At 36.8% G+C, this 123751-nt stretch overlaps 7 protein-coding genes across 7 annotated transcripts; 3 read left to right on the top strand and 4 right to left on the bottom strand.

Moving 5' to 3' along the window:
* Positions 1 to 35914: 35914 nt before the first annotated feature.
* On the bottom strand, positions 35915 to 36541 carry LOC142634501 (uncharacterized). Its single transcript, XM_075808811.1, has one exon. The coding sequence runs from the start codon at positions 36539 to 36541 to the stop codon at positions 35915 to 35917; it is 627 nt and encodes a 208-aa protein (XP_075664926.1).
* A 60-nt stretch (positions 36542 to 36601) lies between these two features.
* Positions 36602 to 38278, bottom strand: LOC142634498 (uncharacterized). The gene is made up of 2 exons (XM_075808796.1): positions 37204 to 38278; positions 36602 to 36981 (listed from the first exon to the last, which is right to left on the bottom strand). The coding sequence occupies exons 1-2, from the start codon at positions 38276 to 38278 to the stop codon at positions 36602 to 36604; spliced, it is 1455 nt and encodes a 484-aa protein (XP_075664911.1).
* Positions 38279 to 43359: 5081 nt separating this feature from the next.
* On the top strand, positions 43360 to 44412 carry LOC142634489 (uncharacterized). Its single transcript, XM_075808786.1, has one exon. The coding sequence runs from the start codon at positions 43360 to 43362 to the stop codon at positions 44410 to 44412; it is 1053 nt and encodes a 350-aa protein (XP_075664901.1).
* Positions 44413 to 66810: 22398 nt separating this feature from the next.
* Positions 66811 to 67212, top strand: LOC142634482 (uncharacterized). Its single transcript, XM_075808779.1, has one exon. It carries the CDS (start codon positions 66811 to 66813, stop codon positions 67210 to 67212), a length of 402 nt encoding a protein of 133 aa, XP_075664894.1.
* A 22090-nt stretch (positions 67213 to 89302) lies between these two features.
* On the top strand, positions 89303 to 96828 carry LOC142639100 (potassium channel AKT1-like). The gene is made up of 11 exons (XM_075813204.1): positions 89303 to 89757; positions 91310 to 91672; positions 91833 to 91890; positions 91977 to 92294; positions 92420 to 92665; positions 92762 to 92860; positions 93006 to 93038; positions 93166 to 93351; positions 93543 to 93737; positions 93841 to 93916; positions 95630 to 96828. Exons 1-11 carry the CDS (start codon positions 89570 to 89572, stop codon positions 96526 to 96528), a joined length of 2661 nt encoding a protein of 886 aa, XP_075669319.1. The 5' UTR covers positions 89303 to 89569; the 3' UTR covers positions 96529 to 96828.
* Positions 96829 to 97630: 802 nt separating this feature from the next.
* Positions 97631 to 104976, bottom strand: LOC142622329 (boron transporter 4-like). Its single transcript, XM_075795777.1, has 13 exons — positions 104867 to 104976; positions 104669 to 104751; positions 104373 to 104565; positions 104149 to 104287; positions 103877 to 104042; positions 103633 to 103799; positions 103249 to 103422; positions 103039 to 103134; positions 102842 to 102958; positions 102185 to 102501; positions 101792 to 102071; positions 100929 to 101066; positions 97631 to 97997 (listed from the first exon to the last, which is right to left on the bottom strand). The coding sequence occupies exons 1-13, from the start codon at positions 104968 to 104970 to the stop codon at positions 97947 to 97949; spliced, it is 2025 nt and encodes a 674-aa protein (XP_075651892.1). The 5' UTR covers positions 104971 to 104976; the 3' UTR covers positions 97631 to 97946.
* A 4563-nt stretch (positions 104977 to 109539) lies between these two features.
* Positions 109540 to 113955, bottom strand: LOC142622386 (uncharacterized). Its single transcript, XM_075795842.1, has 6 exons — positions 113547 to 113955; positions 113003 to 113088; positions 112773 to 112919; positions 111168 to 111291; positions 110064 to 110350; positions 109540 to 109821 (listed from the first exon to the last, which is right to left on the bottom strand). Exons 1-6 carry the CDS (start codon positions 113749 to 113751, stop codon positions 109729 to 109731), a joined length of 942 nt encoding a protein of 313 aa, XP_075651957.1. The 5' UTR covers positions 113752 to 113955; the 3' UTR covers positions 109540 to 109728.
* Between the last annotated feature and the right edge of the window lie 9796 nt (positions 113956 to 123751).

Genomic DNA, 123751 nt, shown 5'->3' with positions numbered 1-123751 from the left:
GCAAGCCATGGATGGTCCTGACCTGTGCTAGATTTACCTCTATTCCTCTATGAGTTACCATGTAGCCTAGGAACTTACCAGAGCCCACCCCAAAAGAGCACTTGGAGACATTAAGGAGCAACTTGTACTTCCTAAGCGTTTAAAAGGTGTCATCCAAATCTTTCACATGCATAGGCACCGTCTTGCTCTTCACCACCATATCATCCATATATACCTCAATAGTCTTTCCAAGTTGCGACTCGAACATCCTGGTCATCATCCTTTGGTAAGTAGCCCCTGCATTTTTCAAACCGAATGGCATCACTTTATAGTGATAATTTCCCGTAGGAGTAATGAAGGTGGTTTTCTCCTGGTCATCCAATGCCAAAGGTATTTGGTGATAGCCTCGGAAGGCATCCAAAAAACTCATCCGAGGATGCCTAACCGTGGCGTCCACCAGCTGATCGATGCGAGGCATTGGAAATGAGTTTTTGGGACAGGCTTTGTTCAGGTCTGTGAAGTCCACACATACTCTCCACTTCCCGCTCTTCTTTTTTACCACAACAGTATACGCCAACCATTTTGGATAGAAAACTTCTTTAATAGCCCCAGCCCTTTTGAGCTTGAGCACCTCCTCCTTGACGACCTCGACATGTTCTTTGGAAGAACGCCGAGGTGGTTGCCTCCTGGGAACAATGGCAAGATTGACATTCAAATGATGGCAAATGAATCTTGGGTCAACCCCCGGAGCCTCGTAGAGATCCCATGCAAATACATCAATATTGCTTATCAAAAACATCACCAATTCCATCTTCTTTTGATGTGGTAGTCATACCCCAACCTGAAAAAACCTTTCAGGGTCATCATTAATAAGAAAATTTTCCAACTCTTCACACGTTGCCTCCTCTGCTGTCACCGCACCGAACGCATCCAGAGTCGTTAATTGCTATAAGTCTTTCGCAGCCGAGGCTGAGGATTTTGGTTTGGCCTGACGCAGTATTGCAGCCGATATGCATTGCCTTGCTATCGGTTGACTCCCAAGAATCTCCTCAATTTTTCCTCCCGACGGGAACTTTACTTTGACATGTAAAGTTGAGGAAACAACACCTAGAGCATGTAGCCAAGGTCTTGCAATGATGGCCGTATATGGGGAATAAGCGTCAACTACAATGAAATCCACATCAACTATTTCCAGACCCGACTGTACCAGCAAACGAATTTGTCCCTTTGCTATGACGGCCTTCCCTTCGAAACTTATCAGTGGTGAATTGTAAGACGTAAGATCCTCGAGCTTCAAATTGAGCCCCCTAAACAAATCAGGGTACATAATATCCACACCATTACCTTGATCGACCATCACGCTCTTTACATCGTAGTTCCCTATCCTTAGAGTAACCACCAGGGCGTCATCATGCGGTTGGATGGTCCCAACTTTATCTTTGTCCGAGAAGCCCAAGATAGGTGGAGAAGCACCTTTAATTCTTGTCGGCCTGGAGCCAGACTCCTTGGTGAGAATATGTGATACAGATATCACCTTAGTAGGATAGGAACCGGTCCTGCCTAGGGCTGTAAGGATGACATTAATCGTTCCCAAGGGGGGCCGAGATGAATTATTCCTCTGGTTAATCGAACCCGAATTGCTTCCTTGCCCATTGGGCTGATATAAATGTTGCTTCAACTTTCCTTCACTAACCAGTTGTTCCAAATGATTCCAAAGTTTCCGGCAGTTCTCGGTAGTATGGCCTACATCCTGATTGTATTGGCAAACAAGGTTCTGATTTCACTTCACAGGGTCCCCTACCATCTTACTAGGCCACTTGAAATAGGGCTCCTTGTGGACTTTCTCTAACAATTGGTGCACTGGTTCTCGAAATACGGTGTTAACTACTTGAGGAGTGGCTGAACCAGATTGCCCAGAGAAATCTCTCCTCAGCCTGTTGTTACTGTACCTATCCGACCTAAAATCCCTCATCTCTTAAGGGATAGCCTTCGCCTGACCCTTACCTTGTTGTTGGTCTTCCTCAACCCTTTTATACTCGTTAATGCGATCCATGAGCCGACGTACACTCCGCATGGGCTTCTTGGTTAGAGATTTCCTTAAATCGTGATCAGTAGGAAGGCCCACCTTGAAAGTGTTAATCGCCACTTCGTCAAAATCGCCGTTGATTTCATTAAACATTTCCCAGTATCTGTCAGAATACGTTTTCAAGGTCTCACCCTCCCTCATGGCCATAGATAACAATGAGTCCAAAGGCCGAGGAACTCTGCTGTATGTAATGAATCGAGACGCGAATGCCCTAGTGAGTTCCATGAAAGAATCAACAGAACCCGCCTTCAGTCCGTTAAACCATCTCATAGCAGCAGGTCCTAGGCTAGAGGGAAAAACTTGCACATCAAGGTCTCGTTCTGAGAGTGTACCGTCATCCTTTGATTAAAATGACTCACATGCTCAATTGGGTCCGTCCTGCCATTATAGATGGTGAAGATGGGCTGGGTGAACCGTCGTGGAAGTTTTCCCTTCTCGATCCTACGTGAGAAAGGGGACTTGGAGATCTGATGCAACGCCCTGCTTATAGCATCATTCCCTAAGCCCCTAGAGGGAAACTTTTTATGCCTACAACCTGGAAGCTCATCCTTCTCGTAAAAGAAGGTTTTGCTAGGAGGAGTCTTAGACCTTGGACTGTAACTGCTTCCCTGGGAGCCCCCAGAGGAAGGATCGGAAAAAGGTGAGGCTTGCCTTCGTCTGACACGACGTAATTTTTTCTTAAGGTGGTCAATCTCATTCTGCATGGCCTTGGCATCATCCTCATGGGTGGCTCTGCTTCCACCACGCGAATGGCTTGCACCGGGGTGTACCGTATGCACACTTCCCTCTTGATCCCTCTGATGCTCAAAGTGATCTTCACGCTGGGACCCCTGAGATTCTGCACGATTTGAATCTAAGCCTGCCATAACGTTCCAATTCCTTCAGCACTAGGTTTCCCACAGACGGCGTCAATTGTAAGTGCACAATTTGTACCCGGTCCAATCACTAGACGGACTCAGGCCCAAAGAGCCTTATACAATAAAATTTGTAGAGTGTGGGCTTAAAACCTAGACTATGGATGTTGGATAAAGAGAAGAATCAGGCTAGATTGTCGTTATCCGCGTGTTCAATAGATAGGAATAGCAAAGAAACTCTCCTCGGACGTAATCCGAGGACCAATTGTACCGCCTTTCTCTCCTTAAGAACAATATTACAACTACCGTTTTTCTCCTTTTTTCCCTCTCATACCTCTCTTGTTCTTTTATATCCATCTTCTTCTTCCTTTTTTCTTCCATGTGTAACACAGATCTTCCCCTCAGATACTTGTCCCATCTTGCACCTTCTTGAAGTCTTCAAACACCAGCTGGAAGGCTGAACATTACTGTTCAGAGGTCATTTCTCCATTAATGCAGTCAGGGAAGTAGGTGCAGGGTCTTTAATGTGGTGGTAGCAGCCTTTTCCCCTTTGATATTTATCAAACGCTCTTACTTCCAACAACCGCGTGGATCATGCCTTTACCCAACGGATCTTCCGGAGTTCTCCCTCCAAACCCCTTGACATGTCCTATGACCTTTACTTGACCCATCCGATGAGATACTCCTCCTTGGACAGCTCCTCCAACCCTTATAGCACGAACTGGTTTACGGACCTCAAAGGCTATGCTCGAACAGGCTTTCTCCACCAAATCAGGCCCAAGGCCCAAATACATATTTTAATCATTTTACCCCCCACAAATACTATATAATAAAAAACACTATGATTGTATCTAATGATTACATTAACTTAATTGTTGTTATCAATTTTTACTATATTGCTTTTTCAATTTTTTAGATAGACACAAAAGCTTAATAGTTGATATCATTTTTTTTTCTCTTTTGATTTGTACGTTTTTGTAATTTTCTTTTTCTTGATATATGATATATTGCAATGGCACGTTAGTTATTAATTCTAAATAGACAAGTCCCATCTAATAGAATTCTATGTCAACAATAGTAGTATAGAACCATAAGTAAGTCTCATTTTTTTTTTTTGAAGAATAAAGTCTTATGACTCTCATCTAATAGCCATATACTGAATAAATAAAATTAAAAAACCGTTGACAATTGACAAATGCAAGATAAAAAAAAAAAGAGGATATAAGAATTAAAAAGCGTCAGTAATTCATCCCCAAAAAAATATGATCATAGATAAGAACAGATAAAATGTAATGGCTGTGGTATTTGTCCCTTTTTGAGATAAAATTGATAATTCACCACAAAAAAACGCGGGCTTTAGCCGCGTTTGCAAAAACACGGCTATAGAGTGGCTATAGACTCGCAGGAGCTATTGTTGTGCAATATAGGCCGCTTTTGTAAATGCAACTATAGGAAACACGGCTATAGCCTATAGCTGTGTTTTTGAGGTCTATAGCCGCGTTTTTTAAATGTGGATATAGCCCTCATTTCTTGTAATGATTATATTGACATGCAAATTGATCCCACTAAAGAAAAAATTCAGCAACAAAAATCCTTTTACTTCGTGAGTAATGCTACAGATACAAATTATTTTATAACATTTTTACAAACTGTTGATGTGGCTTTAGCATTTTTTGAATAGTTATTGTAAGTAAAAATGTGATATTAGTGACAGACCCATATTAGAACTAGTAAGAATTTGCCATATCAACAGTTTGTAAAAATTTTGTAAAATAGTTTGTGTCTGTAGCATTACTCTTACTTCATTTCACGGATAAAAAAAAATCCCTCATAAATAAACCCAAAAAGATTCACTAATCAAATACTCCTCACACACTTTCTCAAAAAAAAAAAAAAAAACTTGTGGTAGGGCCTTTTGTGATTTTGGGCTGGGCTGCCTCCTACTATACTAAGGCCCAAGTGTTCTGGATATGAGAGTTGGGACCGGTCGAATTGCAACCCACCTTGGGCTGGCTTGTGCACAAACTATGCCCTTTTTGCTAAAACTTTGGTCACATGTCCATGGCAGACGAAACTGTTACAGAAGAGTTATGGTAGACAAGTACAGTGTGACAATAATAAAAGGTAATATGCTTCCCGCTAGATGAAATAAATAAGGAATCCTTAAGAAAAAGAACGATATAGCAATAAGAAACATGTTATGAGTGAAACTACCAATGGCAAGAAAGGAAATAATTACGATAAATAGTAAAATCAAGAGGAAAAAGGTTAGCCTGCCGTGTTTGGTTGTGTTACGGGACTAAGACCAAGAAGGGAACCACTTCCTCAACGTGGGTAACCTCGCAAGAGGATCTTGTTGCTAGAAATTACCCACTTTGAGGGAACGGGCTTGAATGGCTTATATCCAAACGAATCATTTATCCTCAACAGATGGTAGGCTTTTTGAGGGAGAGAAGTGATTAGCCTATTGGTGCATGCCTGTCATTCTACACTCTTTATTTCTTTTCCAGATTCTTTGTCTCTTTCTTTCTCCGTTTTGTTACTTTGATTCTTTCCCACTCTTTTCTTTCTTTCATAGTGCTTACTCGTATAGTGTTATGGTGTAGGTGGTGCTATGATTCTCTTCTAGTGGTTGCTACTGTTGCTGTGATGATACTGTGCACGGCGAGAGCCCTTTATATGCTGCTTGCCTGACTAGTTTTTTACTATTCAATCCTCTAACCACTTTTATCTTAGTGTGGGTGTACTTCCAGACCACTTACTGGTTTGTCAACTGCTCGACCACTATCACTTACTTACGCTGGCCGTGCTACCTCGCATTACCAGACAAAGAATTCTACTTTGTTTGGTTGTTCATCGTGGCATTCCTATCCGTAACAAGGTGTGCATTCTCTCTCTCACTATCCCTCATGGCCATTGTTTTGAAAACTAGACTGGACTGGACAGGACGGTCGAACCAGGTTAACCGAAAACCGGTCACAAGTCCAGTTTTTCAACTCAGAAACTTGTAAAATGCATTTTTTCTATGAACCTTTTGACCCATGGTCCAACCAGACGGTTTTTAGACCCGTGAGTGGATAAAACCGGTTGGACCTACCATTTTTTCCCCCTAAAAATGGTGGTCCAAAAGAACTAGATCTGAAGTCATAGCTGACTATGGACTTCGTTCTTCACAGTGCAGCTCCACAGTGGACTAGATGACATCTTTACTTTGTGATTTTGGTCTAAGAGGAAAGAGGAACAAGAGATTTGAAGGAGAGAAAGAGAGAGGGTTCTGTAAAACAGAGTTTGGGCGAGAGAAGAGCTTTTTTTGTTTTTCAAAGGCAGTGTTGATACTTCATTTTTAAAAAGCCACGGTCAGATGATCAAATGCCTAATAGTTAGCTACCTTGAAACTTTAAACCTTGAGATTTGGAATTATCATTTATAACCCCTTTAAAATTGTACCGTTCCTAATCTATTCAATGGTTAATAAATAGTTTAAATATTTTAATGGTATAAATCATGGCTTTTAAAGATATTGTTATGTTGAATATTGTACAAATTTATTAAAATATTATAAATGATAAGAAAATATCTATTTAAAATCTATAATAAACTGTGAAAGATATCATTTTATTTTTAGTAGTCTCCAAATACTTGAATTTCTTTAAATGTTTAGTCAAGATTATTAATTATTATGCATTAATTTTTATTTATTTCATATTAATTAATTATTAAATTAATTATTTTGTCAGCACGGTTCGACCTCGATTTGACCTCGATCCAACGTCAAAAACCTTGAACCTCTCCCTCTTACAGTTTTTTGAATGGTCCGGGTTTCAAAACCATGCTCATGGCATGCACCTAGTGGTTCCAACTCATCCTCCCTCTTTTGGGTAGTATGTTATCCTAGCAAGTAGTTTCCCCCAAAAGAGTTTGAGCGGGAACCCCAAAATAGGTCTTCCCTTCTCCCTACCGCCATACCATACCCTCTCTTACCTCTAACCCATAACCCACCACTGCTGTATTGGTTAGGTACAGGTTGGTGGTGCCTGGGCCTTGTGCGTGCTCCACTTCTGTGTATGTCCAAAAGCTTGCCTACTGCTCATGCTTTTTTCGTTGACTGGAGGGTTGCCTGTGCATTCTGCTGCTCATTCTTGACCTCTTATTGCGTGAACTGTTTTTTGATCCTCCATTCTTTATGGCTTGCTTCCCCCAATGACTGGGCCTTGCTTGATGTGGGCTTTTCGCTCTTTTAGTCCACTCATTGTTCCTTCCGTTAGCTTGTCGTTGTACTTGCCATGCCATTCTATTATTCCTACTGCGGTGTTATTTGATCTCTGCTTGTTAGGGCTCTTTCGGGCCTACTGTATGCTCTTCCCTCAATTATTTACAATGTCCCAATATTGTTATTGGGTTTATACTCGTGTTACCTTGGGCTTTCTTAACCCATTACATTGTTTGCGGACTCCTTTGGCCCATTTTTTCCTCGTTGGGCATCCTCGGCCCATTTTCTTCCCTTGGGCATCCTCGGCCTATTTCCAACCCCACATTCCCATGGGATTTTACTAACTCTATTGGATTTCCCTAGCCCAATTAACATATCCTTCATCCTTGGGGTTCATGGTCTTTCCATCAACCCTTTATTTTCTTACTTCATTACTTCGGGCTTGTTGTGGTCCATTCTTACTTTTCTACATCACATAATGCCCATAGGTTTGCTGCTTCTTCCTTTGGGCTCTTGTAGGCCCATTTGCTTTTCCCAAGGCCTATTTGTTTACTTTATGGGCCTAAGACCTATCATTCTTGCCGTTCGGGCTTGATGGGTTTTTTTTCTCAATCCACTAACTCTTTTCCAGCCCACATTATTGGGCTTCTTCCAGCTGTTGGGCTTTTTCCAAAATGAGCATCAACAAAACTCATCATACAAATTCTGCATTAAAAATTGATAGATAAACTAACCCAATTTGTAATATTCAACTTTTATTCTCATCGGTTCTCTACTACAACAATTGGTTGATGGTTTTTATTTATTTATTTATGAATTCTTTTTTATACTCATCTTTTCTCTCTTACCAACATGGTTACAGTCATAGTTGTCAAAATGTTAATTGTATTGTAAATCAATTTTTGATTTTTTCATATCATGTATGTATCGTATTAAGTAGCATAAGATACACAGACATTTAAAAAATTTATAAGAAATTATAGATATACATATATACAGGGGATATTCATTATAAATTTTGAATATTTTCAACTAATAGCTAATTTATTCATCAATAATGGAATAATGTTTAAAATCTAACTAAATAAATCAAACTAGCACGTGTTTATAACATACACATTTAAATTGCTTAAATTCAATCTTTTCAAAAACCTATATAAAAAAAAAACCTTCTAAAAAAATTGCTTAAATTCAAAAGTGATAATATATTACAAATGATCCAAAAATAATAATTTATTTTCATCATATTCATCATATTGTGCAATCAACCCCATTTAAGTCAATGCTATCATCACATTTATCATTTTGCAAACTTATTCCTTCATTAAAATTTTCTTCATTGTCATTAACCTTTTAAATAAAAAATATTTCTTCTTGACATTCTAGTTTCTTGGACTTATAACAATAATGTCAAAAATAAAAAATAATTATTGTAAGGACTCAAAAAGAAAAGCCCAAACCCACTTAGAATAGTAATACCCAATCTTTCAAGCTAATCTCAAAACAATGAATTTATTAAGAAACTGGGCTTCAGAGTCAACTGCAATGCAAAGAAGATCACAAGCCTAAGACTGATGGAACCAGAGTTATTAACAAATGAGAAAAGAACAACAATTTAGTAAAAATTCATCCTCGGGCAGGTCCAAGGATAGGTTTCTTATTTAAAGACAAAGATGATACTTCTTTTATAGGGTCCTCTTTAGTTTTCACACTCAATACTTTTTTCCTTGGAAATTGTTCATCCCCTCTTTTTGTGGGGTTCCTTTCCTTATATAGCTCCTTCCCTTGCATCTCAGCCTTCCATTGTACATTTCAGGGCAACTCTTTGGATGCTTGTCCCATCAAGATTCTTCTGGAGGTGGCAGAAAAAGTTGTGAGTTGTGAAGTTACTGTTCATGGGTCATTTCCTCATTAATGCACTAGTTAGGTTAGTGTAGAGCATTGAATGTGGAGGTGGGAGGTGTCTTCTTTAGGAAACTTCCTTCCTCCACCCTTGCATGTCTTGTACCTTCCCTTTACCATCTATTCCCTTATCCTTGGGTTTTTCGGGAGTGCTAGTTGTCGTTTGGCTCTTTAATTCTCTTTGGGTGGGTGTAGTCCTTGGAGTCTATTTGCCTTTATTTGCTTGGGTTGGCAGATTTATCCTCGAATTGGGTTCCTTGGTCCTCAACCCACCCACAACTATATTGTCAATTAATATCTTATTCATAGTATAGAAAATAATTTTGTAAATATTAAAGTTAGTATAAGTTTATATTGTATTGTCCAATTTTTGTAGGAGAAAGAGGGGAAAAGAACTTATGAATTTGTTATTTTATTAGGCTAAATTGAGTAATCTAATAATTTTGTGTTAGAAACAAGTCTAAAAACTTGTTAAATTCAAATAAAAATATAAATTTTATCAAAAAAATCTCATTTTAAAACATTTGTCCATGTATTGTATGATATGTATGATTTTATGATACGATACGATTCATACGATACCCATACTATATCGTACGATTTATGAGTACTTACGATATGCCAATACGATACGGAATTTTTTACACATGATATGATAGTATCGTACAATACTGACAACTATGGTTCCAATCACATAGTCACACTTTCATATCTCTCTTTATCTCAAAGTCATAGAGGAAACAAACATATATGTTCTTCATTTTTTTTCTGTTGTTATATCTTAAATTATGGTTGTAATATTTTCCGGCTTCTCAAATAGCCAATATGTTTTGTACTAGTTTCTTAATTATAGATTTCGAATAAGTTTTATGACTTTTTTTTTTCCACCCTTTGGAATGGTTGCATGGCTTGCATATGTAAGAAGAGTAGATGAAATAATAAAGGATACTTAAATTGGATTCTTAGCAAAGTAATATATGTTGTATTCGGTCAGTCAATCGCTACAAATTTTCCTTTTAAAACATACCACTACAAATTCCAATCAATATCAAACTACACTAACCATAATAAGGAATTAATGATATCCGATATTTCAAATCATATACTATATATATATATATATATATATATATATATATATTATTGTTAGGTTCTAAGACCTTAGGGACTAATGTATTAGAACTTCAATGTGTAATGTGTTGGCAAACCATGATTAAAATATAGAGTCTAGGTTTAGGCTTGCTCAAAGTATGTTTTATTGTAAAGTTGGAATCAAGTGATTGCAGAAATTAGTGGACAAATTTTGCAAGACTCGATTAATCAAAAATTAGATTTGATCGATTGAAAATCGTGCAAAATTAATTTTCTGCAGAATTTCCAACTCAGCTCAAGCCCGTTTGATGTGTAGGATTTTATGTTTTACTTCACATATAAAAAGAAAAACCCTAGCTACGTTTTAGAGTCTTTGATGTGTTGTGTGTTGAATCTCTTATGAGATCTAGAGGTGTTTACCTTCATACACATTTAGGGTTATCAAGATCAAGACTCATGTCAAGAACTTGGTGATCACTTCAGTTGCTGCATAAATAACTTAAAGAAGATTTAAAACCTTTGAGTGGAGTCTCAAAGTCACAAGTAGAAGAACTTGTGGTTGCAGTGGATCAAAGAAAGAAGTAGTCCGTGGACTCAGAGCTATCATGTGATTGTGGTAGTAAGTTTTCTACTCGAGATAGCAATAGGATGTTAGTGGTCTAAGTTCTATTTTATAAACTTCAATTCTTTCATAGAAGATTTGTTTTACCTTGAGGATAACTAGGTTAAATCCTCCCCAGGTTTTTTACCGGTTTGGTTTTTCTAGGTCATCAGATTTTTATGTTTTTACTTTCCACATTATATTTGTTTTACACATATTTGTTTAACTTAGTTTTAATTAACAAACTTGTTAATCAACTTGGCTTAATATTAGGTTAAACATATTGTGTTTAGGGGTCTAAAAATTTACAATTATTATATAATAAAAGTTCATATATAAATATATATAGTATATAATATTATATAATAAAAGTTTTTTTTTTTTGTAGAATACTAAGTATTTTTAACACACACACGGGAACAGGGGAGAAAGTTTTTTTTTAATGCAAAATACTGAAATTTTATTAAGAGCTAGAAAAGTAACATCATGGGCAAGGGCTTGCTCTAGAAAGTAAGGATTCTCCTCTATCCAAGTAATAAAATCAACAACGTCTAAAGCGTGTTTAACTAATAGGTGGGCTGGTCTATTACCGTGTTTCTTAACATGGGAAAACTCTACCCACAAAAATCTTTACTCAGTTCGTGCACACCTTGTATAATAGTAGCCACAGAGGAGGGCGGGTCTGAAGTCTCACATAAGGCCCTGTGGATGATAAGCGAGTCACCCTCCAAGATTATGTTGTGGATTCCTATATCCTTTTGAATATCAAGTGCGCTTTGTGCGCTAAGGCCTCTGCCTCCACGGCACCCAACGGTGCATGAATTTTCTTACTCATTGCAGCCTCAAGCCGACCCTTATCATCTCCAACTCCAACTGTTTTTTGACTTGTACAAATAGCTGCGTCTACATTTACCTTGAACACATTTCCAGGAGGTGGGATCCACGTGCCCTTGACTTCGACCCCAGGTGTTGTGCTTTCTATGCAAACGTTGGCTGCCTTAAATTCCAGTGTACCGCATTGCCCAACTGACCATCTCCTTGCCATGCCGTCGCTTGCCTCCGTGCCTTGTTACATTCCGATTGTGCCATATGGCCCTTGCCGTGCACACCAGTTTTACTACCACGTCAATATCAGTCCTTTCCTCCATCATCACACCCCATAGCAGGTCAAAGATGGACTGCGTTCTCTCATATCTCAGTGGGACAACAATTTTTGTACATGACCAAACTTCTCTAGCACTCGGCCAAGACCACAGCACATGACTCGTTGTCTCAATATCCCTTCTACATTTATCACAGACGTGGTCTTGTACCACTCTACATCTCATGAGATTTGCCTTCGTAGGAAGACTATCTCTGCATGCCTTCCAGGCAAAGTGGCGCACTTTGTGAGGCAGGGGTAGGGCCCACAGTTTATTCCAAACTAATCTCACTTGGCTACTCTTCGAACTGGCAACCTGTTCACCACCATCCGAGAGTCTCATAGCTAATTTATAGGCAATCTTGACGCCGAACTTTCCGTCAGAAACTTTTGCCCATATTAGCCTATCAGCAGGAAGGCGAGAGCTTAATGGTATTCCTTTGATCATCTCAGCTTCGTGAGGAAGGAAAAGAACATCCAAAATACTAGACTTCCAGCTTGCCGTGGCATTGTCAATCAACCTATGAAGCACGGGTGCGTTTTGGGATTCAGGTGCAGGTGCGGGAGCGGGAGCGGGTGCGGGACTCGGCAATTTTTGAAAAAGCAGGATGCGGGTGCGGGTGCGGGTGCCGGTGCGGGTGTGACGATTAAAAAATTATTAAAAATATTTTTATTTATATTTTTAATATATTGCTAAACATACTTTTTTCACATTATATAAATATATACCAAATTTAAGAGCAATAGTAAATAATAACTAGAATACAGAGAATGGGAGAGAGCCTAGCTGAAGAGTGAAGGTAGAGAGTGGGAGAGAGGCGCAAGAAAAATGAAGAGGGAGAGGGCTGGGTCTTGGGTATCGGCAGATTTCGGCCGGTATCGGCCGATTTTGCCGGTATCGGCCGATACCGGCGACCCGATACGAACCGATTCAGGCCGAATCGGCGCGAATCGCGCCGAAAAAATTGTTTTTTTAATGCCCGATGCGGCACGGACGCGCAGGCAGCGGCATCGCCTGCGCGTCCCTGCGTCGGGCCGCGTCGGATACGGGTGCGGCGGCCCAAACGCCGCACCCGTGCTTCCCAGCAATCAACTCACTGACTCTTGTGTCTTGGTGCAGGAACTGTCTGGGCAAAAAAACTTTAAAGGTGGATGGTGATGGTAGCCATTTGTCTCCCCAAATATGAATATCACTCCCATTCCCCACTCTCCACCTTATACCCTCTCTAACCAATTTTTGAGTAGCCATTATACTACGCTAGGAGAATGAAGGGTTGTTCCCTAGAGAAGCCTCAATGAAATCACACCATGGGAAGTATTTTGCCTTGAGCACACAGTAAACCAAAGAGTTATGGTTTGTTTGGAGCCTCCACCCTTGTTTAGCTAGGAGCGCCAAGTTAAATTGTTTAAGTTTCTTGAAACCCATACCACCATTATGTTTGGCGCACACAATTTCTCCCAACTTAGCCAAGCTATTTTCTTCCCATTCTCCTTCTGTCCCGACCAGAAATTTCTTATCATGCTTGTCAATTCCTCGCATAAAGCATCTGGTAATTTGAAGCAACTCATAGTATATGTTGGTATGGCTTGGGCCACCGCCTTGATTAGCACCTCTTTACCAGCTTTGGACAACATCTTCTACTTCCATCCTACTAGCTTTTTACGAAGCTTCTCCTTAATCTCATTGAACGTGCTCCTTTTATTCTTCCCCACCAAAGACGGCAAACCCAAGTATTTCTCATGCTGCTTTATTACCTGAGCTCCAAACCATTGTTTTATCTCCTTTTGGATTTCATGGAGGGTGTTCCTACTAAAAAACAGAGATGTTTTTGCCCTATTTAACTGTTGGCCTGAAGCTTGTTCATATACTTTCAGAATTTGTTGAAGGGCATCACATTCTACCAAAGAAGCCCTGCAGAAAATCAAGCTATCATTTGCAAAGAAAATGTGAGATAATTTCGGGCCACTACGACAGACTGCAATTCCCTCCAATGTCCCACTAGCCACTGAAGCTTTTATTAATGATGAGAGGCCCTCTGCACATAAGAGAAAAAGGTAAGGTGATAAAGGGTTTCCTTGATGGATACCCCTAGATGGAACAATATTACCCCTCGAAACCCCATTAATCTTGATAGAGTATGTGACAGTAGAGACACACTGCATAATACGACTCCTCCATTTCTCATCAAAACCCAACTTTTACGTAATTTTATTCAAACACCCCCATTCCACCCTATCATAAGCCTTAGTCATGTCTAGCTTCAAGGCCATCTTCCTAACCTTACCCCCTTTTTTTCTGACTAATATGGTGCATGGTCTCAAAGGCGACGAGTACATTATTAGTAATAAGCCTACCATGCACAAAGGCACTCTGAGTATCACTTATAATGGATGGTAAAATTTTCTTGAGCCTATTAGCTATTGATTTGGATGCAATTTTGTACACCACATTACATAAACTAATAGGTCTGTACTCCGTTATCTTCTTAGGTGTTTTGACTTTTGGGATTAGAATAATGTGAGTTTTGTTAAAATCAAGGGGGGAAACACCATGGTTAAGAAAATGCAATACCATTGCTGTGACCACCTCACCACTTACATTCCAAAATTTCTGGAAGAAAAGAGGAGGCATACCATCCGGGCCTGGTGCTTTCAGTGGGTACATCTGCTTTAATGCCATTCTGACCTCTGTCACTATGAAGTCTCTATTCAACCATTGGTTCATTGTGGAAGTCACCTTTGGCTAGACTACTTGGAGTAGGTCAGAAAAATCTGTTGGTTGACACTAGGTAAACAACTCCTCATAATAGGCTACCAACACATCCACTACCTTTTCATCATCATCTTGCCATACCTCTTTTGCATCCAAAATGCCTTCAATGAAGTTTTTCTTTTGCCTTGCAGAAGCTTTTGCGTGGAAAAAACTTGTGTTTCTATCCTCGAATTGGAGCCAATTGAGTTTGAAGCGTTGGCGCCACATGTCATCCTCTTTATCAAGCTAGTAGTTAAGGTCACTACAGGTTCTCTTCAGGTTGTTGTTGATCTCAGGAGGGGGGTTGGAGTTCAAGCCATTCAAGTCATTTTTGCAATTCAGCTACCCTCCTCCCAGCATGCCCAAACACCGTTTTGTTCCATGCTTCTAAGTGGCTTCGACACCTTTCTATGCAATTCACCCACGTGCTTCCCGAGCTTGCTAACTTTCCTTCCTCCCATGCCTCCTGTACCACCTCTTCACAGCTTTGATCCCTCAGTCACATTGCTTTGAATCTAAACATTTTCTTGGTCTTCTTTCTTCTCTGGTTTGGCACCATTCGAAGAGCCAGAGGTGAGTGGTCTGAAACCAAAGTGGTAAGGTGGCAAACTTTTGCCTCAGGGAAGATGTTGAGCCACTCCGGAGTCGCCATTGCTTAGTCCAGCCGTTCCCTAATCTGCAAACCATCTGCACTCTGATACAGCCATGTGAATTTTGGGCCAGAGAAACCCAAATCCCGTAGCCCACAATAGTTGATGGTTTCAACGAAACCCACCTTCCTTTTCCGAAACACCTGTAATTTCATTAAAATCACCGATCGTTAGCCACGGTAGATTTGAACTTCATTTTAAGTGTTGTAATTTTGCCCAAGACTCAGGCCTTTTTGCTGTACCTGGGTTGCCATAGAATCCTGTTAAATGCCACCACCCTATACTTGCCCCCCCCATCAATAAATGCATCAACATGAGACTGAGAATATGTATGAACGTCCACATTAATCCCCTCCTTCCATAGCAAGGCCAGTCCACCCCTCTTCCTTTCACTTGGTACTATCAGACCATGTTTCATATTACATTTCTCCTTAACTATTTCCATCCCCTCTCTGTTCGATTTTGTCTCTATAAGGAAGACGATAGTGGGCTCTTCTTTATTGATTACCTTTTCCAAGGCTTTAACTGACCGGAGGTTTCCAAGCTCCCGGCAGTTTCAATTGATGAGACTCCTTGGACCCGGTGGAGTTGCTCAACAACCTCCGCCGATCCCAATTGTGTTTCCATGTGCATACTTAGGCCTTTGGTTTAATCCTCCAACCTTTGCTTTTTTTTTTTTCATGCACGTAGCTTCAAATAGACTAGTTATGAACTTGCCATGTTTTCTTTTCGGGTCCTTTACCACTTCTCTATAATCCATCCCATCCTGAATAGGGAGTCCAGTGCATAGCCTAGTCCACACTCTCCTCGTTGGGCCCTTTTTTGTCTCCTCGCAAGGTCCCTCAACTCCTTCTGCCAGCCCATTTGAAAATTTTAATTTGCTTTTACTTTTTCCACCACAACTTTTGGGCCCACTCTTACTTTCTTTCCCTTCCATGTGTTTTTCAGCCCAGCCCATTTCAAATTTCACTTCCGTGGGAGACAACCTAGTTAATTGGGAAGTCAACTTTGCTTCCACCTTTTCCAAGTTTCCATCTTGAATTCCCAAAACTTCGGTTGTACCTCCATTAATCCCGTTGTGTTGATCATTGCCAGCCAAAGGCTGCAAAGAATCTGGACTGTGAGTGTTTGAAATTGAAATAACGGAATCCGTATTGATTGCATCATCAATATCCTTAATTATCGCCTCAAAATCCGAGATCTGCTCTTGTGGGCCAGTTGTGTTTCTACCAAGCACGTGCTCATCATGCTTCTTCATACCGTCGCTGTTCTCTACCGCCATTGGCATTGTCGTGATTGAATCTGTTGTATGTGTCGCACTAGCACCAGAATCTTCTTACTTTCTTTCCCTTCCATGTGTTTTTCAGCCCAGCCCATTTCAAATTTCACTTCCGTGGGAGACAGCCTAGTTAACTGGGAAGTCAACTTTGCTTCCACCTTTTCCAAGTTTCCATCTTGAATTCCCAAAACTTCGGTTGTACCTCCGTTAATCCCGTCGTGTTGATCATTGCCAGCCAAAGGCTGTAAAGAATCCGGATTGTGAGTGTTTGAAATCGAAATAACGGAATCCGTATTGATTGCATCATCAATATCCTTAATCATCGCCTCAAAATTCGAGATCTTCTCTTGTGGGCCAGCTGTGTTTCTGCCAAGCACGTGCTCATCATGCTTCTTCGTACCGTCACTGTTCTCTACTGCCATTGGTGCCGTCGTGATTGAATCTCTTGTATGTGTTGCACTAGCACTGGTAGTAATCGTTCCAGCCAACGATGAGATAACCTTGGTATTTCCTTGACGCACTTGACTATCTTCAGCCATACCTGGTGTAGTCCGATTGGTACCCATGCCGTCGTAGCATTGTACCTCAACTCGGGTTTTTCGCGTTGGATTGAATTGCACCGCTCTGAGCCATGGCCCGAATTGCTTCTCTGCTCTGCTTCGGATAGATCACCCTTGCCACTAAGCCATACGATGCATTCCTTATCATTATGCGAGAGGTGGCCGCACCAATAGCATATCTTTGGTAGGCATTTATACATGAACGAAACCCACCCATCCGTCCATCCCATGTGATTACTCTGCCTTTGCAAAGCGGTTTTGTCACATCCACTACAACCCGAACTCTCATAAAATTTCCACCCTTTATCTCCGATGTGTCCCTTGGTTTTGAGACAACACCCAACGTTTCGCCAAGACTGACCGTGGCCTCCACCGTCATTAAAGCGAAGGGCAGATTATGTATTTGAACCCAGAATGACGTCCTATCAAAGCTAAGCTCTTGGATTGGGAAAGAGCCATCGTACCGTTGCATCACTACTAAGTGTCTATCAAACACCCATGGTTCACCTTGAATAACTTTCTCCACATCGATCTCCAACTCAAATGCTATCAACAGAATGTTTTCCCCCGCCATGCTACCCTCAAAATTGCGTTTTGTCCGCCAAATCGGTTTGAACATCCTAGCTACTACCTCAACGTTGACCATTCTCCGGGAAAAGAACTTCGCCGCAAGGACATGCTCTTGTGACTTCTTATTCTTTGATAGATCGTACTTCTTGCCTTTTGCTTCAGACAGAGACAATTTCTTCCATCTTAGAGCAAGATCCTCCATACCTCGTCAGGGATGTCTCCACTACTCTCCAAAGACACTAAGCCCACCTAGTAATATAGATTACTAGAGGGAACGGTGCTACCCTTACAAGAAGGGACAACTATGCTATAGGGAGTAGAGAGGAAAACCCTCCCACCTTACTGAGAACTCTGGAGAAGGTTTTTTTTTAAAAGAAACTTACAGTGGTGTGTATCTAAAATGGCCTAACTCTTGGATACATAACACAGACTTTAAACTTCTTTTACTCACACTCATTTTCTAATGTGGGATTAACCCACCATTTTAGAAACTATAGTTGAGCCAAATGATTGCATTAAATTACATAAAATTTTTTAGATAATACACAAAATTTTAATGGTTCTTATCAACTTTTCCTCTACAGTTTTATAAACTTTTTGATTGTTGATATTAGGGCTGTCCAGAATGATCTGAAACCCGACCCACCTGAGGAAACCGACCAAATCCGATCCGACTTCGGTCGACTCGACTACTCTGGCGGTCGGCGGATGACCTTCAAACCCAGAAACCGATTCCGGTGGGTCGGTCTCGGTTTTCCTCCCCTAAAACCCGAAAAATCCAAATCAACCGAAGAAACATAGAGTTTGGCGAAAAATTCTAGATTCCGGCCAAAGTTTTCCAGATTTTAGCGAAAAAACCCAGATTCCGGCCAAAGTTTTCTACATCCTGGCGAAAAAACCCAGATTCCAGCGATATTTCACTTAGATCTGGTGAGATTTTGACTAGATCTGGCGAAATCTCATCGAATCCGGTAAGATTTTCGCCGGATTTGGCAAAATCTCATAGAATCTAATAAGACTTTCGCCGGATCTGAGTTTTTCTCGCCGTTTTTGAGTTTTTCTCGCCGTCTTCTCAGATCTGTGACTCCGACCGACCCACCCGCTACTTGTTGGTGGTCTGATCCGCCTGATCCGATTACTCCGGCAGTCGCGGCAGGTTCAATGTTTTGCCACTCAATTTCGGCGGGTCGATTCCAGGTTGGGCACAAACCCAACCCGGACCGACCCGTGGTCAGCCCTAGTTGATATGAATTTTTTTTGGACTCTTTTTGATTAATATGTTTTGTAATTTTGTTGATATTCAATAATAATCCATTGCAATAGTTATTGATTCTAAACAGACATGTCCCTCTAATAGAATTCTATCTCAATTCTCAACAAATGCAAAATAAAAATAAGATTGATAAAAACATATAAAAAACAGTTAGTAATTCATCCCAAAAAAATTGATCATAGAATACAACGGATAAAACGTAAGGTTTGTAGTATTTGTCTTGCTTTTCTTTGGGTTTGTTGGAGATAAAATATAAAATAGATAGTTATATTGACAAGCAAATTGATCCCACCAAAGAAAAAATTCAGCAACAAAAATCCTTTTACTTTATTGAAAAATGATATGTCCACAATATTTTCACAACATTTTTACAACAAATTCTAAGTGACAAGTTGTTATTAGTTGTTATTGTTGGGGCAAAAAAGTAATCTTCGTGTTAGGTTCAAATTTGAACCAATAACAACTAACCACCTGTGATTTGTTGTGAAAATATTGTAAAAATATTGTGGACGTACCATCTCTCTACTTCATTTCATGGATAAAAAAAAAAAAATCCCCTATAAATAAACCCAAAAAGATTCACTATTCAATACTCTTCAGTCTTCATAGACTTTCTATATAAAAAAAATCTCATCATACAAAGTCTTAATTCACGAATTCTGTATTAAAAATTATAGGAAGGTTAACTCCATTCATAATATTTGACTTTTATACTCCGTTCTTTGCTACAACAATTGGTTGATGGTTTTTTTTTTTTTTTTAATAAATAATTTATTTATGAATTATTAACTTTTTTATACTTATCTTTTCTCTCCTACCAATAGGCTTTTAGTCACTGACTCACACTTTCATCTCTCTCTCTCTCTCTCTCTCTCTTTCTTTGCATCTCAAGGTCATAGAAGAAACAAACAAATATATTCTTCGTTATTTTTCTATTTTTATATCTTAAATTATGTTAGTAATATAGTCATGCTTCTCAAATAGACAATATATTTTGTGTTAATTTCTTAATGAGATCACAAGACAATCAGAAAAATGTGGAGGAAGAGTTCGACCCCATAATCAGATGCAACCTTTTAGGGATGTTCTAGATGAGTGTGGCTTCATAGATTTGGGTTTCATGGGATCTCAATATACGTGGCACAAGCATTATGCTGATTACACAGTGTGGGAGAGATTAGATAGAGCAGTGGCTACGATTCTCAAACTTCCCTCGGACAAAAATCACCACATTGACGTAGCATCTTTGGATCACAAACCTTTGTGGATAGTTCCAGATGGTATGGAATGAAATTTTGGAAATCATTTCATTTTGAAAAAATGTAGATGTCGGACAAAGGATGTAGCGAAATAGTTGAAGCTATGTGGAAAGAAAGGATTACTAAACCGTGTGCAACAAAGGTAATTCACAAGGTCGCTAAGTGTGCGGCAAAGCACACCTGATGGAGTGAAAAGTGTTTTGGGAGTGTACATTGGGATTTGGAAATGAAGAGAAAGCAATTAAAACAGGCAGAAAAAATTGCTATTCAAGGAAGGGACACAGACCGAATGAGACAACTTGAGCAAGAAATAAATTTGCTGTTAGACAAAGAAGCAAAGATGTGGAGCCAAAGGTCAAGGGTCATGTGGCTTAAAGATGGAGATCGGAACACCAAGTTTTTTCATAGCTAGGCAACGTAGAGAAGGAGAAAAAATTACATTACAAAGCTTCATGATGCTTCGGGTAGATGGTGTACTCAGCGGGCTCAGGTGGTTGACACAATTGTTAATTTCTATCAAGACCTGTTCACTACAACAAATTCGACCAGCTTTGAAGAGGTAACTGATACTATTCCACAACTTGTTACTGCTGAGATGAATGACATACTCCTATCCGAATTTAAGGCATAAGAAGTAGAGATTGCATTGAAACAAATGCCCCCCTTGAAAGCCCCGAGGCTCGATGGAATGCCTCCCCTTTTTTACCAAAGCTATTGGTCTCTTTTGGGCAACGATATCACACAATCCATTTTGCTTTACTTGAATTTGGGCACCCTACCTAAAGCACTCTGTCACTTCTTCATCACATTGATCCCCAAGGTAAAAAATCTTGAGTTTATTTCTAAGTATAGACTAATAAGCTTGAGTAATGTGTTGTATAGAGTTTTTGCCAAAGTATTAGTCCAAAGACTGAAAATTATTATGCCACCACTTTTTTTTGAACAACAAAATGCGCTTATGTGTAATTGGTTAATTTCAGATAATATTTTTGTGGCTTTTGAGACCCTACACTATATGAGAAATCATAGTACGGGTAAATTTATTTTATTGCCCTAAAGTTAGATATGAATAATGCTTATGATCGGATGGAGTGGAAATATATGGAAAATGTTTAGGCTAAATTGGGATTTTGTGATAGGTGAATACATTTGATGATGGAATGTATTTCCATTGCTTCCTACTTAATGCTGATTAATGGTAAACCTCATGGTGATATCACCCCCACTAAAGGACTCTGCCAAGGTGACTTTCTTTCACCATACTTGTTCTTGATGTGCACTGAGGGCCTGAATGGGTTGATGAAAAAGGCAGCCACTTGTGGGGACATCTAGGGGGTGTTAATATGTCAAAATGGGCCTCGACTAACCAATTTGCTTTTAACAAATGGCAGTTTGATTTCTTGCAGGACTATGGAGAATGAATGTCAAGATTTGCTAGATGTTTTGGCGATTCATGAAGGGGGTTTCGAGTCAAAAGATTAAGAGAGCTAAAACTACTCTATCTTTTAGCAAATCGATAGCCCATGAAATGCAGCTTACTATCAAGGAGGCTCTCAGGGTTCCAATGGTGCAGCAATATGAGAAATACATTGGCCATCCCTCATTTATTGGTCAGAAGAAGGACAGTTTTGCAAATATCAAACAGTGGATTTGGAAAAAAAATTGCAAGGATGTGAAGCAAAGCTCTTGACTCAAGCGGGTAGAGAAATCTTGATTAAAGCAGTAGCTCAAGCCTTCCCTATGTACACAATGTCCTGCTTTAAGTTACCAGTAACTCTATGTCATGAAATTGAAGCACTTATCTGTAGATGTTTTTGGAGACAAAGAGGTGACAACCTAAAAATCCATTGGCTAAAATGGGAGACAATGTACAAACTTGTCTTTTTATAATCTTTAGTGTCTATAGGTATGTGAAGACAAGTGTTCAAGGATTTGGCTTTTAATGTGCAAGAACAAAAATTCGACTGATCAGAAACTTACAATTTCGATCGATTGAAATGAATCATGACTAATCAAAACATGTTTTCATTGAAACGGTTTTTCAACCTGCTAGCCCATCAAGTGATTAGGATTTCAAATTGCCCACAATGACGTCTTTCATGAATGTACCAAACATATTAAGATAGATTGCCACTTTGTTCGTTACATCTGCCAGCCCATCAAGTGATTAGGTTTTTTTTACTACTCTTGATACCTCAAACATCGTTCTTTCTAAAATATTTAATACAATAATTAAAAAAAAGTTATTTTCACAAATTGAAGATATTGATATATTCTTTATATTTATTCAAAAGAAATATATATATATATATATATATATATATATATATATATATATATATATGAAATTTTAAGATCTAATATTGAATTTTTATTTAATCATTTTCTTAATGTTTAGATTTATCCAAATGAAACACAATAACAGTATTAGACAACTTATCTTCAATTTATGTCCAGTGCAAAATCAATTTTAGTCTAATTCAATCCATAATTCAAACCAAAAATCAAATCTTGTGTGTCAAATATAGGTCCTAAAAGGGTGATTAGTCATCACGTATGTCATTTTATTTCTGAAATTATGGGAATCTTTGCAGCCCACTTGATCGATTAATATCTATGGGTATATAAAAATATTTAATACAATGATTAAAAAAAAGTTATTTTCACAAATTGAAAATATTGATATTGTGGGAGGGTCGAGGACTGTGGAACCTAGTCTGAGGATAAGTATGCTAACCCAAGCAAATAAAGGCAATTAGACTCCGAGAACTACGCCCACCTGAGGAGAACTAAAGGGCCAAATGGCAGCTGGCACCCCCAAAAAACCCAAGGATGAGGGAGTAGATGGCAAAGGAAAGGTACAAGACATGCAAGGGTGGAGGAAGGAAGTTTCCTAAAGAAGACACCTCCCACCTCCATATTCAGTACTCTGCACCAACTTAGCTAGCTACATTAATGAGAAAATGACCCCTGAACGATGACTCCACAGCTCACAGCTCTTTCTACCACCTCCAGAAAGATCCTGATAGGACAAGCATCCAAAGAGTTCCCCTGAGACGTACAAATGGAGGGTTGAGATGCATGGGAATGGATTATATAAGGAAATGAACCCCCCAAAAAGAAGGGATGAGCATTTTCCAAGAAAAAAGAAACAAGTGTGAAAGCTAAAGAGGACCTTGTAAAAGAAATATCACCCATGCCTATCAATAAAAGACCTATTCTCCGACCCTCCCAAGGATGAATTTGTACTGAACTGTTGTTCTTTCCATGCCTAGTAGTTACTCTGGTTCCATTAGTCTTAGGCTTGTGATTTTCTTTGCATTGCAGCTGACTTAGAAGCCCACTCTCTTAAAAAATTCATTGTTTTGAGGGGCTTGGGTTTTTCTTTTTGAGTCCTTACATATATATTCTTTATATTTATTCAAAAGAAATACACACACACACACACACACACACACACACATATATATATATATATATGAGATTTTAAGATCTAATTATGAATTTTTATTTAATAATTTTCTTAATATTTAGATTTATCCAAATGAAACACAATAACAGGATTAGACAGCTCATCTTCAATTTATGTCCAGTGCAAAATCAATTTTAGTCTAATTCAGTCCATAATTCAAAAAATCAAATCTTGTGTGTCAAATATAGGTCCTAAAAACCACCGCACACTTTTGGTGCGATGGTCATTCCACAAGTATAAGTGCTTGTGGAGTGTGGGGGGCAAGGGCCGGGATTCAAGTCTTCAGGAGGGAGCTTCACACGCATATACATTTAGATTAGACTAGAGTAAAGTTCTATCTTGCAAATATAGGTCCTAAAAGGGTGATTAGTCATCTCGTATGTCATTTTATTTCTGAAATTATGGGAATCTTTGCAGGCCACTTGATCTATTAATATCTATGGGTCCAATAGATGTCAGTTACAACAAGAATTAATGGAAGTTACGAAACATCTTTGCACATGGTGGTCCAATGGAGTAGATATGTGCCCACAAGTCACATGCGAAACTGATATGATTAAACCCCTAACTTGAGGAAAATACCTATCATCTTTGTCAAATTGCTAGCCCGTATGAAACTCATCAACAGTATCCCCATAGCATGAATCATTGGTTTTAATGATCTCTAACTCTAATGCATTGTCAAGATAGGCTTAGAGTCTTCAAGTGAGATGACCCTTGCACTTCATATCCATACACATAAAGCGATAGTTGAGAATCTTGAGATGAATCTAGGATCATCCTTTTGGTCTTGGGTGTGTGAACAATTGGTAGATTCTTTTCAATCACAATTCTATCTCAGCCCCATATATGGTCCCCAATATATATGTTTGTTTGCATTTGTAATTGGTTTTCACATTTTGATCGCTATGGTCATTCTTTAATTTAGAATGCAACGTGTGGTGAAGTGGCAGTTTCAATTGTTTTCATGCATTATGAGAATCGGCGTACGAAACGAAAACTCATCAGTGTTTCTTGTCATGTGTTTGTCACTGGCCAGCTGAAAGCTCTAGCTTTACTAAACTCCAACCTTTTAGCGTGTTACAGCTCAAATTTCTCATCATTCTAACTATCAAATTGTAAAAATAAAAAATAATATAACAACACGTAAATCGTAATTAGTAAGGTTTCAATAGGTGCATCACTGGATAGTCTAGATTAAGGTCTTCATTGGCTTTTCTGTCCTTCTACTATATAATAATCAGGCCAAGTAAAATTAATTTGTTTTAATTTTGTTCTAAGTTTGAGTTGAGCTTAAGTTCTTCACTAAATTATACTAATGCATATAGGATGCATTAGTATTTTTAAGATACATTTACCTTATTTTCTCCCCTTATTTCTTACCAAACAAGGGAAGCATTAAAATATATATAATACACATCTTTTTCATTTTTCCATTCTTTCCACTAAATACTCATAATGGAAAAACATCAGCTCTTCTGATCATTCTTGCTTTCTTTCTTTTTTCTTGTCATTCCTACATCTTCTTTCCCTTTATATTTCAATCATTCCTATCAAATAAAGCCTAAATATTATAATAAGGACTAAATTATTTGCTCTTAAAAAATATGATTTATACCACAATATATTAATCTAACTGTTATAATACCAATAATATATATATATATATATATATATATATATATATATATATATATATATATATATATATATATATATAGGGTAAACTACGTATTTGGTTCCTATCCTTTATAGCAGATTTCAATTTAGTCCCTAATCTTTCATTTGTGTTAAATTGGTCCTTAACCTTTCAATGTCGTGTCAATCTAGTCCCTGCCGTTATCTATTGGATGGAAAAATCTGACATGTCAAACGGTCTAAATAAAAAATAAATAAAAAATTGCTGCGTTATCTACCACCTAGGCTAACATGTCAACAGTTTTAATTTAATTTAATTTTATAAAATGTCAGCATAATTTTAAATTAAAAAAAGAAAAATAACAGATAATTGAATCCTAACTCACGTCTACCAAGGCTTCAAAGAAAGAAAAAAAAAACTCACGTCTATCGAAAAAAAAATCCATTTCCTCAAAAAATAACAAAAGTCCCTAAGTCGTTTCTTTAAGGTCCCAACGGTTATGATTGCACTATCTTCTCTAACGATGAGATAGGACCCTGCAAAATTACTTTGCTGCAGTGACGAAGAGAGGATCCCAAACCCCAGATTCATCAAGGGGTAACCTAGAAACTATTGGTTCTCCAATAACCCTCTGCCCAACAATTTAAAGATGAGTTCTTTATTATATCTTCCTTAAACAATAAATCATATAGAAAAAAGAAATATGGAGATTAGCATACATGAGTTCTACAACTGAAGGCCAACGGCTTGAAGATGGACACTTGAACCAAATCAATCAGCTAGGATAGGGGAAAATAAAAGTCTTGGGATCTTAATCACCCGCATACATATATATTGGGTGTTTGAGTGTGTGTATATATCAGTGTCCGTTAACGTGGCAGGACATGTGTCCATTAACGTGGCAATAAATTAATTTTTTATTTAGGCCGTTTGACATGTCAGACTTTTCCATCCATGAGATAACAGTAGGGACTAAGTTGACACGACACTAAAAGGTTAGGAACCAAATTGAAATATAGTGTAAAGGATAAAGACCATTTATGTAGTTTGCCCTATATATATAACAATACATATTCCAAGCAGATATTCTAAACAAGTAATTCAACCACAAATATTAAATTCTAAATCTAAAGCAATAATGATAAGCCTAATTATGCAACACAAGATTTGGTAACTAAGTTAAAACTCTTGAAAGGAAAAACAACTAGTCTGGGGATTCAACTACTCAAAAAATTGCTACATTGAACTCATTGGAAAGAACCTCTATGGTTTCAAATAAAGGTTTAAGGTTTCAGGTGTTGTCAAGAATTCTAATAACTTGTTTTTCTTGTTTTTTTGGATCACAACACAAAGATGAGTTTTTTTTCTATATTAGGTCAAAGAGAAAGGCTTCAAGATCTTCGTTTTGTGACTGCCCTCTCTCACCAAAAAGTTGTTAATATGCCTTATATAGGTTGTTTAGATTTTGTACAAATGAGAATTCACAACCTAACAATTTAACTTGAGCAAGAACATTTTACTCAAGTGAAAATCTTGAAGATAATATAGTTGTGCCCACTTGAAACGGTCGCATTTCACTTATTTCAAATCCAAATTGAATCAAATTATATTCGTTTTGAAGTCCTATATGCCTACTTGATAGATCAAAATCATCAACTCATCATATTTTGATAGATCAAAATCTTGTCATCTTTCAACAGCTTCCGAATTAGACTCAACCCTAACAAAATAATATTGATACAATACAAATTTGATATGTTTAGGCACTAGGATTTGCCAATATATCTATAAACCTTAACATCGGTCTCTCCTCTAGTAACATTTTGACGTTCAATCATAAAAAAATGAAATAAAAAATAAAAAATCTGGCTTTCAAGGACTGTAAATCTGTTTCGGATCTGCTAATATACTTTTTGAAGGCCAGCAGCTTATATATCAACCAGAAAATGGAAAAAGGTCGGCAGCTTAATTAGGTACAACTGGACCAGTGAGCCAATTATTTTCATAGCTTTTACTGTATTCAATAATGTCTTTCTGCATGATTACAGACTCTTGCCTACATATGCTCCACCTAAGTTTTTAAATTGTTAAAAATTTGTCCACAATTGACCAAGCAGCCAGCCGCCAGGTCCACTTAATATATAACCCAGAGTTATCTCTCTTAGTTTTTTATACGCAATTATTCTTGCCAAATTCTATATAAATAGGATTAGCATATCCATATATGGGTAGAAGAATTTGTGTGCAAGATTGAATAAGAGAGAAAAAGAAGAAAATCTCTCCCCATTTTTATCTTCATGTCTGTTCCGTATTTCTATGTGGATGGATTATTATTCGGTGGATTCGTGTATCTTTCTCTGACATTATCAAGAGTAAAGACATGATGAATTCGATTGTTGATGATGTGATAGAATCGATCATCCTACACGCTACAGGTACATACACTCTTTCTTTCACACGGATCAATATAAAATTATAACTAACGGGTCCAGTTAATAACTCATCTATTTTTGAAAAAAAAAATTCGAAAATTAAAAAACTGTCAAAACTTTTTTAATTTTTGAGAAATTTTTTTCAAAATTAATAAATTAATGTGTGCCCAAGGCACACGTTAGCAAAATCTATAATTTTAATCTCAATGATGAGCTATAGAGCTTAATGCGTTTTACTTTTACATGCTTTTCCTTAATTGAGAGTTTGAAAGAATCTAGGGTCCAGTGGTGCACAACATATATAATGCGATTCACATGGTCATCTGCATTTCTTAATTGACACTCTATAGGAGTTTATGTCCCATGTTTGTTGGTCCTTTAGACATGCTTATCCATTTTCATCATTAAGCAATAAGCATGCGTAGTGCGCACTAAATACCATACCTATATACAAGCTATGATTAAAATGCTTTTCTTTTGCTCAAGTTACGGTTGCATAAATTCTACCTCTGTCCTTGGCAAATTCTTATCAATTTATAAAGAAAAAACATAATGACTGTTATACAGAATTCCTTGCCAGTAATCCATCATTAGAAAATTGCTAAAAATCTAAAGAATTGGAATGAAAATATATGATAACCTTGTCTCCTCTCAAATTGTTATCCTTTCCTAGAATCTGTTATATAGATGGAAATTTTGATTAAATATGTAATAAATCCAAAAAGAAAAGGAAAAATTGTACGTATAAATTAACTAGAAATTACTTGATTCGCAGATGCTTAACTGTTTGAATTCATAATTCGTCATAACCATATTGATTTCAAAAAATGGTGGTGAATGATGCTGAAATTACACACAAAAATGGTAGAGCAACAAAATAAACGTTTCCATATTTTGTGGATCTAATTCCTTTTTCTTTTTCTTTTTTATTTTTTGATTTATTTCGAAGAATATGCATGGTGAGTTAGACACGTGGTTAGATTACCTGTTGATACATAATTACTAAAGAAAAAAAAAATTACCTGTTCATTCATGATGACAATATTGAGTTTACTGTTACGTTAAGCACCTATATTACATAATAAGCATTGACGTAAAAGATTCATTAAGATTAAAAGAAGAAAGATGCTTCAAATGAATACTGGAAGAACAGAATCTTCATCCTTTCAATGTCAGAGGGCCACACATGTTACGATCAAAGTGACACAATTCACTTTTTCACTAATATAGGGCAAGCAAAAAGCCCTAGTGTAAAATAAATTATAGCTTTTTCTATCACAATTTTAGTATTTCACATTCTGCATATATATATATATATATATATATATATATATATATATATATATATATATATATATATATATATATATATATATATATAAACAGCTACTGGATGAGTTTGAGGAAAAAAAATAATGTTGTTATAAGTTTTTTATGAGAACGAATAAGAGATATAATGTTGTGTTTCTAGTTTAGTTTGTGCTATATATATAATACTGAATATATATTAAAGGTTTCTATTGACTAAAAAGGTGGCTATTTAACAAAAATGTGTCTATTTGCTAAAAATGTGCCTATTGAATGAAGAAAAAAAAATGTTTATTAATCGAAAAGGCACCTATTGAACAAAAATGTGCTAATTGACCGAAAATGTGTTTATTGAATGAAACGGTACCTATTGACCAAAAGGTGCCTATAGAATGAAAATGTGGCTACTGACCAAAAATGTGTTTATTCAATGAAAATGTGTCTATTAACCGAAAATGTGTCTATTAAATGAAAATGTGTCTGTTGAGGGGTCATAATTCTTTGGGTATAAATAGTGATTTATATTCATTTGATAACTTTTTCTCAACTTCTTCTCTTTCATCTTTCTTAGAAAGACAAGAATCCTATGCATTTTCTCTATAATTGTTATTTGTAAATCAGATTTTTTGTTGTTGTTAAAAGTGAAAAGGTCCAAGAATCAATAAAATTCGTAAAACATGGCCTAAAAAATTGGACCACTCTCCTAGTTTTCGAACTCTTCTATATTCCTTCAATCGCCCATAGATTTAAACTATTAATTCTAGCAATTACATGCGGTAACCATTTCTTTCATCTCCTTGCTTTCATTTTCTTCAATTTGGGAACAAATTGAAAAGCAATCTAATCCATTGAGGACGTGCAAAGGAACCAAGGAGGCCACCGACCAAAATCAAATTCATCAGATTTGAACTCAAATCTTGTCCATTACTCTACCATCATACATTACTGAAATCATTGTCCATTATTGCATTTTGTTAATATCTAAAGAGGACATGCGAAATGTGGCAATCACTCAATACAAAAACTCAACAGGTATGTTATGGTTTCCGCTTGTTTATTATTCACTCCAATATCACAAAGTCAACCATTATACAAATGTCTCAACTGGTAAAATCTCTGATGGTTGTATAAGAGATCTGGGGTTCAATCTTTGCCTACACCAAAAACTGATTGATGTCTTGGTCTGATAATAAAGAGCTCTTACCAAGAGCGGACGTTATAGGTTGAAACTCTCTAATATATATATATATATATATATATATATATATATATATATATATATATATTAAATTTCTTGTTATTTTAATATACATATCTTATGGGAAATGGTGAGTAGATACTAAAACTTAACGGTCAAAATGAAAAGGCATAACTGTTTAGAGTTTTTAAATGTATACCTGACATAAATTTCAATTGCCATGTGAAGCAATAAGGAGTGGTCAACAAAAACTGAAACATGTTGGTTTTATATTATATATAGATATAGATTAATTTATATAGTCATGTAGTGTAATAAGAAGCGGTTAGCAAAAAGTAAAAAAATACCTATTGATCGAAAATGTGTTTATTGGCCGAAAATGTGTATATTGAATGAAAATATGCTTATTAACCGAAAATGCGTGTATTGAAAAATGAAAAATCACAACTGTTCGTGTTTTTAAATATATACATGACATAAATTTATGTAACCACGTGGTGCAATGAGACATGATCAATAAAAAGTCAAATGTTTTGGCTATGAATTATTATATAGATTTGCACGTTCATTACATGGAAAATTCATGCACCCTTTGCTCAAAATTACAGAATCTGTCCCAATTTGGTCCAGACCCTAGAGGCCTACACGTTGTGACCACAACCCAAATGCCAAAATGAGACATTAATTGTAGAGAGTCTACAGGGAAAGACAAGCCTCCACAAATATCGTCAAGACTTTGGACCCACGAAATCAAATTGGGGCCGACAACCCCTCTCAAGTTCGTTGTTTCTTCATGGTTTGGCTGTAGTCGGAAACAGCAATTCTATTTCTAACAACCCAAGTAAAACTTTGATTCCTCAAGTGGCCCCTATCTATATTCGTAGATTCTAGCATTGAACTCATGCAGTGTCATGATGATGTGTAATTTCATGTTTGGAAATTTTAAGCATATAGCCCCTAATTAGGGCTCAATTGTTATCTAAGTTGAATGAAGCTTCTAAAGAAAGTTGATAGTCAAAATTTTGGCTACAAGTAAGGCGTAAAACCGTAAAAGTAAGTAAAAGTAATAACGTGTTGGGAGAATGGAAAAGAATAATGAAAGGGATTAGGATATGGTTGACATGTAAGGTGGGAAGACCAAACTTTGTCCTTGGGCGGGCCATCTCTTGAAAAACCATGCTAGGAATTGAGTTTCACACTTTCACCTACTGCTAGACAATTGTTAGAGAGATTTTAAATAAATTTGGGGGGTCCATGGCCCCCCCTACTTACAACGAAATTCCGCCACTACTTGTTAAGTTGTAACACTCTCACACTCACATACCAACTCCATGTTTGACATATTTGACAGGTTAAGCGTCACGAAAAAGTGATATTAGAGGTATTATAAATTCTATGGGTAATTACATTCTCATCTTTTGAAGTTTAGGAGAATAACACTTCACTCTAAATCTGAAGAAAAAAACAATCTCCTCTTTTGAGGTTTGAAAAAATTAACAATCCCCATTTTGTTTATATTTGTGACAAAATATTTTTAATTTATTTAAGAACCTCTTTGCAAAAGTTTTCCCATGGCTGGTAAAAATATAACTAATAAATTTATATAAAAATTCAAAATTTATCAAGCACTCAAACAATTGCAACGACAAATATCTCCATAATATGTTGAAATAGGAAGAAAAAAAAAAAGCAAGTCATATTTAATATTTTTAAAATACATTTTAATTAAAAATTAAAAATAAAGGATTTTAATTCTAAAATGGAGGATAATTTTGGAAACCTACCCTTAAACAAAGGACATGTTAATACACAAACATTTTTTTAAATTAATTTAACTAAATTTGGTCAAACGGATGTTACCGGAAGAAAGTATTTTTTTCTGTCAAGTTTGGGGTGCTGTGTCCTTTCTCCTAATTTCATGGGAAGGGAGTGTAATTCTATTATATGTTGAGTAATGCTAGTGATACAAACTCTTTTACAAAATTTTTTACAAACTGCTGATGTGGTAAGTGGCTATCAGTAAATGAAAAAAAGATATTTATAGTGGACCTAGATAAAAATCAATAAAAATTTTGCCACATCATTAGTTTGTAAAAAAATTGTAAAATAGTTTGTAACTGTAACATTACTCTTACATGTTTTACAAAGTGATATGTCATTAATTACCAAAAAAAATGTAATTCAAAATTTTATTTATTATGTTGTTGAATGCATTAATTAAATTCATTAGTCATTACCGCATTTTGATATCAATTTGTAAGTTTTCTCTATAGTGAAATTGATAATAGCTTTAGCATTTTAGTTAGAGGTAGAGTAGCTTATACACTAATCACTACTAAGTTATAGGTCCTTTTTTTTTTTTTTTTTTGATGGGGAGTTATAGGTCCTTTTGGTGATTAATTTAGGTTTACATGTAATTTGCGGAGGATTGAACATGTAAACCACCCCTGTTGAACCCAGAATCCAAGATGGCTACTACATTCAAAGAAGTAGGGTAGAGTCATTTTGTAATTAAAGGACAGACTACTTTTTTGGAAGGTATTGGAGACAAGTTAACCCACATTGTTTGTGCTTTTCTTCCAAAGTCAGGAAAGCCGTTCGTTCGAGAAATCATCAAGAACTTCATATGGAGAATCCAATTTCTAGGTTTCGTACTTTCACTTTTTTGGCCCACTGATTTGTTATTCAGTTTCATGTTTGCTTCAAGCTAGCTTGCTAGTTAGGAGCAAAAAGCTTCGGCATAGAGCTGCATAATGATGTTCATGGAAATCATTAATTTGCTTTTAAAGAGATTATTTTTTTGAGAAAAGCTTTTAAAGAGATTGTTTACTATTTATTTATCATCTTCATCTTACCTTCCTATTTATTTATCATTGTCATCTTACCTTCCTATTCTGATAAATGATATGTCCACAACATTTCCACAACAAATTTTAAATGACAAGTTGTTACTTGTTATTATTAGTGGACAAGAAAATTATTTCAATGGTAGGTGATTAAAAGTTAAAACCAATAATAAACTATCACTTAAAATTTGTTATAAAAATATTGTGAAAATGTTGTAAATATAGAATTTCTCTTATAATTTACATTAAATGTAGTATAAATTAATGTCGTGCGATATAAATGCCAATGTACATGCTAAACTCTTTTTTCTTTTAAGATACGATAAATTTTCAATTATAATGTTCACTCTATAATGATTGTTATTTATTATTAGCTAAGATACCCATTGATTTTTTGTGTAAACAGAATTTAAATTCCAAAATCAAATCATTTTGTCCATCTACATATATATATATATACTTAAACATATACACGACAAAAGGATGTGAATGATTGCATCTTCATACCATGTGGAAGATCAATTGTTAGATTAGTGGTTACTTATTAGTTTAACTTTGCTTTTTAACTCTCTCTCTCTCTCTCTCTCTCTCTCTCTCTCTCTCTCTCTCTCTCTCTCTCTCTCTCTCTCTCTATATATATATATATATATATATATACACACACACACACACACACACACTAACCTCTGAGCACGCGCTCACGTGCGTACTCAGAGACTTTTTTTGTAAAAGTTAATAATTTGCATCTATTATAATTTAGAAATATATATTTTTTATTTTTCAAACAAATAAAAAAGATAAATTTTAGAAATAAGCAGTAACTGTAATTTCTTTTTTGAACGTGAAGGGAAAAAAATCCTAAATTTTAGGAGTTCTCTTTTTTAATTCAAAATGAAATTTGTTATTTTACATTTATTATCCTATTTCTAAATGAAGTTACTTTTCGTTAATGAGAGTATTTTTGAACCACATAAAAGTCCAGTTGAAATAAGAGAATCCTCTTTTATATATATATATATAAAAGTACATTTGCTCGTTAACTTTGTCTCTCTCAATATTTGGCAATTAAATTCAATCGTATTCTTACTTAGTATTAGTAAATCTTGGACATTTCTTTAATTTTCTTTTTACATCCTGGTGTTCATTCTTTTTTCTCTCTCGAATAATGTAACATGGATTTCCTTTTTCACACATGTGTTTCGTAAAAAAAATAATATAAACACTGTTTCTCTAACTTCTGTTATTTTATAAAAACAATGATTGTTAGAATTAAACGCATAAAGGTGCCAAATCATTAAGGTAAAAATAACTCTTGGGAAGAATTATATTAGGAACAAAAAATATGCATACAATACCTTTAAACAAACACTTAAAAATCAGGTAAAAATTAAAAATACTTATATATTAGGTTTTAAAAGACAGTAGAATTTTAATTTTGTGAAACTTTTAATTAATTTTAATTGCCAATAACCTTGTATCTCAGTAGAACTACATGATCTCCTAAGAATGAGGGTTTGAATCCATCTTAATAACTTAAACCCCATACCTTATAAATGTGTTACTTCAAATCCCATACTTTAATTATTGTGTCAAACAAAACCTCATATATGATCTTTAAGGTTCTATTTGTTTTGAAGTAAAATATTTTACAGGTAAAAAACTTTACATGTAAAACATTTTCAAGTGTTTAGTATGACTAGTAAAAATTTTCAAGCAAATCATCAAAACCAGTGGCTTAGCTATTGGAGTTGCTAGTGCTAGAGGTCCGATAACTGGAAGGCAAGAATGGTGGCTTCAATGGCCGAAATGGCGTCTCTGGCCACCAGATTGCAAGCACTGATGGTCGGAATGGTGGCTTTGGTTACCAGACCTCTGAAATCGGTCGCCAGGGCGACAGTTGACCCTAGCACAAGTCATAGGAGCAATAGCTTTGGCAACTAGACTGTTGGTACTGGTCATTGAAATGGCAGCTCTAGCCACTAGACCGCCTACACCATCTACCCAGCCCACCAAACCAGTGACCTAGCCACCAAATGGGGTGAGGGAAACCACTATGTGTTTTTGTAAAAAAATTTACCAAATTTTCAAATGTAAAAAATTTTATAATGGATTTTACATTAAATAGAAAATATTTTACAAGTTTACCACATTTTACCCGTAAACAAACATTTAGAAATGGGAAAATATTTTCCTGTAAATATTTTACCTCAAAACAAATAAAGCATTGTGGGCGCAAACGGCCGTGACGAGTGGTTTTCTCGTGGGAAGATCACTTCAGCTTGGAGTGGACAGGGCTAAGGGTGAAAATGGAGTCATCACCTAGATTAGGTCTAGGAACCATATGTATAGCGCCCTTATGTGAATGACTGATCTTACCAAAGCACGTGTCTAGAGTTTAGGTATAAGGATGGGAAGGTGTTAGGCACTCAACCCCACCCAACTCATGGGTCGGTCTCCATTCATTGTGTTCCAAATACTAATCCCATCAAAGGGTCTTTAAATAGATTATTTTATACACACACACACACACTAAGCCTACCCTAACATGCATCTAACACATAACATGGCATCTCAATTATATTGCATTCATGGCATAAAGTCCTAGCATTCATCTAGCACATATATAACCAAGGGCAACAAGCAACATATAATAGTAGCATCCATAAGGCAGCAACATCAACAAGACAGTAGCATATGACAGGGGCGGCTCTAGGATTTTTGTCCAGGGGGTCAATAAGAAACATAAATTATATAAAATCTAAAACAAAAGAGACTTAAATATATCAATACCACCAAAAACAAAATGGAATTCTACAATTGTCTTCTACGAGGTTTCATATTTTGAAACCGTTGCATGATAGATTCATTATCAATCCTACGAGCTATATCTTTTTCAATGTACACAGTCAAACAATCATTCAACCACTGATCCCCCATTCGATTGCGCAATTCATTCTTGATATATTTCATTACTGAAAAACTTCTTTTCACTGTTGCAGTCACAACATGAAGGGTCAAAACTAACTTCACAAGCAAATATACTAATGGATATATAACATCCTTATTTGTCTCCACCATCTTTCTAGCAAGGTCCCCAATTCCTTTAAGCTCTAAAAACTCGTCATTGGAGTGCATATCAACAATGTAAGTCTGAAGCTGATTATCAAGTGCCAATACATCTGTCTCAGAAAAATTAGATGGATAGAACTTTGCAAGACGAGTCAATTTTTGTATATCAAAAGCCGAAAACGAATCACTTGCATTCAAGCAAGCCATACAAAGTAGCAACTTAGTAGTCGCCTCTGAAAAACGATTATTAAGCTCTTGAAGTTGCAGATCTATGACTTCAAAGAATAGATCAACACGATAGTGATGTAAATTTGTAATTTGTGGGGCGTTGTGTCGTGGCCTCACACCAACTACAAATATTTCTTCCATGTTCAAGATAGGAATATCATGCTTGCTACAAAATGTGGATACTTTAGTCAATAGAGCTTCTCATTCATCATCTCTCATCATCTGCAATCGTTGCTTAGACACTTTGACAAGTGTCATAGCATTTACAATATCTTGATTTTTCTTTTGCAATGCTATTGATAACTCATTTGTGATCCCCAAAATATTTTTCATCAAGTGTAAAGCAAAGGAAAAGTCAAAAGATAGAATTAACCTTAAAATAGATCGAGCTTCAACTCTTTGCTCAGAGAGTAGGTTATCCTTTTCAATCATCTCAAGTTCATCAACTGTGGAAGAGAACATCAAAATCAAGTTGAGGATTGTCCTATAATGTGATCCCCAACATGTATCACTAGCACGTTTAAGACTTGTCTCTTGGTTCAAACCTTGCCCACTTTCAAGTTCACCCAAGTTTAATGCTTCTGCAATTTTGGCAAGTTGTGCATTTCATAAAAATTCTCGTCTTTTACAAGAAGCTCCAACAATAGTTACTATTTTACTAACCAAGCTAAAAAATTCAGCAATATCAGTATGCTTGTTAGCAACAGCTACAAGAGTCAACTAAAGTTGATGAGCAAAGCAATGAACATAAAATGCTGATTTATTCTCCTTCAAAATTAAAGTTTTAAGGCCATTGAATTCACCTTGCATGTTACTGGCCCCATCATAACCTTGCCCACGTAGTCTTGATAAACTCAATGAATATTTATAGAATAAAAATTCAATTGCAGCTTTTAGAGACAAGGTGGAGGTATCTGCTACATGTACAATACCAAGAAATCGCTCTGTAACAATTCCCTTTTTGTCCACATAATGCAAAACAACAGCCAATTGTTCTTTTATTGAGATATCACGGGACTCATCAACTAAAATTGAAAAGAACTCACTGCCAAGATCTTCGATGATGGCATTGGTAGTTTTATATGCAACTGCATTCACAATATATTTTTGAATATCAGGATGGGTTAGCTTGCTGTTTTTTGGAGTTTTCTGCAATACATCATTAAAAACATCATTATGACCTGCCAAAAATTGTAAAAGCTCAAGGAAATTTCCTTTATCACTTGAATCATCAGATTCATCATGACCACGAAAAGCTAACCTTCGATGCAAAAGGAATCTTATGCAATCAACTATTGCATTTAATTGAGTCCGATATTCAATTTTATCTTGATTTGACTGCTTAACAAAAACACTTTGAATGTGTTGATTTTGCTTCATTAGATTTTCACCATCCTTAAGAGCTTGGTTATGGGCACTATTAACACCTCCAACATGTTGGTCTAGCTTTTCTTTCTTATTCCAACTGTTGAATACCTTTGTCACAAAACTATCACCTCCAGATTGCTTAATAACATCTTGTCTAAATAGGTAACAATATAAACAATATGCAACAATCTTTTCAATACTATATTCCAACCAACTTTCATACTCTTTAAACCATTTAGGATTAAATCGACGCATAAGTCCACCAATCTTTGTTTGAGGAAAATCGTGTTCATAACGTTGACATGGTTTTTTTTGTAAATAATATCTTCTTATTTCATTTCGATCATTAGGATGATAAAATGAAATCTTTTTTCGTAGCCTAGGGTCCGAAGGAAGATTGTTCACATCAACACGACCATGCTTAGAAGATGAATCTTGAATAAGATATAAATCTTGAGCAGAAGATAAATCTTGCGGCCTACATGATTTCCTTATTACAAATTTATCCATAGTATTAGCAAAAGAACAAAAAATAAACTATAAGTTCATCTGACATATTTTTTTCTAATACAATAAATATATTAATTATTGTTGTTAAGTGATTCTTTTACAATTCTTTAATTTATAAGTTTACAATTCTTTAAATGTTTTATATTTTTATTGTCTTTAGTGTTAATGTATTGACCAAGTCACATAGCTAACAACCACTCACAACTCACATTCAACAAGATTAAAAAACTACTCATAAGTCACAAATTAGTCAAATAGTCAAAGTGATAAGTCATGACTCAACTTTATAGTCTTTATATCAAATCAATATAACACTTACAGCAAGTCAGCAACTCTGCAACACGCCAACACCCAACAGTAAGAGCACCAGCATTGAATGGGCTAAACCCATTCTCTATGCCAAATTATAAAATAGTATAGCATTGAGGCCTAAAAGACAGGTCCATTGAATGTTGGGTTTTGTAAGAATTGCAAAAAAAAAAAAATACCATGGAGCTACAGTGCGATTCTAAACATAGAATCGCACTGTAGCTCAATGGTAAACGTTATATTAATAATTTATTGTAAAATATCAGTCATTTATCTCTCCGTGGTCTCTTATCTCTGTCTGTCCACTACACTTGATCTCTGCCTCTCCATTGCTGAGCTCTTTCATCACACACCAAACCACTTGGTTCTTTGTCATCCCCTCTCTCTTGTCATGCCGATTCACCTCACCCATCTCCGAAGCTCTTTCACATCAAGCCTCTCTCTTCTTTCTCATCCCCTTTCCCTTGCCATCGCTGCGGATTCAACCTCACCCATCTCCAAATTCACCCTTACCCATCGCTGAAGCCCTTTCAGACCGACCCTCTCTCTTCTCTCTCATCCCCTCTCTCTATCACTCTCTCTTCTCTTCAAACCGAGATCTCAAGGCTGACACGGTTTGGGTTAAGATCAAAATCAAAATCGAGACCGTGAAATTGACACGGTTTGGGTTAAGATCAAAATCAAAATCAAAATCAAAATCAGCTTGTGTTTGTGTTTATGTTTCTTTTCTCTCTCTCTGCAAGCTTGGTGCTGAATCAAAATCAAGATCAAAGCGATATACTAGGTGGGTTTTGATCAATGTATTTGAGTTCTTGTGTTTGTGTTTCTTTTCTCTCTCTGCAAGAAAAAGGGGGTTTAGCTTGTGTTTGTGTTTTGGTTTTGATAAAAGAATTTTTGTTGATGTTTGCAGAGGTGGGATTCAGCTTCCGCTCTCTGTCACGGGATTAGCATCTTCAGAAAGGCTCGGGTTCAACCTCAATTACCAGTAAGTTTCACTCTCTATCTAATTTTGTTTTTTGTTTTTTCCAAGTAGATTTTGTTACGGGGGAAATGGATGTTAGAGGGTGTTGTCTTGCTTGTCTTGTTCGGTTCATGTTTCTGGTGTTGGTTACTCATGTGGCGATTTGGGAAGAAAATTCACATTCTGTAGTTTCATGTGGGGCTTCCTCTGTATTGTGAACTTTACTGGTTGAATTTACTGGAGAGTTGTAGGTTTGGGTGCTTGCTGATATTTGTGACTTTATGATGAATCATGAGTTAAGGTGATGTTTGTTTGATCTTAAAATTTGTATGCATCACTTGGTACCTTGTTTGAGTTCTGGTTGTTGGTAGGTTTTTCTATGACATTTCAGACATTTTAATTAACTGTTGAAGACTTGAAATTGCATTCAAGTACTATCCTCACAAAGCAGTATGCTTTTGCTACCCAAGTAATGATAAAATTAGAACATTATTTACATGCTTCTAAAATAAGCTTATTTACATGATTATATCTCATTGATGATCTTATGTAACTTAGTGAATTATCTATAGAATATTGCACTCAAGACAAATCAAAATGAGATTAAGCTATGTCAACTTTAACATACTACTTTTTTTAATTTATTACCACTCGTATCACCCCTTGAAAATTGATTTAGTCGTAATCTCACTGACTAAATCTTTACATCACTCCTATTATATCTCTGGTAAAGTAAAATTTTAACCCAGCTATATTCAATCAACTAAAATCATATCCAATTCAATATTCAAGTAATTCTCATCTTCCATGGCCCAAGATTCAACATAACTCAAATTGAGAACCACCACATCAAAAACATAACGAATAATTACACGCTTTTCCTCTGCGAGAATTGCATTGTTCAACTTCAGGTCATACCTGTTACAGAAAACACAACCAGCCAATCAAAACAATAAAACTGTATTTCTTTTTCTCTCTTTTTCAATACATGTTATTCGAGGAAATTATCCAAAAAACCATCACAATTTCCTCACCTAAAAACTTAACTAAAAAACAGTTTCCCCACCATTCCGTACACTTGGTATAGAACCCACATTTATGTGAGATGGAGTTGTATTCCACCAACTACATTGAACAATTTCACCCTATGTCCAAGCTTTAGTAAAAATTAAGGAATCTAAAAACAGTAACTAATATGTAAGACTGAACTTGCCAAAACAAAAGCCTAATAAAATGTATCAGACATCAAGGCAGAATGGCAAGGAAGCTAGATCAGAATCATATCTGAGCAAAGCTATAGAGAGTGAAGACAGGCCTAGCTAACTGACTTGCAGTATTAGCTCTTGTATTGTTTAAAGTGTGTGTAGTTTAGTCCAGTCTTGTAAATAGAATCTATAGTGCACGTGTGTGTGCACGTGTATGATTTGTGTTATGTTAGAAGTTTGTTGATATTTGGCTGCTATTACCTTCTTCTCAATATTTGGCTGTGTAGGGCTAGTAATTCTGTACCAAAAAATTATTGTAGTATATATAGTCGAAATACATTGATTAGGAGCTGTCAACATATATTGTTTTGATTAGGAGTTGTGGCACCGCTGACTGTTTTAGGATGTTGCTATAAACTAATTGTTTTAAGTTCCCTATTTAAAAGGGATGGATACTTATCACGGAGACATATCACGATATGCTAATATCTTACAAAGGGATTTCGATTTTGTGGCACCATTTTTAAGTGGGTCTCAAGATTCTGAAATGCCCATCCAAGAGTCTGTATCGGAAGTTGAAATTGTCTCCTCTAATCCATCAAAACGTGGTGGCAACTTCAGTGTAGATGAGGACAACCTCCTTGTCTCTACATGGCTTAACATTAGCGTGGATGCTGTGCAAGGTACTGATCAAAAGGCTGACACATTTTGGGAGAAAGTTTGGCAATACTTTTGTGAGAACAATACTTACGGAACCACACGTTCTGTTTCCTCCGTAACAAGTCGATGGGGGAACAATTAGTAGGGAGACAAGTAAGTTTGCTGGGTTGTTGGCTAAAATTGAGGCCCGAAATCCAAGTGGTGCGACTGACCAAATGAATGTATAAATTATATTGTAATGGTGTCACTATATTAATTTCCAAATAGTTTCGAGATACTAATTATTATTATTATTATTATTTAATTTAGTTGGAAGATGCAAAGGTTCTATATATGAAATCATCACATAACAAAAAAATAGCTTTTGCATTTGAACATTGTTGGGCTGTGTTGAAGAACCAACCAAAGTGGACTACGCTTAAGAAAAAATCAACAGGGCTCCCTCAAACTCCAAGTTCAATTGATCAAGTTGGTAGTAATAATGATGACACAATGGTGCTAGAGAGACCAATTGGTAGAAAAGCTGAAAAGGCTAAGCGAAAGAGAACAGATGGTGATACGGGTTTTAAGGATTATTTGGCGAAAAAATTGCAATATATTCAGGATGTACAAGAACAAGAGAAAGAGGCTCTTCGCATCAAAGCGGATAGGGTTCGAGTGGAAGCGGAAAGAGTTGATATTGAAAAGGAATCACATGAGAAAGACAAAGAGGCTCTTCACATCAAAGCGGATAGGGTTCGAGTGGATGCACAAAGAGCTGATATTGAAAAGGAAAGGCTTCGTCTTGACACTATTAGGCAGGAGGGAAGAGTAATGACCATGGAGACAAGTGGCATGAATGAAAAAGAAAAACTTTATTTTGAAAATCTCAAGGATGAAATCCTTGCAAGACATAATTTAGAGTAAATAGTTGGGTTTGATCCAAGGAGATGATGTCTTGTCGTAACCTTATTTTGGTAGTAAATTATTTTAGGGTTGGGGTTTGGCATATGTAGATGATATTTTGTTTCAACCTTATTTTGGAAGTGGCTTATTTGAAGCATAGGTTTGGAACATGTAGATGATGTATTGTTCTAACTTGATCATTTGGCAGTAGGTTGTGCCACTTATGCAATTACATCATTTTTGCTTATATGAAAAACTTATGTAGTTTCTATGTTTGATATCATATCTTCTACACTTGTGTATTTTCTATGTTTGATGTCATTTGCCTTTGCTATCAATTCTAATGGCATTGCTATCAATTCATTAATTTAGAAAGCGAAATGCGATACGACTGGCAAACTTTGTAGCTTTATAGAGAAACCTGGAATTAATGTCAAACAGATATCTATTTTTTCGTTTTTTACTTATGCAAGTTATTATCACACATATAGCAAGAGCTGTAGTGTAGGTATCTTCTTGATAAATGTGATGAATTGGAAAAAACTTGAAAGGTCCTTCTATGATGAACCTGTACTAGTACCTCAATCTAATCCAGCCTGGAGAAGGACTATGATCATGATGACCTTACCTTGCCTTTTCCCTTAATTTTGTTGCTATCTCATTGTAGACATTTGCTTGCTAGTCATGATACTAAGTTGTACACTAAGGCATACTGGTTTGATACCAAGTGTATTCCTCTACTGTCAAACACTTGCTGGTTTATATATATATATATATATATATATATATATATATATATATTATTATAAGTAAATGATTTTATAAAAAACTACCTCATGACAATTACAAAACCCAAGATAGCCTAAAGAATTGCAATGAAAGAATGGTTTACATTTACTATTTGATACCTGAAATCCCAAGTTGAACTTCAGTGTTAATTAATTCTAGTCCTTGTGCCTAAATAATTGAGCATGCACGGGCATGTTTCATGCTTAATTAATTATTTTCTTGTTCAATAATATTGATAATTTCCTAACATTGTTGTCTTCAAGGTTGTCTCTATGGGCCGCTCTCTTTTTCGAAAATTGCTTTTTGACAACTCAGATGAGGATGAGATTATGAGGCAAGTTCTTAAGGGTTCAAAAGCACAACGTAAACGTCGTCGGTATATCGAACGTGATCGTTTAGCAGGCCATAAAAGACTTTATCTCGACTACTTTGCCGACACACCAGTATATCCTCCTAATTTATTTCGGAGGAGATTTTGGATGAGTCGGTCTCTTTTTCTCCGTATTCAATCTAAGGTAGAAACTTATGAACCTTACTTTATCCAAAAAAGAGATGGTGCCCAAAGACTCGGTTTATCTTCTCTTCAAAAGATAACAGCTGCACTTAGGATGCTTGCGAATGGAGTTGCAACTGATTTTATGGATGAGTATGTGCGGATTGGAGAATCCACTGCAATAGAAAGTCTGAAAATATTTGTTAAAGCGGTGGTTGATATTTTCTCCAAGGAATACTTGAGGTCCCCAAACAACGAAGACATTGCTAGAATTTTAGCCAATGGGGAAAGACGTGGATTTCCAGGGATGTTAGGGAGCATTGATTGCATGCATTGGAAATGGAAAAATTGTCCGGCTGCATGGAAAGGTCAGTACTCTGGTCACATTCGTGAGCCAACCATTGTTTTGGAAGCAGTGGCATCATTTGATCTTTGGATATGGCATGCATTTTTTGGGTTACTTGGGTCAAATAATGACATTAATGTATTAGAACGGTCTCCTCTATTTTCTGAGCTTGAACAAGGACGTGCTCCTGTAGTTAATTACTCAATTAATGGCCATGAGTATACGATGGGATACTACCTTGCTGATGGCATATATCCGAAGTGGTCAACATTTGTTAAAACAATTCCATCTCCACGAGAAAGGAAAAAAAAATTATTTGCAAAAGCCCAAAAGGCGTATAGGAAGGATGTAGAGCGTGCATTTGGAGTGCTTCAAGCAAGATTCGCAATTGTATGTGGACCTGCAAGATTTTTCTATATTGAAACGCTCCAAGATATCATGAAAGCATGCATAATTCTTCATAACATGATCGTTGAGGATGAGTGAGATGTAAATGAAGCGGTGGAATTAGATTATGAGCAAATTGATGACAATCCTACTGTACAACTGTCACGGGAGCACACAAATGAATTTACAGAGTTCATTGAAATCCATCAATCTATTCGAGACCGTGAAATTCATTCTCAACTCCAAACAGACCTCGTTGAGCATTTATGGCAATTACAAGGGGAGTTGTAGGAACTTAAGTGTGTGAGTTATGTATGTGGGGTTTTATTGTAATTTGATATATGTACGAGTCTTCTAAAGACAACATTGATAGTTATGTATGTGGATTGCATCTATATATATATATATATATATATATATATATATATATATATGTGTGTGTGTGGATTTTTAAAGTTGTTGAGTTGAGTACATTAATATTTGGCAGGTCCTTTCTAAAAAAAAAAAAGAAGCAAAATTGGCAGGTTCTATATGTGTGTGTGTGTGTGTGTGTGTGTGTGTTTGTGGATCATTAAAGTTGGTAGGTTGAATACATTTATATTTGGCAGGATGCATCTACAAATATGTATGAGGATTTTACATTGATATTTGGTAGGTTTGATGGAATATATATGTATGTGGATTTTTAAAGTTGACAAGTTTAAGTACATTGATATTTGGCAGGTTTTTTATCAAACAAAAAAAAAAAAAAATTTGGCAGGTTGTTGAAATTGAAAATATATATGGCAGGTTGTTGAAAAAAAATTGGATATATGGCAGGTTGTTGAAAAAAATTTGGCAGGTTTGAAAACAATTGGCAGGTTGTTGGAAAGAAAATGTATCCGTTGGAAAAAAAAATGTGTCTGTTTGAATAGTGCCTGCATATTGAAAAAGTTACTGTTGGAATAGTGCTGAAATTTGAAAAAAATGAATGTTGGAAAGAAATAATAAAGAAAGATTAAAAAAATAATATTTTAATAGAATGGTAAAATAATAGAATGTTTTGATGTTGGAGTATTGTAAAATGGTATGGTATAATTGATAAAGTAACTTTTTAGATGGTAAAATAGGATAGAATTGAAAAAAATGAATGGTGGTGCTCTAAAGAAACTCACACTATAAATTAATAAAAGTAATAAGTCCTATAAGCTTATAACCCATTAACCCCGACAGGCCCACACACAGTCACACACACGGTCAGACTTTTCACTTTAGAGACTCAAAACTCAAGTTGAGTTACTCAAATATCAATTCAGAAGTTCAAAACACACTCAACACAGTTCTAACGCCACAGCTCCCACACACACACGGTCCAAGATTCAAAAATTCAAAAAAAAAAAAATCAAAGGATAAATCCACACACACATACGATGATTCACTTAGACACTCACACAGATTTAGTGAAATAGCATATCAAAACACTATAAACACACTCTCACATTGAAAGAAAGAGAGAAAGAGAGAGCTGAAAAACCAGATCAAGCGGCGGCAGAAGGCAAACCAGGCGGCGGTGTCGGTAGATTAGGGACAGTCAGGTGGCGGCAGATTTTGTGTGTGATGTAGAGGCAGCCTTTTTCCTTTGGGTTTGGAGAGTGAAGAAGGATAATGAGAGATTTTGGAGGTTAGGCAGCTAGAAATTATTAGGTTTTATATTTGAACCTTTTTTTATTTATGATTTTTCAAATTTTGATTTATGGGCTTTTTATTTATGAGATTAAAGACCAAATTTTTTTTTTTTTGGACTTCTTTTTTTTTCAGAGTTTAAGTTGGGCTTTAAAAAATAAATGGATGAGGTTCATGGTAAGGGGGTGCAAATTTGTATTGCAGGGGGTTCAAAATAATTTTTTAAAAAATATTATATATATATATATATATAATTTCGAGTCAGGGGGTTCATTTGAACACCCTGACTATAACATACCGCCACCCCTGGCATATTATCATGGCACTTAATAAAACATACTCAATCAATCGAGAATAGCATCATAGCATTCATCATGTTCATCAACTATATCATGCTCATCATCCAAATGCATGTTCATCATATTCATATGCATGATTTACCTTACAACATCACAACACCTATACATCAATGCATGTTCATGTTGTTCATCAAAACATGTAAACCCTAATCATTAATCTAACAATTAAAACATATAAGGCATGATATTCTACTGACCTTAAAGCTAAATATGTGAAAACTAGACTCAACAGGACCTAAACAGATGATTGAAACAAAGCAAAACTGATGAAAACAGGCCCTATTCATACTTAGGACAAAATTAAACACAAATGATTAAGACTAAGCAAATAAAAAAATAACTTCTAAGCATGCATAACATATAAATCAAATTAAAAATAACAAGAACACAAGTTATAAAAATACAAATTAAGAAGGAGCCGTGGAAAGAGACTCACCTTGTTTATGGATCACAACTTTGTAGATATGTAACTGGCCTGTTAGTGCCACACAACAAGATCGAATAATAATCAAGAGAATCAAAGACATCAATAATTCTTTATTAGTCACAACTCAAAAATAATAAAAAGCTCTTGAAAAGATTTTGAAAAAAGTTTTGATTTTGGGATTGAAAACAAGTTTTTGCCTTAAGACCACTAGAGATAGGTTTTGGATAACTAAAAAATGTACATAGTAGCTGTGTGTGTAGAAGAATAAGAGAGAAGAGTGTTCTTGGATGAGTTTTAGTGAAAAATATTCTCTTTCTAGCTAGGGTTTGAATTTAGAGGCATAAGATTATATTTATATCCTTAAACTAGGGTTTTAGGCATTCCTAAGGGTTTGAGGGCCGTCCCCTCACCCATCAAATATTGAGGTCTTGGGGAGCCAAAACTAAAGTTTTAAGTTGCTGAAAACAAGCCTGCATACATAGGTTCAAGGCATGCGTACGCATGCTTAACCTATGTGTACGCATGCTTCCTAAAAATCCTAAATTTGACTGCACAATTGACCCAACTTCAAACGGCCATAACTCACTCATATAAAAATTTAAGCCCAGGATGTCTACTTTCTAATAAAACAAATCTAACTCGAAAATTCTTTGTGAATCAAAAGTTATGGTAAAAACAGTGGGAAAATGTCATTTTTCAATATCGTTTTCAAAACAATTAAAGCACTTTTAAGTTGTGATTACTTCCAAACTATCAAAATATCTTAAATTACCTTTTGTAGACATATCAATCTCATCATTGGGACTGGGGACTAAAACTTATTAACTGGGTACAAAATGAGATGTCTACAAACATATTCTTTAAGTGTTTGGTGTAATAATGAAAGTGTGGAGTTTGAATTGATATATTTAAACGTACTAGCCTTAATTTGTCATATGAATAAAACTATAAGATTTTTGTTATATATATATATATATGTATGTATGTATGTACGTATGTATGTATGTATAAAATCCATGATAGTTTATGAACTAGATAGTTTTTAAATTTGACCATCTAGATATTTTTGTAAATATCATGAACACATCGAAATCACATAGTTCAATTGTGGATGAAATCACATAATTCAGCTATGGATTTAGTAATTATTAATCATATGAAATGTTGTTGAGTAGTGTAATATTGATGAGTCATATCCCATTTTTGCGTATATAGATGTGATTATTTAAAAGAGTAGTGCTATAGGTACTACCATGTTTTACTACATAAAACTTACAAACTAATGTATCACCATTCATAAAGAGACAATTCAAATATTCAATTATGAGGTTAATGAAGCTCACCAATGACATTTATTGTCACCAAGCATAAAGAGACAATTCAAATATTCAATTATGAGGTTGCTGAAACCCACCAACCACATTTATTGCCACATTAATTTGTAAGCTTAAAATAGTAAAACTAGTAATGCCTTTTTCATTTTCCTATTTAAAAATAGATACTCTTTAAATAAATTTTAAAAAGTGAAGACAATTATCTTTCAATTTCGCTTTGAATTTCTCAGGAAAAATTATTTATTTGTATAAATTAATTAAAAGGGTGGATAATATTACATATATGAGCAAAAAGAGAGCAAATTTTAAAAATAAATATTTTTGTAAAAAAGTTACATCATGTATAAATTAAAATGTTTTTGTGCATGTGCATTTCTAAGGAATATACTATGTATTTGGTTAACGACTACCTTTAGGTCATTTGTTAATGAGCCATTTTAAAAAAGTGTAAGATAATTAATTAAATTCTGCCAAGAGCCTAGTAGCTAAATTAGCACTTCCACATGCACAAAGTACTTGACGGTTTAGGAGAAAAAGAGTTAGCCCTATAGCTCGAACGTTTGAGCTGTTGTGTTAACAATATATTGTAACTATCTAAAAAAATTAATTAAATTCTAATTTTATTCTTTTAATATTTCGGTTACCCAAAATAAATAAATAAAACCCAGCACACTCCATTAGTCCATCACCACCATCAGTCCTCCACCAAGCTTCACTACCACTGGTCCACCACTTACCTTCACCAAGGCCACTAGTAAGAGGCTGCCGATGCCATCAATGTTGCCATTCACAGCCAACCATCGCCTCCGACGAACCCATCTCCCTGCCATTTCATCCCTCTTAAGGATTTTTTGTGACTATTCAGATCAACCTACAATAATCTCATTTATTCTCAAAAGGGTGTTATGTTTTTTCTTTAAATTGATGGGATTGTTGTTTTAACCAAAATTTTGATTTGGGTATTTGTTCTTTGGTTGAAAATGGTGGTGGGTAGAAGAGATATAAGTTCATTGAGGAAGGTGGTCGGCCATGACTGTGTTGATGGCTTTAGCAGCCTCTTGTTATTGGCGCCAACAAAGGTTGGTGGTGGTGGTGATGGTGGGTGGGAGGGAGGGGTAGTATAGTGGTGGTGGTGGTGGGTGGGTGGGTTTAAGAGGGATGAAATGGAAGAGAGAAGGGTTCATTGGAGGTAGTGGTTGGTCGTGAATGGAAGCATCGACAACATTGGCGAAGGTAGGTGGTTGACTAGTGGTGGTGAAAGTTAGTGATGGTGATTGGGGTGTGCTGAGAGGGATGAAGTAGAAGAGAGAAGGGTTCATTGGAGGCAGTGGTTGGCTGTGAATGGAAGCGTCAATGAAGCTGGCGAAGGTAGGTTGTGGATCAGTGGTGGTGAAGGTTGGCAGTGGTGATGGGGTGTGTTGAGTTTTTCATTTATTTTGAGTAACTGATATATTAAAGGAATACAATTAGAATTTAATTAATTAGGTTACACATGTCAAGTTTTTATTTTTGGAGAAGGAAAAGTGGGATAGAAAAATTTGGACTCAACCTAGAAGGGGCAATTGCCTTGAGCTCCACAAAAATCAATCCTTACTTATGTTAGAAAGAAAGTATTTTACCGCGACACAAATTGGAAACTCTCCAAGATAAAATGTGACCATCATTTTTGCATTTTCCTAAACAAACAAAGAAAAAAGATGACTAATAGGTTCCACTAAATCTCACTTTTTAAAAATTTATTTGTTTATCACATAATTCACTCCCTCACGAGCAAGTCCTGTGTTGGGTTTAAATTGACCCCATTTCAATTAATCAATTACCCAATTTAATTAATTAGGTTAATTAAGCAATGATCTAATTAATTATGTGACAAGCACAACTGTAAGTGCACGATTGTACCCGAACCCAAAAACAAGTGTTGGGCTCAGGTCCAATGAGCCTTATGCAATAAAATTTGTAGAGTATGGATTTGAAATCTAGGTTCGGGATGTTGGAAGTTTGATTAACAGGCTAGAGTGCCACTATCTGTGCAAATGATAAGCGAATATGACAAAGAGACCTCCTCGGACGTAAGCCGAGGACGAGTTGTATAAATATTCTCTTTCTATGCCAAAGTTTACAATCCTTAGTTCCTATTTTTCTCAGCAGAAGGTGCAGCTCCCCCCTCTCTTTCCTCTCACTTCTCCTTATATACTTCTTCTTCTTCACTAGTTTATCCACGTGTTTTACAAATCTTCCCCTTGGATACTTGTCCCATCCACCACCTTCTTGAAGTCTTCAAATAATAGCAGGGAGGCTGAATCCTACTGTTCAGAGGTCATTTCCCCATTAATGCGGCCAAGGAGGTAGATGCAGGGTCTTTAATGTGGAGGTAGTAGCATTTTCCTGAGATATTTCTCACATGTCTCTGCTTCTAAAGGGTGCTTGGATCACCCTCTTACCCACCATTTCTTCCAGAGTTCTGTCTCTAACCCGTTTAGCAAGTCTCAGAGTCATTGTCGAGCCTGTCCGAGGAGACATTCCTCCTCGAACAACTCCTTGGACCTTTACAGTACAGACTGACTTGTGGGCCTAGAGGCCTTGATCAAAACAAGCTGATACCAGCCAATTAGGCCCAAAGTCCAAATGTTTATTCAAGAGTTTTTTACCTCCCATAATAGCCCCTCAAAACTTTATTTTGCCCCTCCCATCCAAGGAGAGAAATAGAGTTTTGATCCGACCAGCATACCTCCCACACGCTTTGTAAACCGCCACGCGTGTATGAGTCCTTTCATTTCCTGAAAATGCTTCTAATGCTTCAAAACCTGGAATGCGCGCATTTATGACCGTAAGTTACATCCTGTTCCCCACATTCAACGGTGAGATGAACATCCAATGGTCCAGGTTGGCTTTGAAAATTTGAGCGGGAGAAGTTTAATTTCGAGGCCGCCTCCCGCACGTCAAAACGCCTGGGAACCTGCACCTTCATTCATTCTTTCAGAGATCTGTCGCATCTAAGTGTCAATCATCACCCTTTCTTTCCAGAAGCTCGTGAAGAATCGCATAACCAACTCCCGTAAGTTTTCACTTTTCTTTATTCATTTCTTCTCGGCTTCTGTCCTCGGCCACCATTTAAACTCCTTTTCTTCCTTTAACTTTCATTTTCGCCCTCACCAAATGGGTAGATTTAAGTGTTTGGTGGATTCTGACACCGGTATAGAGGGTTTTAGGGCTAAATACCGAATTCCCAATGACATAGGCTTGAGATACTGCCCAGTAGAAGCCGTAGGTAGCACTAGGAGAGACGGAGAAGTCATCATTCCCATGATTGCCTTCATAAAAGGTGGCATGACTCTCCCCATGAGAAATGTGACTAGTGAATACCTTCGCAACCATAGGTTATGCCCAGACCAATGCGCGCCAAACGTGTTTAGGGTCTTAGGTAGTGTCGATGCTCTGAACGAGCAAATGGGCTTAAACCTCACATGGCACGACGTTGCCTATATGTACGAGTGTCACAAACTCAAAAATGTAGGATATTACATTAAATCCCGGTCTAGCATTTTTAGACTGATTTCTTGTCTTCCTAAATCCAACAAAGGCATGAAGGACGATTACCTCATCGCCTCAGGAAACTGGTATGACGGTCCTCACTGCCTAGTCAAATGGGGAGAGCCAGGTGTGACTCCTTAGGAGTTGAATTTCTTAACCCGTGATTCAATCCCGTTACCTTTACTGTTTCAATTCATATTGCACACTATCACTAATCTGACCATGTTTGTCTTCTCGGATGCCTTTTTTCTCACAGATAAACAACACGTACGCCCATGCCTCAGCCTTTGCAACGTTGCTGACTTGAACCGTGTCCTCCGCTTCGAAGTATTCGTCAGCGAGGACCTACAAGTGAGGGCTGCCCACCTGATACTGGGATACGACCCCATATTAGTGGACTTCCAAGAAATTGAAAACGCAATCATCGCAGGGGATAGGCGACGCAGAAGGAAAAATGTGGCAAGACTAGGCTTCCTTTCCAATCACGAACTTCCCGACAATTCCACCACCATTCTATACACACGCCCTTTCACAGCGATTCCCTTCTCGGCGCACTCCCAGACAACCGCCGTCCGAGAAGAGCAAGCGTCCTCTCAACACTTGTTGGACGAAGAGATAGGCCAATTTCAACTCGAGGACGTCGAAAGGCCTCGAGGAGATCCATTTGTTATTCTCTCGGACGACGAGCACGCGCCCGCCGAGACTTCGGGGATACAAGGTCTGGTGATTGCCCAGCTTGACTCCAGTTCCGAAGAAGAAGAGATGGACGCTTTAAAGCAATTGATGCACAAAAGGGGCGCGAGGGTCTCCCAAAAGGGAGCAGGTGGGTCGCAAGTCCCTCCATCACTGCCCCCACCCCCTCCTCCCTCTGATCTCAAGCCTCCCGTGGCGGAGCCTAAAAAGAAGAGGAAGAGCGAGGCCGAGGATATAGATGCGGAGGTGCAGAAGAAGTTGAAACAACAACTACAACAATCAAAACCTAGCAAGGGAAAGGGACGTGCCTCCTCAGTGGAAAGCGGGGAGAACAGGGACCTTGCCGAGAAGCGCCGTGCACCGGCTAACTGGTCTCCCGAGCTCAAGCTGGACGGGGCACCAATCTCTTACCAGTCTAACATTAGGGCGTTCCAACAAGGCCATGCCCTCCACCTGGCCGATGCCTTGGAACGTCCCCTTCTTCTGCCCAAGTTCATAGAAGCCCTGGACAAGATGAACCAGCCCCATCTGTTCCTTTCGCTAAAAAGGGAATTGGCCTTGGTAAATATTTGAGTCTTATCCTTGTCTTTTTTTTTTTGTTACACCTTATTATAAGAAACGTTCTTATTTGCTTGATATTTTGATATTTCGCCACAGGCCATCCAAGAAATCTTTGCCACCGAGAAATGGGCGGAGGATTCTCAGAAGAAGGCTGGACTTGAACTAGAGCTTAGGTAGGAGACCGAGAAGTCCTTAAGCCAAGCTCTCGCACAAAATGAGAAGCTAATCACACAGTTGGTGGAGCTAAAGAGGGAGAAGGACGGTGTTGAGGCCAGCCTAAAGACAATGAGGACCTAGGTGGAGGGGCAACGCAAGCTTCTTCGTCAAAAGGATGAAGACTTATCCAAAGCTCAACAGGAACACTCTGACTTGAAGAAGGAGCTTGCTAGGATGAAGGACGAGGCTCGTGCCTTCAAGGACTCCATGGAGGCCGCAAAGAAGGCCACTTACAATGAAGGGGTAGTGGCGACAGAAAACCAACTAACTGAGGAGTTCGCCGAGCTGTGCCGAGAATATTGCTAGCAAGTTTGGGAGGAAGCCTTAAATGTGGCAGGGATTCCCTCTACTTCCGAGTTGAGGAAGCCCGAAAACATTTGGCTTCCCCTAGACATCCAGGAGATAGAAGAACTTCCTCCTGTCACCCTTGCCCCTGAGACAGCACCTTCCATGCTCCCTCCTAAGATCCCAGAGCCCATTCCTACTCCTACAGAACCTACGAGTTCTAATAAAGAGAAGGAACAGGGTGAAGGTGCCGAGAAGGCTACGAGCCAAAGCGCCGAGCCTAATGTCCCTCCACCTGTGGCAATAGACAAGGGAAAACAAGCACAGTCCTCATTCGAAGTAGAACTGAAACGCACAGAGGCTGCCAGCACTTCGGAGTAGAACCTCCCTTCAAAAGCTTAGGGTCTAGGCTAGCTAGGACTTCTCCCTTTTCTTGCCATGTAACAAATTTTTAAATTTTTTGCTTGGAATGTACATTAGCAGAAATTAATGACAAACTGTTTGGTTTGGTTTTCATTTGCCTTCCAATTTTTTAGTATAATAATGCTCATCAGCACAAAAATGAATGAATGGAACAATTGACACCACTTGCAACATTTTAATTTGTCATGACTTTAAATAGCTTATACTTTACAAATCATGACCCACGAACAAAACATATGTGAAACAGCAATATACAATCAAAAACTTAACTTAGAATTTAACTTGGGACGTAAAGCTATCCAAGTGTTTCATCAACTCCTCAGCACTAATGTGATATGGTTTTTTGCTAATGTTCTCAAAGTAAAAGGTTCAAAGACCCGACATAACCAAACTTCCTTTCTAGAACAAGTAGGATGCCAATTTTTACAAGACATGTGGTCTGAGGGCCATGCATGTCCAAGTTTTTATCTAATACTTAGAAATTGCGACTTGAGATGTTAATTTCCCTAAAGTAGAAGGTCTGTGGACCCGACATAACTAAGGTTCTGTTTAACACATAATAAGATATCAATTTCCACAAGATATGTGGTCCGAGGACCATCCATGACCAAGTTTTTGTTTGATACTTAGAAATTGTAACTTAAAATGTTAATTTCCCCAAAGTAGAAGGTCTGTGGACCCGACATAACTAAGGTTCTGTTTAACAGATAATAAGATATCAATTTCCACAAGATATGTGGTCCGAGGACCATCTATGACCAAGTTTCTGTTTGATACTTAGAAATTGTAAAAGATAAACTCAAGTACATATTGATAATTTGAACCACGAACGATAAAAGTGCTTTTTATTAATAATAATACCTTCGTAGGTTGTTTACATTCTAGGGGCATTGTACAATTTTTTCATCTAGATTAACTAGTCGATATGATCATATGCCTGCTACAGAGATGATCCGATAAGGTCCTTCCCAATTTGGTCCTAGCTTTCCCCATAATGGGTTTTTGGCAGTACCCATAACTTTTCTCAACACCAGATCCACAGGTGCTAGTGGTCTTAGCTTCACATGGGCATCATACCCTCGTTTAAGCTTCTGCTGATAATAAGTCATTTGGACCATAGCGGCCTCTCGCCCTTCCTCAACCAAATCCAGGCTTTTCTCCAGGAGACCATCGTTATTTTCTGGGCTAAAAGAACTCGTCCTTAGCGTGGGAAAACCAAATTCTAAAGGTATCACCACCTCGGCCCCATAAGTCATAGAGAATGTTGTTTCTCCAGTGGATCTGCGCGGCGTAGTCCGATACGTCCATAAAACATGTGGTAGCTCCTCTACCCATCTACCCTTCGCGTCATCCAGCCTCTTCTTGAGTCCACTGACTATGACTTTGTTAACGGCCTCGGCCTGCCCATTTCCCTGAGGATAAGCTAGGGTGGAGTATCTGTTTGTGATGCCCATGTCACTACAATACTTCTGAAAGCTCTACTATCAAATTGAACGCCATTATCTGAAATAAGTGTGTGGGGTACCCCAAATCTAGTGATAATATTCTTCCAGATAAACTTCTTGGAGTCGATATCCCTAATATCCGCTAAGGGCTTAGCTTCGACCCACTTGGTGAAGTAGTCGGTTCCCACGAGTAGCCACCTTTTGTTTCCCACAGCCCTCGAAAAAGGCCCTACTATATCCAATCCTCATTGAGTGAAAGGCCAAGGACTGGACAAAGGATTAAGGACTCCCCTAGGCTGATGAATGTTGGGAGCGAACCTTTGGCATTGGTCACACTTTCTCGCGTAGTCTTGAGCTTCCCTCTGCATATTAGGCCACCAATATCCCTGAGTCAGAGCCCTATGGGCTAAGGACCTTCCCCCAGTATGGCTTCCGCAAATTCCCTCATGCAATTCTTCCAAAAGTGCCTCCGTTAACTCAGGGTGTACACATAACAAGTATGGTCCAGAGAAGGAGCGTTTATACAATTTCTGGTCCTCGGACAACCAGAAACAAGGCGCCTTCCGACAAATCTTATCTGCTTCAGACTTGTCCTCGGGAAGAATGTCACTTTTTAGAAAAGTTACCACAGGGTCGATCTAACTAGGTCCAGGCCTTATCAGATGGATACGGACGGCATTTGCAGTGGTCAGAGTTGGTTCTAGCAAGTCTTCAACGAGGATAATCCTAAGCAAACACTAAGCCGAGGATGTCGCCAAAGTGGCCAACGAGTCTGTATGTGTGTTTCCACTTCTAGAAACGTGAGAAAGGATAAAAAACTCGGATTGTAAACACCTGACTTGGGTTAGGTACACTTGCATTCTTAGGTCCCTAGCCTCCATGGTCCCCGTTACTTGGCCTACAACTAACTGAGAATCTAAGAACATATGAACTTCCTTTCCCCCCATTCTTCGTACCATATTCATACCAACCAAGACCGCTTCATACTCGGCCTCGTTATTAGTGGCCGAGAACGCCAATCTCAATGATTTTTCAAAGTCGATTCCCTCAGGGGATACCAAAACAAGTCCAACCCCAGACCCCCTTTGGTTGGCTACCCCATCCCATCAACATACACTTTCCAAATCAGTGGTCATTTGCTCGTGATCATGCCAACTGACTTTTCATCCATGTGTGATTCCTTCGCAGTTTCTTCTAATGATGGCTTGGCGAACTCTGCCACCAGATCTGCGAGAACTTGGCCCTTCACAAAGGTACGTGCCATGTATTTGATATCAAAAGCTCCCAGAATAGTCCTCCACTTGGCTATCCTCCTCGAATAGTCAGCACTTCGCAATACTGACTTGAGAGGCAGTTGGGTCAAAACCAGCACAGTGTGTACTGGAAATAGTGAGGAAGCTTCCGCGTGGCATGGACTACAGCTAGAATTGCCTTCTCTAAGGGCAAATAACGCACTTCCGCTTCATTCAAAGATTTGCTGACGTAATAGACCGGTCTCTGTACCCTGCCGTCGTCCCTTATAAGGACCAGGCCGACGGCATGGAGGGCTACAGCTAGGTATGCAAACAGGATTTCATCAACCTCCTGCCAAGACATAATGGGTGGCCGGGAAAGATACTCCTTAAGTTGCTCAAAAGCTAGAGCACACTCCTCGGTCCACTGGAATCCTTTCCATTTATTCAACAGTTGGAAAAAGGGTTTGCACCTGTCAGCTGAGCGAGAGATAAACCTGCTGAGAACGGCGGTCATCCCGGTCAACTTCTGAACTTCCTTTGGATTCCGAGGTGGTTGAAAGCCTTGGATGGCTCTAAACTGTGTCGAATTCACCTCTATCCCTCTATGAGTCACCATCTAGCCCAGAAACTTTCCGGAACCCACCCCAAAAGAACACTTTGAGGCGTTAAGGCGCAACTTGTACTTCTTAAGTATTTGAAAGGTGTCATCGAGATCTTTTACATGCATAGGGACTGCCTTACCCTTTACTACCATATCATCCATATATACCTCAATCGTCTTTCCAAGTTGCAATTCAAATATTCTGGTCATCATCCTTTGGTAAGTAGCCCCGGCGTTTTTCAACCCGAACGGCATTACTTTATAGTGATAGTTCCTTGTTGGAGTAATGAAAGCAGTCTTCTCTTGATCACCCGCCGCCAATGGAATTTGGTGATAACCCTAGAAGGCATCTAAAAAGCTCATCCGAGGATGCCCGACAGTGGCATCCACAAGCTGATCAATACGTGGCATCGGGAACGAGTCATATGGGCAGGCTTTGTTTAGGTCTGTAAAGTCCACGCATACTCTCCACTTCCCATTCTTCTTTTTCACCAAGACTGTGTGCGCCAACCATTCTAGGTAGAAAACTTCTTTAATAGCTCCAGCCCTTTTGAGCTTAAGCACCTCTTCTTTGACAGCCTCGGAATGCTCTTTGGAGGATCGCTGAGGTGGTTGCCTCCTAGGAACAGCAGTAGGGTTGACGTTCAAATGATGACAAATGAAGCTTGGGTCAACCCCCGGGGCCTCATAAGGATCCCAGGCGAAGACATCTATATTGTCTTTCAAAAACTTGACTAATTCCATTTTTTCCTGGTGTGGTACCCGTATCCCCACTTGAAAGAACTTCTCGGGATCATCGGCTATTAGAAACCTTTCCAAATCTTTACACATGGCTTCCTCTGCTGTCACCGCATCGGGCGCATTCAGAGTTGTTAATTGCTATAAGTCCTTCATAACCGAGGCCGAGGACTCTGATTTGGCTTGATGTAGTACTGCAGCCGATATGCATTGCCTTGTTACTGCTAGGCTGCCAAGAATTTCTTCAATGAATCCCCCTGAAGGGAATTTTACTTTAACATGCAAAGTTGAGGAGACAGCACCCAAAGCGTGCAACCAAGGCCTAGCAAGGATAGCCGTGTATGGGGAATATGCGTCAACCACAATAAAATCCACCTCGACCGTTTTCGAGCCAGACTGTACAGGCAATTGAATCTGTCCCTTTGGTATGACAGCCTTCCCTTCGAAGCTTATTAGTGGGGAGTCATAAGGAGTGAGATCCTCCAGTTTTAACCTTAACCCATTGAATAAGTCAGGATACATAATATCTGCGCTGCTACCTTGATCGATCATCACCCTTTTGACGTTGTAATTCCCTATCCTCAAAGTGACCACCAGGGCGTCATCATGGGGTTGGATGGTCCCAACCTTATCTTCCTCCGAGAACTCCAAGACAGGCACAGTCCCTCTAATTCTCTTCGGCTTCGAGCCTGACTCCTCGGCCTGGGAGTGTGATACCGCCATCGCCCTGGTAGGACATGAACCGGTCCTTCCAGGTGCAACGAAGATGGCATTAATCGTTCCCAAGGGCGGCCGAGATGAGTTGTTCTTCTGATTATTTGAACCTGACTAACTGCCTTGCCCGTTAGGTTGGTACAGGTGCTGCTTCAATTTTCCCTCGCTAACAAGCTGCTCCAGATGGTTCCAGAGGGTCCTACACTTCTCAGTAGTATTACCCACGTCTTGATGGTACTGGCAAAAAAAATTCTGATTCCGTTTCCTAGGGTCCCCTGCCATCTTACTGGGCCATTTGAAGTAGGGTTCCTTACGGACTTTCTCCAATAGTTGGTGCACTGGTTCTCGGAATACAGTATTAACTGCTTAAGGAGTGGCTGAGCTGGACTGCCTAGAGCAATCTCTTCTCGGCTTATTGTTATGGTATCTGTCCGACCTGAAATCCCTTCTCTCCTGCGGGATAACCTTCGCCTTACCCTTACCCTGCTATTAATCTTCCTCAACCCTTTTATACTCGTCAATGCGGTCCATGAGGCGACGTACACTCCGTACGGGCTTCTTGGTCAAGGATTTCCTCGAATCATGATCAGTGGGAAGGTCCACTTTAAAAGTATTGATCGCCACCTCGTCAAAATCTCCATCTATCTCGTTGAACATCTCCCAATATCTGTCGGAGTATGCTTTCAACGTCTCACCCTCCCTCATGGCCATAGATAATAGCAAGTCCAACGGTCGAGGAACTCTGCTGCATGTAATGAACCGAGACGCGAATGCCCTATTAAGTTCCCTGAACGAACCGACAGACCCCGACTTTAGTCCATTGAGCCATCTCATAGCAACAGGTCCCAGGCTAGAAGGAAAGACTTTACACATCAAGGTTTCATTGTGAGAATGCACCGCCATCCTCTGATTAAAGTGGCTCACATGTTCCACCGGGTCTGTCCGGCCATTATAAATGGTGAAGGTGAGCTGGGTGAACCATCTAGGGAGCCTTCCATTCTCAATCCTGTGTGAGAAGGGCGATTTGGAAAGTTGGTGTAACGCTCGGCTCATAGCATCGTTCCCCAAGCCCCTAAAGGAAAGCTTCCTACACTTACGGCCTGATAGGTCATCCCCTTCGCAAGAGAAGGTTTCGCTAGAGGGAGTCCTGGACCTTGAACTGTAACTGCTTCCCCAGGATTCCCCTGAAGAAGGATTGGACGGGGGTGAAGCCCGCCTTCGTCTAACACGGTGTAGCTTTTTCTTGAGGTGGTCAATCTCCCTCTGCATGCCTTGGCATCATCCTCATGGGTGGCACTGCCTCCACCACGCATATGACTCGCGCCAGGATATACGGTATGAACACTTCCCTCTCGATCCCTCCAGTGTTCAAGATGCTCAAAAAGATCTTCGAGTTGTGATCCCTGAGATTCTGCATGGTGTGAACCTAAACCTGCCATGATGTTCCAATTCCTTCAACGCTAGATTTCCCACAGACGGCGCCAATTGTAAGTGCACGATTGTACCCAGACCCAAAAACAAGTGTTAGGCTCAGGCCCAATGAGCCTTATGCAATAAAATTTGTAGAGTATGAATTTGAAATCTAGGTTCGGGATGTTGGAAGTTTGATTAACAGGCTAAAGTGCCACTATTTGTGCAAATGATAAGCGAATATGACAAAGAGACCTCCTCGGACGTAAGCCGAGGACGAGTTGTATAAATATTCTCTTTCTATGCCAAAGTTTACAATCCTTAGTTCCTATTTTTCTCAGCAGAAGGTGCAGCTCCCCCCCTCTCTTTCCTCTCACTTCTCCTTATATACTTCTTCTTCTTCACTGGTTTATCCACGTGTCGTACAAATCTTCCCCTTGGATACTTGTCCCATCCACCACCTTCTTGAAGTCTTCAAATAATAGCAGGGAGGCTGAATCCTGCTGTTCAGAGGTCATTTCCCCATTAATGCGGCCAGAGAGGTAGATGCAGGGTCTTTAATGTGGAGGTAGCAGCCTTTTCCTTAGATATTTCTCACATGTCTCTGCTTCTAAAGGGTGCTTGGATCACCCTCCTACCCACCATTTCTTCCAAAGTTTTGTCTCTAACCCGTTTAGCAAGTCCCAGAGTCATTGCCGAGCCTGTCCGAGGAGACATTCCTCCTCGGACAACTCCTCAGACCTTTACAGTACAGACTGACTTGTGGGCCTAGAGGCCCTGATTAAAACAAGCTGATACCAGCCAATTAGGCCCAAAGTCCAAATGTTTATTCAAGAGTTTTTTACCCCCACAACAACCACTCGTCAATTCTAAGTGTAGCAAAAAATAAATTTGAACATAGGTGATGAGAAAATCCCTAACAAGACCCCAACAAGTGGTTTAATGCCAACCGCCAACCACCAACTTAAAAAACTTACTATAAAAGATTGAGATTACAAATATAAGGAATCTATTTGATCTTGAAGTACCTATCTACAGTAGAACCTGAAAAGCTCGAATTTTGTGCTAAAACCCAAGAGCTTGTTCAAACCCCCTAATTAAAAATTACGGCTAAATTGTTTTTACTCTAACTTAAACTAAGTGCGGAACAAGAGTAAATAAGTGCAAAGAACCGATAATACTACCCTAAGCCATATTTATCCATCATCAATAATAAAATGAAAGCTTAAAGAATAGGGAAGAGAGGAGCAAATACAAGATAACACCAAGACATGTTATCGAAGAGGAAACCGAAGAACTTGACGAAAAACCTCTCTGCGACCTTCCAAATTGAAATTGATCCACTAGAGAATAAAGTTGGAGTACACGAATAACAAAAGACCCTCCAAGCCTAATCTACCCCATGTACTTGAGCCCTCCAAGCTTCTGCTACCAACAGACTTCTTGGAGTCTTGTCTTCTCTAGCTTTCCGAATCCCGCAATTTAACCCGACTGCATCCGCCAATGAATGGCTCCTTCCAATGCTTCCCAATAGCACCAAATTCTCACTTATTACTCAGAGTGGATGTGGTAAGTGTTTGGGCTAACAACCTCTCAAGGATCTAGAGACGGAGAGGTAGGAGTTAAGGAAACTCACAAGGAAATATGTAGATGATTTTGGGTATAACAATCTCTAACTCTCAAGTGTATTTGCTAAGGTTTTCTCTCTGAAAAGCACTCTTTACAATTCATGAGTAATGAGGGTATTTATAGTGCAGGTAAAGAATTTGGTAAAGTAACGTAACTTTTTTCCAAACAGAGAGTTTCGCCGGTACTTCGCGGGATGGCCCTTCTCGCAAAACACTCGCGAACTTGACAGCTTAGCACAACCCTTCGGCTTCCAGTTATGTGCTTCACACGTGGCCATTTTCGCAAGTTGCTTCTCGTGAGCTAGTTGCGAACTCCACTGATTCATCTTTTAAACCTTGATTCTTCACCAACCTCTCACACTCATCCCTTACAAATAAACCCACATACATACTGGGAAAATGATTGAAAAAATTACAATCAAATTTGGCACGAAATTAAAGCCAACACAAGATAATTGGAAATCATAACTTTACAAACCTACTAAGCTATCTAAGCACAACTCCAACTTGGGTGGACTACTCTTTTAAGTATCTCTTCAATGAATGGATACCCAATTTATCTAACTTCACACAATCACTCTTTGATTGTTGAAGGTAGAGGGTGCAACAATCTTGACAGGAACAATATGAATTTTGCAACTCTAGAAACTCGACTTAGTGCATAACGTTGCAACCAATTCTTTTTGTATAAAGTGCTCTAGATCTGAAAATACGTTTCCATGATGTTACAAAGGAGTTCTTATAGACCTTTTATGATGACGGCTCTAAAAAATAGTATTAAATTCGTCTTGGAACCCTAATGCATGAATTCCAAAGTTGCCACATCATCAAACAAATAGAATTAAAATTATGTTTTCCTGTGTCTCAACTGATCAACCAGGTGTCGAGCTAGTGTTCAGTAAGTCTCTATCAACCACCTAGTGTTGAGACTCGAGACAACAAAACTTGCAATTTCTTAAGTAGATCCTTGAGTGGTTTTGTTGTATTTCTAATGTAGTTCTTTAACACATTATGACCACTTAAAAACTAAGATTCAAATGCATAAAAAAATGCATTTTGACTCAGATTTGCCAACAAATACATAATTTACCCATCTTGAACTCAAGATTGAATAGTAGATCCCATAAGATAATAACTAAAAAAGGAAAAATTAAAATTACTACAAATTTCATTATGAAAAACTTAGAAACTGATGTGTCAATCAATGTAATTGGTGACACTTCAACAAGATAATAAATGAGTGTTTGAATTTTTTTTTTTTTGGTGATTGGTGACGCATCAATTTGTAAAAGCTATTTAGGGTGTGTTTGTATAAGCTACTGGAAAATTGTATTTTGAGTTTAAAATGGCTGCTTGTAAAAAGGTTATAAGGAGTTATAGTGGCAAAACAGAGTTTTGAGTTTTAAAAATGCCCTTTTGATCTCTCACCAAATGGACCCTTCGTAAAATTTGCAATATCCCTTCGATCAAATTTTAACTACTTAGAAGAGTAGAGGAAAAAAAAGTTGAATTCTACATAATTTTTAAAAAGCATTCAAAATTGTGAGACATGTATACAACTTTATACGTATATTGCTATATTCTTCACACTTTTTAATTTATTTATTTTCTCAAATTATTTTATGAATCTAATTACATCTTTAAACTCTATATATTTAAATTACTCTCTTAATTTGATTTGATTGTAAACTATTTACACAGAGGCAAGGTTTTGAAACTCGGACTGGACCGTACGGTCCGACCGGGAAAACCTCAAACCGCTCATTTTTGTAGTTCTTTAGCCTCAAGAACCGCTCTATGGGAAAAAAGCAAGGAGCCGTAGGAACTGCGGTCGGACCTCATGGTTCTGAGAACCGTGATCAGACCGCTTCTCATGGTTCCCTTTGAATCTGAACCAAAAAAAAAAAAAACACAAAAGACTAGAAGAGGAGAGATTGTCGTTAAAAAGAGCGATCTGGACGAGCCAGTGAATGATGGAGAGAATGGAAGGCCAGTGGTGAGGACTAAGGAGTACCAGGGGCTTTGAGAATGGATTTTTTGAATTTGAAAGGGTAATTTAGGGATTTGAGCAAGAAGGGGAGATCTTCGTCGAGTTTAGAGGAGGAAAGGAACTGGAGACGAGAGGGGAGAGTTTTGGCTTTGTTCTTCGCCGGTAATTGTGTGTGACAGGGTGAGAGCATGAGAGAAAGAGAAAGAGAAAGAATGAGAAAGAGGAGCTAGAGAAGAAGAAAGAAAAGTAAAAGAAGAGAGGACAGAGGAGTCAGATGAGAGGAGTGGGGATGGGGGATGGGAAAACGTATGTGGAGGATAAAAATCAAGAGAAAAAGAAAAAGAAACGTATGGTCCGTGATGCAAGGAAAGAAAGGAAAAAGAATAAAAAATCACAATTTACTGTAATATTTTCACAATATTTCATAGTAAATTTTAAGTAAAAGATAGTTATTAGTTAATATTGGTAAGTAAAAAAATAATTTTAATGGTGGGTTCAACTTAGAATTAGTAACAACATTTCACATAAATTTTATTGTGAAAGTATTGCTAAAAATTTTGTAGAGTCTTTTGCTGCTTCTGAACACTTATTGTGTGCTTTAGTGCCGTCAACTGCTGTCAACCACTTCCTCCTTGGGTTTTGTTATTTATTTAACTTTAACAATTTTTAAATGCATGGACATTGACTATTCAAATGGCTCTTCAGATCTAGCTTTTGATTTTTTTTTTTAATTCATAATAAGTGGTGAACATTGACTATTCAAATAGGGCTTGGGAGTTAAGAAAAAAAAAGATCCACACAGTCAAATGGGCTTGGGCATGTCTCTTAACTATTTTATCCAGTTTTATAAAATAAAAAAATGATTGGGTACCAAATTGTACTTTGTTTTGACTTAAAAATAATTTAAAAACTCAATAGCTATTTATGTTTTTTTTATAATTTAATAATTCTTATTTGTATTATGAAAGTTATGTTATAAAAAATACTATCTATATTTGTTTTGGATTATTTTAGTTAAATTTTCAATTTTTATTTATTTAATATATTTATTTATAATTTAAATAATTATTAAATTAATTATGACGTCATCACGGTTCGACTTCGATTTGACCTCAAAAACCTTGAACCCCTCCCGTTTATGGTTCAATGAACGGTCCGGGTCTGAAAACCTTACACAGAGGGTAATTAAGGAAATTAAACTTGGTATAAAATAAAATAATATAATATTTGTGGGGACAATGGGCTCAGGAATGTGTGTTGGGCTAAAGGTCCAATCCGAGGATACTAAATGGTTCGAGGATGTGGGAATGTTAGCCCAAGGGTTATTGATGATGGATGAAGGGGCGAGGTCAGAGTAAGGTTGTCCAAGAAGATGATCCAAGGAAGAATGTGTCATCGGCTAATCAAAGCCGAGATAGAGAAAATTACCCGACGTCCAAAGGCGATATTATAGGAAATCCTATAAGTAAGGGTATGCATGGTGGATGTAGAAGATAAGAACCCTGATGCTCTATAGCTAACTCTCTGGTTGTATTAATGGGGAGGTGATGTCTGAGCATCAGGGTTCAGCCTTACAGCTGCTTCCAAAGATTTCAGGGATAGGTTGATGGGACAAGTATCAAAATTAGGAATCTGATCCATACGTGGGGATGGAGAGAAGAAAGAGGGTGATATAAAAGGCAAAGGAAGACATTCAAAGAGGGGGATCGGAGACGAAAGAGAAAAAACAGTGTACACATTTGCATCCATAATTGTAATTTATCTTTGAAAGAGTGAAAGAGAATACAAATCATCCTCGGCTTGTGTTCAAGGATAATTTCTATTACATAAACAGTCTCATGTGTATGATATTGCAATTTAGCCCATCACTCTTGTTATCCAACATCACTAGAACTTAGATTTCAAGCCCACTCTCTACAAATTTCATTGTATTGGGCTTTTTGGGCCTATCCCATTTTTACTTTTGGGGTCGGGTGCAAATTGTGACCTTACAATTAACACTGTCTGTAGGGAATCTTGTGTTTGAGGAAGGTTAACATTATGGTAGGCTCAAGTCCACACCATGCAGAGTCTATGGGGTCCCAGCGTGAAGATCAGTTCCTGCATCTTGAACAGGATAGAGATCAGGAAGGCAGTGTGCACACAGCGCACACTAGTAGGAGTCATTCACGAGGTGGAAGTAGAATTCCTTATGAGGAAAATGCTAAGGCCATGTAGTTGGAGATTGACCACCTGAAGAAGAAGTTGCGCCACAAAAGGTGAAGGCGAACTCCCTCCTTTTCTGACCTTTCTTCTGAGGATACCCAGGGTAGTAGTTACAAGCCTAGGTCAAGAACTCCTCTTAGTGAGTCTTTTTCCTACGAGGAGGATTACCTTCATGGTCGTGAGGGTAAGAAGCCTTCCTCTAGAGGCTTGGGAAATGGTGCTATGAGTAGGGCGTTGCACCAAATTTCCAAGTCACCCTTTACATGTAAGTTGGAAAAGGGGAAGCTCCCACGGCTGTTCACCCAGCCAACGTTCACCATTTATAATGGTCGAACGGACCTTGTGGAACATGTGAGTCATTTCAATCAGAGGATGGCGGTACATTCTAAGAATGAAAATTTAATGTACAAAGTCTTCCCTTCTAGCTTGGGACCTGTAGCGATGAGATGGTTTAATGGCTTGAAGGCAGGTTCTTCATGGAACTCACCCGGGAGTTTGGGTGCCATTTCGTTACGTGTAGTCAAGTTCCTCGGCCCTTGGATTCGTTATTATCCATGGCCATGCGACAAGGAGAAACCCTGAAAACATACTCTGATAAATACTGGGAGATGTTCAATGAGATTGATGGAGATTTTGACGATGTAGCAATAAGAACTTTCAAGGTTGGACTACCTACCGAACACGACTTAAGGAAATCTTTGACCAAAAAACCTGTTAGGAGTGTACACCGGCTCATGGATCGCATTGATGAATATAAATGGGTTGAGGAAGATCAACAGCAAGGTAAGGGAAAGGCGAAAGTTATCCCTCAAGAGAGGAGGGATTTCAAGTCGGACAGATACAACAACAATAGGCCCCGAAGAGATTTTGCTGGGAAATCTTGTCCTACCACTCCTCAAGTGGTGAATACTATATTGTGGGAACCGGTGCATCAGTTGTTGGAGAAAATCCAGAATGAACCATATTTCAAATGGCCCAACAAGATGGTAGGGTACCCCATGAGGCATAATCAAAACCGTCATTGCCAATATCATCGAGAAATGGGTCATACCACTGAAGATTGTAGGATCATGTGGAATCATTTGGAGCAGTTGGTTAAAGAGGGAAGGTTAAAGCAGTTTTTGTATCAGCCCAATGGGCAAGGAGACCATTCAGGTTCGGTAAATCAGGGCAAAACTTCTTCAAGGCCTCCCTTGAGTACGATCAATGTTATCTTTGCTGCTCCGGGAAGGACTGGTTCTCGTCCTTCTAGGGTGATGTCCATAGCACGAACCCTTGCCGAAGATTCTAGTTCTAAGCCAAAGAGGGCTAGGGGAAGTATCCAACCAACATTGGGTTTTTCAAAAGAAGACAAGATTGGGACTATCCAGCCACATGATGATGCTTTGGTGGTTACGTTGAGAATAGGGGGCTACGACGTGAAAAGGGTGATGGCCGATTAGGGTAGTGGTGCAGATATTATTTACCTTGATTTATACAAGGGGCTAAACTTGAAGCTTGAGGATCTGACGGCTTATGATTCACCGTTAATAAGTTTTGAGGTGAAGGTTGTCATACCAAAGGGGCAAATTAGATTACTTATATGTTGGGAAGCATAGACCCTGGTTGATAGAATTAACAAGTTTTAAACCCAAGTTGTTAATTAAATTTATTATGCATAAAAACTTGTTAAAACAAACAAACATCAATATTATGTCAAAATCATATGCAGCGAAAAAGTAAATAAGACAAGACATGATGACCTAGGAAAACCAATGAAACCAACCAGTTTCACAGTAAAAAACCTGGGGGGAAACCTTCCCGAAAAGAAATTCACTATAGTAAAGAGAAGTTTCAGATCTAGTACAAAACCTTTGTCCCTAGACTCTATAATTCCCGGAGATGAACTCACAGCAAAAACCTTCTACCGCTTCACAACCTCTGAACTCTTCAATATATGAACGCCACCTTTTGATGCATGGATCCCAGTACGTGACTAACTCCTTTGCACGAATCCCAGTACGTGACTCACTCACCAACTTAAGGAAGAAGAATGTTGGCTGCAAAGTTCTTCACTTCATCAACAATGAAGATCAAGAAGCACTTGGTTACAAAATCCTAAGGCGCAAAGACGCAGTAGCTTCTTTCTGTGAGAATAAGGCTTCGGTCACCTTTTTCATATGTTCTCCTTGTATTCTCTTATGTGACGGCCTCTAAAATAAGCCTTATTATGTCTAGGGTTGTGAGAAAAGAAGGCCTACACAAATACAAAAACATGGGCCAAAAATCAGATCTGGAAATCTGAATTCTTGTAACCTCGATAGATACCTCGATAGATAGCAGGTGTCGAGCCTCATTAAACCTCGATAAATAGCTAATTGTTGAGCAGTTGTCCACAGGTGTCCGCAAGTATCGAGCTATCTGTCCAGCTTTAGTGATCACGTTTTCTTCACTTGTTTCTTGGTCCAATCTTCATGGCTTTAATATTAAACTTGAACAACATGTTCTTTGAAGTATTAAATACATCCTAAATCTATCCAAATACAAGTAAAGTGCGTTTTGTCAAAGGATTAGCCAATTACATAAAAGAATGACATATGTTCTTATCAAGTGAATGACATATGTCCTAACAATCGCCCCCTTTGGCAATCCGTGACAAAACCACAACAAACAAATGAATATATGAGAGAAGTCATAAATCACTCAACTTATACTCACTTGTTGAATACAATAAAATCTATCCTAACACAAACTCTTGAAAAACTTTGCAAGAAGAGAGTTCGTGGCATGGAAGATTTTGACAACCTGTATTTCTGAAACACTTTAAACAAAACACATCAAGGCATCTTTGTGTGAAACAAAAATAATAGATTGCATACAAATAAAGAAACAAGTGTATAAAGAGAGAAAAGAAACAACACATGTAGAGGTAGGTGAATAAAACACACATCATCATATATATATACCACTTGATAAACATCATGTATGTAAAAATGGTCACAAGACCTAGGTACAAGAACAAGAAGCTAAAAGTAGCTCCTACAACAACAAGGAGGTAAACACTCCCCCTAACAAGATGAAACACATCTCCCCCTTACAAGGGCATGTATTTCTCCCCCTAACTTGCAGAATCTTTAAAAAGAAACCACAAATTCTCCAATTTCTTCCCCTTTTTGTCATGATTGACAGAGGGTATAGGAAGCTATAAAGCTTTACCTGAGAAATAGAAAGATGATCAAGGATTATCAAGGGGGCACAAATAATCCATAAAAATGCATGAATGTCATGAAACAAGATCCTGTGGATGACAAGATCTAAGAAATATGCAAAACATGTAAAAAATGCATGTAGAGGATCTCGATGGATCGAGAGATGTCGAGAAGCTATCGAGCATACCTCGATGGATCAAACAGCTATCGAGAAGCTATTGAGGGGACATGAACTTTCTCGATCGATCCACCTAGCTATCGAGAAGTGTCGAGATTGCGATAAAAAATCAACTGAAGATCTCGACAGATAAGCCAAATATCAAGAGGTGTTGATGAGGTGTCGAGATTGCTTAAAAACAGTTTTTCAAGAAGAGAAAAAAACAGATATGAATGCAATCAAGAATGAAACTCAACCAAAGATCCAAACACATTTTGATCTCTCAAAAACATCTCTCAACAAGAAAAATGTCATGCATTTTGATCCCAAAAACACACACACACACTAAACAAGTCTAACCAATTTTATATTTCAAAAACAAGTTAAGACAGTTTAGTAAGCATACATCAACACATGTAAACCTTGTGATGGCCAAATCACATTGTACCTGCACATGTATCAAGAGTAGCAAAGAATATTGCATGTTGTGTGTGAAAAACATTGCAAGATTACATAAGTGTCTCAATGTTATAACAATTTGAGATATGAGAAAATCACTTTAACTCACACACAATCATAACAATTTGATGGGGATTATCACATTTGAGGTACATTCTATAACTCCCACATCTCCTAGAAAACACGCTTGCAATCATATTTAAAGTATTTTGTTCTTATTGCTTTTATTTTCGTTGCATATTTTCTTTTTATTAAGCAAACCATGCATGGGTATACAAGAGAGAGAAAAGAAATACCCAATTATGTTAAGTTTTTTGACATTGCACTTTTGCTATGCCGAAGCATACAGATGTCATATCATGATTGGCGGGTAACAGTAGTGAGATGGTTATTTATGCCTTTCTCTTAGAATTTTCTAGTCATTCCCGTCAAAAAAAGTGATATGAGTGTTAAGTACAAGAGATCACTTAACTTTACTCATCAAAAATAAAGAGTCACAAAGCTCACTTGCTTAGTTGTACATAAGAATCCTCATCTAAGCTACAAGAGATACAAAGTTTAGAAAACTCTTTCAATGGCCATTTTAAGGTTCACAATAACCGATTTACACAAACACACTGTTTTTGTATATTTCTGATTTTTCCTTTTTATTTTGAAAAAAAAAACAAAATAAAAACTAAACAACCAAACAAAAACAGACAAACTACACGAAAGCATGAAAGAAAGATGCATATTCATGAAAGCATGATAGAAAGGTGCAGATGCATGAAAACAAGCAAAGAGAGTCCTACTACAGATAGAAAGAATTAAAGCAGAAAACAAATAGAAAAGACAATTAAGTCTTAGGTTCCTTTCTCACCCATACAGCACGAATCTTTGGCCGTGAAGATGAAAAGGCACATGTCCTAGTATGACTACTAAAGGACATAGAGGAATTAGAATTCCCCTGAAATTGAGTTAAAAAGCTCAAAACTTTTAATAACTCACCAAAAGTTTCCATGACAACGGGGGTCAAGGATCACACTCAGGAAATTAATCTAATCAGAGTGTACCCGCTCTGATACCACTTGTTGGGAAATTTAAACTCCGGTTGATAGAATTAACAAGTTTTAAACCCAAGTTGTTAATTAGATTTATTATGCATAAAAACTTGTTAAAACAAACAAGCATCAATATCATGTCAAAATCATATGCAATGGAAAAGTAAATAAGACAAGATATGATGACCCAAGAAAACCAATGAAACCAGTCAGTTTCACAGTAAAAAACCTGGGGGGAAACCTTTCCAAAAAGCTATTCACTATAGTAAAGAGAAGTTTCAGATCTAGTACAAAACCTTTGTCCCTAGACTTTACAATCCCCGTAGATGAATTCATAGTAGAAACCTTCTACCACTTTAGAACCTCTGAACTCTTCAATACATGAACGTCACCCTTTAATGCATGGATCCTAGTACGTGACTAACTCCTTTGCACGAATCTCAGTACGTGACTCACTCACCAACTCAAGGAAGAAGAATGTTGGCTGCAAAGTTCTTCACTTCATCAACAATGAAGATCAAGAAGCACTTGATTACAAAACCCTAAGGCGTAAAGACGCAATAGCTTCTTTCTGAGAGAATAAGGCTTTGGTCACCTTTTTCATATGTTTTCCTTGTATTCTCTTATGTGATGGCCTCTAAAATAAGCCTTATTATGTCTAGAGTTATGAGAAAAGAAGGCCTACACAAATACAAAAACATGGGCCGAAAATCAAATCTGGAAATCTGAATTCTCGTAACCTCGATAGATACCTCGATAGATAGTAGGTGTTGAGCCTCATCAAACCTCCATAGATAGCTATCTATCGAGTAGCTATTGAGCAGGTGTCCATAGGTGTCCGCAGGTGTCGAGCTATCTGTCCAGCTTTAGTGATCACATTTTCTTCATTTGTTTCTTGGTCCAATCTTCATGGCTTTAATACTAAATTTGAACAACATGTTCTTTGAAATATTAAACACATCCTAGATCTACCCAAATACAAGTAAAGTGCGTTTTGTCAAAGGATTAGCCAATTACATAAAAGAATGACATATGTTCTTATCAAGTGAACAATATATGTCCTAACACTATGCAATCATGCTCAGAGATAGTAGAAATGGACTTCATTGTGGTGGATGCATATTCTCCCCACACGGTCATTGTGGCAAGACCTTGGCTTCATGCTGTAGGTGTTGTTTCCTCAACTCTACATGTCAAAGTGAAGTTTCCATCTAGAGATCGAATTGAAGAACTGGTTGGGAGTCAATCTGTGGCAAGACAATGTATGGCGGCTGCAATTCTGTGTTAGCCTGGGTCGGAGTCCTCAGCCTCTACTGAAGAAGGATCATAGCAATCAATGTCACTGGCCATGCCCAGGGAGGCAGCGATAGAAGAATCCGCGTGTGAGGAGTTAGAGAAGGTTGTTATAGGTGATGACCCTGAAAAATTCTTTTAGGTGGGAGTTTAGCTGCCACCTCAAGAGAAGGAGGAGCTGGTTATGTTTTTGAAAAAGAATGTTGATGTGTTTGCATGGAATGCTTATGAGGCCCCTGGGGTAGATCCGAGTTTCATCTGTCATCATCTAAATGTTAATCTGGCCGTGGTGCCGAGGAAGCAACCACATCGGCGCTCATCTAAGAAGCATTACGAGGCCGTTAAAGAAGAGGTAGCCAAGTTCAAGAAGGCTGGCACTATCAAAGAGGTGTTTTATCCTAAATAGTTGGCTCATACAGTGGTAGTGAAGAAGAAGAATGGAAAGTGGAAAGTATGTATGGACTTCACAGATTTGAACAAAGCTTATCCTAAAGATTCATTCCCAATGCCACGTACAGATCAGCTGGTGGATGCCACTGTTGGGCATCCTCGGATGATTTTTTTAGATGCCTTTCAAGGTTATCACCAGATACCTTTGGCTTTGGATGATCAGGAGAAGACAACCTTTGTCACTGCTACAGGGAATTATCACTATAAGGTAATGCCTTTTTGTTTGAAGAACGAAAGGGCTACCTATCAAAGGATGATAACTAGGATGTTTGAGCCACAGTTAGGGAAGACTATTGAAGTGTATGTGGATGACATGGTGGTGAAAAGTAAAATGGTTTCCATGCATGTGGAAGACCTAAATGACACCTTTCAAACTCTAAGAAAGTACAAGTTGCGCCTTAATGCTTCTAAGTGTTCTTTTGGAGTGGGATCAGGTAAATTTCTGGGTTACACGGTAACTCATCATTGAATTGAAGTTAATCCTGCGCAGGTTAAGGCAATTAATAGCTTACAGCCACCTCAGAATCTTAAAGAGGTTCAGAGGTTGACAAGGATAACTGTTGCCCTCAACTGGTTTATTTTTCGGTCCGCAGATAGATGCATGCCTTTCTTCCAGTTGTTGAATAAGTAGAAGGGATTTGAGTGGACCAAGGATTGTGCTTTAGTTTTTCAGCAACTTAAAGAATATATTTCGACCACCCATTATGTCTCAGCCAGAAACAGATGAAATTTTGTTCGCATATATTGCTGTGGCTAATCATGTCGTTATCCTGGTTCTGATACGGGTTGATAATGGTGTACAGATACCAATTTATTATGTGAAAAAATCCCTACATGAGGCCAAGATGCATTATTTACCGTTGGAAAAAGCGATCCTAGCAGTGGTGCATGTTACGCATAAACTTCCTCATCATTTCCAATCTCATACAGTTGTTGTTTTAACTCAACTTCCTCTTAGGTCTATACTTTGAAGTGCTGACTGTATGGGAAGGATTGCTAAATGGGGTACCATTTTGGGGGCTTTTGATATCAAATATATGCCTCGCACCTCTATGAAAGGCCAAATCCTTGCTGATTTGGTGGCAGAATTTGCTAAGCCCTCATTAGAAGAGAATGCCAAAAGGTTGGACATGGATGAAAAATCAGTTTGCATGATTTCGTGCAAAGAACCTTTGATATGGAAATTGTATGTTGACGGAGCAGCGAACCAAAGAGGATCAGGTGTGGAGCTAGTTTTGGTGTCTCCTGAGGGAATTATTTTTGAGAAATCCTTGAGACTGGGGTTCTTAGCTACCAACAATAAGGTAGAGTATGAAGCATTACTGGTAGGAATGGCTATGGTTCAAAAGATGGGAGGAAAAGCAGTGCAAATATTCTCAGATTCACGATTAATGGTGGGCCATGTGGAAGGAGAGTTAGAGGCCAGAGATCTGAGAATGCAAGAGTATCTAACCTAGTTGCATATCTCCAAGAGCAGGAATACCCATGCTAACTCCCTAGCCACCCTTGCGACATCCTCGACGCAAGGCCTACTTCGGGTCATCCTTATTGAAGATCTGTGTAAACCCACTGGGATGAATAGTAACGCCATCCGGATTCATCAAATTAGGGTGGGATTTAGTTGGATGGATCCTATAGTGTCGTTCCTTAAAAATGATATCTTGCCCAAAGAAAAGTCCGAGGCAGATAAAGTACGCAGGAAAGCACCTCGGTTCTAGCTGTCCGAGGACCAGAAGTTGTATAAATGCTCTTTTTCAAGACCATATTTGCTGTGTATACATCCTCAAGCAACAGAACTACTTTTGGAGGAGTTACACGAAGGAACTTGTGGAAGTTACACAGGAGGAAGGTCTTTATCTCATAGAGCTCTTACATAGGGGTATTGGTGACCAAATATGCAAAGAGAGGCACAGGATTATGCAAAGAAGTGTGACCAATGTTAGAGATTTGCTCCCAGCATTCATTAACCAGGGGGTGTCCTTAACCCTTTATCTAGTCCTTGGCCTTTTGGTCAATGAGGCTTGGATATTGTAGGGTCTTTCCCAAAAGCAGTAGGAAATAGGAGGTGGTTGCTCGTTGGAACCGATTACTTCACTAAATGGGTGGAAGCTGAGCCATCGTCAAACATTAGGGATGTAGATGCGAAAAAAATTTGTCTGGAAGAACATTATCACCAGATTTGGGATCCCTCATACTCTTATTTCAGATAATAACCTGCAATTTGATAGTAAGGCTTTCAGAAGATACTGTTGTGATCTAGGCATCATGAATAGATATTTCACTCCAGCTTATCCGCAAGGGAATGGGTAAGCCAAGGCTGTCAATAAAGTTATAATAATGGGCTCAAGAAAAGATTGGATGATGCTAAGGGAAGGTGGGTGGAAGAATTGCCACATGTTTTGTGGACGTATCGAACTACACCTCAGAGATCCATTGGAGAGTCACCCTTTTCTATGACTTATGGAGCCGAGGCTGTAATCCCTCTGGAAACTGGGTTCCCGACATTGAAGATGAGCTCTTTCATCCCAAGCAGTAATGACAATTTATTAGAAAAAATCTTAGACCTAGTTAAAAAACGGCAAGAAAATGTCATGGTTCAGCTAGCTTATTATCAGCACAAACTCAAACAGGGGTATGATTCCCATGTAAAGCTAAGGCCACTTGCACGTGGAGATTTGGTATTAAGGAAGGTTTTGGGTACTGCGAAGAACCCAGCATGGGGAAAATTGGGACCTAACTGGGAAGGACCTTATCGTATCACCTCAGTAGCTGGCATAGGGGCGTATTATCTTGAAAATCTAGATGAAAATGTTGTACCACGCCCCTGGAATGTAAATAACCTATGAAGGTATTATTATTAATGAAGGGCACTTATGCCATCTTATTTCTATTGACATTGTGTTGCATTCATTACTATTTTTTCTAAGTATCAAACTGAAATTTGGTTATACCTGGCTCCTCGGACCACATACCTTGTATAAATTGATATTTTATTAAGTGTTAAACAGAACCTTAGTTACGTCTGGTCATCGGATCATCTACTTTGGGGAAATTAACACTTTAGTTCATTTTCCTAAGTATCAAACTAAAACTTGGTTATGCCTGGCTCCTTAGACCACATACCTTGTATAAATTGATATTTTATTAAGAGTTGAACAGAACCTTAGTTACGTCTGGTCCTCAGATCATTTACTTTGGGGAAATTAACACTTCAGTTTATTTTCCTAAGTATCAAACTGAAACTTGGTTATGCCTAGCTCCTTGGACCACGTACCTCATATAAATTGATATTTTATCAAGTATTGAACAGAATCTTAGTTATGTCTGGTCCTCGGATCATCTACTTTGGGAAAATTAACACTTCAGTTCATTTTTCTAAGTATCAAACTATACCTTATATAAATTGATATTTTATTAAGTGTTGAACAGAACCTTAGTTATGTCTGGTCCTCGGATCATCTACTTTTGGGAAATTAATACTTCAGTTCATTTTTCTAAGTATCAAACTGAAGCTTGGTCATACCTGGCTCCTCGGACCACATACATTATACATGTTGATGTTTTATCAAGTATTGGTTGGAATCTTAATTATGTCTGATCCTTGGACGATCTATTATTGGGTCAACTAGTATTTAAATTTGATTTCAGCAATTTTTTACCATCCTGATCGCGTATCTTATGGACCCCCAAAGAAGTGATGAACAAGTAGGAGTTCATGAGCATCACTTAAAGCATTTTTTTGCAGTTACATGAGTGTTTTGCCAGATTTGGTTGATTAATTAGCTCTAGAAGCATTATAAAAGGGTTATCATTTATGCAGATGGCTAACACAGGTGTGTGCCATTGTCTTATTAATTAGGTACTAAGTAAGGTAGAGGTGATACAAAAAAAATAATAATAATAAATGTCAAACGCATAAGAGAAACAACTTAGTATTTTCATTGATTTAAAGTCCTTTGAAAGGACAATTTGTTTACAAGCTACCAAATTACATCAAATGAAAAGAGAAAATAAGTTGAAAGGAAGAATTGACAAGGATCAATCACGGCTTCAGTTTTATTGTCAGGTTGCCCTTAGGATTTTTTGGAGGCTAGATAGGAGCCGTGGAGTCAGAGGCAAGCCTTTTGCCTTTTGGATCCTCCTGGATGGTGATAGGAAGGGTCGCCAAGACAATTTCCATTGTCTCAGTAGCTCCCTTCTCCTTGTTAGACTCATTAGGGGCATTAGGAGGCTGAGTATCATCACGGGTCGTCCCTTCTGCCGGTTCAGTAAGTTACTTGGTGGCCTCAGATTGCTTAACCTCCTCGGACCCACAGCTAGTGGAGGGAAGGGCCTCCGCTGAGTTGTCCTTTTCAGCATCTGTTCCCTAGGTGGTAGTGTCAGCCTTGGCAACGGATGGAGCAGAGGCTCGGATGGTTGGGGGGTAGTAGACGTTGTCTGCCTTTCAAAGGGCAAAAGAAGCATCAACCCCAGCCTAGGTAAGTGCTTCATTCCACACTTGGAGGCAATAATATCTACATACCTCGGAGACCTGCAGTCTGAGGTTTTTTTCAGTCTCAGCCACCCCAACCTCGTATCCATCTTGCTCAGCTTGGTCCTTTGCTTTCTCAGCTTCTTCCTTGGCTTTTATAGGCTCTTCCTTGGCTTTGTCGGCCTCCTCTTTTGCCTTCACAGATTCCCTAAGATCTTTTTGAAGGTCCCCTATCAGCTTCTTCACTACAGCGTAATCCTCGTCGGCCTGTCAAAGCTATAGCCCTTAGGTCTCGGCCTGCTTCTCATCTACTTCAAAGCAGCCTTGGCGCTCATTTTGTCACTTTCTACCTTGTTCACTTGGGCAGTAGCCTCTTGTAGTTTTTTGTCTTTTATTTCAAGGGTCTTCTAGGCGTTGTTGCGCCTTATTTCCTCATCCTTAAGGGCTTTGTAAGTACTAATGACAATCTCTTCAGCCCTGTGGGCAGACTGGACAGCCTATACACATAGTAAAGTGGAACAAAGAGATATGATAAAATTAAAAAAAAAAAAAAAAAAACCTAAGTGTAAAAGAAAATGATGAGTAACAGTTAAATGGGATTCTTACCATAGCAAGCTCCTTTTTTAATTTCATAAAGAAATTATGATCCCTCATCTGCCTTAGCTCGTTCATATCCTTAGGCAACAGAAGAGCTTGTTCCAACGCGTCTGCCACACAAGCAGCTGTACCTACGTCAAAACTCTTGATGGACGCATCGGTTGTAACCGCATGATCATCCATGATCATTGATGGAGCCCAAATCGGGGCAGACGTAGGCACATGGATCTCGGTCCTTTTTTCTGACCTCGTCTGTGTTGTACGAGCTTGTTTAACTCCCTTTTCGGGCTCCAAATCCTTAGGAAGAGGGTTTTTCCCTCCCTCAATCATATCCTTCCCCTTATGCTGATCCTTTTTTCTCTTGTGATCAACTTAGTCAACGCGTTGAGATTGGGCAGGTGGGGGAGGAGGGAGCTTAGGCTGAGAAGATTTCTCTGGGCCTTTGTCCTTGGTCTGAGGATGTTTGGTCTGAGTAGCCTTTTCAAGCTCTTGATTCCCCACCTGGGCTTCCATTAGGTCTCTAAGGTTCTACCTGGGCTTATGCTGAATTCCCATTGTGTCAAGGCTGTGGGTTTCTCCTTGTAGATGACTTGAGGATGATGTGTCGAGGTCACCAGTTCGATTCTTAGGAGAAGAGGGTTGGTTGAAGACTTCAAATTCGTTATCAAAATCTGAAACTTCAACAATTTCTTCTTCTTCCTTTAAGCTGGGTTGGGAAGAGGTCGCCTCACCGACTATGTGTTGGGTTGGAAGAGGAATACCGTCAGGTATGGGTTCTGTGACGAGGGTGCCTTGAGGAATGGGAGCGCCAATAGGTAAAAGGAAGCCCTCGGCAGCAACGCTTATCCGATGTAAGCGTGGATCTTTCGCTCTGATTACGCACTTCGGCGCCTGGAAAGCTTTGGAGATAGGATCGTAGCCGAGGATCAAATGAGCTGCTCGGAGTTGGTTATTTGTGTGCACGAACACTTCGGCCTTCAATATTTCGTCCAATTTGTTATGATTGACGAGGTCGAAATGGAGAATAGCTGCTTATGGGTCTGCAAAATCATCAAGAAAAATACGATTAAATCGAGCAAATGTTTTTATATAAATCCAAATAAAGAAAAAAGGGGTGGTTGTGAGTAGTTCATCTACACTTAGAGCCTCACTTGGTTTCCCTTCCCTTGTTGGACAGGGGACACCATCGTGCCAATCCCCTAATATGATCAGGAAATCTTTTTTCATCCCTTTGTTAGATCAGGGAGACATTGGATTAATCAAACCTCAGGGTATCTAGATTTTAAGTAAAACCCCTGCCCCTTTAAGTGGTGGAGATTGTAAATCCAATTCACGTCATGATGGGTGAGCCCTAGACCCATCTTTTCGTTTAGTGCATCTATGGAACCCAAAATCCTAAACATATTTGGGACGCACTGGGTAGGAGCTAATCTAAAGGCCCTAAGGTAGTCCCTAGTAACCGTCCCCATTGGGATTTTCATCCCTCCTTTTATGAAAGCGATCATAGGGATAACTACCTCTCCCGTTTGCCTTTTTTCGTGCCACTCCCCTTCCGTACAATATGTAACGGATACCCTCGGTGGAATTCCATATCGAGCTTTAAATTGCTCTATCTTTTCATCAGAATCTACTAGGGAAGCTGTAATACCCCACATAATTTTTATTTAAGAGTTTTCTTTAAAATATAATTGTTGGGCTATAGGCTTTCTTTTAATTGTTATTGCAGCCCACTACCCACTACACATCTTATAATACAAGGCTACAAAATAGAGAAGAGATAGTCGGGGTTTATTCTAAGAGGCTAAGAGAGCCAAGAGGTGTTTTCGCTGGAGTTAGAGCGCGTACGATTGAAGAGAGCAAATCAGTTGTTGAGGTAAGATTTCTCTCAATTAGAAACAAGAAAAAATTAGAATTTTATTAGGTTATTTAGAAATTTGATTTTGATCCTAAGATTTATATTCTAACGTTTAGATTTTCCGCTAGATTAGATATTAGATTTGAGTCAGTGGGATTTCACGAATCATTATTTTTGTTTAAGTCTTCCATTGGATTTATACATATAATCCTAGATTGAAGTCAAACAATTCGGTCATTCTTCTTCCATTGAATTGGTGTATATATATATATATATAATGGTTAAAGAAGAAGTCAAAGAAGGGGGCTACTGTCCTGTTGGATTTGTGTGTGTTTATATATAAAGGTTAAAGAAGAAGTCAAAGAAGGTGGCTATTGTGTTTTGCCTCTGAGACTTGCCTTGAGATTATGCTAGAAGTCAAATAATTCGGCTGTGGTTTCACTGCTTCTGGGACTATATATATATATATATATATATATATATATATATAAAATATGACTTGTTTGGGGTTATGTATATTAACTTAAACTCTAAAACACTAGCTGCTGCCTCTGCGTTCTGATAAATTCAAGGGAAAACACATATTTGTTTTGGGTAGAGATACTTTGCATTAGTGCTATCATTTAGTTCAGCAAAGTATTTTACTAGTGAGTCAGTTTTTATAGTTTAGTGAAATTTATATTTTGTAGAGGATATTGAGTAATTTCCATAATTGATTATAGGTCCGATTTAAGAGTGTGTGAGGCTTCTTTGGAGATTATTTTGGCTGGATTTTCAGAGTGATTCGAGTGCGGTAAGTAATTATGCATAATATGCACAAGTTTTGTTCTTTAGGTTCTTAGAAGTTAAAGATTTTCAAAGTTATATTTTTAAGCTTACATTTTTTAAAAGTTTATCAAAAAGCATTTTTACACTATTGAAAGAGAAATTTTAATTGGCTTTTAAATAATGTTTTAAAAGAAATTTCAAATTTTAAATAACGTTTTGAATGTTCAAAACCCATTTAAAAGATGATTTTTAACTAAACTATTTTCTGAAAATAATTGAGTTTCAAAGTAAGTTTTCTAAAAAGATTTTTTTTCTTTAAATTGTTTCAAACCAAGTGATTTCGAAATCATATTCTTGTTTTTCAAATGGTATTTAAGACGTTCCTTTTAGCAAACTGGATTTTCAAACTTATTCAAGAATTGTAAAAATATTTATATAAACTCTTCAGTTCCTATTCGTTCCCTAAGAGAGTCAAGCATCTTTTGATTTATGTTTCAATTTGATATTGTGATATTCAATATATCTTTATTGTTGGAACAATTGTTAATATTGAGAAAATTATTATATGTTGTATAAACTTTATTGTTTGTGATATGTGACTCAAAATGAGTGTTTTTAGAATTGATCAGATATATGTGTAAATCCGCTCACAGGATTGTATGTGAGAATATGTGTTGATCCCTCACCAGCAGGGGTTAGATGTTGGTATCCGCTCACAGGATTGTATGTGAGAATATGTGATGTGTATATGTAACACTGTGCTCTGATCAATTATTTGTATGTGTTTCCAAAAGATTTTAAGATATGATTATATGTGTATTAAGTGATTCTTTACATGTTTTGAAAACTACATTGGATATTTTGAGTGTAATTGTGAAATTAAACTCGTGCCTTGCATTTACATTCCGTTGTGTATTCTGTATAATTACTTACTAGATGTGTGGCTCACCCCATCAATTAATATTTTCAGATTAAAGTATAGTTGAGAATTAGAACCTTTGGACCGCTTGTGAGGTGCAAGGTAGAGCGTGGAAGTTGTAGGCGGCTTCAGTTACTTGAAGACTCATAAAATTTTAGTTACCTTTGTTTTGTAGTTCACATTTTACATAGTGGAGTTTATTTTCAATTTGTGGAGTTTTGAAAAGATTATTAGTTTTTATTTTTTTTATTTTCCACTTAGACTTCACAACTTTTTGGAGATTATTATAAATTGTGGATTTTAGTTATTATAAGAGGTTTATCAGAAGCATTGTTTATTTGGAGTTTTATTGAATTAAGTTTAAATAAATTATGTTTATTGAGCTAAGTAAGGTTAGCAAGTTAGTCAGGTATCTAAATTCATGTTTCATGGATTTGGGTCCTGACAGAAGCGAATCTACCCATTTGCAGAAGAAGGTTAAAGGTGGACGAATACAGGAAAGGACAGATGAGCCGAGGAGAAAAAAAAAAAAAAAAGAGAGAGAGAGAGAGAGAAAAGTATGTAAAAAGATAATGAGTGAGAAAGTTCAGGAAGACTTACTTTAGGACGAAAAAACCACCTCGGCCTAATTCTTGGTAATTGTGAGGGTATGTGTAGATCGAAAAGGTTGGCAGGTTCGATGAATGAGTGTTGAAGTGAGTAAGATGGTTTAAATTGTTGGTATTTATATCAGCGAGAGTTATGAAGTGGGAAAATTCCCGCCTATGTTCCTATGCAATCTTCAGTCGTTGGATGTGCATCGCGTCGTCAAACGTGGGGGACAAAAAGCCATCAGAATTTAATTAAGGGATGCTCCGCATGACAAAACGTCTGGGATATGCAGTGGGCAGTTCGAGGGACGTCATCACTGTCAGGGAAGAGGTATGACGAACACAAACTAATGGTGACAAATGTCAAGATCCTCTTTTCCTCCTGAGGTGGCAGAAATGAGAATCTCGAAGGGCTATTGTGGGGTCAATGGGATCAGGAATGTGTGTTGGGCTAAAGGACCAATCCGAGGACACTAAATGGTTCGAGGATGTGGGAATGTTAGTCCAAAAGTTATTGCTGATGGATGAAGAGGCGAGGTCAAAGTAAGGTTGTCCAAGAAGATGATCCGAGGAAGAATGTGTCCTCGGCTAATTAAAGCCGAGATAGAGAAAGGTTGTCCGACGTCCAAAGGCGATATTCTAGAAAATCCTATAAGTAAGGGTAAGCATGGTGGATGTAGAAGATAAGAAGAAGGGTTACGAAATATCTGGGATAAAGTTGTTACCATCACATTGAATGCTCTGTAGCTAACTCTCTGGCCGCATTAATGGAGAGGTGATGCCTGAGCATCAGGGTTCAGCCTTACAGCTGACTCCAAAGACTTCAAGAATAGGTTGATGGGATAAGTATCAAAATTAGGAATCTGATACATACGTGGAGGATGGGGAGAAGAATGAGGATGATAAAAAAGGCAAAGGAAGACATTCAAAGAGGGGAATTGGAGACGAAAGAGAGAAAACACTTTACACATTTGCATCCATAATTGTAATCTATCTTTGAAAGAGTAAAAGAGAATATAAATCATCATTGGCTTGTGTCCGAGGATAATTTCTATTACATAAACAATCCCGTGTGTATGATGTTGCAATTTAGCCCATCACTCTTGTTATCCAACATCACTAGAACTTAGATTTTAAGCCCACTCTCTACAAATTTCATTGTATTAGGCTTTTTGGGCCTATCCCATTTTTACTTTTGGGGTCGGGTGCAAATTGTGACCTTACAATATTTATTTTAGATTGTGTATGACAATTTCATATAATTGTTTATTTATTTATTTATTAATATTAATTAATAATTTTTAAATTAATCTTAGTTTCAATCTTGTCTCCTAGCCGAAATCCTAACTCTGTCCTTGAATCAAATTACAATAAAAACATAAAATAAACTACTAAAAATTTACTCCCCCAGCTTTCAATTTTCAATTCCTTTTATAAGAAAGATCTATCTATGTATATCCTACTCATTGTGGTTCATGGCGTCATCTCACATGTTAAAGTGTTGTTAAATTAACATTCCAATTCCACACAAACAATTACAATGATGCACTAAAATGGAAATGTAGGTTTAACGCACTAACCACTAGACCGACTCAAATGGGAGGGTATTTAATTAAATGGCTTGAACAAATCTAAGATAAAAAAATAATAATAATAATAAAAAAAGGGTTTAATCTCACAAATCAGCATCCGGAGAAATAACCAAGCCAACAAAAGACTAGTGTAATACAAGAAAGGAGAGAAGAAAAACAAAGCAAAATCAGTAGCCTGAGTCCCCAAGGATGCAAAAGTATTAGCACATTTGCTCGTTTTCCCGAACTCAATGCTTATAACCTCCTCAATAGACACCTGCGGTCACTCACAAAAAGTCTCAATTTATGATGAATTTTACAATTATTGGCAAGGAAAGAATACAAAAGAAGTGCATTCACTACAACGATCAAATCATAAAACCCCATAAATAAAGCATAGTTAAAGACTTACCCTGTCTTGGAGGGTCCAAAGTTTCGGCACAACATTCATAACTTTGAGAAATTATTAGATACTTTTTGACCAGTTCTCAAAAAAAAAAAATTATTAGATACACTGGAAGACTGCTAATGAGGTTCTCCCGACAATAAGATGATGTCATTTATGTAAATATATGAGTGAGTTTCCTAATCGGCACAAAGAATAAAAAATTATCAGGTGATGTCACATTTATATAAATAATAGCACTTTATTGGTTAAGAGGTCATAAAAGACCACATTAGCAATCCTCTAGTGGACCTAATAATTTCTCCATAACTTCTCCAATGTGATGAGAAATTTTGCACACCCAAATCCCATAATGATCTCAGATAACCCCAAGCCGAGACAATCAACACACTCGATTTTTCTTTTTATTAATTCAAATTACTGTGTTTGGGTTTTTTTTAAATTATTTTTAAATTTGAATTGCTATGAGATCGAAACTTTAGTTATTGGGTTTTTAAGTTTTTTGGACCCAAATATAAAATTTTGGGATTTGGTGCTCTTGATTTGTTAATTTTTTTTTTTTTTACTTGACAACACGGTAGAAGACTAGAAGTATATTAAACATATTTATAGAACATTTTGTTGAGTGATTGAGACTGAATAGTCTCAAAAGTTTTGTTTTGTTTGAGTTTTTTTCCTAATAATTTTTTTTATTTGGCAACATTAGTTGTTTAATATATTTTTGAATTTTTTTTAGATAACCAGATAGTAGGAAAGGGGAGAGGTGAGATTCGAATTTTAGACAAAAAAACACACCACAAAAGATGATATTACTACTCGGCTATCCAGTAAATGGAACCTCATATATTTTTGAAAAGGAGGAAAGATGCATATAGAAAATTGATGAAATTTGATTTATTACAATTTTTTTCTTTTTTCTTTTTGATAATTGGGTATAGAGGATTTAAATCTTGAATATCTTTGTTAAAAATATCCATTAAATGCTGTTGTCTTTTTCTTACAATAATTTTGAGCCCATATCATCCCCATCCAACGAATTTATTGCTAAATTAACTACAGATATGGACACATTAAAAGCAATAATATTATCATTATCACAAGTGGTGTGAATATATTTATGTATGATCTTGTATCATTTGGAATAAAATAAAGAGCTACAAAAACTTCATAACATTTTTAAATGGGTCATGCTCATGAGTGCCTTTAGGATAATGGTTAACAATCCATTTTAGAAAAGTTTTGACACAAATTTTTTAGGAAATAAAAAAAGCTATCAAAACATTAATTTTTTTTTCTTTTTTCATAAAACATTTCTTTAAATAGATTGTTAACTAATGACTTAAGAGCATTTGTTAACACTTTCTTTTTTAAATTAACATGCCAACTCACGTACAGATGATAGGTTTACCGCAATAAATTTTTTCTAATTGTGTGACATGTTAATTAGAAATTATTGTGAATTTATTGATGCTACTCATGCAGGAGCAGGAGCAGGAGCAGGATCAAAAAGGGGTGGGGGCTTTTTCTTGTTTCCACAAGTGGTGTGTATATCTATGTATGGTCTTGGATTGAATAAATGCACCAGAGTCAACTTAGCAAAGGGAGCATTTAAAGTTTCAACTTGCTGGCAGTTGGGTTGAACTTTTTGAGTGTGGCACTGGGAATGTCAATTCTCAAATGAGATGGTCGTTGACTTTATCTTATTTCAGGGACACAATAGTTACAACGTGCGTATGAAATGAAAGTGCAAATGGAAAATTTTAGAAGAAACAGTAGTGGATTTATGTATAATTAGTGATTATTATTCACCTCGTCAAGTTGCACATTTGTTCTGAAATAAAAGTTTTTAAGTTTAAAATGTTTTTTTTTGAAATATGTGTAAGTAAAAAAAATGAATGAAAATACGTGTAATATTGTTTAAAAATTAAAAATGGTTATTTGAAAACATGTGCCAAATACTTTCTAAATGACAATTTTTTTTTTTTTGCTCCGAGATATAATTTTCATCTGGCATAATTTAAGTATATATATATGTGAAGTTTCATTCTAAAGACTTGAGTATCGACTCTTTATTCTAACCTAATTTAAGTGTATATATATGTGAAACTTTATTCTAGAGACTTAAGCCTCAACATTTATTTCTTACTCTCCAAAAACTTGTACTTGTGAAATGATTATCACTATTAAAAAAAAAAAGTATATAATTACATGACACTTTTTAAAATGGAATGAAGGGCATGAAGGCAAAGTGCATTGGCACAATTAACGAAGACAAGAGCCAAACCTAGTTTAGTAGGCAATAAAATAGTATTACTTCCTGCACCATGTGAAATTATTTACTCTAGTACACATGGTATATTAATCGAGTAATTTTAGAATTAAAAAAATAATAATTGAATAATTCTTAGATATTTTCAAAACACGATAAATTGTGTTATTTTTTCTCATATTTATAGTATGGTATACTCAATAAATTCAATGTGAGTCTACTATAAATGTGAAAGATGAGAACATCATTTTACTATACTTTAAGAATATCTAAAATTTTTCCATGTAACTCTCTTCTTATATCAATATAACATGGGTTGAGATTGTGTTTATATCTTAACGTGTCTAGTGCACTAATGCACTAGACACAAGTTGTGTCCATATAAAACCATATATAGGTCTCATCCCACACATGAGATCCACAATTATGTGAAAGAATGATGTAGTTCACTTGGTGTGACATACATTTTTTCCTACAACAAACAATAACAGCTTATCAATTTAACAAGTTGTAAAAAAGATTATGAGAAAAATCAAATTATACTTTTTGTACCTTTTTTTAAAAAAAATTGAACACCTTATATAACTTTAAGTAACGTTACACACCCCCCCAATAAATTTAATTCGGTTACTATTTTGAAAATCTCACCGATAAATTACAGGTTCTTTATGTTCTTAACATGCATACAGAAATTTGTGACAAAAATATTTTTACCATTTGATCCCTTTTTTGTATCATTTTAACGTACAGAAACTCGAACGTTAAATATATGATTAATGACATAGTTACTAATTTTTTTATAATCTTGAAATTTTGCAAGCATGGAGGATATCAAAAAGAAAATGTAATCCAATAGTAGATTTTTCAAAATTTGCAGACAATATAAATCAATTGAGTGGTGCAATATTACTTAAATCGTTTGAGATGCGGGATTGCAATGGAGACTATTACTTATATGTTGAAAGACTATCATGAGTCCATTATAATTTGGAATAGGTTGTGCAACCTAGCACCTATATGGCTTCCTTTAATCTACCTTTGATGGATTGGCTTCATCTCAACTACTCCTCTTCGACTATAGCCCCTAACCACCCATTTCCTTGGAAAATTTTGTTCTTCTTCAGTCTTTGGTATATTTGGCTTCATAGGAACAAAATTGGGTTTAATCCTGAGTTTGGTCGGTGGTAGGAGCTCTTTCTAGGCGTATGAACCTATGTGTCTCTAATGCTAGTGAATTCTATGCCATTTTGGGGCTTTCTCTCGCTCCTCATAAAACCATTCCTTTAGTGATTAAATGACACGCCCCTGATTTTGGGTGGGTCAATCTTAATACGAATGGGTCCTCTCTAGGTAACCTAGGCCCTGATGGTTGGGGGGTGGTTACCCACGATCACAATGTCAAGTGGATTTATGGATTTGCTCAACAAATTGGTCGTGCTTATAGTGTTATGATTGAACTTTGGGCGATTAGGGATGGGCTTTCTTTGGCTATTTCCATGGATTTTTCCCGTGTTTGTGTGGAGTTAGATGTTTTACTTGTGGTTTCTTATCTTTTAAATTTGTCTAAATTTCATCCTTATTTGATGACCTTGGTCCATGATTATAGGGTGCTGCTGCAGGCGATAACTAATTCTCGTGTTTCCCACATCTTCAGAGAGGCTAATAAGTGTGTTGATGCTATGGCTTCTATGGGACAAACTCAATCTATTAATTTTGTTGTTTTTTCTTCACCTTCAAAGTCCATTTTGGGCCTGATTGATTTTGATATTTCGGCGGAGGTTTGTCTCCATCTTGTTCTTGCTCCTGGTTAGGGTTGGGTGTTATTGTCCTGTATTATCCCCCCAAAAAAAAAAGTTAGAGTGTAGGGATACCACAAATTCTACGATATAAGTCTTACAAATTTATAAATGACTAATCACCAAAAAGTAATTCAAACCATCATTTTTTATTGTTTAAATGACAATCATATTCTTGTTAATTGTCACATTAGTTTATAAGCTTTTTTATAGTAGCTTTAACAGTTTCCATAATTTTATATTAAAAAAATGTTTATTGCTGGGTCATGGGTGTCAAATTTAAATTGATTTTATATATGGCATGTAAATAATAATATTCCACTATTAGATCTAATAGGAATAGAAATCATATAACAAAACGATCATTGAGCCGAGCAAGTAAAAGGGAATAATAATAATAATAATAATAATAATAATAATTTATTGCCATTTGAAGTGAAGGCTCAGCAATATAATTGGAGAATGACATGATCGGTGAAGTGGGTAGACCTCTGGAGGGGAGGGGAGGGAAGGTGAGCTTAGGGAGAGAATGTGAGAGCTTTGGGAGAATAAATAGAGTCGAAATTTGAAAAATAAAATATAAAGTGATGTGGATTGTGGAGGCAATCAACTAATTAACATTTAGAAAATCTAAAGTTTTAACCTTTAATAAGAACAAATTTTTTTAATAGAGTCGAATTTCAAAAGTTTTAACCTTTAATAAGTACAAAATTTATAAGATCAAGTTAGAGTTTTAAAAACTACTGGTTCTGTTGGTGAGGTTGACATTGGACTACGGGTCAATCCACTTGAACGAGAGTCTATGACCCTCTTATTGTTTAGGTTTATTGAGTATTGGTTAATGCTTAGGGATGGAAATATTACTATAGTCACACTTTTTTTTTTTTTTTTAAGTTAGCATTTTAGAAATCAAAATTGATTCACAAGATAATTAAGTAAATACAACTCACAATCCTATAACAATTTTAAGGGAAATTAACCTTATAAAATACTACAAGCTTTTTCCCCTTTTTATAAGAGTTTCAACCTTTTGTGAGTATGAAATTTATAAAATCAAGCTAACATTTATTAGATTTTTTTCCCCAAAAGGATATAAATCCCCTTTTAAGGAGAAATTATTATTTACACAGGAAAGACTGCTGATGTGGTCCTTCCTGACCAATGAAATGATGTTATTTACGCAAATGTATATGTGAGCTTTCTAATCAGCACAAGAAATAAAAAATAAAAAATATCAAATTATATCACACTTGCATTAATAACAGCATTTATTAATTAGGATGTCAGAGAGGACCACATCAGTAGTCCTCCTGATGGACCTAATAATTTCTCCATTACAAGGGAGTAGGGTAGAAGCAAAAAGGTAAAAGGAATTTCTTAACAAATAAATTCAAGGAACAAAACAACTTTCACTATTGTTAAGTTGTTAAATTTGTATTAATTTTTTTTAAGCAGATTTGACACTTTTTTATTTACCAATACCAATTTAATTTGTTCGCAATTGTGTAATATGTGTGTTAACATTTGTCGCAAACATTCCTACACATAACTTAAAAAGTCACGTATTCAAGACACAATTTTAGTTATAATTGTAAAGGACTAAAATTGTATTTTTAATGCACGATTTCAGCTGACGTGGCATATATGGCGCTTATATATTTATAAATCCTTCAGCAGAACGAAGAAGAAAGAACAGACGAGTCCTTAATTTGTGACCGAGTGTGAGCTAGAGAGAGATAGAGATCAGAGAGAGTCGGTGAGTGACCGCGTGGTTATAAAAGGAGAGACAGTCTTATACTTCCATATATCGCATGAAAAGAAAGAAACCAAAGAAAGAAGCACTCTATCATATCGTATTAATTTCCAATACCACTGTGCTTTGCTTTGCTTTATCTTTATTATAAAACACACACCGAAAAAAGTGTATAGAGAGTGTGTGTGTTTTCTTCAGCGTTTCTAGCTAGCTAACAATGGATGCTCTGATGAACCGAGCGGGATTCAGGGTTTCAGTGTGCGGACAAGAAGAGATTGAACAGTTGTCAAGGGATGGTAGCCATTACAGTCTTTCCACAGGGATTTTGCCTTCCCTTGGAGCAAGAAGTTCACGCAGAATCCAGCTCAGGAGGTTCATTCTTTCGCCCTATGACCGCCGTTACAGGTGCACAGTCTTTTACTTTCTTGGTTTTTTGTTTCTGGGCTTCTCTTTGTTTTGTTTATGTCTATGTTCTTTCTTTTCCCGAGATTTTTTTATAATAATTCTTTTAGTTTTTATTTGTTAGTATTATTCTTTTGTGTTTTATATGTATTATTGCCTTAGTGTTTCTGGATTTGCGCTAAATTTGTTTTATTTTTTTAATGCATTGATAGTTAAAAACAGAATTTGAATTCAAGATACCTCTCTTAAAAAAAAAATAAAAAAAAAAGAATAAAGAAAAAGGAGAAAGCATTAGGGGTGCTTCCTGATTTGTTAAGTTTTGAGTTTACTAATTTGTTCCTTTTGTTTTAATTTCAATTATTTATTGCTATATTGAGTGAACAGTAATCTTTGCTTTTGCTTATTTTGTATATTTATTAATGACAGTTATTTGGAAAAGATAACATTGAATCTTGTGATGCTTCGTTTGTAACTAATAGTATTATTTTTCTTTTTTCTTTTTGTTTGGTTTTTTCTTTTTGTTTTGTTTTTTCTATTTGTTTTTAAGTTTTGTTTCCTATACTTAGATTATTGTATGTTTCAATCAGGATTTGTTATTTTTTAACTTATTTTTTTATATTTCATTATTATTTTGCGTTAGTTCTATATCGTTTTCTTGTTTGTTTGTGTATTATTATTATTTTTTTTTTATAGTGGGCATGCGGAAAAGAAAGATATTAAAATATGTGATGCTTCTCGAGCAACTAAAAAGTATTTCTTTGTTTTGTTTTCTTAATATTTTTATTTTTATTTTTTATGTACATTCCCAGTTCTACTTTCCGGAAAATGCTTTTTGGTTGGAAACTTTTTGCGATCATTGTAATAACTTTCTCCTCAAATCTCGGTGAACAATTTAGTTGATTCCTTGCCAAAAAGGTTCAAGCCTTTTCAATATACCATTTTCTCGCTTTCTTCTTTTGCAAAAAGTTTTTTTTTTTTTTCCCCGGTGTTTATGATGTTTTTTCCATTGTTCACGTGGATTTGGAATCTTGGAATGGTATTCAATAAAGTAAGAAAAATAAAGTGGTCGCTCGTGATTAGTTTTAGAATTTTCTCTGCGAATTGTCACAAGCTAGGCTAGACTAGAGTTTCTCTTACTTGGAGGCTTTGGACCTGGTTTGACTTCAAAGAAAACCGTCGGCAGGCTCCTATTTTCAGAGTGTGACTGTGAGAGTGTATGCCTTGGCCTTTTCTTCCTCTTCATTTAATGCCCATATGAAAATTCTTTTATATGGAAAAAGATTAGCTTCAATACCATTTAAATTATGACCAAAAAGGGTGGGAAAATATAAATTCAAACTCTGCAAATGTGTTAACACTTTTGCATAATTAAGGACCTCTAGTCTTCCTTCAAAAAAAGAAGAAAAATAAGGATCTCAAGTCTTTACACTCTGTGATCCATTAATATCCAGTAATTCTGAGGAATGTTAAAAGTTTCTGGACATTCTGATTAAGAATTTAATAAAATGACATATCATTTTGCTAAAATTAGCTCAGACTAAATTGGTTGTGGCAGGATTTGGGAGACTTATCTTGTTGTTCTTGTCATCTACACTGCTTGGGTGTCACCATTTGAATTCGGATTCCTTAAAAAACCACAAGGGCCACTGTCAATCGTTGATAATGTTGTCAATGGATTCTTCGCTCTGGACATTATTCTTACCTTCTTTGTAGCTTACCTTGATAAATCATCATACCTACTCATCGACAATCCAAAGAAGATAGCTTGGAAGTATGCAACTTCTTGGTTGGCCTTTGATGTCATATCCACAGTCCCTTCAGAGCTTGCTCGGAAGATTTCCCCTTCAGCTCTCGGATCATATGGCTTCAACATGCTTCGCCTTTGGCGTCTGCGAAGAGTTAGTGCCTTATTTTCAAGGTGAAGAGGTTTTTCATCTTATGAGTGGTTTCCAGCTATTGAAAACATTATGAAAATGAGTTTTTTGATTCAATTGATTATTTTATCTGGAAACTGTTTTGCCCCAAGAGAAAATTTTGTTTCTTTGTCTTTAATTGGGGCTTGTTTTTCCATAATACAGATTGGAAAAAGATAGGAACTACAACTACTTTTGGGTTCGATGTGCAAAACTAATTTGTGTAAGTTCATTATAACTCAAGGTATGTGACAGAAAAGTACTTTTCTCCTACTGCATTATCTTAATTTGTTTTGAATATCTTTACAGGTTACCCTTTTTGCGGTTCATTGTGCTGGATGTTTCTATTATCTTCTGGCAGCACGCTATCGTGACCCCAAAAAGACGTGGATTGGAGCAACAATGGAGGATTTTCTTCATCAGAGTTTGTGGATCCGCTATGTGACTTCAATTTATTGGTCCATCACTACCCTAACAACTGTTGGCTATGGTGACTTGCACCCAGTGAATACACGGGAGATGATCTTTGATATCTTTTACATGCTTTTCAACCTTGGATTGACTGCATATTTGATTGGAAACATGACAAACTTGGTTGTTCATGGGACCAGTCGAACAAGAAAATTTGTGAGTAAATTGTACTCATGGATACTCTACAGTACAAATAAAAATCCAGAGAGAGTTTTTATTTTATTTTATTTATTGTTAGTTTCTAATTTCATTCTTAAAACCATTCTCTAATTAATTTCCAGAGGGATACCATTCAAGCTGCCTCAAGTTTTGCTCAGAGAAACCAACTGCCCATTCGCTTGCAAGATCAGATGCTTGCACATTTATGTTTGAAGTACAGAACAGACTCAGAGGGACTCCAGCAGCAAGAGACACTTGATTCCCTTCCTAAAGCTATCCGGTCAAGCATTTCTCATTATCTTTTTTACTCTCTTGTGGATAAGGTGTACTTGTTTAAAGGGGTTTCAAATGACTTGCTTTTCCAGCTGGTAATTTATTAAAAGCTGACTCAACTCTCAACTTCCAATCTTCAAATTCTTCTCTTGAAATGCTTACTTGGTTTTTTTCCCCACTAAATTTTAAAGGTCTCGGAGATGAAAGCTGAGTATTTTCCTCCCAAGGAAGATGTGATCTTGCAGAATGAAGCACCCACAGATTTCTACATACTTGTCACTGGTGCTGTGGTAATAATTCAATGTGTTTATGTCTCAAAATATCAAAAGACAAGTTGAATAGAGCTACACTATTTTTAAGATTAATTAATAAGTGCAATTTTTTTTTAACGAAACTTAGCAAATAATGGCCTCTGATGTTTAAATTACTTCACAGGATCTACTGACCCTAAAAAATGGAGCTGAACAGGTAAGCCTGATCTCTCAAACTCTCTGGACAGCTTTCTATGATTTTGAATGGTTGCATGTGGGTTTGAAACATATGTCCCAGCTCCCATAGAGATGCTAACTGAAAAAATCATGGTAAATTATTGCAGGTTGTTGGAGAGGCAAAAACTGGTGAGCTCTGTGGAGAGATTGGGGTACTTTGTTATAGGCCGCAGCTTTTTACTGTGAGGACCAAAAGGTTGAGCCAGCTACTACGGCTGAACCGTACAACATTCCTGAATATTGTTCAGTCCAATGTTGGAGATGGGACCATAATCATGAATAATCTCCTTCAGGTCTGTATACTTTATATAATCTAATGACGTCTAATCCTTTGAGCATGTAGAAATCTGCACTCTTGCCACTTTTTCTAAAGAGGAAGTAGAATTATGAAATTGTATCCCAAGTCTTGGACAAGATTTTGTAGACTCGGAATAAGCTTTTGACATGTAATGCACCGTGTGCCTTTTTTTTCCTTGGTGGGCAGCATTTGAAAGACCTTGACGACCCAATAATGTCAGAAGTTTTGGTGGAGACAGAGAACATGCTAACTCGTGGTAGAATGGACCTACCTCTTAGTCTATGCTTTGCAGCTCTTAGGGGAGATAACTTGTTGTTGCATCAGTTGTTGAAACGGGGCCTGGATCCAAATGAATCAGACAACAATGGCAGGACAGCTCTGGTGTGTGACATGCTTCTTCTTCTATTTTATTCAGCAACCTTTTAAAATGCGAAAGGCTAATATTTATTTTCTCAAATTACTTCCTTGTTTTATGTAAAATCAGCATATAGCAGCTTCCAAAGGAAGTGAGAATTGTGTGATTCTACTACTTGATTACGGGGCAAATCCAAATAGTAGAGGTACCAACAGCTTATACCCCTAAGCAAAGCCAATTGTGTTTGACTTACATACACAGCATTGTCATCATATTACCTTTTGCTTGCACTTTTTAAATCATTGGACTGTTTGTAAAATTTGTTCTTTAATTTCACAAAAGTGGTTATGAATGCTTCAAAGAATCAGAATTGATTGTATGAATATTTTACCGAATTTTAGCTCCACTGTCATTCTTCCATACTTCCTTCCCAAAAGGTTTTGTTTAGGTAGATCTAGACAATGAGATTGCAACAATTTTAAGGCAAAATGCATTCTCAAACATCTGCAGGTTGGTATGTGCAATCCAGTTTCAAATATGGTAGTTTTCTTAAGATGTATATAATTTAACATTAAACCAAGTTTTGAAATCTCTCTCTTGCATTCCTTATATATTTCTCAATTTTCGAAACATTGAATGTGTACTGATATCATTTAGCTTCATCATGTCTTTTAATTTGTTCTCCATGACAAAGTTGCCTCCCCTTGTGAGCAATATTTTATACACAACTTATTTTTCAAACTAAACAAAATTCCTAATAATTTAAGATAATTAATGTAGTGACATGTTGACGATTGGAATGCCAATTTGAATTATATTTTCAACTGAACCTTAGTATAGTAATACCTATAAAGAAATCCAAATGTGAATGAACTTATATGGCATCCATAAAGCCAATAGATAATTATTTGTTGGAACATTTGTGGGTATATTTTACTACTTGGGCAAATCTATAGAGATTCAAGTCACTGGGATTTTTATTTTTTAGTGAATGTTTTTCCTTATTTCTTAATAAATTTGGGAATTGGGTGTAATGTTACTGTCAGCTATTATTAAGCCATGTGCATTTGATTGGTTGTTAGCAATACTTTATTCAATTCTGATATAGTAAGGTAGAATTTTGTTTGTAGTTCATTTGTTTACTATTTCCTATTTTGTCAAGCAGCTTAATAATATTCTTTTTAGATTCATTTCTTTTGTTTAAAATATCTTATGAAGTTAGTGTTGACCTTCTGATATTTTTATCCAACCAGCTGTTTGTACCCTTTAATTTGTGATTGAAGGTGTGCACACACGAGTATGTGGTTTCCATTCCTTGATTGTTGATAAGAACATAACTGAGTTAGTAATTTAAATCCATACCAGGTGCTGTACAAGTCCATTTCTTGTCCCTCCTAAATATGATAAATTAAATGAGTTAGAAAACTCCTTCCACGATTATTTTGGTAATAATTTTAGGAGACATAATAAATAAAATTTCCTTTTTTAAGTATAGATCAAGTGGTTCATGACTGTTGACTATATTTACAGAATTCTTTGTGATTAATTTATGAATATCTGAACATGCCAATGTGTTATTGTTTACATTATCAGATATGGGTTTTCATGTCATGAGGTCACCTTCTTTTTTATTATATAATGGTGTTTCAAAATTATGCTTTTGAGTCTTCTACACACTAATACTATTACAAATTATTTTGATACCCTGTACTGCTGAGATGTATTAATGCCCTTGTGCAGTTGCATCCTGTTGACACCTAACTCTATTTTTATATTGCATCCAAAATGTATTTGCATTTTGAGTTAAGTTCCCTTTAAATTCATTGGATTTTTGAAATTAAGGTCAATATCAGGCATGGATTATTCATAAGAATGACTCAATAAGTAAAGTGATGCATTTAATTTTGCGTGTATACAGACTCGGAAGCGAATGTGCCACTATGGGAGGCAATGCTGGGTGGTCATGAAACGGTGGTCAAGCTGCTACTAGACAGTGGTGCAAATTTACACTTTGGAGACATTGGTCAATTTGCATGCACTGCTGCTGAGCAAAACAACTTGAACTTGCTCAAGGAGATAATTCGTTATGGAGGAGATGTCACGTGTTCTAAGATGGATGGAACCACCACGGCTCTTCATGTTGCAGTTTGTGAAGGCAACATTGAGATAGTCAAGCTCCTTTTGGATCAGGGTGCTGATATTGACAAACCAAACTCTGATGGTTGGACCCCAAGGACACTAGCTGACCAACAAGGACACGAAGACATTAAAACCATTTTCGAATCTAGTAGAGAGCCAAAAACTCAATCCATCATTCCAATTCCAGAGAGGCGGAATGGGACTCATTTCCTTGGGAGATTTACTAGTGAGCCAACAATGTGTCCACTATCACAGGAAGGCTCATTCCCTGGTGCAACAGATGGATCATGGACACAATCCCGTCCAAGGCGTAGGTCAAATAATTTCCACAACTCACTATTTGGCATAATGTCGGCTGCGCATACGGAGGAGAAAGACATTCTATTCCCTGTTACAAGAAGTCCTAGAAACCAAGGAGGTAATTCTGCTAGAGTGATTATTAGTTGTCCAGAAAAGGAACTAGCTGGAAAACTGGTGTTGCTTCCAGGGACTTTTCAGGAACTACTTGAGATTGGTGCTAAGAAATTTGGAATTGTGCCCGCCAAAGTCCTAAGCAAAAGTGGAGCTGAAATTGATGATATAGAGGTCATTAGAGATGGTGATCATCTTATTTTTGTCAGTTATGTTGAAACTCAAGAACCTAACTGCAAAGGCACTCAAATTAATGGGTATTTGTAGTAGTTTTAGGACATTCATAGTTGGAATTTCCTTTTCTTCATGCAAGGCCTTGTTTCGATCTTGGGTGGATATGTGGGTCACAATATGGTAACGACCTTTTCTTTATGTTGCTTTTTGCTCATATTAGCATCCTTCAACAATGGTAGTTGAGTCATGAGTGTATCAAAAAAATTAAAAAAAGAAAAAGAAAAAGGGTGGCAGTTGAGTAGTTCTCACATGCAAGTCAAGGTCAGCAATGTAAAGATTTCTTTTTTCTTTTTTAAGTTTGCATAGGAGTCAATGCAATTTCTATGCTTAAATATACAGTCAAAGTACATAATCTAATCCAATAAATCTCAACAACGAGAGCTTTTCAACGAACTATGATGTCTTGTAAATCTTTGACCTTAGCCAAAATTGTTGGTTATGCATGATGCATGATGCATATGCAGCATGCCTCTCACAATACGAGCAAGTCCTCACACAACCGAGTCCCCAACATTTTTGGGATCCATTCCTGCTAAGGCCACTAGCAGTGAAAAAATATGTGGAGCGGACACAGGAGATACGTTATATATCTTCTGCAGTGATAACCCATTAGTGTCATTAGGTGACCAAGATGGAAATTTGAAAAAGCTTAAGGCCAGTAGTTGGACCCGGATACAAAAGCATCTATCAAGCGGGCCTTATCTATTTCTAAGACAGCTTCTGATTTTCCTTTTCTTTTTTTTTCTTTTTTTCTTCTTTTTTTTTTTTTTTTTTGAACTTGGAAATCTTTATTATAACTATACCAATCGATTCACATATTGTTACCTAGATCCTGTTTTATATAACATCATTTTGTGGGGGAAAGAACTTTGTATTTCAGATTTTAGGAATAAGTATGCCTCTTATTAGGTCGGTTAAACCCAATTTTAGTTGAGAATTATCATTGTAATTAAGTTTTATAATAAAAAATTAAAAATACTATTAAAATTTCTATCCTTTTACCCAACCAAAAAAAAAAAAAAAACAATTTAAAGGTCTTGCTCTGAGAAGAACAGGAAAAGAAGGGGTTCTTGGATTTACTTTTCTTGGTATTACAAATTTAAAGATTTTCTGGCCGAAGTAACCTATATCCTTTTGTTATCTCTCTCACCTCTGAGTCAAAGATCTAATACATGAAGAAAATGAATTACCTACATCCTTCTGTTATCTCTCTCACCTCGGAGTCAAAGATCTAATATATGAAGAAAATGAATGATTTGAACAAAATTCTTTAAAAGAAATAAAAAACAAAAAAACAAAATTATTCTTGTGCATCAGTTTGTGCCTCCATCCTTTCTCTTTCCTTTCTGCATTACATATTCTTTATGAAAAGGGGAGGATAGAAGATGGTAGTTTCTTCCTTTCCTCCATTTGAACTTGATCATAAACAGCATTACCACATATTATTGTGCTTAGAAAAAAGGTTCTTTCCCTATTTCTGAGTCATCTTCCTCAGGGTGAATCTGCATTTATACAAATCAAATTCACTACATTCAACATCTTTCCATGCAAACTGAAGGTTATCAATGCATGAAATACACGCTGCAACCAATGCTTGAAAAAGTACAAATCTTAAATGTAGTTTTATTGTTGGAGAGGTTCTATGTTGAGGGGTTTCACTTTAAGATTGCTTTTATTTTTATCCTTAGAATATTTCCATAAACATCATAACTACAATAAAATGTCCCAAGGGGAAACACAAAGTATATTATCATCTCATAAGAAAGCAAGAACAAAAGAGCAATAAAAGGGCATTTGACAAAGAAAAGAGTCCAGCAACTTAAACGAGAGAGTGTAGGTATACATGGCATGGCACTAGGTCCTAAGTAACACATCAAAATAGATCAACTTTGCTAGAAGAAGTTCTTTCTCAATAGTCTCTCTCTCTCTCTCTCTCTCTCTCTCTCTCTCTCTCTCTCTCTTTTCTTTTTTTCCAAGTACAATTCAGCATTCTATACAAGAACATAGCAATATGTGACTGCAGCACAGAGATGTCAAAAACTTTTCGGAGGGAGCTTGAATTTTATTTAATTGAAGTTATTCTTCATTTATTATTTACCCTCCACACTAATCTAGAGTTACAGAACTTGCAATATAAGCAGTACCATGATTACTTGCACTACAAGTTGATCCTAGTATAATGAACCTGGACTAGGATATATAACAAACTTGGACTTTAATTAGGATTAGACCTTGATATCTCTAATGCAGAACTTAAAAACACATTGATTTTGGAAAGAAAGTGAGATTGTGAAAGAAAGTGTAACCAAATTGAAAATGGAGTGGATCAGGCAAAACCAAATTGAGCACAAGATGACAGGTTGGAATGAAGTCCAGATGTACATGGTGAGAAGTTTGATGTAGTTGGGTACAGTACAAATCATCCCTAAGAAGGCTATTGATGAGAGGTGTGGTCCGAAAGAACTTGCCCTAGTATGATAGAGACATGTGACTAGAAAGAGATCCAATCAAGGTTAGTCATAGGTAACGTGGTCTTAAGATGAAAGAGACAAGTGACCAAAAAGATAACCAACATAGAAGGCTACCAATTAGTGTGGTTCCAGATACTCGGCCAAATGAAGATGTGGGATCAGAAGGAAAGCTTAAGGTTAAATGTAGAAGAAAAATGCAAGTACCCTTTGAGTGCAATCAAAATTAGTAAAACCACCTTGGTTGATTGAAACACTCATTTGGGCCTTTTTTGGAGAGCCTGAATGAAGAAAATGACCTATGAAAATCAAGTGGAAAAGCGATTGATTTAAGAAAATTTTGGTTGTAAAAACAGTCAATCCAGTTAATTATAGTTAACAACCAGTCTGTGACAATTAATGAAAGATACAGGACAGATCGAGAAGTGGCATGTGGTAGGTACAAAGTAGGATGCATGGTAGAATCATAGACATGCAAATGGCAGAAAGAGGTGATAAAGACACGTGAAAGAAGTTTGTGAAGAAATGTGGTAGAAGTTGATTACAACATGGTGTAGACATTGGAGAAGGCACATGGGCAAGCTGGCACATGAGATGCATAGCACATGTGAGAGGAGTGATGCAAATGAGACGTATGTGATTGAGAAGATGTCAGCGTTTGAAGGCTTGTGGAAGTACATCACAAAAAAATCTTGGGAGCACGCGGGACTTCTGGTGGTGATCTTCATGATTTTGTGTAGAACAGCTTACAATGTATCAATTAATATGATTTGAGACTCAAAAGAATGGTTGGAAGGCTTGAATCTAGAAAGGGTAACGCTTGAAAGGCAATGAAGATGCTTGTGGCAGGAGCATTGCAAGCAGGGGCACCAAAAGAGAAAAGAAAGGCTCTTGAAACCCTAGACCTGGTATTTTAAGGTGTGATAGTGGATAGTGTCCTATGACAAGGTGAAAGTTATTAGGCAGTGGATACCAGAGGTTGTGGCCCTGATTTAGTGATAAAATACATGGGAAATATGAAGAAAAAAATAAAGTAGGTAGACGGAGAAAAAGAGAATACGGCGGTTTGGCCTTAGAGGCTTGCATACATAGAAGAAAGCCTTTCACTGCTACATCTTCAATATTAAGTTCTGCGCATTACATTAAACTCATTTAAAGGTATGCATAGTAGACTAACCCAAAGTTAAGTACACTACTAATAGAAATATGACTATTTTGCTCGCACTGCAACAAGATCCTAGTAAAATGAACTCAGACTAGAATATATAATATACTTAGATCTTGAGGACTGAGTCTTAATATCTCTAAGAACATCTAATTCTTTCCATTTACATGTCCATAGCAGGCTTGGGATAGTATACTCATAGTAGAAAGTGTAAATTTAATTTGTTTACTCATAAGTACTCCAGAAGAAGAATAGTGTTTTTTTATTTATAATTCTTTGGTTCCACCACCAAAAAAAAAAAAATCTTTAGTTGGTATATCATTATTATTTGAAATTTATACTCTTTTGAGTATTTGATCCTCTCTTGCAGTACATTATCCAAAGTTGGTTCTCAGGACACTCACTGGTTGATACTACTGGAAGTCCAGTGGGGTTGGTTGAGATTAAGCTATTGTTGAACTCACCTAAAGGAGTGCCTACAGTTCACCATCCCCTATTCCCCTGTCTAAGTCCCTCAAGCACTGGTTCCTCAGCAGTGGTGTGCTGCTAAGATCACTGAACAAGGCCTTGCATAAAGTGGTCGCCCAACCCTTTTTTTAAGCAAAGAAGGTAAGGAATCGTCTTGAATACTTACATTTGTGTGTGTACTGGTTGAAAATTATTTCTTTTTAATTTTATTTTAATTTTCCAAAATGACTCTTTTTTTTGGGTTTTCTGGAAACTAGATTTTTCTGATGGGTTAGCCACTACAGTGCATGCATAGTCAACATCTCTAAAAATGGAGCAAATCATAGTCTTGCCTGAGCGAGGACATTGTCACTGAAGCTTACAGATCTAAGCTTCAACTCTCCTCTTCTGGTGGTCAGCTCATCCAATATCTCGGCATCACACATTTCTACATCTCTACCTTTATCTTCAGATTGATTAGGTTCCTTGTCCTGCTCATAGATCATAAATCATAGATTAAATGCAAAAAACTAAAGTGACCGTGACAAATGTCTCACATCAGAATGAGAAATCACAAGATTTTTTTTGCACCATAAAACACCATTTCATTCTAGGCCCATTCACTAGTTGCTTCAAAGCTAATAAACAGGAGCATATGTCTGCAGCTCAAATTGGATCCTAAATTTTTCTTTTTGTTGAACATAACAAAAGCTGTAACTGAAACTATAAAGTTTAACATCTCCTATTGATTCTACAAGGTTTATATGCATGCCATTGACAAAAACTGAGAAGAAGCAAGTTATTCTTTGCACTCCTTTTTAGGGCATGAGCAAACCCCAAAGGAAATGGGATGAGTAGTTCCAAATTTCATAAATTTTTAAAACCCCCAAAAAAATTATAAACCAAAGCAGCTACTTGAGCCCAGAAACCACATTGTCTTTTTAGAGTGATTTGCATAGGGGAAATTTTTTTTTTTTCAATTCTTTAAAATAAAATGAAGTTGGCGAAATATACTTAGGAAAAATGTGAACTTAGTTCATTTGTAGATTAATTTCCAAACACCCTATAGTTACTTGTCATCTTAATCACCAAAAAACCATTAAACAGTACTTCAGATCAAATCAACAGAACACAACAACAACAACAATAATAATAATAATAATCAGGAAAGGAACTTAGTCTCTGCAAGTCAGATAAACATGGTGAGGTCTCATACCTTGAATGAAATGCCATGACTGTGAGTCCAAACTCCAGATATTTCCTCATACTCAGCTGCATCCAATTCATGAAGGTGAAGTGGGTGAAACAACTTGGGGAGAATATGCTGTCTGATGCTTATGAGAAGAAAGAATGGCAAGGGGAACAATATCCCAGCAATGGGTATCCATGTAACTCCAAAACAAAATAGAAGATACATCAACTGGAAAAGTGTAAATGTAGCAATATATTTGTATGGTACTGACTCCACAAAAGAGGCATGTGCTCCTTCCAAAACCCTGTCCAAAATAGTTTCAAATCCAGCAAAGTAATCAGTATGTCTCTGTGAAAACATGAATATGCAGTACCTAATCATTCAATATTAAAATAAAGATGAAAAAAATCCACTTACTTGTAACGCCGTCCGGGAGTTATGAAGAGCAGCTTCATTCTTTCCCAGAACTGATTTCCAGGGAGGCTGTCTATGGCCATGTAGGCAAAATATCCCCAAAGAACTGATGTAGGTATCTTTTTTATTGCAGGCATAGCAAATAATGATGCCGCCACAAGAAGTGACTGTACTATGTTGCTTAGTCTTTGCTCATTAACCCGGACAGGCAAGCAAGCATCAATGTGCTTTTCAGGATCAAATTTTTCATTTTGGATTCCTCCATCTTCACCTTTCATGACTGCGTCCTTCAATTCCTTCAGCTCATTCGCTACTGAAGGCTGCAATGGTCCTACCATTATTAGGGGCTAGGAAATAATCGATGCAATATTTAAAAATGCTATTCCTATTTTCACAACTTTCCTCCCACAATTTTGCAGCACATTTGAAGGAATGAGTTCATGAGAGTCAATATCATCATGATCAGTGGCTTGTTCCCACATAAGGTTGTGGCATAGAAGTTAGGGTTTTTTTTTTAAATTTCAAGAGTTTCCTTATTGACTTATTTCAAGAAAGAGAGCATCAAAGCCTCTTGTCAGGCAAATGAGACAGCTACCAGTTTGCCCCTAAAAATCACTGGTAAGCCTAAATATTTGATTGGCATAGAATGAGAAAACTTACAGCTGGAGTTGCATCAATTTCAATGAACACTGCTTGCATCCTGCCATAAATTTCCGAGTTGCTAGCTTTTTGCTTCATGCATTCCTTGGCACTCTTTACCATTCTCTTTCTAAACAACTGCAGTCAGAATTTGAACTGCATAAGACAATATACATATTATCTTGCCTCCATAAATGGAGCAAAATCCATCGACCAACCTGTCTCTTGAGAACAGCTAGACTCTTGGTGTGCATGGGAGATTGTGGGAGTACCCCATTGGAGGGAGGAAGTCCAATTAATCCACACAGCAAAGTCTAAATTATGTATTCAAAGAAACATGTGAATCTTAAAGAAGCATTTAAGCAGAAACAAAAGCTACTTCTACTTGTGTGACAACCAAAAGGGGAAAAAAGAAAAAATTACAATACCATAATCCCAAGAATCAAGATGTCATAGTGATAAGCATGTGGGTTCTTGAGATTGAACTCCTTCTGTTGTGCCATTTGTGAGGCAACACTGTGGTCAAAAAAGTAAAGACCCGCAATCATCACTGCTGGCACAAAGGCAGCCAATATGTATTCTGGTGGCACCTTCCCCAAATCCTGTAATTCAAATGATGACAGTCCATAATATAAGAATAAAGACTCAGAGATCCATTCACAATAGTCTACATTAATAATGAATGAACATCTTATTGGACTGATTAGTTAAAGGTAATGCATTAACTAATAGCAGATGAAACCTTATAAGCAAGATTTAGTCAGTAACCTGACACAAGTATATGGTCTCCAAGAGAAAACAGGCACTTTTACCTTGATTACCGTCCAATGCTGCAATGATGCAGACTCCCAAGGAAGAGGACTAACAAGCCTCCTGGGAACTCCAGAAGGAACTGTACTAGGTACACTGAATGACAATGCTGACCATACCAATACCATCAAAGGTACCCCATAATCTGCAATAAAACTTCGGAACCATCCTGCATTTAGCGGTAAAAAGTTCAGCGTTCAGATGAGATTGTTGCGGCAAAGATTCTCATAAAATCACTTCACAGACCTGTGCCATACCGCCATGATCTTGCCCTTCTGCTCTTTAAAGAAGTAAAGAGTAGACCAAAGGAGAATATAATTCCTAGCAGCCCATTTGTATATAGCCACGGAAATTGATACTTTTCTGCTGTTGCGTCTTCAGCTTCAGGAATTTTATATTCACTTATCACTCCCTGTGAATGTAATACACAGTACTTAAGATCATCTAGAACATCACCATCATTAGCATTGAAATAAGACTATTCTTCATTTTCGGTTTACTTCTGCTCAAGCACATACCTTAACAGCCTGTTGAATGAAAAGAACTGCAATCAACATGCCAAAAAGTTCCCCTGCAATCCTTGTAAATTTACTGATGATGGTGCAAGCATTGAATATTGCTAAAAGAAAGAGTAGGAGAGCTGTCCAGATGCACACCCTACACATGTTAAAATTGCTCTTATAAAATTACAACTTATAAAAATTTAAATTAAAGTATGAAAAAGAAATTTCATTCTTGTTACCATCCAGCCCAAGCCAAGAACAGCGCTTGTCCAAGACCAGCCCGCCCTTTTGCAAAACTGTATAAGTAAGTGTACATTATAACTGTGGGTTCTGCCACCCCTAAAATCAAAAGAGGCTGTCCACCAAATATTGAGTGTATGATACCACAAAGAGCAGTAGAAGCCAGAGTTTCCACTGTGCTCAAACTTCCATCTGAGGGGAAAGAAAATTAATTAAACCATACATTCATAACAGCACATAAGACCAAACTGGAATAAATATGGGTCTAATGCCCAGAAATAAGACGATGATCAACCTGTTTCTCTACTGAGTTGTTCTCCAAAAGCAATTACTGGAAGTGCAGAGGCAAAGAATATGTAGGTAGTCGGAGCCAAAATCCTGGTAAATATGCAAATGAGATTACGCTAACAGAAGCCTCATAACAATGCAACTCCCACTGAAGTAAATATTAAAGGAAAGAAGGAAAAAAAAATTGGGGTCTGGGAAGAAGAACCTGGGACCACAGCAAAATGCAGCAGTCCAATCTTGTTTATAGCATGCTATTCTTCCTTTGAAGTCACTTACAATCCCTTTGAATGGGCTTTTTATGTTATCCATTCCTGAAAGCAAGAAAAAGCATAGGGATTAGACACAATACTGCATACATAACCATTAATCAAGAAACTAGTTAAGCCTAAGAATTATGCTAGCTGGTGGTTCTTTGACTTGGGTTCAGCATGTTTTGACCCAAATCCAAATTTCATCCCAGTAATCACTGTGTACATGCATGTTGCCTGGGAAAGAATGTACTATAGGATCATAAAGTTACTCAAAGAGCTCGTAGCTCCGTACACCTCTAAAAATATTTATTAAAAAATAAAATAAAAAAAGAGCAACAACAGAAAAGCAAATTATGATTTTGGTTCTTAAATTATATGTATTGAAGAATTTGAAGTTCAATTTCGCTGTTAGACTATCAATCGTGTCAACTCAATCCTTGAAAGTTGGAAACATTTCAATGTTATTCTTACTTCAGTCTCCTTTTAAAAATAGAGTGAACTCTTGCAAGATTACTTTACATTTCGAGTTCTCATTCACGTTAATTCCTACTGAGAATTCAAAGGATGCATGATTTATAGGATTTGGACAGTTAATTTTATTGCTAAGTGTAGGCAATTGAACCGTTTTCAATACTTCATGAGTTGGCATAATTGAGATTATGGATGAACTTAAACTTTGACACATAATTCAAAGACGAAATTAGCTATTAAAAAAAAAAAAAGCAAACAACTACATTTTTGGATGGCTGCTTCATATCCAGTATCCAACCTTGAAGAAGCCATTGGGGTCTCATTACAACAATCACACACACACATATATAGTCCAAATTGAATGCAAATTAGTTTCTAGTTATAGTCTAATTTTGCACCACTTATCTGATATAATTTTGATGCAAACTAATTCATTCATAATGCTCAACTGAAAGCTGAAACCATCTCATCATCACTATTGTTAAATGTTTCCGTGTGGTTTACAATCTATTACCATATCAAATTTACTCTATTAAGATTTAAGAGTAAGCCTCAAGAATAAGTTCTTGATATCAAATACAATTTAGATCCCAAAAAAAAAAAAAAAAACACAAAAATGATAATGGCTTGGGTTCTCATCAAGAATTCATGAACAAGATCACTACAACACATAAAATAGAAAAAAATAAAAATAAAATAACCTACATTCTTAAATTTTAAAAAATAAATATAAAATAGAAACGGAATTTTCAGTGCACTTATAAGAAAAACTTAGGAAAAAAATATTCTTAAATTTTCCATGCAAAAGAAACAAACAAAAAAGAAAAGAAAAAAATCGCATTTTTCTCTGTTATATATATATTTCTGAAACACAAACCTGAATGTTGCGACGCCGATGGTAATCGGCGTCTTCTCTCTCTTCAACGAAGAGACAGAGAGAGAGAGATTCAAAATCTCTTCAATATTCAATTACGTTATAGTACACACGCTTCGGTACTAAACAATGCAAAGCGATCGCCTGAATCCCCGGTGATATTTTTTTCGCCGGAGACGACGGTAGATTTGGCGGAGAAACAGTGTCCTTTTTTTTTTGTGTGGAAATGTGAGATTTTGCCGGCGAGCTTAGGAATCGGAAAGGGCTAAAGCTAAAAACTTGTAGCTTTCTGTTTTGAATAACCGCGCGTCGTCTTTCCTTTATAAACGGGGGCTTTGCTTCTTTGCTTTTTTATGTTTGCCACGTGTTGGTTATCTATTGGCTTCGGTGGCCATTGGTTGTTTGGTCCGTTACGAGTGGAAGCGGGATTAGAGAAAGTTAATAAACGACAGCGTTTTGTTGCGGACCTGGCAATGAAATGCTAAAGAGTGCATGCCCTGATTAATAATTCATTTTAAGAAATTTTTGGCATCACTTCCATTGGAAATGAAAAAAATTATCAAAACATTAATTGTTTTTTTCTTTTTCCATAAAAACTTTCTTTAATTGGATTGTTAACTAATGTCTTAAGGGTAGTCGTTAACATGACTCTAAATTAAATTATACTATTTGTTTACTGTTAATTAGGACATCAGTAACAGCTGTATTATAGGTGTTCACGGAGAGCCGGCATTGCCCAATTTGGCAGCTTATTATGCAAAACCCTTTTGTAGGTGGGTATTGTGGCTGTGGGGTTAACTTTGATTGTGGCTAATTTGGGAAAGTGAAAGTGGGGATTGGAAATTTGGAAGCTCTTTTTTTTTTAGAGCATTCGTATTAAAAGGTGGGAGAAAATTTAATTAGCTAAAAATTTAATAAGGTATTTTATCTATTTTAATACTACCTCACTTTATAATACACCAAATTTGTTATACTTTTGTGTTTGAACATCTTTCTCTCTCCCTTTGTGTGTTTGTTTCATATAAAAAAAAAATCTATTCTTTCACCTCTTCATTTAAATATTCTTTATTGTAACTATAGTAAAAAAAAAAAAAAATTAATGAGAAGAGAGAGAAAACCAAATAAAATAATGTTTTTTGTGTATAACTTATAGCTATAGGAAACTACTCGAGATGACCGCTTTTTGTAGCTAAATGGAAACAAAAATATAGATTTAACACATTTGATGTAGAATATTTTTTAGTATTATAGGTGCTAAAACCCTTTGATGTGAATGCTCTTAGTTGGATGCCGAGTTTTTTGGTTCTTGCCCACAAACTAAGCACGGTACCGCACTAGGCAGTAGTGAGCACTTTGAAGTTTAACATAGTAAAAATAATTCGAAAACTTAGTAAGAACTCAATTATCTAGTGTAAAAAGCTTACCTTTGAATGAATGGGGGAGGGTATTTATACTCCTTCTAGGTTCTAGCACTTAATAATCCTAATAGTCATCATGACCACTATACTATTTTTTGGTGAGATCTAACAGGCTATGTCTACCCCGCTAGCCAAACGCTCCTTCCAATTGATTGAGAACTCCACTAACGGACAAGCCACATCACATTAAATATTGAAATGAATACTTTTGTAGTGGTAAGTGGAGTAATTAATGCGATTGTAACTGATATAGATTCTGGTATAGTTTTTGGACAACAGTATCATTCCTATGGACAATAACACCTATAGTATCTATCTAAGTATGCAAAGTTACCCAAATACCTTCGCCTTTAATTTGCCCTCCCACACCTCTTTTTTGTTAGAACTTGTAACAATACTGCGTTTTTTCATTATCATGTTGTAACTCGTAACAAAACAACATTTTCATCAAGCTCATTAAATGGAATGGGAACAAAGCATATATAAAAAGTGTACATGGTTTCAATTTTTTTTTTTTTTTTTTTGCCCTAGAAAGATACAAGATTTCACATGAAATCATGAAACACTATGACGACTGATGACATTAAAAACTAAACTATGATGTAATTACTAAAATGCAAATTAAACCCTCAAAGTCTAGAGTAATTTTTGGTAAGGAGTAAGGACAAGTGTTGATAGAGTTGTTCAACCTAAGGGGGACACCGCTTAAACTTACCACACCACAGTTAACTGTGCCAATCTTGGTGGTTTTCGACAAGTCTAGCAACACGGTGTGGTAATTATTTCCATAAAACTACTACCTTGGCTTGATTGTCAAAGAAGGGATGAGAAACAATCCTCTTCCTTTAACTTTCATCTCCCACTCCCCCTTCTAATAGTTGTCTCTCTGCCAAGCCCAAATCGACTAAGCTCAACACACCAACAACCCCCCTTCAAATGGTTTATCAAAGAACTAATCAAAGATATTTAAGATCTTAAGTTTTGGTTGAGCGAAATTAGGATTCGCTCAAGCGATCATTAAAACTTTGTAGAAAGTTTGTGAGGCCTTTAAGGGAGACTACAAAATTTTGATTCTGATAACTTGAAGTTTGACTACCTCTAACCTTTTGCTTATCTATACATATTCCTTGAGGTCAGATTTTTAACCTAAGAAGGTTGATCTACAGCTCAAATCTAAATGTGCCTTCTCGTAGATCCTAGAAAAGAAGTCCCCCGCGTTTTTTCAACCTTAAGCTTAAGTTGATTTTCCTTGAAACCACAGTCTGTTCCTTGACAGTGAATTCGATTCGTTGTTGTTGTTGCCTTCCAAAAAGTTCTCTTGAGTGATTGAGTTTCAATGGTTGTGGACAGGTTCTTTTCCGAAGAGAGTTCATGTAGAATAATTCCAAAGTTTTAACGCCACTTCAATTGGAGGCAAGCAAGTTGCTTGCTGAGGTTGGTTGCACACAATAAAAAATAACGTAGTCAATTAATATGTTGCTTAAATGCGGCGGTTACAAGAAAAACCCAAAATGGTTACATTGTAAAAAAAATAACTCTTCAGAGAGCTACATAAAGCACAACTCATTCTAAAATACTAAGAGAAGCATGATGTATAGAGCCCAGTGGAACAGGCCATAGAATGTACCATAAATAGGTCAGCCAATTGACGAGCAATTGCGAAGGACCTGAGGAGGCAATGGCATAGTACAAGAACGGCCCATCCAGACTTATCTTTTATTTCTGATCTACACAAACCGGAACAGCTATTTTAAACTGAAAGTGGAGGCATTGTGTGACATACTGCTCATTTCTAAGGTCTATCAATGGCGCAAGCTTACTCTATATATATATATATAACAGCACAGGTGGTTATATAAGCCCATTTCCCAAATATTTTTCACTTAGCTTTGCAAGATTGGTTACATACCTCTGAGCACTTAGAATATAAGACCGTTCTCTTTCCTCCCCACTGTATTAAACAAAGTTGTGGAACAAATACACATTGTTGCTCCCAAATAGTGATTAATTTAACAGCACGTTAACAGACATAACTTCACTTCCCCCTCCATCACTACAAAAGTTTAAGCATTTTCAGACGTGCTTCATGTTCTGGATCCAATTTTGGTGGGGCATAACAACCATGAAGATCCTCCACTATGTACTCCTGCAAAATGTCAATAGTAAGCATTTTTTTGCTTTGAAAATGATTTATTGATATGATGATATCTAAAGCTGACAGTAAAAAATGATCTAGCATCTAAAACATCGTCTATTCTGGGTACAGTCTTAGTCAACTAGTGACAGGTGGCAAGGATGCCAAGTGAGCTAAGTTCTTGGCCAACTAGCTCCACATTACAACAGACCATAATGCGCAACGTGTACAGGAAAACGGTGTTCAGAGGTTACCTTAGTGAGCTCCCTCTTAGTAAGGATGTGGTAGTGTCTCTGCCAGATCCTCTGAATGGCCATGGTGGCAGCAAGGAAACCATAAGCTATGCCAAGAATGGCAAAAATGACAACAAAAACAATAACCAAGGCAAAGCATGCCTCCATTGAAGCAGGAAAACAATCCAAGATTCCCCATCCATAGCAACAGTTCTGGCAGCCAGCCATCCGAGGGTCATTACTATTGAGGGAGGAGCAATGTAGTATAAGCCCAAAAAATCCAAGCAGCACAAAGAAGGCCAGTACCCCTGGAAGTATTCATTGAGTCAGAACAAACATTGTAAGCCACCGACCAATCCAAGCATTCAAGAATTTCATTGAAGACGTGTGTCACAGAAAGATAACAAGCAAACCTTTTCCTACTAATCCATTATCCTTCTTAATAAACATAAATAAAGAAGTCAATATATGTGTTTTTTGTGTGTTGCAGAGAGAAAAAAAGTGGGAGGGGGGGGGTGTATAGAGAAAAAATTAGACCACAGCAAGCAAGTCTATTCCATAATGACGACTTCAAGATATCAGTTGAAAGAAAGATGAAGAAATTCCAAATCCAGTTAATTATGGGCTACATCCTACAGCAAGACTGGCACAGAAGATACTGCCCATAGAATAGCTGACATAAATAGTTTTACAGGGGGGAATTTCATAACATAATATATGGAAGAGATACTTTTTTTTGAGGATAAACGGCAGAATATGGAAGGGATACTCATTCACATGTAAAAGAGGGGGCAGCCATGATACATTATGGTACAGGTAGTGCAAAGATCAATCAACAGTGGGTATAAATGCCTTTGAGCACACAACTTACAACAACATTTTCGAGCAATGTTAACCAGTATTTGAATTAAAAGCAACAGAGAATATCAAAGCAAGTTGATGGTTGAAACTCCATTTGAGAAAATAAGACAGATTCCATTAAAGACGGACATGACACATATTAGATTCATGTTTGGCTTTACATATAACCGTGTCCATTAGTATGAAAACTACAATTAGGATTTTCAATCCTACAAGGTAAATTAAATAAACAGATAAATAACTGCAGGAAGCAATTATATTTACCTATACAATAATAAAAAGGTATAGGATGTTTTGACAGAATCCGATCCCAACTATCACTGAATGAGTTCCTGAAGGTCCCATCTTTATCCATTAGGTATGCAAAGCCACCCATTGCAGCAATAACCTGAAGAAAGGTACATCTTATAAGAGGAGATTTTTGAGAGTCCTCAGTAAGAATGCTTTGTGCCAAAGCCTAACAATAAAAGCAAATTGAAGCCCAATTCCATTTCTCAAAAGCGTATTAAGTTTAAATTAAAACCTTACAGAAGAACTTGGTGAAAGCTATGGAATATATTTAGGACTTAAATTGACTTAAATTTGTTGAGACTAGATGTCCACGCTAAACAAAGCAAATTAAAATAGTGGACATAACCAAACAAGTGAGGAAAAACTTGAGAGAAATGAATTGTTCTGTCAATAAAATAAAAGATACCTGCCAGTGTAAGGAAACATCACCTAAATGTCACCGATATGCATTATGATCCATATTACGCATAAACAACCAATCGATATAGGCATTCAAATTTCCATTTCCACTGATATTGGAAAAAGAAAATCCTTAGTCCTTAAAGCTCTTAGTTTCATTATATTTTTACAGGATAAAAAATGTAAAAGTATTATTGATTCTAACTGTAATGTGAATATGTGATGTGACATATATATATACGCTTAATATGTTACATCTGAATGACATATTGAGCATATATATAAATTGTACGAACACCAATTTTGCTCAGGAGCCTGCCTGCTCCTGAGTTCCAACCCCCCAGTATAACCAAAATAGTCAATCAACCTTCATATACATCCCATAAATCTCCCATCAAAATATCAAACTCCATGTCTTCTCAACATAATGAATGTTGTAGTAACTCACTCCTTTGTACTCAAGTTCAAAAGTCAATTGAAATAGAGCATAGCCTCAGCTTCTCAATGGTGACTGCTTTGGTTAACATGTTTGTTGGATTGACTCCCATGGACCTTCTCATGTGAAAACACTCCATAATCCAGAAGAGTTCTATAAAGTGGTATCTCTTTGTATATGTTTCATTCTATCATGAAACACTAGGTTCTTCGAAAGGTGGATAGCACTGAATAAAGGGCAAAGAAAATTTAAAAGTATACCCAAAAACCAAAAATTCCCCCAATGGTTGTATATCCACCAATTTGGTTCGAAAGCCTTCCAGATTCCAGCCCCCAAACCCCTGGCCTAACATAGGAGACCAGGATCCACGCACATCCCATCAATACCAGATTATAATATTTCCTCAGTCTCATATTTATTGGTCCTCTATTCCAATTTGGAATGTCCCAAAATATGGTTTTCTTCAAAAAATCAATGATCTTAATGTCAATAATTTTCCCAACATACCTTTTACTTAACTTGAAAAGACAATGCACCTTTTTATTTAAGTTCAAATTAAAACCGTGGTTTTCAAAACCTATACATTTTTTATCAGAAAGAAAATGCATCTTAAAAAGTTAAATTTTCTAAACAATACTAATAATATGGTAGAGAGGGTTTACAGATGAAAAAGCTCAATTGATAAATTAAAGGCATCTTTGACAGTCTATTCAATAAATAGTAAGAAAGATAAGATCACTCACAGTTTGTACAGCCAAGAATACAAGAAAAACATCCCTTGCCACGAAAATCCTGAATTTTAGTTTTCGCCAAGAGTTGTCCTCAAACAATGCAACACGAAGGTGATATTGAGCTTTGCAAGTGGTACAATGTGAGAAAGCAAATCCTTCCTGTAAAAAGGGGGAAAATCACTATAAGACCGTTTATTAAAAGAACCACTACTGAAACAAATAAATAAAAGAGTAGTGTTTACCTTAACTGAACGCCAATGATCAAGACACGAACGATGCACAAACTGCTGGGTACCTTTGCACATGCATGGAGATATTAATTCATCCTCTGCAAAATTGAACAATAGCCATTAGACCAAGGGAAGCAGATGTATGCCAAAGCTACAAGTATATACATCTCATAAGTCATACCCATATGAATAACTCCAACATAAAAGTGTGCCAAGAATATTAATCTAGGACATACCAAGCAAAAAAAGAAATAGAAAAATAAAACTACTTGTATATTCTCAACTTCCATCTAGAATTAAAAACAAGGGATGCCGAACTTAAAAAATTGGGCTTTGTGCACTGGGTATGGTTTTTTTTATTTTTTTTATTGAATAAGGCACTTTGCAGAGCAGTAGTGCTCTGTTTTTGTTTGTTGTTCTGTACTGCAATTCTTGATTCTTTAATAAAATCCTGCTTGCTCGTAAAAATAAAGATTGTACATGATTCTAATAAAGCATGAATTATGAACAAATTCAAAGAAAATGAAATCGAAGCGATAAGCAAAGAAAAATTGACCTGGCTCCGCATCGCTCTCGAGGCAAATGCGACAACACGAATTCGAACCGGCCTCAATATCTTCATTCCTGATCTCATTCGAGCTCGAGCTCGAGCTCGAGCTCCCTGGTGACGATGAATCGGCATGGTTCTCTAGCAGAGGATCAGCATCACTAGGAATAGGGTCCCCTGCACTCGTTACCTCTAGCTGTACTTCCCCTTTCATTGATCAAAACCCTTTTTTTTTCCCTCCCAAAAACCCTAAAAATTCACACCTCCAATTACCAGATACACAAAAAGATTGATCAAAAATCAAAACCCTAAAAATCAAGCGCAAATATCAAAATCCAATTCCAATATAAGAAGGTTGATCAGTTATCGCCGAAAATACCAGCCAAGAACGCGGGTGCTTCGCAGAAAGAAAAGGAATGGTTCTTATCTATTGGACGCACTGTATAAACAGACACTGTTACATGTTACACGTGGAGTATGGTATGGGACCCATCCTTGGATTTCTAATTGGACAAAGTTATGGTTTTGGATCAATGGTTTTCTTGGGCCCAAGTTGTTAACCTCGTTGGCCTATTTGTTTTGTGAAACAAAGTTTTAAAATAATATAAATAACAAATTTATTTTATGTGATTCTTCAAAAGATTTATTCAATTATCTGAGACAGGTTTCATTCATTTTCGTTAACATCACATTTTTAAACATATTAGAGAAAATAAGATTATAGAACAACATGCATTTAAAAAAATATATTATAGGACAACATTGTCGCATGCTAAAACAATATTATTTGTTTTGCCTTCTATTTTTTTTTTTTTTAATGTTAATATGCAATACTTTTTAGAGAGAGGATTCATCGGAAGAATCAAATCATAAACAGAAATTTCAAATATGTATATAGAAAATTAAGTAATGCGTTGAAAATGATATAAATATTCTTTATTTTTATTAAACATAAAATTATATGTATATTTATATGTAGCTTTTTTACCAAATAATAAATAATAGATTATACACCTTCATGGTATTACATAGAAGTATAATATATTTAAATTAGGTCTTTTTATATTTTCTAAATTATGATACATTAATTTGCGCATGTAAACATAATTGGCATGCTATTAAAGTATAATTAGAAGGACATTTGGCAAAAATTGGAGTATATTTAAAGTATAAAGACACTTTTTTGAGAAGAAGTATAAAGACACTTAGCATCAAATAATAAGATAATTGTCAAGGGGTCTTGTAGCTTAATTGACACTTTCTCGTATATAAATTAATTGGGAATTTAGGAGGGAAAAAGTTTGAGTTGCGGGGTTAGCAATAATTATACTCTTCATCTATTCAAAATATCAAGATGAATTGAGAATGAAAAAACAATAATATTTTGTTTTTTCAAACAAAATTATATATGAATAAATGACATTATAGATTTGTTGCAGTTAGAAAAATGATTGTTTGTGATTGTTTGAATAACTGTATTTTAGCCAAATTTAAAGTGGGATTCACACGTTCGTTAAGGTGGGTCCAAGTTGGAACATATTCTTCTACACGAGAAGATTAACTTTATATGGTCACTTGCCCAAAACCATTAAGGAATTAATGAGAAATTAAATCATAAACTACCAATTTTAACATGGTTTAATGTGGTGAAATTCTTAAGTACTATATAGGAAATAAATTGGAAATTTTGCGTGCAATTGGATTGGGCATTTTGCTCAATCCGTGCGTTTTGCCTTTTTTTAGTAGGTCTCATGGTACTGTTTATGGACCACCAAGAACTGAAAAATGCACATACCCATGCATTTTTGGGTCTCACAGCACTATTCACATATTTAAAAATTATTTTGCTACAATGTTTTCAACAATAAGTTTTTAGTTTTCAGCAAATAAGTGATATTCAAACAAACTCTTTATGAATTTATATACATGTGGGTGAGGGTTTGTGTGGGGTGGGCCCTATTGTACGGTAGGTTTAATCCTTGTGTTACTATGTACTGTTTTTTATTCAAAAATGGTGTATTGTTTTTGTTGCACCTTTTTTGAAAATAGCGCAAGTGTGTCTATAAACGCATCACTTGGTCTTCTTCCCCGAGTGGGAATTTCGAATTGAAAGAAGCTTATAAATTAGCAATTATGGAAGAGGAAGGGCATTATATATGCTACTTTGATGGGGACTGGATTTGGAAGGCTTTCACTATCCCAAAAATCAAGTGCTTTGTGTGGTAGTGCTACCACAAGAGTGTCCTGGTCAATAGTGTTCTTGTCGCAAGGGGAATGGATGTTTCACCATTGTGCCAGCTGTGCAGGGAAGGTTTGGTGTCCATTTTGCATGTTCTTAGAGATTGCCAAATTGCTCGTAACCTCTGGAACTCGTTATCTCCTCCAATGCCAGCTTCTCTTTTCTTTGGTTTCAACATTACTGAATGGATTAGACAATTGCCGCAACTCTAAAACCTCTCCTAATTCGGATACCAAATGGGATATCATCTTTTCTTTTGGGATCTGGACATTATGGTTGAATAGGAATGGTGTGGTGTTTCGAAATGAAAGTTGGCGGCGAAATCTAAAGTCAAAAGTCCTTGCAAAAGCAACGGAATTTGCTTACATGGGTATCAATGCAAAACAAACCCCCAACCGCAGAAAGATTGCAGTCAGATGGCTCTTTCCTCCTCTGACCTGGTTCAAACTTAATTTGGATGGCTCTTCACTTGGCAATCCAGGGAGGGCGGGTGGTGGAGGACTAATCCGAAATGATAAGGGGGAATGGCTTAAAGGTTATGCTAGAAATGTGGGTTTTTCGACTAGTGTGGCTGGGAACTATGGGCTTTACATGATGGACTCAAATTATGCATAACCCTCAAGTTTCCTGCTGTGATCATTGAATTAGATTCAAAGCTTATTATTGATCTCCTACAGAAATCAAATGGTCATCAGAATTGTATTGATGCTTTAGTGAGTGATTGTAAGACCAAACTAGGAAATATTCCTAAGGTCCAAATTAAACATTGTTATCGTGAGGCAAACAAGTGCACCGATGCGCTTGCTAGAAGAGGAGCTTTGCTTTCCCAAGACTTTGTAATTTTCTTAGACCCCTCAGCGGAAGTTTCCTTGTCACTGAGTCTTGATTTTGCTAGGGTGGCCTATGACCGTATTGTTCCTGTTTGTTAGTGTTTTATGATATTATCCCCTTTCTACCAAAAATAATATAAAGAATTTTCACCCATTGTTTTATGGAGAGAAAGAGAGAGAGATAATGGAAATATGCATGTTTGTAACGCATACAAAACATACGCAGCGAAAAAAATAACGGATCTACTTCATTCATAAAAGTTAACATGTACTATATAAGTTTCAGAATTTGAGAATAAGATAGTGTACCTTGGAGCGGTGAATTTCAAAACCGAAGATCAGAAACACTTGGGAACACTTTCAATCTTCACTCCAATTCCATTAACGCTCAAGATGTGTGGTCTCTCAATCAGTTCCAAATGGAGAATGTCAAAAAGTGTCTATCACTTTTTTACACCACTTCGCAATAGTGTTCTTACAAATCTCTACAGAAAATTTTGTATGTTTCTCCCTTTGTATCTAACTGATTATCTAATTGGGCTGGCCTTTTGGGCCTTTCCAATTGGGCTTAAGTGTGTGGCTTGGAGTGGGACCAAAAGGGACCAATAAGACACTAGCTCCAATGGGCCTTTGGCTTTTCTGTCAACTCTTGACAAGTCCAAAGTTACCATTAACTATATTTAATATCACTATATAAATATAGTTGTACTCTAGGCCTTATCTATAAATTATATCCCAAGACTTTATTATACATGCAACCCCTTCATAAAATATTCGTAGTAATACAAAGTCATGAAAGAAGACTGTCACTTTGTAGATTACTATATCTTAATTCCTTGAGTACCCGATTTAATCCTTTAAAGTTATTCATTATATATTTATGAAATCCAATTCCATAAATATATATACTTTAGTAATTCCTTACTAAAGTGGTTAAGCCTAACTCTCTAAATAACAATCCCATTAAACTTATCTCAAGGGAATATTTTGTATCTCCATTAAGAAATTATGAATTTCATCTTGAGAATATATGTTTCATCAACACTAAATGTGGTTGCCCAACATACTAAGGTTTTGACCATTACTCTATATCTCACTCTTGATATATCAAAACAACCTACACCACATGATCAAGTCCATTATTTTCTCAAGATTAAGAGTTCATGCAAATATAAGTCGTGAGTTTATTATTCATTTGACAATCGTTGGAAGAATAATAAATTTTACACAGTTCAATTCAATATGTTTTAACTCTTAAAACATATCAACATACAAACTAAAAATCTCAATTTCCATGATCAAGACAAATCATCTTAATTGATATATTATAGTCTTCGCAGATGAAATGCCCAATTTTCATCACCGACTACGAACTACATTTTGAGTTTACAAGAAACTTGTGATTTACATCTTCTGTGACTAAATCACATACAATGCATCTTATGGACTATATAATAATGTCTCAATATTCATGTTACCATTATTTTTAGATAATAATAAAAAAACTTTATTAAACACAATATTAAGTCATACATAATGTCATAAATAATAACATACATAACATCATACAATAGGATTTAAGGGCATTAATCCTAACAAGAGATTGTTATTTAATGAGGGAAATGTTAATCAATGCCCATTTAAGAGCTATTTTTATAAATATCTTATTAGAAGAATGATAAAAAAATAAATGATATTAACAATTTTTTATGTTTTCCATGAAAGTTGTGTTAAAATTTCATATTACAATTTATTAACAATTGCTCTAAGGGCATCTATTAACATGACCCATTTTATAATTATATAGTTATCACATTTGTAATTTCATCTAGTTGGTAGTAAGTTAGTAACCACATCCGTCATAGTGTTTGATATTTGTAGTTCAATCATCAACTCTCTCTCTCTCTCTCTCTCATATATTGATTATTATGAAGCAATCTATATATATATATATATGGCACTTGTTGACATTTGCATGTTTTACAGCATTTTGTTTAATTTGTTTAGGTGCAACCTAATAGCCAACGACACAATTAACATTTGATGTCAACATAAATAGTAGACTTAGCAGTGTTGTTGTTATCTATTGGAGCATCAGCATCATATGTTCTAAAAATATGTCATTTTAACACATTAAAAAGGTTACTTTATTATTTTAACACACAATTTTACAATTCACTGTACATTACATTCTTTATTCTTTAATTCTATACATTAAAATAATATATACAAATATTAAAATAACATTAAAAAAAATTTACATCTCTTCGGACCCATCAAGGTGAATAAAATAATAATAAAGCTTTTGAAATTTTGCTACAATATCGTTCTATTTCTATTAATAGAATGGCACATTAGCATGTTGGAAAAAATTTTACAATTTGAAACACCTAATGAAGCAAAGATTTTGGGGTTTGGTGTGCCAATTGCCAAAAATTTGGCATTTGGCACACTTGATGCCAATCTCTTAATAAAGTATATCAATTAGAACATGACTTTCAATGTTGCAAAATTAATACCTTTTTTTAATAACTAGTAGAAGCTAATTGTTAGTTTGACTTTGTCTTGTCACTCCTCTTGATTTATTCAATAATAAATTATCTAAAAGCATTCCCATCAAGCGTTGCAAAATTATGTCATTTTAACACATCAAAAAACCTACTTTATTATTTTACCACATTATTTTACAATACACCATTCATCACATCTTCTATTCATCAATTCTATACATTAAAATAATATATACAAATATTAAAATAACATTAAAAAAACGAACAATATATAAAAATACAAAATAAAAAAACCCACCGCCCCCACCGCCCCACATCTAACCTCATCGGTCAACACCGTCCATCACCCCCACAACCACCATCAAAGACACCAAAACCTCTGTATCAAAAACCACATAGACACCCCAAAAAAAAAACCCATCTAAACCCACCCATTGCCGAATCCACCATCAAATCACACCACCACAACCATCCATAACCCAAAACTGCCACCCAAACAAAGTCAATAACAAAGCAAGAAAGAAATCCACCTAAATCTGAACCTCCAATCCCTCCAGATTAACCTGAACCTCACAACCTACCAGCAACAACAAAAAAGCCACCACTACAACCCATGAAAATCAACCAATACCCACAACAATAAAAGCCACGGTAAAATAAAAAAATAAAAAAAAACCACCGAAAAACAAAAGAAAATAAATTTCTCACGATGAGAGATCGGTGGCGTGGCATGGCGTGGTGGATGGTATGAAGCTCGGCCGCGTGGTGTGGTGGTCAGTGTGGTGAGATCGGCGAAGCTGTGAAAGAGGAATAGAGAGGGCTAGATAGAGATGAGAGAACCAAACGGAGAGAGAGAGAGAGAGAGAGAGAGAGAGAGAGAGAGAGAGAGAGAGAGAGAGAGAGAGAGAGAAAGAAAGAAATCTGTGTTGGGAGGAGAGAGAAAAAGTAAATAAAATAAGAATAAAAGTTTTGGCATTTTTTGTCCGTACCGTCTCATATTTGGAAGTGCACTGTAGCCTCATGCTAAAAGTTTTAAGATTTGAAATATCTGATGAAGGTTGGTTTTTGGTGTTTGGTGTGCCAAATGCCAAATATTTGGTATTTGGCACGCCTGATGGTAATACTCTAAGACATGTTTCATTTTTGTTAACATCGGATTTAACACATAGTATTTAAAAATATATGGTTATAAGATAACATTTTCACATGCTAAAATAATGCTAAACCATTAAGAGATTATTTGTTTTGGATTGAAAATATTTTATTTTAAAGTACAATACTTATATTGAGAAACAATTATTCGGAAGAATCAAACAATGCACTCCGAAATCCGAATGATATAAGTATTATTCATTTTCATGAAACATAAATTTTTTTTTGATGGAATAAAATTATTTATTCCAAGACTAATAAGCATTATTTTTGTTATATATAGTAGTAAGAAAGATCAAGAGAATTATAATTTTAAGAGCACTTTCTTGTACTCGTGTACTAGGGTGGCATTTATTAATTTTTTTTACCAATTGTTTGAGTTATAAACAATAATTAATTTTAAAGCAAGTGATTAAAACATTTTTTATTAAAAAATTATAGGATCAAGTCATTGCATAAAGTAACAATTAATTAAATTCAAAAAATTAACACTAATTAGATGTGACTTAACTCTTATTAATGTTGCACTATTTAATAATTTTCTATTGAATGATTATTTTGACATAATCACAATTGAATTTCATTCTATGCTTATAATTAATATTAATATTAATATTTTAATTTTTTAGTATTTTAAAATTATATAAAAATATATAACTTGTTGACTTTACAATTGAGCCATAAGACTCTTGGTTGTCGTGTATGTTAAGCATGAAGAGATTGCATAATTTAGCGGAAATAGTGACCTTGTTTTTCATCTCTATATTTAATATATTGGTAAATTTATCAATAGACTTTTTTTATAAAAAAAATCTAATTAAAATTTATTATGTGGTGCTTGTGTGGGGCAAAAGGATCCTGATGGGAACGTGGGCCTTTTGGGCCTTGTTAAGGGAGGCCGACCTGACCCTGGGGTTAGAGATAGTTGGTGTTATGGGTCGGCCTATACGCCGAGGATCCGAGGATCCAGCCGAGGATGGTTTTCCCCTCGGACTGACATTAAAGAGCCTGAGACTTCATGGTAAAGGTTAGGGAATGACACGGTCAAGACCAATGGTTAAAGGGAGAGAACCCTTGAATGTCCTAGAAGCGCCGATGTTGGAAGAATATCAGAGGCAAAGGCTGCTACCTCCACATTAAAGACCCTGCACCTACCACCCTGGCCGCATTAATGAGGAAGTGACACTTAAACAGTGGAAGGGAAACTTCTAGTTACTGTTCAAAGGCACTAAGAAAAAGAAATATCTAGGCTAAGGGGGGAATTGGGGGTAACACGTGGATAAAGTATTAAAAAGAGGAGTATTTAAGGAGGGACCTAGGACAGAAACGGGACGGAACTTTTTGTAACCTAAAAAGAAAAAGAAAAAGAGAGAGAGATATAATATAAGAACAGCTCTCGGCTTACGTCCGAGGAGGCCTATTTACATTACTCCTTTTTGATTCCAAGTGCTTGCAATCTTTAGTTTGTCATTTCATCCTCATACACTTCTAACCTGGGTTTCAAGCCCACGCTCTACAAATTCATATTGTTTAAGGCTCATTGGGCCTGAGCCCATAACTGTTCTTGGGTCCAGGTGCAATTGTGCACTTACAGTGCTAGTGTGACATAATTAGTAAAATATACGTACTATGTCAAATGTATATAAACAAAAATAAATCTCTAAAATTATGTGTTTTCTACAATCAAAATTAAAAAGTATAAACATGTATAAAACTCGTTTCATAAAAAGATTAAACATGTATAAAACACTCTCATATAATACTTATACAAAAATAATTAAAATTAACTAAAATTTAATATCTTATCTATACTACTATTTAAGAGATTTCTAAGCTATTTAAGCCATTGATTCTAAGTCTTAAATATCCCAAAATATCCTCTCTCTGCTCACTTATATTTTTTTAATTAAGGGGGCATATTCATAAAATAAAAATTCACAATTTAAAACCTCCCACTAAATCCACGTTCTTAGCCATTTACAACCTCCTCATATTCTTTTTGAAATTTAAATAAAGGCATCCTATTTTCCTCATCATCTCTTATCCTTTAAAAAAAAAAAAGAATTTAACAGACACACTTTGTTTATTTATTTATTTTTGCTTCATCTACGTTGTCTTTTATTTTAAACAGAAAAATCTCTAGGCATTCAGCAAACTTAAATTTACCATAGATTTTCATTGCACAAAAAAGAAATGAATAAATAAAATATTATAATACTATAAACTTTAGAAAATAAAAAAGCCTCATGACACACACAAAACGCGTGTGATGAGGCTAGTTAACATTATGACTATTGTAAGGACACAATTTGAGCCCGAACCCATAGTCAGAAGGGGATGGGCCTAAAAGGCCTTTTACAATAAAATTTGTAGAGAATGAGTTTGAAATCTAGGTTCTAATGACGTTAGATGACAAGAATGATGGGCCTCCTCACAATGATACACACAAGGAACTGTTTATATGAAAGAATCTTCTCATCGGACACAAGCCGATGATGATTTATATTATCTCTTCCTAAGATAGACTACAACTATGGATCATGAGGTATACAGTGTTTTTTCTCTATTTCTTCCGATCCCATCTCCTGAAGGTCCCTTCTCTCTTTTATATCCTTTCCTTCTTCTCCTCTTCATGCTCCACGTAAGAGTTAGATTATTGGTTTAGCTCCTTGTCCCATCCACCTTCACTGAAGTCTTTGAAGACAGGAGCAAGGCTAAACTCTGATGCTCAGATCTCACTTCCTCATTAATGCGGCTAGAATAGTTGTTGCAGAGCATTCAATGCGGTGGCAGTGATAACAGCATTATCTTAAATATCCCACCGCCCTTCTTCTTATCTTTTACGTATACCATGCTTACCCTTACCTATAGGATCTTCTAGAATAGTGTCTGTGGAGGTCAACCAGCCTTTCTTCTACCTCGGCTTTAGAGAGCCAAGGACATATTCCTCCTCGGACCATTCTTTTAGACCTGCTTGACCTGTATCACTTCTCTACTTTTTAGCATTGCTTTGTAGGCTGACATTTACACATCCTCGGACCATTCAGTGTCCTCGGATTAGGCCTTTAGCCTAAAAAATACTCTTGGGCCAACCTCACACTCATTCCTGGGTCTAATGACCCTACAATAGCCCCTCAAGATTCTCAATTTACTACTTCGGGAGGAAAAAAGGATCTCGACATCTGTCATCGTTAACTTGTGTACACCATATATCTTTGCTGACAGGGATGATGACTTTTGAACTGCCCATTATACATTCTTGACGTTTCGACGTGCGGAGCGTCCCCAAATTAAATTCTAGCGTTTCTCTGTCCCCCACGCTTAGCGACATGATACGCATCCAATGATTGAGGATGGCATTGGGTCATAGGCGGGAAGTTTCCCGCTTTATGACTCCTACTGATATAAAAACTAACAATTCAAACTCTCTTACACACTACAACACTCATACAACGTATTTGCCAATCTTTTGCAATCTACACA

The sequence above is a fragment of the Castanea sativa genome, chromosome 1 (genome assembly GCF_040712315.1).
Source record: "Castanea sativa cultivar Marrone di Chiusa Pesio chromosome 1, ASM4071231v1".
Lineage (NCBI taxonomy): Eukaryota > Viridiplantae > Streptophyta > Magnoliopsida > Fagales > Fagaceae > Castanea > Castanea sativa.
The sequence above is the reverse complement of the archived record's forward strand: the minus strand, read 5'-3'. Positions and strand labels throughout refer to the sequence as shown.

Excerpts from the sequence above, each read along its gene's own strand:
- LOC142634498 (XM_075808796.1), bottom strand. The coding sequence starts at position 38,278 with ATGGATAAATTTGTAATAAGGAAATCATGTAGGCCGCAAGATTTATCT. Across the intron at positions 36,982-37,203 it reads TGGGGCCAGTAACATGCAAG|AAGCATTAAACTTGGGTGAA; the intron begins GTGAATTCAATG and ends CCAAAATTGCAG.
- LOC142634489 (XM_075808786.1), top strand. The coding sequence starts at position 43,360 with ATGGGCCGCTCTCTTTTTCGAAAATTGCTTTTTGACAACTCAGATGAG.
- LOC142634501 (XM_075808811.1), bottom strand. The coding sequence starts at position 36,541 with ATGGAAGAAATATTTGTAGTTGGTGTGAGGCCACGACACAACGCCCCA.
- LOC142634482 (XM_075808779.1), top strand. The coding sequence starts at position 66,811 with ATGGGTCATACCACTGAAGATTGTAGGATCATGTGGAATCATTTGGAG.
- LOC142622329 (XM_075795777.1), bottom strand. The coding sequence starts at position 104,970 with ATGGATAACATAAAAAGCCCATTCAAAGGGATTGTAAGTGACTTCAAA. Across the intron at positions 104,288-104,372 it reads TTCTTGGCTTGGGCTGGATG|GGTGTGCATCTGGACAGCTC; the intron begins GTAACAAGAATG and ends TAACATGTGTAG. Across the intron at positions 97,998-100,928 it reads GTGACAATGTCCTCGCTCAG|ATTCACCCTGAGGAAGATGA; the intron begins GCAAGACTATGA and ends GTATAAATGCAG.
- LOC142622386 (XM_075795842.1), bottom strand. The coding sequence starts at position 113,751 with ATGAAAGGGGAAGTACAGCTAGAGGTAACGAGTGCAGGGGACCCTATT. Across the intron at positions 112,920-113,002 it reads ATCATTGGCGTTCAGTTAAG|GAAGGATTTGCTTTCTCACA; the intron begins GTAAACACTACT and ends CCCTTTTTACAG. Across the intron at positions 110,351-111,167 it reads ACCTTTTTATTATTGTATAG|GGGTACTGGCCTTCTTTGTG; the intron begins GTAAATATAATT and ends GAATACTTCCAG.
- LOC142639100 (XM_075813204.1), top strand. The coding sequence starts at position 89,570 with ATGGATGCTCTGATGAACCGAGCGGGATTCAGGGTTTCAGTGTGCGGA. Across the intron at positions 92,666-92,761 it reads ATGACTTGCTTTTCCAGCTG|GTCTCGGAGATGAAAGCTGA; the intron begins GTAATTTATTAA and ends TAAATTTTAAAG. Across the intron at positions 93,039-93,165 it reads TAAAAAATGGAGCTGAACAG|GTTGTTGGAGAGGCAAAAAC; the intron begins GTAAGCCTGATC and ends AAATTATTGCAG.